At 34.1% G+C, this 142,713-nt stretch overlaps 2 protein-coding genes and 1 non-coding gene across 6 annotated transcripts; 2 read left to right on the forward strand and 1 right to left on the reverse strand.

Moving 5' to 3' along the window:
* Positions 1-4,848: 4,848 nt before the first annotated feature.
* Zip99C (Zinc transporter Zip99C) lies at positions 4,849-80,410 on the forward strand. 2 transcript variants are annotated; one of them, XM_076452155.1, is made up of 9 exons: positions 4,849-5,303; positions 57,490-57,594; positions 60,590-60,693; positions 62,085-62,279; positions 68,068-68,157; positions 69,381-69,494; positions 71,050-71,119; positions 72,062-72,161; positions 73,922-80,410. In XM_076452155.1, exons 1-9 carry the CDS (start codon positions 5,183-5,185, stop codon positions 73,995-73,997), a joined length of 975 nt encoding a protein of 324 aa, XP_076308270.1. In that variant the 5' UTR covers positions 4,849-5,182; the 3' UTR covers positions 73,998-80,410. The 2 variants fall into 2 exon arrangements, with proteins under 2 accessions (XP_076308270.1, XP_076308271.1); XM_076452156.1 differs by lacking the exon at positions 4,849-5,303 and adding an exon at positions 45,972-46,139.
* Positions 80,411-90,996: 10,586 nt separating this feature from the next.
* LOC143223759 (4-hydroxyphenylpyruvate dioxygenase-like protein) lies at positions 90,997-115,741 on the forward strand. Of its 3 annotated transcripts, none has more exons than XM_076452157.1 (6): positions 90,997-91,245; positions 98,403-99,043; positions 104,306-104,490; positions 106,901-107,052; positions 111,017-111,138; positions 114,250-115,741. In XM_076452157.1, the coding sequence occupies exons 2-6, from the start codon at positions 98,430-98,432 to the stop codon at positions 114,383-114,385; spliced, it is 1,209 nt and encodes a 402-aa protein (XP_076308272.1). In that variant the 5' UTR covers positions 90,997-91,245; positions 98,403-98,429; the 3' UTR covers positions 114,386-115,741. The 3 variants fall into 3 exon arrangements, with proteins under 3 accessions (XP_076308272.1, XP_076308274.1, XP_076308273.1); XM_076452159.1 differs by having other exon boundaries at positions 111,017-111,167; positions 114,250-114,388; XM_076452158.1 differs by lacking the exon at positions 90,997-91,245 and adding an exon at positions 91,252-91,403.
* Positions 115,742-141,805: 26,064 nt separating this feature from the next.
* Positions 141,806-141,897, reverse strand: TRNAI-UAU (transfer RNA isoleucine (anticodon UAU)). The gene is given in 2 exon segments: positions 141,806-141,841; positions 141,860-141,897. It is a non-coding gene; the product is annotated as a tRNA-Ile (tRNA).
* Positions 141,898-142,713: the final 816 nt, after the last annotated feature.

The raw sequence follows: 142,713 nt of genomic DNA on the forward strand, positions 1-142,713 counted from the left end.
TCTATGATCCGCTTATCACCCATATTGAAACCAGAGTTGTGAATCCGCAGACTTACCATTGTATCACTGGGAGGTTGGAGGTACATTCACTTCAAGTACAAAACATACTATACAATTAAAATTAATAAAGTTGCGTGTTTTTAGAGCACAACATAATTATACAAAGCTGCAAACAATCTAACATACGGTGTCTTTCTCAACATGTAAGTCCATCACTGATGGAAAATCGAATGACTTGAAATGTCACACTTGAAACTAAATACATTTTTAACGTTAATAACTGACATAATAATTTAACAGACACATTTCAATCGGGCTTGGAATGTCTCATCTAAAGGCCCTCGTAAGTGACTTACAATCTGATGGTCGTGGGTTCGAATCCTCGTCGCACCCAACATGCTAGCCCTTTCAGCTATGTGGGCGTTATAATATTACGGTCAGTCCCTCCATTTGTTGGAAAAAGAGTAGCCCAAAAGTTTGGGGTGGGTGATGATGACTGGCTGCCTTCCCTCTAGTCTTACACTGCTAAATTAGGGACGGCTAGCACAGATAGCCCTCGAGTAGCTTTGTGCGAAATTCCAAAACCAACAACAACACAATAGGTTAGACATGAGATGAACCAGGTGGTTCTTCAGGTTGTATAATAGAGAAACTTAACTGTTTTGTTTCTGTTTTACTGGTTCTACTTCACTGTTGGATTTAATCTTTTCACCATTTCATTGTTGTCAACAACATTTATTTTCTTTACAATAGAGTGAAATATAAAATAGTGTTTAATTAGTAAATCACATCAGCTTTAGTTGTTATAACGAATATGTCTGAAATAAACTTTACAATGTCGAAAAAACACAGAAATTAGATTTATAAGTAGAGAAATGTATGTAACGATATGCTTACGTTCAAAGGCTGGTTGATCATTCTTCTTTCCATGTGGTAAAACTGTATTATTCTGATTATTAGTGGTGAAAGGTATAGGATATTTATATATGAATTGAAAGTTGTTAGGTAAAACTCATTTCTATCTAAAGTGAATAAGATAGATCCATTACATAACTGGAGATTCGACCAGGAAAGATTATGAATAAATTCTGGATTTCTCTGAAACTAACTAAATTTATGCAAAAAGAATGGACAAATGTAAAAGTAACACTAAATATAGTGTTTATTTCATCACACAAGACAACAGTGTGTGTTTATAATTTCAACACAAAAGACGTTACCCTTCACCAAGACAACAGTGTGTGTTTACACAGGTATAATTTCAACACAAAAGATGTTACCCTTCACCAAGACAACAGAGTGTGTTTACACAGGTATAATTTCAACACAAAAGACGTTACCCTTCACCAAGACAACAGTGTGTGTTTACACAGGTATAATTTCAACACAAAAGACGTTACCCATCACCAAGACAACAGTGTGTGTTTACACAGGTATAGTTTCAACACAAAAGACGTTACCCTTCACCAAGACAACAGTGTGTGTTTACACAGGTATAATTTCAACACAAAAGACGTTACCCTTCACCAAGACAACAGTGTGTGTTTACACAGGTATAATTTCAACACAAAAGACGTTACCCAACACCAAGACAACAGTGTGTGTTTACACAGGTATAGTTTCAACACAAAAGACGTTGCCCTTCACCAAGACAACAGTGTGTGTTTACACAGGTATAATTTCAACACAAAAGACGTTACCCTTCACTGAAGAATGTTTTGTGATGGATCTTTTTCAAACTTTGTTCAAGATCTACGAATTCTGTAGAATCGCTAGCTCTTCCAGGCTCAGAATATACCATGTTATAAATTTCAAATTTCCAGCACGAATAACACTATCCAGGTGACTTTCAATTTGCATCTTAAAGTAAGAAAGGCTGTCACCTTAAGATATCATTTGACTTCTGTTTACGTTCATGGACAAAATACAATTGTGTAGTGAACCTTCTTATGAGAGGACCAATTGTCATTTCAAAGAAATAGCAGAAAAGAAAGGTAGTTACAGCAAAAGTAAAGCAACAACTTTCTAAATCATATGTTATTTAACAAACTGCATATATATATATATCTACATGAAAAAATATAAGGACAAAGTCAAAAATTGGATTTTAATTTACTTTTAAAGATAAGCAACAGAAAATTAATCACGGGTGAAAGATCAACATTATATTAATTTTATATTTAGTACAACAGAAACTCAATGGAAGTACTTGAGTTAAGAAACCAGTTATTTTCTGTGTCTCCCTTTTACTTTAATAACCGCAAATAGTTTTCAGGTATTGTTGCAATATATTTAATCAAAGTGTCCTTTGGGATCTTACTCCAAATGTCTCCAATACACCCCTATCACGTTTCTTTGGAAGTGACTTTTAATTTGTCAAGATTTTGATTTATCAAATTCCAGATCTGTTCGGTTTGGTTGGGATCTGTTGGGACCATTGCATCATATGAATGACTCCAAAGCTTCTTTCTTAGCTAATGATTTTATGCGTAAGTTGGATAAGTGTTTGGAGTCATTAGCTACTTTATAGTAGAAGCATTGGCCAAAAATATGCAAACCACTAGGCATGCAATGATGAATTAGTATTTGATGGTACTTGAACTGGTCCACTATTCCATCTATTTTGTAAATATTTCCTATCGCCTCAGCATAGAAACCATCCCACAGTCTTCCCTAACTTCATGGTAAGGACAGATATCCCAAACTTGGACTCATATGTCCATAACACCCTTTTCCAATCACCAACAATTTAGTTTTTACACTTTTTAGCAAATTTTAGTCTCTTGAGAATACTTGGACATCACTGTAAATGCTTTTTTAACTGTTAGACGATGAAATATTCCATTATCGTTGATCTTCTTGACACTGTAGATTTGGACAGTTTTTTGTTATTTGGTAAGTGGTCATTTATCTCATACTTGAGATCAGTACCAGTCTTTTTTTATCCTGAAGGCTGCATAAACGAAGATACTTAATATTAGTATCATTGAGTTTACATGTTCTGCCTGTTTCTTTAATATTCTCAAGTTTATCCGTCTCTCGATCAAGGGTTTACTTGACAGTTAATCAGTGAGTCCAACCAGCATGACATAAAACTTTTACGCAAACTCTCTGCTCTACTATCAATTTTCTACTCTTTTCTGGACCGTGGCACGACAACAAAACTTAATATATAATGTTAAATACTTTTTTGTTTTAATTTCGCGCAAAGTTACACTAGGGCTCTGTGTGCTAGCCGTCCCTAATTTAGCAGTATAAGACTAGAGGGAAGGCAGCTAGTCATCACCATCCACTGCCAACTCTGGGGATACTCTTTTACCAACGAATAGTTGGATTGATTGGAACATTATAACGCCCACACGGCGGAAAGGGCGAGCATGTTTGGCACGACGGGGATTCAAATCCGTGACCTTCGGGTTATGTGTTGAGTGCCTTAACCACCTGGCCATGCCGGGCCATCTGTGCTCTGCCCACCACGGGTAATGAAACCCGGTTTCAAGCAATATAAGTCCGCAGAGATATAGCTGTGTCAGTGGAGGGCACGAAGAATGATTAAAATGATCGCTTACTTTTCTTTCTTCTTTTGTTTACAAAATGTTGTATGTTCTGTTCTTTAACTCTTGAGGGCAAATAACGTTTTGTTCATCCAACATAAACCTTACAATTATTGCATTAGAATTTTATCAGTACCTTGCTTTTTATATAAAACATCTATATTATTAAACAGCTAAGCACTTATTCTTTTAACTGGGCTGTAAACAAAGCCAAACATTTTTTTTTGATAGTATACCACTACTTTTGGGACAAGATTAATTTGACAGTTTTTACCTTTTCTATTGTACATTTTGGATTTCCATGTTTGTTCTAAACTTTCTTTAAAATACTCTTATACAAACTATTCATTGAATTAAAATTAAAATTAAATAATCAAATATATTTAAATTAAACTAAATTCAACTGGTAGGTTAGGTGATACGATTACGAGTCGAACGCCTTAACCCACCTGGCCATGCCGGGACCGAAAAAGTACAGCATCTGATAAGACAAAAGTTTCCCTCGTATTCTTACTGTTGATTTGTTAACATATTTCTTACACAGGTATGGTAACTAAATTTTTGGTGTACAAACTTGTTATGTTTTCATGCCTTTTGTTACGACATTGAAGCACTCTTGATATTTACCAAAATTATATTTTCTCTCGATATTTGAAATAAGAAAATCACATTACCTGGCTTATTGAAATTAACAACCCTAAGCACGAAGAATTTTAAAACACTAAATTAGCTGTAACTTAGTTGATTTACATAGCTGGTTGTCTTAAAAACCACTTCATTGTTAAATTGAGCAAGTTAGTCGAACTTGTGACGCGCAAATATTCTGACAAACTTAACAAGTTTGCATTATTTTTTCGAAAAGCTATTTTCTTGTTTTTATTCAAGAATAAATAAATCGTGTAAATATCGGATTTTATTACGTTTTTGTACTCAGGTTCTGACGAGAGAAGATTTGTAATTTCTGCAATGTTACTTAGCACTGAATCCAAGAGTTACAGAAATAAAAATCGCGTTTTTTTACACTTTTTTAGCCAGATGACACATCACAATGTTAATAATTAAAATAAAATTTTAAAAAGTTGCCTTTCTTTTAATTTTCAGTTCATCTATAAAAATGAGCAATTGTTTCTTCAAATTTTGCTTTTAAATAATATGACTTGTTAATTAACATTTATGATATTTCATTAGCTTGTACTGTTTCTAATGCAAATACAAGTCAACTTTTAATTTATAAGTTCTATACACCTATTAAAGCAAACTATTCCTAGAGGACGCCACAAATGTTTATGTTTGTTTTATACGTCAGTGTTGAATAGCAGCGGTCGCTAGCTCGTGAGAGTGGAAGTGTTTAATGTGAACTGTTGGATGTTAGAGATAAGGAAAGCAAACAATGTGGAGTTTCAAGCTTAACGAACAGTTTCTTAAGATAGCTGTTATCTTTGTCCTGCATACTGCAGCATTAGCTGAAATTCACCGGGCTCGACCACATCGAACAATGTCTCAGTTTTCGCATCGTCGGGAGACCGGAGATAGCAGTAATTTCGAGCCGGAAAGACGAGACAGCCATACACCGTTAGAAGAGGGGTAAATTATTTTTAAATCTTATTTGGGACACTGAGCCATTAAACATGTTCGGCTGCTATCAAAAGTGGGTGCTTTCAATTTTAGCAACCTGCATCGTCGGACTAAGTGGGATTGTACCTTTGGTAGTAATTCCTGTTGAAGCCGGAGCCAACTTGAATAAGAAAGGTAGAGTCAAAATATACTATTCATTATAAACATAATAAATATTTTGCTTTATTTGTTTACAACGTATGAATTGAAGAAAGAATTCATAATCTATTTAATATGTCTGAACTTGTCTTAGTAGTAGTATTAAATGTGTGTGAAAAAGTTTAGACGAAATTATGTTAATTCACAACATAGCAACAGTAACTTTAGTTGTCTTTAGTTCTAAAGTTCATATAAGTAAACTATTTATGTAAAGTTTAAGAATACTACGAGGAAAATTTGCAGTTATGTTATCTAGAAGGGGGGGAATAAAATAATCATTCAAGTTAAAATAATTGCTTTGGCTCTCGAGATTTATGTACCTGTTAATTCTAGGGCACGATGGTGTGTATACTGTTCATCAAGCGTGAACTTTTGAAAAATGAATGTGGATTTTACACACCACTTGGTTTGTCTAGATTTGGTCTGTATGCACTGTTTCAGCTTGTGTATTTGTTATTTTTCACTTGTATGTAATATTAATAAGCTTTCTGTTGTTTCTTGGATAGAGCATCAGAAAATCAGATATGAAATCATAATTAACAAACAGTATTTAAATACAATATATAATTTAGTCAGTAATTCAACTTTTAACCACCTAAAATAACAAATCACCACATATTAATAGAGAAGTAAAGGAGATATATTTTCAATTTCCTTTTAGTTCTATAAAGGTGGAGTTTTACTTGTTTTTATTTATCTCTACATTATGAGTCTAAAGTAATTTCAGTAAATAATTTGTAACTATACCTTGTAAAATTAACTTACCATAGTGTTTATAACTGTAGAGAGAATAAAGTTTCATATATAGTTACAGAAAACAGTTTGAACCCATTGAAGTTCCCTTACCATTTTTTTAATCCTTAAACACCATCAATTTAAGCTAAGTGTAATATTTCAAATCTGTTTATCCATTCTCCAGATGTTTAAGAGACATTGTATATCATATACTTCTTTATAAAGAAAACTAACCTTGTTACATAGCATTTAAGAACAAGGGGCCTGCATGTCTATCAAGGCTGTGCCATCCACTAAACTTATCAGCCCTCATTATATGATATCCATCAAACTTTCTCCTGAACATTCTTACATTTACTGCATCCAGTATCTGAAACAAACCCATTTCAAAGGACACATCCCTGTTAAAAATGTAAAACTGTCTTAACTGAAAATGACTCTTAAACTGTTAGAATATATAGTTATGTTCTGTAGTCGTATCATTCTCACTATTACATGTGATAAACGATGATACATGAACACTAAGAAATAACATAATAGTCTTAAACACTTTAATCAGATTTCTATGGCTCTCCAGCTTTTTTCAAGACAAAACCCATTCAGGTATCTTAACTTGTTTTTATATGATAGCCTTTCTGTTCTAAGTATCATCCTAGTAGCTTTCCTTTGAACTCTGGCCAACAATTCAGTGTTTTTCTTAATGTAAAGAACTGAGCACAGTATTCCAAATGTGGCCTAACCAGTTACTTATACAATAAAATTATAACCTCTTTAGACTTTTTAGTAGATACAACCTATAATCTTATTTGCACTACTACTAACAACAGTGGATGACTTTATAGAGACTGATCAACAAAAACAAACTATTTTTGTTTCATAATGTTGTTAAGGTTATTCCTGTAATGTTATATTTATAACTGAAATCATGATGACCCACCTGCATAGCCTTACATTTCTTATAAATAAAAGCCGTGTGCCATTCATTCAAACTTTCTAAATAATCTAAATCCATTTGTAAAGTATTAGTGCACTCTGCTCAGCAACACCTTAACATCACTAGCAGAGTTAAGCAGTGTGTTGATAACTGTAGTTGAACAATGTTACCAAACCTTAACATCACTAGCAGAGTTAAGCAGTGTGTTGATAACTGTAGTTGAACAATGTTACCAAACCTTAACATCACTAGCAGAGTTAAGCAGTGTGTTGATAACTGTAGTTGAACAATGTTACCAAACCTTAACATCACCAGCAGAGTTAAGCAGTGTGTTGATAACTGTAGTTGAACAATGTTACCAAACCTTACCATCACCAGCAGAGTTAAGCAGTGTGTTGATAACTGTAGTTGAACAATGTTACCAAACCTTACCATCACCAGCAGAGTTAAGCAGTGTGTTGATAACTGTAGTTGAACAATGTTATCAAACCTTAACATCACCAGCAGAGTTAAGCAGTGTGTTGATAACTGTAGTTGAACAGTGTTAATCATCTGATTATAAATGGTGTTTCCAGTTATTACCACTATTGAATTTTTCAACTATCCAAATCTCTTATGACAGTAAGTGATTAGTTGAATGTTAATGCATCTGACAGTTAATCAGCTATTAAATTCCACTAATCACCCAGCTCTAGTTCTAATAATGAGTCTTAAAGTACTTTACTTGTGACATTAACTCAATTTAACTAAACTGGATTTATAACAAGTCTGTTTACTTTTGTTTAGCCATGTTTTTCAGTCCATTATATAAAATCATTCCCCACACCTATAGAATGAATATTGTAACAAGCCTTTAATGTGTTACTTTGTCAAGTGCTTCCTGAAAATCAAGGTGTACCAGTCCATATCCTCATCTACATGAACAGTAACCACTTCTGAGGATATCAGATGTTAGCAAGGCAAGATTTCTGCCAAGTAAAACTATAATGACTATCCAACAAAATTTTAAAAATTTGGTAGGAACTTAAATTGGTTGTGAAATAAACTTTATTATAAAAGTACTGTGTTTTAACAAGATTGTTGTCACCAGGTGCAGTTATTCTATATAGAATCAGGAATATATTTACAGAGGTTACATAACTGGGTATTGCTTAACAGTTTAGTAAAGGTTTCTTGGTATTCTGGATGTTGGTTTAAGTTAAAGCTATTTTGTTCAATGAAGTTAACTTCCTTTATTTTGCATTTGTGGTGTTTGGTTCCTTGCTTCAAATTACAGTCTTTGTAGACATACTGTGGTTTTTATGAATTACAATGGTGGTGAATGTGGGAAGGTTGTTATTATGTTTTGTAACTCTAGTTTCTAATTTTCTACATATATCTTCAATATAAGATCCTGGACAGTAATTGCATTTTTTTTAGTAACATTGGCGTTGTGTGTGATTCTACGTAACGTTTATTCAGTGATTCTATTTTAGGGCTGGAGTGAATTTAACATCAACATGAATTTTATGTTTAATGACAAGTTTTCCTCAAGTGTTGGTTATTTTTGAGCTGATGTCAAGGTTAAATGGTAAATTGTAATGTTATGTTGTTTTTTTATTATTGTCAGTTTTGTTTGAGGTTTTTGTTCTGGTGGTTTTTGTGGAAATTTGTTGGTGTGAATGAAGGAATGTTTTATAAGGTTGATTTCTTCATCTGTGTAATCACTTGAACAAGATCTTGATTCACGTGTGTGATCACTTGAACAAGATCTTGATTCACGTGTGTGATCACTTGAACAAGATCTTGATTCACGTGTGTGATCACTTGAACAAGATCTTGATTCACGTGTGTGATCACTTGAACAAGATCTTGATTCACGTGTGTGATCACTTGAACAAGATCTTGATTCACGTGTGTGATCACTTGAACATGATCTTGATTCAGGTGTGTGATCACTTGAACAAGATCTTGATTCACCTGTGTGATCACTTGAACAAGATCTTGATTCACCTGTGTGATCACTTGAACAAGATCTTGATTCACCTGTGTGATCACTTGAACAAGATCTTGATTCACCTGTGTGATCACTTGAACAAGATCTTGATTCACGTGTGTGATCACTTGAACAAGATCTTGATTCACGTGTGTGATCACTTGAACAAGATCTTGATTCCGTGTGTGATCACTTGAACAAGATCTTGATTCACGTGTGTGATCACTTGAACAAGATCTTGATTCACGTGTGTGATCACTTGAACAAGATCTTGATTCACGTGTGTGATCACTTGAACAAGATCTTGATTCACGTGTGTGATCACTTGAACAAGATCTTGATTCACGTGTGTGATCACTTGAACAAGATCTTGATTCACCTGTGTGATCACTTGAACAAGATCTTGATTCACCTGTGTGATCACTTGAACAAGATCTTGATTCACCTGTGTGATCACTTGAACAAGATCTTGATTCACCTGTGTAATCACTTGAACAAGATCTTGATTCATCTTTGTGATCACTTGAACAAGATCTTGAAGCTGTGTTTAAACATTTTTGGATATATTGATCTTTTGTTTGGATTCATGGGTAAAATTCCAGAGGATGTAAAGGTCTGCATTAGTGAGTTTTTGGTGAATTTTGTGTTTGATCTTATAATGTGAAGGTTAACAAAAGATGACTCCTTAGTTATTTTTGTGTTCAGTGATAACTTTGGTGTGGTTAATGTATATGTTCAAAGCAAGTATGTACGTATTCAGTAGAAGTAAAACCAGCAAAAGCGTAACAGTATAGGGGAGAATACAACATTGATTTTATGACGTGTGTTTCAATCTGAGTTAGGAATATGTTGGAGAGTAGGTGGAATAGGGTTGCTTATCATTTAACCATCTTGTGTGAAAATATACTTAACCATGAATTCTAAAAGGGAAATATAAAGTGTAGTTGGATATAAATTAATGGACTGGGGTCAATACAGTTGAGATTAAGTGCACTATTTCAAGCTTTTTTGGAAGTTCAGTGAAAAGTGACATAAAATCAAAGTCATTAAGACATAAAGATATGATTTGAAACAAAACGGCTCCACTCTAAACGAACACACTGAGGTCCCAAGACACTGAACAGTGGTCTCAGGTCATGTGACTTCTGTTCCATACTGTGTATATATTCATGTCTGTGTAAACTGCTTGTAGTTGATATGGATGTAATATTGTCACAACATCATACATTTATAATAGTTTCTTTTGTTACTCACTAAAGTCACCAAATTTTGTACTTTGTTCACTGGATTTGAAAGAATATAATTTATCAGTTTTACAAAATCATTTTTTTTCCCCAACACTGATCTAAAGTTACAAGGCCCGTAATTACTTGGATAATTATTACTTGGAAAGAAGAATAATCTTAACAAACGTAGAACCTTCTGTTCAAGAACTTACAAAAATATTAGTAAGTGACTTGTATACCCAGTTATTAATTTCCTTGAAAACACTTGGGGAAATATTTGAATATTGTAATTTCCAGGAACGTTAGCAATAACAATAGAGTCTATTTTCAACATGTTTCCACATCTCCAACAATAACAATAAAGCCTATTGCCAACATGTTTCCACATCTCCAACAATAACAAAACAATAGAGTCTATTGCCAACATGTTTCCACATCTCCAACAATAACAATAGAGTCTATTACCAACATGTTTCCACATCTCCAACAATAACAATAAAGCCTATTGCCAACATGTTTCCACATCTCCAACAATAACAATAGAGTCTATTACCAACATGTTTCCACATCTCCAACAATAACAATATAGTCTATTGCCAACATGTTTCCACATCTCCAACAATAACAATAGTCTATTGCCAACATGTTTCCACATCTCCAACAATAACAATAGTCTATTGCCAACATGTTTCCACATCTCCAACAATAACAATAGAGTCTATTGCCAACATGTTTCCACATCTCCAACAAGGCATTTCCTCTGTAGGTTTACAAACAACTAAAAATTAAATTTTATTAATGTTTGTCTTCTTTTTATGGTTTTGAGAAAGCAAAATGAAGTCTTTTTAAAGTTTGTTTTAACATATTTTAACAACTGTTTCAAAATGTCAGTATATTTCCTGCAGTAAAGAGAACTAAACTTAATATGATTATATTGAAACATCTGTTTTTTGTTTTGTAATATCACTGTATGATATTTCATTTCTAATGACATGATCATGTAATAATATCTCACTGTTAGAGGTAACATGTTTGACAGAAATGAATCTGTTATTCCACAAGTAGTTGTTGGGTAACTTTGTATTGTTCATAAACTAAGTGGATTACTGCTAAACATGTAAGGTTATGATGAATATTTTTATACAACTCTGTTAGTTCCCTTACTACAGCTGATGACATCTGATCAGTAGTTTCAAACTTTTATTAATAAACTCCCTCGAATCTCTCTTTCTCTGCACAAAAATGTTTTCAAATATAAGAAATGAGTTATTTTAAGTTTCCATACTACAAAACTTCCCTAACATCCATTCATGTATTCTGTATTTTTGTCTACTCTTTTTAAGACAATCCAAATATTTTAAACCAAAGAAACAAGTTAGCTTTACCAACATCCCAACATATTGAACAAAGTATGACAACATTCTGTTTAATTATATAAACATTAACAGGAAGTATGAATACAAAATGTCTGTAAAGACCCACTAGATGTTACAAGTGACATTAATAAGAGAAATGTTTGTCTTCATCCTTTACTTTATATCACAAACCATATTTTATTCTATTTTATAGCCTTTCCACCAATGTCTTAAGAATCTAACATCTTTGTTGACCATATGATCGTTACTTTATCAGTTCTCCTAATGATAGAAAACAGTATATCAACCAGGAAGCCCTTATTCAAAAATATCTGATTATAAAAACAATCTAACAAGCTAGTCAACAAGGATGTCTTGTCTAAGAATTAGGGATAATATAAAAATAATTCAGTAAGCTATATGTAAATTATCTTTTACAATAAGTTCAAAAATCAATAGATATGAATCTAACAGAATTATAGATATTTTGTTTGTATATTAAATCTTTTAAAGTTACATTGTCCATCTTTCATTGTTCCTTGTCTTCTGAAAGATATCAATTACTAATGAAGTCCATGGTCACCATCAGCTTATTTAATACTTTTTTGTAAGCTATTTACACACCAAATTGTTTGGGTGGATACAACCATGTTCATTAGAGGGTCCACAATAACATAAGACTTAAAAACTTAAACACAATTGTTACCAATATTGCATTTAATACCATTGATTACTGTTGGGTTTCTCTTTAAATTTTACATAGCCAGTAAGGAAAATAAGCTCTTTATAATGAATGTTGTAATTAGTTATTACTGAATGTGATAAAATTTTATATTTTTTTAACAGTTTATAGTTTATTATTGTTAATAAGGTATCAAATATGTATTTGTATACCATATGAACTTGCAAATGTTTTCCAGTCACATTCGTAAAGGTTATGGAATATATTCTTAAACGTCAACAACAGGTTTATATGTTGGTATTATTTCATATCTAAACACACACTCATGCACATATTTATTTATGTACTCTTTTAAAAGTATTCAGTTACTATAATACATGTATAATCACTGACTAATGTTTTTCTAATTGTACAAATATAATAGCTTCAAACTTAAAGTAGGTTTGACAGTGACTCAACCCCATTTTAAAGTAGGTTTGACAGTGACTCAACCCCATTTTAAAGTAGGTTTGACAGTGACTCAACCCCATTTTAAAGTAGGTTTGACAGTGACTCAACCCCATTTTAAAGTAGGTTTGACAGTGACTCAACCCCATTTTAAAGTAGGTTTGACAGTGACTCAACCCCATTTTAAAGTAGGTTTGACAGTGACTCAACCCCATTTTAAAGTAGGTTTGACAGTGACTCAACCCCATTTTAAAGTAGGTTTGACAGTGACTCAACCCCATTTTAAAGTAGGTTTGACAGTGACTCAACCCCATTTTAAAGTAGGTTTGACAGTGACTCAACCCCATTTTAAAGTAGGTTTGACAGTGACTCAACCCCATTTTAAAGTAGGTTTGACAGTGACTCAACCCCATTTTTACCAGAGCTCACAGCACGTAAGGAAAAAAACATTTCCAGGAAATTTTGAAAACATAACCCTGTGAAATTGTTATTCCTTGTTTATGTGTGTATATATAAATCAAAATTAAATTTTTTTATGAAAGGTCTTTTAATCAGTAGTGATAGCTGAAAGTGTAATGTTTTTATTATTAGAATTTTTTTATTCGGAAACAGGGAGAGCTTTATCAATCATATGCTTGTACATCGATGGAAAAACTACTAATTCAGCTTTGAATACTGAATAGCCACATGTTACTTTTAAGTAATGGTAAAACAATACTTATATGTGTATCAATTGATAAACTTAGTACAGGGCAACAGGGTTTTTTATCACAGTATTAACCTGTTTTGTATTACAATTCTATTTATGCCATATGCTTATGTTAAGAGTTGTTTCCTACAAAAGTTCAGTTCAAGTTGTTTGTTACTGTTAATGTTTCTGTAAGTTTCACTAACAATACAAATGTAACACACTTCAAAGATGTGTCATATTTGTTACTGTAATCCTAAAATTTGGTAAAATTAGATATGTGTATGTATATCTAGACAAAATTAACAGATTATTTTGGAAATTATTTGTGCAAGTTATGTCAGAAATTAAATATTTTTTGGAGGACTAAACCTACACATGAATGTATTTAGAACTAGAGGGGAATTTTTATTACAAAAAACAAAAACTCTTGATGTATGGCCACTGAAAGTAACACATCATTATAAGGCAATGACATACTTATGTGATATGTAGTCATTGGAACAATCTGGTGTTTAACTGTTAGTACTTTTTAAACCTCCATTTCAAACTCTGACTATCCAACTAATATACTTACCTAATGCTGGATTGTTGCCAGATATTGTCACATATGTTTTTCATAAAGTCGAACTAGGCTGTTTCTTTTAACAGATGAAAATGTGTTTATATGATAGTACTAAACCATTTTTATCTAATTAAATTTGAATATGTATTGAAGTTTCTTATTTGAATGTCACTGTTACTAAAATAAACATGATTTTTTCCCCCTGTATGATCTACTGAGCATTGACATAAAAACACTTTATAACATTCATTTACATAGAGTACTTGCTGATTCTGTGTTTGAAGGTTTCTGTGAATGCTTTAATTAAAAGAAAATCTTATTGATGAATTTAATGTGTCAAAATATGTCCTGAAATATACCTTGAATATTTTCTTGTTTTTAGCTGTTTTTAAAAATGTTTGGTAGCTCACATTTGGATTGTGTTTTAAAGTGCTACAAGCTACCAAAACCACAAACCATAAGACTTTTGTATCATTTCGTGAAACATCTGTTAGTTTTTAATAATATTAATGGAGGTCTGTTTGTAGAATGCTACAATATTCCAGTTTCATCAGTATTTATATATCATTTTAATGTTCATTACTGATATAGTAATCTGTCATTAATAAGAGTGATTTATAGTTTCCTGTTTGCTCTGGAAGTTAGAAAGAGCAATGTATGTATGTAATGTGTGTGTGTGTATGTAAATATATATGTATGTATGTAATGTGTGTGTGTGTGTATGTGTATGTGTGTGTATGTATATATATATGTATGTATTTAATGTGTGTGTGTGTATATGTATGTATGTGTGTGTATGTATATATGCATGTATGTATGTAACTGGTGTTGCAATGGTTTTGTTAGTCAATCCATTATTGAACTGCTGCGTAGCTGACCATTGTTTTAGAGAATGTTCAAATGTATTTTCAGTTTGTTTTATAGTAGCTTCAAACATATAAATTCCCCATTAACTCTTCTGTTACACCAGAGACAACCAGCTGCATCATTCTTGAGGAATTTTGGGTTAATCCTCTAAAACTTGAGTTTTATTTATATGTGTACGTAGTTAATAGATACCTGCATCAGATACTGTAGCAAGTTTTACAATGGGAAAAACTTGTGTGTAATTAGTGTTGTACATGTAATGATAATGTTACATCTCAGACTTGTGTATATTTAACACTATACATGTAATGTTAGGTTAGTTCCAAACTTGTATATAGTTAGTGTTATACATGTAAAGGTAGTGTTACATTAGGTACAAAATTGTGTGTAGTTAGTGCTATACATGTAAAGGTAGTGTTACATTAGGTCTAAAATTGTGTGTAGTTAGTGCTATACATGTAAAGGTAGTGTTACATTAGGACCAAAATTATGTGTAGTTAGTGTTATACATGTAAAGGTAGTGTTACATTTGGTCCAGACTTGTGATAGTTAGTGTTATAAAGGTAGTGTTATATTAGGTTCAAAATTGTCTGTAGTTAGTGCTATACATATAAAGGTAGTGTTACATTAGGTCCAAAATTGTGTGTAGTTAGTGCTATACATGTAAAGGTAGTGTTACATTAGGTCCAGACTTGTGATAGTTAATGTTATAAAGGTAGTGTTACATTAGGTCCAGACTTGTGATAGTTAATGTTATAAAGGTAGTGTTACATTGAGTCCAGACTTGTGTATAGTTAGTGTTATAAAGGTAGTGTTACATCAGGCAGTGCTTAAGTTGTGTAATATTACCAAGTTAAGCTCAGTTTCAGAACCACTGGGGATCTTGGAATGACCATTCTCTTATTTGTACTATTTGATGACATCACAGTGTTTATTGACACAAAAAAGTAACTGAGGTAGAAGAGTGAGATGTGACAAAGTAGGTCTGCGACAAAGTAGGCCTGCGATAAAATAGGTCTGAATAAACAGTATAAAATGTGATATTGTATCTATAAATGTATGTACGCCCTTGTACATTCTGGAACACAAGTGTTTTTATAATTTCTAACAATAGGAATAACATATCATTTACTCCCGTTCAAGCCCTGACGTTAGTTCTCAGACTTGTGCTAAATCGTGGAAACCTTCAGATGTACAAGCAGGCTATCAGGTCAACATTCATTACCTTGGCAGCACTTTCTGTAAATGTTTTTATTCTAACTGAATAAAATTAGGGCATTGTAAACTTGTTTATGTTGAGTTTGAAACAAAAGTTTCAATGAACTAACACTGCTTAACAAAAGTCAGCTATAAAAATTATAATTATTGATACACTTTAAGGTGTATTATCTAATCTTTTGTTTTGTTGAAAAAAACCAAAAGTAAGACATTTCATTTAGTTAACTTCTTGCAAGTGTTCATTAATATAGAGTGGACAAATAGTTTGGTTTCTACTTGACACTTTAAGTTTGATCAGTTATAAAAACTGTGACCTATTTCTCCAGATAAAAGAACATTTTGAAAGTTGATGTTTTCATACTGTGCTATTTCTCTACAAACTCATAACAAAACCTTAACTTCTTACAATAAATATTAAAGTTCAGTAAATACCAGGACCAAGTATTCCATAAAATCTTGTAACATTTGCACTTCCTGGCTCATCTGTTACTGTAGTTTTGAAATGAGGAAATGGTTGTATAACTGTGGCTTACATAACTTGTATTTAAAGTCTGGGAAACTCAGTGAATTATTTTTTATGAAATAACAAATGTCTCTGTAGCTGTAAAAACCTTTACAATTTATCTTGTTTTATTCAGACTATTGTTCTCTTTGTGCACTTAATTATTGACAACAGAATTGAAGTTCTATTTTTTTAATGTTTTGACAATATGTACAACTCAAGGTTTACCATTTCCCACTGGAAAAGTCTTGCTTCATTTTAACATAAAACTCATTAGATGACCTTACCGAGCAAATAAAACTTGAATTCAAACTTTGCTTCACTGATGTAAGTTGCTACAAAATCTTTAAGTTTATAATTATTAATACATTGTAGTTTTCATGGAAAACTAGTGATTGTTGTGAAAAATCAACAGTTTTTATTTTATAGTCCCTTTCCTGGCAGACTCAGCTGATGATTCTTTGGTGTAAAAGCAATGACTCTACATGTCAGTCATCTAAACCAGCTGTTTGATTCTTATACAACAAACAAGTGAAGGCTGGCAGTATAAAAGCAGGAGATGTGAGTCACTGTAGTGTGATGTAATTTTAACTATGTTTATGAAAAGATTTGTGGAATTATTCTGCCATTTTAAGTACCATGTTGTATACATTTTCTCAGCTGTTTTTATTGCAGCCTACAGACAAACATGCAGTGAGAAGTGGCCTTGTTACTGTACTTTATCAAATCTATTTTAGTTTAAATAATAAACTGTAAATTAAACAAATTGCTGATTACCATTAGCTTGACCTTAAATTATTGTTTGTTCTACTTTACTAGGTAACTAAGGGGACATGTTTAATTTGTAGCTACATGCAGCTATTTTATATCACTTATTTAACAAATATAAGTAAAAGATATGATAACTAACCTAACATGCAGCCCATCTTGTGTGGCTTTAGGTGTACTACCTATCATAATTGTCAAAAAATGGTTTTAAATCAACTGATTATTGTAACAGTTTTATTACTTAGTAACCACTACACTAACAATATTGAAGAATAAGGTTATTATTGTCCAAGATGATAATATATATTATTTGCTAACTGGTGACTTCATATTCCAGCCACTTCTGTCATGGGAACTTCAGAAAGAAAATGATGCAATAAATTTGACAGCTGTCAAGGTTTTATTTGTATGACTGAAACATGTTTAAAACAAAACTGTAACAAAGAATAATTTTATATTTCATAAAATTGGGGTAGATTCAACTTAATAAATATGATGAGAACATTGGATGGAAATATTTACATGGTTAGAGAGTGTTCTTACTGTTCATACGTGGTCCTTGTGTGACTGACTCTGAGAGTAAATAAGTAACATCATTCAAATAATGTTCTGTAGGGAGGATGTTTCTTGTCAAAGTTTTCTTGTATTTATGGATAATAAACCAGTGTAGTTCTAATAACAGCTTAAAGTAGCTTAATATGTATTTTGCTCAGTTCTTTTTGTAATATGAATCTGTATAAGACCAACCTTATGAACATTAGTTTCCCTGTACCAACCCTTTATGGGAATGGGTAGGAAGGTATACATTTTTATCCAGTCATAAGATATAGTGAATTAGACTTGCTGATTAAAAGGAGGACTTAGAGGGAAAGCCATTCATCATTTAAGGAATTCTGTGTTGATCCTATAGTGGCACATAAATGATCAGTTTTTATAAAGTATTATATAAGTCTTTTTCACTTTGCTGACCTATTAAAATAAACTCCCAACTATGGGGCTTTAGTCACAGTGGTGAAGGGTAAAGGGAACCAGAAGTCAGAAATGATATTTAATATGTCTAATACACTTGTGAACTTCTAAAGTCACTTGATCAAGTTGCATTTGGGAACCGTCTGTCCACTTGAAAAACAGTGAGCACAAACAGGCAGAACAACTCTAAATTTCATAAGTAGTTCCTGGTTTCTCTCATCTCCAGTATTAGCATAATGACCACAAATGTCCATTTATCCATGAGCGCTTGCAAACTCAACATTGGTGTTGCAACCCATTTATAAATCTACACTTGGAAATACATTACCTGTAAGATTAATGTATATTTGTTTGGTATGAGTCACATGTACATAATGTGCTTCTCTTGAACATACATTAATTATACTAAACTGTTTTAAAATCCAGTTGCAGACACAAGGAAAAAGGTGGTAATTGTTTTCTATCTGAGTCATGCCTCAGTTGGGTGTTTTTATGAATGGTGCAACAACCTGCAAGCACAGTATTAACCAGGAAATAAATCAAAAACTGAAAACAGGTGGGCATATGCACATTTCAAAATAGGCCAGGTTAAAAAAAAATGTTAGCTGATTAGGCATGGGTTCATCAGTATAGTGGGAAAAACAATATTTTAATTTAGGTCTAACAATAGTTTTTCACTTCTGTAAATTACTATAATTTTAAACATCAACTGCATTACAAAGTGAGATTTTTGAATTTATAGAATCTTTCAAACAAATAAAATGATTATGTGCAAATTAAAATCAGAATGTGTTAAATTCATTTTCTTTTTTATACATGTTTTGATTGTTAAAAAATTGTGTTTTATTTGAATGTGTGAGGTGTATGTTATTTGTAGATTATTATGACATGAATAACACATCAAAAAACATTTTGATTTGCCATTTGGTCACAAATATACTGCCCTCCAAACAAAGGTCATGTGTCAAGGGTGTTATCACTTTCATGATCCAAAATCTATGACTAGAAGGCATTAGAGAGAGAATTAAATATAAAATATATATAAATGTAACAAGGTGTTGTGTTGTGTATCATAAAATGAATAAAAGTAAAATATATATTGGATCTCCAAAGTAGAAAGTTTATATTAGTGTTAGACTGGTGTGATTTTAACCTAAGAGCTATTTCAGTTTCTCACTGGCTCAGTGAAATCATCAAGAATATTGTCGTATGAATTCTCAAGTGGGGTAACTTTCCCCATGATAGTGGCAGTGATACTAACTAACGCAGGACTACTGGATGCTTATTGCCCATGGTGGATGTGACAGCCATTGTTAAACATGCAGGAGGTTTCTTCACACATACCTTCCATTTGGTCAATGTTCTTTCTCCCCAGTTTGATCATGACCAGGATGATGATGATGATTGTTACTGGCTATTTTCCCACCATTGTAGTTTCTTCCTTAACAGGATTTTGCAGATGTGTTCTTTTCTTTCTTTATCCTTTGTGTGTTTTGATTCCTCTTGTACTTTACTATCCAAAACCTATACTTAATATTACTTCATTTTTCTTACCATCATTTTGAATTATCTCTTGTCATGTCATCTTATATATGAGGCTCTTTACTAATTCAGGCTTATCACTCGTGTTGGAAATTAGTCTCTTAGGTCTAGTACTGTAGAAGCTTGTTTGTCTTCCTTTTCCAGCTTTTGGGTTCTATTTTCAGCTGACTGATGGGTTCTTCAGATTCTCACCTATTACCTATTTTTCCATCTTACTCCTTCTCTTCCTTTCCAGTTTATTTTCCTCTGCCATCAAATCCTATTTATTTTAAGCATCTAGAAAATATGGTCCCAGATCTCTTTGCCAAGAATTCCATCAAGAGAGTAATTACTGTGGGTAAGTGATTTCTTTTTTGGTTCCAAAGATGACCAGGGACTGTTGTCTGTTTATCCGTCCATCATCTTTAACCTGAGTACTTGTCATCTCTCGGTTCAGTTTGGAAGAATTCTTTACATTTTTGTCTATAAATGACCAAGGTTGATGTTTCAAATGCTTTTTTACACATTCCAATTACCCCATTCTCCAGATTTTTTAATTTTGTCAATTAAAGTTGATTCTTCCAATTCTTTGCTCTTCCTTTTGACATTGCATCTGCTCCTGATGTCTTCAGTTACGTTATGGGCACTCACCCACCATGTTTACAGATTGTGGTTAAGGTTCCTTTACCATAGCAATGATTGATTTCTCTTTACTTCTTAGGAGAATTCCTTCACTTATACTTGCTTAATTTTCTGGTAGGTTGCTTGGCTGGACTAGCTCATAAAGCCCACAAAGTCTTTCCTTACATCTACCCGTTATTTGGTACATTTTTTTGAGATCAGATGGTGTGTCTGTGAAAAGTGCAATGTCTTGTCTGTAACACTTGCACTCTTTCTTTACACCTAATGCAAGGTTCTTTCACTTTTGTGAATGCTGGCTTTCCTCAAACCATGCATTGATCTAAGATAATGGAAAGCACTTATACCATCTGGCTTGGCTCTACCAAAGTTCATTGTTGAGATGGAGTATTTTGCAAGACAATTCAAGGCATTCTTGTGGTATTAAAATTACTTAGTTTCCCAGTCTAGACTGTACCTTCCATGAACTATCATGAAAATGCCAGCACTAAGAAAGTGACTGTTAACTTTGGCTTGCACTAGCCAACTATTAAAGATAGGTTTTCACATTTACCTTTTGCACTGTCTACAATGGAGCACCCTTCTGGCAGGCATCTCTTGGGAATCTGGTTACATACCCAGCTTTCTCCAGTGTGAATTCTCTCTGTTCTTCAAGTGGAGGAATCCATGTCACTTATCAGTTCCTAGCCACTGGGACAGTGGACCTTGAAGAATTTTCTCACTGTTTGTGTACAACACAATATAGTTGGAAGTATAGTAATGGTGAAATTATCTACATAATGCATGTAACCCTTCAAATAGCCAGTGTGTCTTCATTCTGCAGCAAGATGAGTGTTTCAACCCTGTCCATTTGAGTTGAAATTAGATACACCATATGGTCAAACTGTGCCCTATCTATTCTGCACTTTTTGGTTTGACATCCACTTGTATGCCAGTGCTCAATAGGTCATGCAAAAAAATTTGAATCTCTGCAACACTTTGGGCTCTTTGGCATTTCCTTTCAGGTGGAAAATACACTCTTGTAGAGACAAATTGTGGTTTTTTGTGGGTTTGGCTCTATGGAGCCCTTGCCACTGGGTGCCACATTCAATGAACTTTCCATCTGGGCAGTTTCTGAAGAAAGTTCATCTGAGTTTAATTTTTGCATTGGCCTCTCCACCATTTTATTATGGGATTATAGCTATTCTATGTGTAGAGGTCAGGTATTGTCTCGGAAGTTAATATTTTTCTTACCTAAAATATATATTTTCATTAGATACCTCTTTGCAGTCCTCAACACTTCTAGTGTACTTTCTTTTTAACTTGAATGAAAGTAATTCAAGTGCAAGTAGTTAGGAGAAGCTGTTGTGTAAGGAAGTTGTCACTTTTTTGTTGGTGGAGAGCTCAGACTAGTGAGGTACAAATCTCATGAAACTATCACGTGTGAAGAGGTCAGTAGCTACTGGGAAACCATTTTTAAGCAACAAAAATGTTAGCTTGTGATCAGAACATGCTATCTTTGTAAATCAATATTAAAAATCAATCAAGTGAGGAATATTGGTCATGAAACATAGCTTGGTCATGTTCCTGCTTAATAAGTTTGATACCTGCAGTGGAAAAAAAAAATTGACCAAAAAGTCTCAAAACACTTGTTTTAAATCAGTGTAGAAGTTTTCCTGTTTGGTTTTTCAGTTTGTTCCTTACTAGAATTGTTTGGCATTTATTTTTGTTCAGTGTCATTCTCCCACTTATAAGTTGAAAATACTAAACATTAAAATAGTAAAAATACATTGTTACTTATAATGACGTAACATTTAATATAAAATATCAATTAGTTGTGTATGGTATAAAATGAAGGATTGAAATTTAAATTTAGATATCCCAGATAAACAGTTTATAAGCACGTTAGAGGTCGTGATAGGGTTTTAAGAAATTCGTACAGATAACCAAAAATTTGGAACATGTGTCTTCCAGTTAGTGGCGACAGACAAACTATGTATACTGTCTGTAGGCTCGTATTCAGACGGCTTGCTTTGGTTCACTGCAGACTGACTACAGCTACCCTCGTCTGCTGAATTCAAAACTCAAGAAAAAGCCAGAAGGAAAGTAAATAAATTACACAGGCAGTGATTGTATAACCTAAAGAATGAAAACACCATTATGTGTAGTCAAGGCGTGAATTAGATGTTAAAATCTTCCCTCTAAATAAACAAACAAAAACCGCATGTGTCAGTTTTTTTGTAAACAATTATATTGTTTACGGCAGTATGTTCACAATTTTCCATTAACTGCCTCCAGGGCTTTTGATTTAACTACAGGTTATATTACAATATGTACCCTAATAAAATAAATGCATGTATATTCACTAATTATTATTCATTTTTACCCAATTCCACTTTAATGGACAGATGTTGTAGCAATTTCATACGTCTTACGGAACGAACGAATCACACAGGCCTCACTAAGTCAAGAATTTAGGATTTCACTATATTGTAATTAAGACTAACGGTGGATTTAATTAAATACATTTTTCTGTCGAGACTACTTAATTATCAAATAAGTTAAGAATAATACATGTTTATATTATGTATTGTTGGTGAGGGTAGCTCGCACATGAATGAGGGCAGAGTACAAGCTGTGGGAAATTAAAGAAACATTGTTGTAGTAACTGATTGGTGTCTTGATGTCTGAAACTTCTCCAGAAAAACCGTAGCGACAGTATACTTAGAACTGTAAGCTTGTCGTTGATAAAGCCTGTTCACCACCCCTTCTTTGTTTGATGAACTCTCCTGTTACTATGTCTCTGAGCAACGGATATTGTCAATATAATTTATATGTGTCTTTTTGTACTGTTTTAATTAATATATCTGATTATTCTAAAAAGGTAACCTAATGATTAATTATTATAAGAGGCTTGACAAAAATGTATCCATGTTGGCATTGGAAAGGGCACCAGTCGTGCATGAACCGAGTTCTTGTGCTAGTTCAATCTTTAACTAAGTAAAATATTTAACTTACCAGACGATGCTCTGTAAATATTCTTAATTTTTCAGGTTTTAGCTAGAAATCTAAAAGTATATTTTGTAGTTAAGAAAGATGTATCCGAATTTTATCCTGGTGTGTCAGAGAGTAGAGAGAAATTGTAGAACGTGTTTACGAGCCTATGTTAGAATGGCAGATTTCTTGTAAGGAAATCTCATTGAAAGAATACATACTGTGGTACATTGAAAATGTACTGTTGGTATAATGTTACTTGAGAAGTGTCTTCATGCCCGTTTTAGTAATTATCTCAGAAAAAGCTTCTGTTCCCAAGAGGATTACATTACATAAACAAACATGATTATTGGTGCTAACAGTACGTAAACTCAAAGAACAAAATGGGCGTTAGTAATCTACCAACGTTGAATGCTATAAGAGGACATCAAACTGAAATTGACTGAGGTCCCTCCTTAGCCTTAATCAGAATTTTACAACCGTTGCTGTGAACCGTATGCGGTGCTTTACCTTTCAGCCGTAGTGACGTGACGTTCAATCCCATTTTTTGTTGGTAAAGAACAGCCCAAGAGTTGGCAGTGAGCGGTGTTGACTAGCTACCTTGTCTGTAGTCTGTCACTCCAAGATTAGGGACAACTAGAGTAGTTTTGCGAGGAAGAAAAAAAATTCATGAATGCTTTTGACCGTCTTAAAGAGAGGTAGAAACTTGATTTCACGTGTACCACTGATGCAAAAGTAATTATTTACGAGTATTTTTGTTTTTTACCAATAATATTTTAAATTTTAAGCATAGATGAAACCTAGTAACTTGGGCTAGAATTATCTCTAAAGCACTTAGAAGGTTATTGTTATTTAAGGTTTGAGATTGTCTGGTTTTCTAGCTGTGTACAAGTGTCAAATGTTAGGGTCATCGTTTTTATGAAATTCTACTATCTGACCCTTCTTACCAGTCGACTTGTGATTGTAGTAATCGTGCGTCATTTGTGTGTTTTTTTTCTAATCTTTCAATCCCTTCATACCAACTATGTCGAGCAAAAACAGAAAGTGGTCGGACGAATACGTACAATATGGATTCACGTGTATAACGGAACATGATGGGAGTCAGCGTCCTCAATGTATGATTTGCAATGCCAAGTTGAACAATTCTAGTCTAGCACCGACAAAACTAAGAGAACACTCCCTAAAGATGCATGGAGATGGGAAATACAAGAACACAATGCTTGTTGAATTCAAGGTAAAGAGAGCCAGGTTCGATGAAAAGGCTACTTTGCATGTTCTGGGCTTTGGACCCATCGACAAACCGATCCTCACAGCATCGTACAAAGTTGCGTACTTGATCCAGCTGCGTTGAAGATGGCGAATATCATGCTGGGAAATGCTGCTGAAAGTAAGTTGTCCCAAATTCATCTTTCAAATGACACCATCAGTAGCAGAATAAATGACATGAGCGATGACATCTTGGCTCAAGTAGTTGCAGATCTGATTTCATGCCCAGTAAAATTCAGCTTTCAACTCGACGAGACCACCGACGTTTCCAGTCTAAGCCAGATTGTTGTATTCGTGCGCTATGTGAAGAACGACGAGATAAAAGATTTTTTATTTTGTAAGCCTCTCACAACAATAACTATGGCAGCCGACGTGAAGAAACTTGTGGATGACTTCTTCAGAGACAACGATCTTTCGTGGGATATGTTTCTGCAGTTTGTTCGGATGGAGCTCTAGTCATGCTGGGATGAAACTCTGGTTTGGTGCGCTGGTGAAAACCGACGCACAACACATCATTGTAACGCACTGTGTTCTGCACAGGCATGCGTTGGCAACAAAAAACTTGCCTTCAAAACTGGCAGAAGTATTAAAAACTGTAGTGGAATGTGTGAACTTTGTGCGAAATAGTGCCCTGAAGCACCGCATCTGCAAAGATCTGTGTAATAAAATGGGCTCTGAATTCGAGGTACTTTTGTACCATTCTAACGTTCGGTGATTATCCCAGGGAAAGGTGCTGAATCGTGTTTTTGCCATGCGTGTGGAATTAGCCATGTTTTTTGCAAGAGCACAAACATTGTTATGCAGATTTCTTCGAAAAATCTGAGTTCACTCTCATTTTGGTGTACATGGCCGATATCTTCAATGCTCTCAATCAACAGATGCAGGGCGGTGGAGTCAACATCATCGAAGTGAAAGAAAACGTAAAGGCTTTTCAAAAAAAGCTACCGTTATGGAAACGACGAACAGAGAATGATAACTTCGCAAAATTTCCCTTGCCGGACGACTGTGTAAGTAAGATCGAAGATGTGTCTGAAATCGGAGACATTTCTGTACCTGGAGAACTTAAGTAAGCAATTGTCATGCACTTAGATGAGCTCGCAAAGTCTCTCAACGGATACTTCCCTACCAGAGAGTCATATTCAGCATGGGTGAGACAGCCGTTCACGTCTAGTGTTGCGACAGCAGATGTCAGTGATGAATACCTCGACGAAATCATTGAACTTCAGCAGAGCCTATTCAACAGCAACTTTTCAGAACAACAACGCTCTCAACGTTTTGGTGTCACCAAATCGTAGCGTACCCTCTTATTGTTAAGAAAGCCCTTGAGATACTCATACCGTTTGTTACAACGTATCTTTGCGAGCAATCCTTTTCGAGAATGGTAGACATATAAACGAAGAAAAGGAACAGACTTTGTTGCGAAAATGATATGAGAGTGGCACTTGCCAAGGTGAAGCCGCGGATTTCTGAACTTGTCTCTGAAAGGCAACAGCAAAAGTCACATTGATTTGCAGTAAATATTGATTGAGTTATGTTTTTGTTTTTGTGTGAAATTCATGTTTTGTTGGTTTTGTTCTTTGAACACAATGATATTGTGTGCAACTGATGCATAGTTCATTTTGTGCACTAATAAAATATCTACTTATGTTGTGAATTTGAAAAAATCATATTTTATTTTTCCAATTACGAAGGGTTCAGTGAATGCAAGTACGAAACTTCCGGGTTTTAGTACCTCCAACAAGGTTAAGAACCACTGGTCTGGTTCAGTTCCTCCAACAAGGTTAAGAACCACTGGTCTGGTTCAGTTCCTCCAACAAGGTTAAGAACCACTGTACTGGTTCAGTACCTCCAACAAGGTTAAGAACCACTGTACTGGTTCAGTACCTCCAACAAGGTTAAGAACCACTGTACTGGTTCAGTACCTCCAACAAGGTTAAGAACCACCGTACTGGTTCAGTACCTCCAACAAGGTTAAGAACCACCGTACTGGTTCAGTACCTCCAACAAGGTTAAGAACCACCGTACTGGTTCAGTACCTCTAACAAGGTTAAGAACCACTGGTCTGGTTCAGTATCTCTAACAAGGTTAAGAACCACTGGTCTGGTTCAGTATCTCCAACAAGGTTAAGAACCACTGGTCTGGTTCAGTATCTCCAACAAGGTTAAGAACCACTGCACTAAAATTATAAAATTGTCCCAAGTCTTCTCTGCTTAAATATACGTTAGATACACTTCATCATTATATATCACTATTTTAAATTTTTATTCGAGAATTACTTGATAAAGATAGATCACACTGTACAGTGTTTCCAAGTTTGTCGTTATAAATTTTTTTAATTTTATTTTTTTTTTGAGAATCAGCTAACAACGATCTCACGGTAGTGTTTCCTCTATTTGCGTTTCCTTAACTTGTCATTGGGCCCGGCATGGCCAGGTGGTTAAGGCGCTCGAATCGTAATCTGAGGGTCGCGGGTTCGAATCTATGTCGCACCAAACATACTCGCTCCTTCTGTCTTGGGAGCATTATAATGTGACGATCAATCCCAATATTCGTTCGTAAAAGAGTAGCCCAAGAGTTGGTGGCGGGTAGTGATGACTAGCTATCTTCCCTCTAGTCTTACATACAATCAACAAGCAAACAAATTTGCCATTGGACAGTTGCAGCGGTAGAGATTTGAAGACCCGCCCACCCGTAAAAAAAAAGATAACTAAGAAAGATTTTTTTTATTTTCTTGAGTGGACGCGGTTTTTGGTGTTTTTTTTCTCAGAGGATGTTTTAACAGATTTTGTGTGCAACGTAAGAAACACCCGATAATTTAGAAATTGTTGAAAAGTGTGTTATTGTAATTTACTGTTTCGGAACTGTTACGGTGTCGCATATATACAAGTAAAACCTGTCTAAGTTGGAAATTTTACTAGGTCCTGTGCGATTTCCTTAATTATATATAATTTGTGAGCGGAACGTTATACTTGCTTGACTCAAGGGAAGTAAGACGTTTGTGAATAAAGTTATTATACTGTTTATGTTATATTTATTAGAATAAGAACAAAAATATAAATTCTAAATATACATAAGTACACAAAATTTTAATCAAATTTGTTTGAAGAAAGTGTCCAATTTCAACTGTTTTTTTTTTTAATGGGCTTTTTCATGCGGTTATAACAACACCAATTCTACGGCCTTTCCATGAAGTTCATTTTCCACTTCATTTTTGCATACAATTTGATAGCGTTAATATAACTTAACACTTGTGATGAAGTAGGAATTTCTATTTCCTCACTATCTTTTTCATTTTGTTCATCTTCTGAATCTCTCACACTGTTACCATCTTGAGATTCTATTAAAGATTTTAAATCAATTTCATCAGTTTCTGTTAAAACATTCTTGACAACGTTCACAGAACTTTGTGTTCACAGAATCATCTGTATCAATCTTCTCAATCAAAATTTGGATTTCACTAGAATCGTCATAACAAACAACTTCTCCACAATCTCCGCCATTATCAGAACAAATCAACAGTTTTGAAAGCACTTTATTACACATTCATCTTTACGTATTTGATTGAATGACTTAAAAAAATGTAATTCCATCTAACATGTCAATTTTTATGGTCATTTCAAATGATCTCTTACAGTCATCCATGTTTGTAATAATATGCTGAAGCATCAGTTTTCTGTATTTAAATTTTATACACTGTGTAATTCCATTATCTAGTGACTGTAGAACTGATGTTGTACATGGAGGTAGAAAGACTAAACCCACATTTTAAAGTTGAACTTTTCGATGACAAGTTGTATTATCTAGGTAAAGTAGAATATTACTACTTTCTTGTTCCATTCGTTTGTTTAATTTGTTCATAAATTTCTCAAATATAACACTTGTCATCCACGCTTTATTATTCGCTTTCCATTCCACAGGAAGTTGATTCTTCCTTAAATGTTTGAAATAGCGCAGATTTTCACTTTACATATTACCCATGGTTTATCTAGTTTTCTATCAGCAAATGCGACCAAAAGTAGAGTCAATCATTTTATCAAATAGCGACCTCCGGAATAATGACGGCAAAAAAAAAAGAACAGAATATATTTAACCAATACTTACTGTAACAAAATGTCCGATAATTTATTAATATTTGAAAAAATTGTTAATTAAACAAAAATTTGTTAATATTTAAAGAAAGTATTAATTAAATAAGAAATTAATATTTAATCAAAACCAGTTTTCCCGCCTTACTCAGGTTCTAATCCTACTTGTTTGTAGATGAGGTTGGTGAAAGATAGTTTTCCGTCAGCGTTACGTAGGTTCCACCATATAGAGGGCGTTTCATAAGAGAAGTCTTAAGATAATGCTACAAAATTTTGATATTTCCGGCTTGTACAGGTTTCCACCCTATATTCAGTTTCCGGGTTAGGTTTTTACTGTAGCTAGTCCTATACTTGTATCATCTCGGTTTGTTTTCATTATCTTGCTCTCAATTCATTGCACAGTTTTTATTATTTGAATGTTTTATTGTGGTCGTTGAACTACAACTGTTTTAACTGTCTTGTTAACCGCTATTTGTGGGTACAACTGAGTAGAAGTTTCAAAAATCTAGAACCTCAGATATACATTTCAGATTATACGATTGTATACACACGTTCAGTGATTGTTACTTTCATCTACAAACAAATGTGAAAAACAGCTTTTTTTAATTTTCACACATTCAGAGAGTCTTCGAGATAAGATTACAACAGGCCAAGTGTGACAAAGGAATATTTTATGTGGAGATAGCAACGTTCGTATAATTTTGTCTTAAATAAACATCGGGGAGTTCTGATTTTCACTGACAAGTTTATTCGACGATAAAATTATTTACGAGACAATTTTTAGGGTCAAAGTTAAAATAGATATAAAGGACGTTTCGGGCTGTTGCTCCTTTGGAGGCTTAGTTCAGTACAACTTGTAAAAACTGTTTTACGTTTCAGAATGCACGCGCAAGTAATGCGATTAAAGAAGTAAAACCGAAACAGTATTTTACAAAGATAATGGTTTCGAATATAGTAATATTTTATTTTATAAGGTTAATACCAACAAAGCTCAATAACCTAAATGTAACACATTTAAACAAAGTTATTGTTATTAATGTCTATTTATAATATACACAGTTCAGGCAGGGTTCAAATTAAACCGAAATCTCGGGTCCCTCACGCACGAGAGTTTGTCACGAGGCACGATATTTGAACTCTCGGTTAGCGAATACGCGCGCAAAACGCACTACGTACATGATGAACGTTGTTCTAAGTACCTCTCTCCTATAAATATATATTTAAGAAATATAAAACAAGCTGGCCACCATGTACTAAACACTTAAAAAATTTATTTAACCTTTTTTAAAATTAGTATTTCACTTCTCAGATAAATATATATATGAAAGTGAAGAAAAAGAACATGAAAACGAATAGAAATGTTGAAAAAAAAAGCCAAATAGAGACTATACATGGACAGTACTGTGTAATACTATGGCCCAAACTCTACCCAGTAACACATTTCAACGAGTAGACGACATGAAAGTTAGGGATGGAGGAAGCGGTCTCGTGCACCTGACCCTCCTGGGTGTTCAAAAATTAACCTACCCAAATACCCACACAGAAAAAGCGAAGCGCAAAACGCCTCATACGCAAGGCAAGAAGTACTGTGCTTCCAACTTTGTAACCATTACAAAGTAAACGGGATACAGTTTGCACATAGCGCCTAGGTTTCATTAATGATAATACATTGCACGAAAATAAAGCCATGTGAAAGTACCACTTAATTAATTAACCCTTTCATTTCGTGTAGGTCAAAGTGCACATGTTACAGCTTTTCACAGAGTGTCATTCAAAATGCGATTAAACTACTTCATTATTAATGTACATGAATAAACTCGGCATCAGACCGTAGATAATAAATCATAGTTTAGTATTATTCAAGTTTTAATATTATAAGAAACTATTTTTAAAAATTCTCAATTGCTTCACGTATGAGGACTGTGACATTTTTTTCTATTCTTTATGGCCCGGCCCGGCATGGCCAGGTGGTTAAGGCACTTGACTCGTAATCCGAGGGTCGCGGGTTCGAATCCTCGTTAAACCAAACATGCTCGCCCCTTCAATTTGCGGTTAATCACACTATTCGTTGGTAAAAGTGTAGCCCAAAAGTTGGCGGTGGGTGGTGATGACTAGTTGCCTTCCTTTTACACTGCTAAATTAGGGATGGCTAGAGCAGATAGCTCTCTTGTAGCTTTGCGTGAAATTCAAAACAAACCAAATTCTCCTTAAGTTTTACCACCTCTCTTTAAAGTGTGAAATTTATTGTAAATTACTTATTTACATCATAACTTGCCAATAGTTCTTTCTGACATTTAAGACTGTTATTTTTAACCAATAGAAAACCAAAGTTTTTCTCTATCAAATAAAGTATATTACGTTATTGTGTATAAGTGAGCTTGGTTAAATTGGTAATAGCATTTGGCGCACAGTTAGGAAACCAGATAAATTGTGATAGTTATGGAACATTGTGTTCCTTTTTATAAGTCTGTTTGTTTGTTTTTGAATTTCGCGCAAAGTTACAAGAAGGCTATCTGCGCTAGCCGTCCCTAATTTAGCAGTGTAAAACTAGACGGAAGAGAGCTAGTCATCACCACCCACTGCCAACTCTTGAGCTACTCTTTTACCAACGAATAGTGGATTGACTGTCATTGTAATGCTCCCACGGCTGAAAGGGTGAGCATGTTTGGTGCGACGGGGATTAGAACCCATGACTTCGGTATTGTATTGTATGTAAATCTGAACTCAGTTCACTGAAATATGGGAATTGTGCAAACATATAAAAGAGCAGAGGTTACGTAAAATGTTTCTAAAGACGAGGAAACCTTACAGAAATCTTACAAATTAATAAGTATATTTAGTAGCAAGATTGATTTCCCCTCATTTGAAGGACCATGATACAGCAGAAATTATGTCCTAAGGGTAATGGTGTCACCAGACTATGTGTGTCAACTACACAGATGCAAGAATAATAACCTAAACCTTGTAGAACCAGTCTCAAAATCAACAATTACATATAACATATTCGTTTGCATATTGTTCTTTAAATAATGTATTCCAAGGTACAAACACTGTTGTTTAAATAATGTGTTCCAAAGTACAAACACTGTTGTTTAAATAATGTGTTCCAAGGTATAAACACTGTTGTTCAAATAATGTGTTCCAAGGTACAAACACTGTTGTTTAAATAATGTGTTCCAAGGTACAAACACTGTTGTTTAAATAATGTGTTCCAAAGTACAAACACTGTTGTTTAAATAATGTGTTCCAAGGTACAAACACTGTTGTTTAAATAATGTGTTCCTAGGTACAAACACTGTTGTTTAAATAATGTGTTCCAAGGTATAAACACTGTTGTTTAAATAATGTGTTCCAAAGTACAAACACTGTTGTTTAAATAATGTGTTCCAAGGTACAAACACTGTTGTTCAAATAATGTGTTCCAAGGTACAAACACTGTTGTTTAAATAATGTGTTCCAAGGTACAAACACTGTTGTTCAAATAATGTGTTCCAAGGTACAAACACAGTTGTTCAAATAATGTGTTCCAAGGTACAAACACTGTTGTTCAAATAATGTGTTCCAAGGTACAAACACTGTTGTTCAAATGTGTTCCAAGGTATAAACACTGTTGTTCAAATAATGTGTTCCAAGGTACAAACACTGTTGTTTAAATAATGTGTTCCAAGGTACAAACACTGTTGTTCAAATAATGTGTTCCAAGGTACAAACACTGTTGTTTAAATAATGTGTTCCAAGGTACAAACACTGTTGTTCAAATAATGTGTTCCAGGTACAAACACTGTTGTTCAAATAATGTGTTCCAAAGTACAAACACTGTTGTTCAAATAATGTGTTTCAAGGTACAAACACTGTTGTTTAAATAATGTGTTCCAAGGTACAAACACTGTTGTTCAAATAATGTGTTCCAAGGTACAAACACTGTTGTTTAAATGATGTGTTCCAAGGTACAAACACTGTTGTTCAAATAATGTGTTCCAAGGTACAAACACTGTTGTTCAAATAATGTGTTCCAAGGTACAAACACTGTTGTTTAAATAATGTGTTCCAAGGTACAAACACTGTTGTTCAAATAATGTGTTCCAAGGTACAAACACTGTTGTTAACTGGTCTTGGTCACGCGAATTCCACCTTTTTTCTTTCTTTCTTCACAACAAGTGTCCTCTGGTGTGTACATACTTTGATCTTAGAGACCATGTTCGCATACATTTTGTGGCATTGGGGTCAAAAGATGGCACACCATTGGTCATTTGTCTCAGAGGCCAGTTTCGACGTTTATTGAGATTCTTTGCCTTACAGTTTTGTTAATTTAGCTGGTTAACCAAGCCTCGCTGATTGTGTCGATCTTACTCTGCACATAACATTCGACTCGTAATCCCAGGGTCGCAGATTCGAATCCTCGTGACACCAAACATGCTCGCCATTTCAGCCGAATATATTTTTCTTCGTTTGAGACATATGGAACAATGAAGTATGGTGTGCTTGATTTATGTGAACATTATTGTAGTTTCTCTTGTAAAATATTAGAACATCCTTCATTTATATTATGGTTATAAAGTCTAATCTCGGGCAACATACTCGTCTGACCAGCAGTAGGTACATTATATAGTGATGGTCAATCCCACTATTGGTTGGTAAAAGAGTATCCCAATAGTTGGCGGTTGGTAATGGTGACTAATTGCTTTCCCTTTAGTCTTTCACTGCTAAATTAGACTAGTCATTGTGTAACGTTTCGCGACATTCAAAAACAAACAAGCGATTTTGTGTATCCCACATGCGTGTATCCTTGTAAGGGCTATGTGTGTGTAGTATATGCAGTCAAAGTCAGTTGCATTGTTCCATTCAGTTTAACTCACGTCTGTGTTGTTACCTCTAATTGTCATAGTAACTTACAAATGTTGTTCGTCAATGATGCACGCCACCTTGACTACAAACGTTTTTGTTTTTTTTAATTTGATAACTTTTTAGATTTTGCAAGTTCTGTAATCTGGTGTGTGGAACGTAATGAGCACTGAGCGATGACGTCGAGGAGGCTTTTTTGTTTGTTTATGAATTTCTTACAGAGTATTTGAGGGCCATCTGCGCTAGCCACCTGTAGAAGAGAGGCAGTCAACAGTCTTCACTAACGATTGACCGTTACGTCATAACGATCCCACGGTGAACATATTTAATGTTAGATTTCAAACCTACAAGTTGCATTCAGTCCTGACCACTGGAACCTTTGTTAGAGACTTTGAATTTTACTATTACGTTTTGTCTGTTTAACCAGAAACTACACTTCTGTGTTATTGATATAGATTATTTTATAAGTAGAAAATTCGTATCTTTCAGTGCTTCTCATTATTAATTATCCCTGTCTGCCCGTTGACCTATACATAATTAATTAATTTGGTATTTAGAGAGAAGAAAGAAGTAGGATTATGTAGTTCTGAGGTTACACAGTGTTCAGAGAGAACAGGCAAGTAGGCTGCGTGTAGTCCTGAGGCTGCATAGTACTAAGAAAGGACAGGGAAGTAGGCTTTGTGTAGTCCTGAGGCTACATAGTACTAAGAAAGGACAGGGAAGTAGGCTTTGTGTAGTCCTGAGGCTACACAGTATTTAGAGATAACAAGTAGGCTTCATGTAATCATGAGGCTACATAGTATTTAGAGAGAACGAGGAAGTAGGATTCATGTAGTCCTGAGGCTACACAGTATTTAGAGAGAACAAGGAAGTAGGATTCATGTAGTCCTGAGGCTACACAGTATTTAGTTCAAGTAGGCTTCATGGAGTGCTGAGACTACACAGTGTTGAGAGAGAACAAGGTAGTAGGATTCATGTAGTCCTGAGGCTACACAGTATTTAGAGATAACAAGTAGGCTTCATGTAATCATGAGGCTACATAGTATTTAGAGAGAACAAGGAAGTAGGATTCATGTAGTCCTGAGGCTACACAGTATTTAGTTCAAGTAGGCTTCATGGAGTGCTGAGACTACACAGTGTTGAGAGAGAACAAGGTAATAGGATTCATGTAGTCCTGAGGCTACACAGTATTTAGTACAAGTGGGCTTCATGGAGTGCTGAAACTACACAGTGTTGAGAGAGAGAACAAGGTAGTAGGATTCATGTAGTCCTGAGGCTACACAGTATTTAGTACAAGTGGACTTCATGGAGTGCTGAGACTACACAGTATTTAGTACAAGTGGGCTTCATGGAGTGCTGAGACTACACAGTATTTAGTACAAGTGGGCTTCATGGAGTGCTGAGACTACACAGTATTTAGTACAAGTAGGCTTCATGGAGCGCTGAGACTACACAGTGTTGAGAGAGAACAAGGTAGTAGGATTCATGTAGTCCTGAGGCTACACAGTATTTAGTACAAGTGGGCTTCATGGAGTGCTGAGACTACACAGTGTTGAGAGAGAACAAGGAAGTAGGATTCATGTAGTCCTGAGGCTACACAGTATTTAGTTCAAGTAGGCTTCATGGAGTGCTGAGACTACACAGTGTTGAGAGAGAACAAGGTAGTAGGATTCATGTAGTCCTGAGGCTACACAGTATTTAGAGATAACAAGTAGGCTTCATGTAATCATGAGGCTACATAGTATTTAGAGAGAACAAGGAAGTAGGATTCATGTAGTCCTGAGGCTACACAGTATTTAGTTCAAGTAGGCTTCATGGAGTGCTGAGACTACACAGTGTTGAGAGAGAACAAGGTAATAGGATTCATGTAGTCCTGAGGCTACACAGTATTTAGTACAAGTGGGCTTCATGGAGTGCTGAAACTACACAGTGTTGAGAGAGAGAACAAGGTAGTAGGATTCATGTAGTCCTGAGGCTACACAGTATTTAGTACAAGTGGACTTCATGGAGTGCTGAGACTACACAGTATTTAGTACAAGTGGGCTTCATGGAGTGCTGAGACTACACAGTATTTAGTACAAGTGGGCTTCATGGAGTGCTGAGACTACACAGTATTTAGTACAAGTAGGCTTCATTGAGTGCTGAGACTACACAGTGTTGAGAGAGAACAAGGTAGTAGGATTCATGTAGTCCTGAGGCTACACAGTATTTAGTACAAGTGGGCTTCATGGAGTGCTGAGACTACACAGTGTTGAGAGAGAACAAGGTAGTAGGATTCATGTAGTCCTGAGACTACACAGTATTTAGTACAAGTAGGCTTCATGGAGTGCTGAGACTACACAGTATTTAGTACAAGTAGGCTTCATGGAGTGCTGAGACTACACAGTATTTAGTACAAGTGGGCTTCATGGAGTGCTGAGACTACACAGTCTTGAGAGAGAACAAGGTAGTAGGATTCATGTAGTCCTGAGGCTACACAGTATTTAGTACAAGTGGGCTTCATGGAGTGCTGAGACTACACAGTGTTGAGAGAGAACAAGGTAGTAGGATTCATGTAGTCCTGAGACTACACAGTATTTAGTACAAGTGGGCTTCATGGAGTGCTGAGACTACACAGTGTTGAGAGAGAACAAGGTAGTAGGATTCATGTAGTCCTGAGACTACACAGTATTTAGTACAAGTAGGCTTCATGGAGTGCTGAGACTACACAGTGTTGAGAGAGAACAAGGTAGTAGGATTCATGTAGTCCTGAGACTACACAGTATTCAGTACAATTGGGCTTCATGGAGTCCTGAGGCTACACAGTATTTAGTACAAGTATGCTTCATGGAGTGCTGAGACTACACAGTATTTAGTACAAGTGGGCTTCATGGAGTGCTGAGACTACACAGTGTTGAGAGAGAACAAGGTAGTAGGATTCATGTAGTCCTGAGACCACACAGTATTTAGTACAAGTGGGCTTCATGGAGTGCTGAGACTACACAGTGTTGAAAGAGAACAAGGTAGTAGGATTCATGTAGTCCTGAGGCTACACAGTATTTAGTACAAGTATGCTTCATGGAGTGCTGAGACTACACAGTATTTAGTACAATTGGGCTTCATGGAGTCCTGAGGCTACACAGTATTTAGTACAACTATGCTTCATGGAGTGCTGAGACTACACAGTATTTGAGTACAAGTGGGCTTCATGGAGTGCTGAGACTACAGTGTTGAAAGAGAACAAGGTAGTAGGATTCATGTAGTCCTGAGGCTACACAGTATTTAGTACAAGTGGGCTTCATGGAGTCTTGAGGCTACACAGTATTTAGTACAAGTGGGCTTCATGGAGTGCTGAGACTACATAGTGTTGAGAGAGAACAAGGTAGTAGGATTCATGGAGTCCTGAGGCTACACAGTATTTAGTACATGTAGGCTTCATGGAGTGATGAGACTACACATTGTTGAGAGAGAACAAGGTAGTAGGATTCATGTAGTCCTGAGGCTACACAGTATTTAGTACAAGTGGGCTTCATGGAGTGCTGAGACTACACAGTGTTGAAAGAGAACAAGGTAGTAGGATTCATGGAGTCCTGAGGCTACACAGTATTTAGTACAAGTGGGCTTCATGGAGTGCTGAGACTACACAGTGTTGAAAGAGAACAAGGTACTAGGATTCATGGAGCCCTGAGGCTACACAGTATTTAGTACAAGTGGGCTTCATGGAGTGCTGAGACTACACAGTGTTGAAAGAGAACAAGGTAGTAGGATTCATGGAGTCCTGAGGCTACACAGTGTTGAGAGAGAACAAGGTAGTAGGCTTCATGGAGTCCTGAGGCTACACAGTATTTAGTACAAGTAGGCTTCATGGAGTGCTGAGACTACACAGTATTTAGTACATGTAGGCTTCATGGAGTCCTGAGGCTACACAGTATTTAGTACATGTAGGCTTCATGGAGTGCTGAGACTACACAGTGTTGAGAGAGAACAAGGTAGTAGGCTTCATGGAGTCCTGAGGCTACACAGTATTTAGTACAAGTAGGCTTCATGGAGTGCTGAGACTACACAGTGTTGAGAGAGAACAAGGTAGTAGGCTTCATGGAGTCCTGAGGGCTACACAGTATTTAGTACATGTAGGCTTCATGGAGTGCTGAGACTACACAGTATTTAGTACATGTAGGCTTCATGGAGTGCTGAGACTACACAGTATTTAGTACAAGTAGGCTTCATGGAGTGCTGAGACTACACAGTGTTGAGAGAGAACAAGGTAGTAGGATTCATGGAGTCCTGAGGCTATACAGTATTTAGTACATGTAGGCTTCATGGAGTGCTGAGACTACACAGTATTTAGTACAAGTAGGCTTCATGGAGTGCTGAGACTACACAGTGTTGAGAGAGAACAAGGTAGTAGGATTCATGGAGTCCTGAGGCTATACAGTATTTAGTACATGTAGGCTTCATGGAGTGCTGAGACTACACAGTATTTAGTACAAGTAGGCTTCATGGAGTGCTGAGACTACACAGTGTTGAGAGAGAACAAGGTAGTAGGATTCATGTAGTCCTGAGACTACACAGTATTTAGTACAAGTGGGATTCATGGAGTGCTGAGACTACACAGTGTTGAGAGAGAACAAGGTAGTAGGATTCATGTAGTCCTGATGCTACACAGTATTTAGTACAAGTAGGCTTCATGGAGTGCTGAGACTACACAGTGTTGAGAGAGAACAAGGTAGTAGGATTCATGTAGTCCTGAGGCTACACAGTATTTAGTACAAGTAGGCTTCATGGAGTGCTGAGACTACACTGTGTTGAGAGAGAACAAGGTAGTAGGATTCATGGAGTCCTGAGGCTACACAGTATTTAGTACAAGTAGGCTTCATGGAGTGCTGACACTACACATTGTTGAGAGAGAACAAGGTAGTAGGATTCATGTAGTCCTGAGGCTACACAGTATTTAGTACAAGTAGGTTTCATGGAGTGCTGAGACTACACAGTGTTGAGAGAGAACAAGGTAGTAGGATTCATGTAGTCCTGAGGCTACACAGTATTTAGTACAAGTGGGCTTCATGGAGTTCTGAGGCTACACAGTATTTAGTACATGTAGGCTTCATGGAGTTCTGAGGCTACACAGTATTTAGTACAGGTAGGCTTCATGGAGTGCTGAGACTACACAGTGTTGAGAGAGAACAAGGTAGTAGGATTCATGGAGTCCTGAGGCTACACAGTATTTAGTACAAGTGGGCTTCATGGAGTGCTGAGACTACACAGTGTTGAGAGAGAACAAGGTAGTAGGATTCATGGAGTCCTGAGGTTACACAGTGTTCAGAGAGAACAGGCAAGTAGGCTGCGTGTAGTCCTGAGGCTGCATAGTACTAAGAAAGGACAGGGAAGTAGGCTTTGTGTAGTCCTGAGGCTACACAGAATTTAGAGATAACAAGTAGGCTTCATGTAATCATGAGGCTACATAGTATTTAGAGATAACAAGTAGGCTTCATGTAATCATGAGGCTACATAGTATTTAGAGAGAACAAGGAAGTAGGATTCATGTAGTCCTGAGGCTACACAGTATTTAGAGAGAACAAGGAAGTAGGATTCATGTAGTCCTGAGGCTACACAGTATTTAGTACAAGTGGGCTTCATGGAGTGCTGAGACTACACAGTGTTGAAAGAGAACAAGGTAGTAGGATTCATGGAGTCCTGAGGCTACACAGTATTTAGTACAAGTGGGCTTCATGGAGTGTTGAGACTACACAGTGTTGAAAGAGAACAAGGTAGTAGGATTCATGGAGCCCTGAGGCTACACAGTATTTAGTACAAGTGGGCTTCATGGAGTGCTGAGACTACACAGTGTTGAAAGAGAACAAGGTAGTAGGATTCATGGAGTCCTGAGGCTACACAGTGTTGAGAGAGAACAAGGTAGTAGGCTTCATGGAGTCCTGATGCTACACAGTATTTAGTACAAGTAGGCTTCATGGAGTGCTGAGACTACACAGTATTTAGTACATGTAGGCTTCATGGAGTCCTGAGGCTACACAGTATTTAGTACATGTAGGCTTCATGGAGTGCTGAGACTACACAGTGTTGAGAGAGAACAAGGTAGTAGGCTTCATGGAGTCCTGAGGCTACACAGTATTTAGTACAAGTAGGCTTCATGGAGTGCTGAGACTACACAGTGTTGAGAAAGAACAAGGTAGTAGGCTTCATGGAGTCCTGAGGCTACACAGTATTTAGTACATGTAGGCTTCATGGAGTGCTGAGACTACACAGTATTTAGTACATGTAGGCTTCATGGAGTGCTGAGACTACACAGTATTTAGTACAAGTAGGCTTCATGGAGTGCTGAGACTACACAGTGTTGAGAGAGAACAAGGTAGTAGGATTCATGGAGTCCTGAGGCTATACAGTATTTAGTAGATGTAGGCTTCATGGAGTGCTGAGACTACACAGTATTTAGTACAAGTAGGCTTCATGGAGTGCTGAGACTACACAGTGTTGAGAGAGAACAAGGTAGTAGGATTCATGGAGTCCTGAGGCTATACAGTATTTAGTACATGTAGGCTTCATGTAGTCCTGAGACTACACAGTATTTAGTACAAGTGGGCTTCATGGAGTGCTGAGACTACACAGTGTTGAGAGAGAACAAGGTAGTAGGATTCATGTAGTCCTGATGCTACACAGTATTTAGTACAAGTAGGCTTCATGGAGTGCTGAGACTACACAGTGTTGAGAGAGAACAAGGTAGTAGGATTCATGGAGTCCTGAGGCTACACAGTATTTAGTACATGTAGGCTTCATGGAGTGCTGAAACTACACATTGTTGAGAGAGAACAAGGTAGTAGGATTCATGTTGTCCTGAGGCTACACAGTATTTAGTACAAGTAGGTTTCATGGAGTGCTGAGACTACACAGTGTTGAGAGAGAACAAGGTGGTAGGATTCATGTAGTCCTGAGGCTACACAGTATTTAGTACAAGTGGGCTTCATGGAGTTCTGAGGCTACACAGTATTTAGTACATGTAGGCTTCATGGAGTTCTGAGGCTACACAGTATTTAGTACATGTAGGCTTCATGGAGTGCTGAGACTACACAGTGTTGAGAGAGAACAAGGTAGTAGGATTCATGGAGTCCTGAGGCTACACAGTATTTAGTACAAGTGGGCTTCATGGAGTGCTGAGACTACACAGTGTTGAGAGAGAACAAGGTAGTAGGATTCATGGAGTCCTGAGGCTACACAGTATTTAGTACAAGTGGACTTCATGTAGTCCAAAGGCTACACAGTATTTAGTACAAGTGGGCTTCATGTAGTCCAAAGGCTACACAGTATTTAGTACAAGTGGGTTTCATGTAGTCCAAAGGCTACACAGTATTTAGTACAAGTAGGCTTCATATAGTCCAAAGGCTACACAAGTGCCACTGTTTCATCTGGTGAATCTTTTTACTCTGTTTTCAAAACGCAAGATCCCTATAATTAACAGAAGTTCAAGATTCATGTTATAATTAACAGAAGTTCAAGAGTCATGTTATAATTAACAGAAGTTCAAGAGTCATGTTGTTATAATTAACAGAATTTAAGAGTCATGTTGTTATAATTAACAGAAGTTCAAGAGTCATGTTGTTATAATTAACAGAAGGTCAAGAGTCATGTTGTTATTTCAGTTAATTTTACATGTAATTTCCAAGCTCACTATCGAATCCAGTCAGAAATCTACACTTTGTTAGCACATTAAATGCTGCTTCCAAAGCAGTGTTTTATATTTGTATTAAATTTTGAAATTTCTATTTACATCTTCCTAGTAATTGCATACCTTGTGCACAGAATAAAACATCACAACGCATCGAGTTTCGTGGTTAACTCGCATTCTCTAAAAATCAAAACTAATTGTTAATATTTTCATGTACATTAGGTTACGGCGAAAAAACATAAATGATAGAAGCCAACTAACGAACTTGCATATTCAGAGACAGCTTATTGTGTAGCTCTGTGTTTAACAAAAGAAAAAATGTATTTTATTTTGCGGATAAAAACAAGTGCTTAACGTGCAGTTTTAATTTTAAAACTCTACACACGTGCATCTTGTTCAATAGTCTGATTCCTCAAAATGTTGCTTCAAGCTCTTGCAACTTTGGAACATTTTCCATAGAAACCTTCATTTGGCAAGTCATCAAGTCAGCAACATTTCACTTGTGCTGACGATGAGCCAACTTGAAGGTAATAATAGTTAATGATCACTGCTTTCCTTGTTGTAAACAGGTTATCGTAAATGAAGGGATAATCATGTGTCTCATATGCATTATTAAACTGAAACTTGGAACCCACAAAAGCAAACCTTTGTAGCTGAGACCTTCGGATCGGTTTATTCTTCTTTTATTGTTTAATATTCGTAGATTTTGTACACACACGCACGCACGCACGCGAATTAATTAATATTTCGTTTCCGCTGTTACTGTGTTCTCAGTCTTTCGTAAAATGTTTTTAACTTGATGAAACGTGGCAAGACCGGTGTGGCCGCGATGTTTTTAGATACGTTCCGTATTATCAGCTGTATATGCATTATAAATATGACAGTCAATTCTCATATTCGCCCTTAATGCCAAATTACTAACGGCAGAGAAGGAAGCCAGTTAGCAGCCCCCGTCAAAGCAAGAAATTTGTCCGAGTCTTTGAAAGGTTGTGTGTGTGTTTGTACTTATTTATATCAGCAACTTGGCCACTTTTTACACTTTGTTTTCATGATGTTCAAAATAGTTATACTGTCTAGTGCACAGTGACTTTCCGAACACCCTGAATAATGGACGTAACGTTTATGTCATTATCTATGTATGTGACCAAAACATTTGCGTTATCTATCGAATGGAACCACAAATATAAATCCATGAAAGAACTTCACACTTTGGGTATTCAAGATTCTTACAATTATAAAAATAACAACGGTGTGTGTAACAACAATATCTTTATCATAGAATATAATTTTAAATTAAATACTTCCTTCGTAACAATAACACGACTTTCACTAGGACTATACGTGAGGGTTTGATTATATCTTTATTGATGTAATTTGTAAATGTAGCACTCAGAAATGACGTTTATTTTAAAAACTTGATCTCTCTAATAAAGAGTACCACCTTTAATATATAAAAATCTATTCCCTAGGGGGACCAAGATACATTTACTAAAGTGACAGCTGTTATCTTTATGTTACTCTTTCAACTAAAGGTTGAAATAAAATAATTTTGGAATATGATTTACTATTACAGAAAATACGTCCTAAAAAAAACCATATTCGCATTTTAGCTTATTTTGTGTTTACTCACGCCTTTTGACTTTATAAAAATGTAGAATTCCATCTCCAGTCAAAATTTATTCAACATCATTATAGCGTATTTAACCTACGAGTGCAATTGGGCCTAATATGTTAGGATTTTATATCCGTGTACGTAGAAATAGTCATTGTGGGTCTGATCTGTATCTTCATCATCACACCAGGCATATTGAGTTTAGGATCCAAAGTATTACAAGTTTCACAGACACAAAATAAATAAAATATATTATCATTATTATACTTTATATCAGGAATTACTGCTGGGATTCCCAGCAAAAAAAAAGTGGTTTCTCCTGGTTGTTTGTCAATTCTTTATTGCTACTTGGGGCCTCGTAGAAAAGTAAGTGAATTCACCCAGTTTTTAAACATTGCTTTACTACTACTGGGATTCCCATAGTAAAATAAGTAATTTCTCTCTGTTGATGGCCAGCATTTATAATGTGATATGTTGTGTATCAAATTGGCAGTGAACAGAATAAAAATAAGTCAGATATCACTAACTAGTGTGTCTTCACACAATCGTGGTGTTGTTTTCAGCCTTGTTTGTCGGTTGGACAAACTAAGATTAGCTTTAACTTGCTTTCAATTTTCTTTACCCTTCAGAGTAATATGTTTCCCCGACATTCCCTCCCTACATAAAAGTTACGTAAATATAAAATATGCACATATTTTGCCAGTTTTAGTTTTATGTAAGTGTAAGTAATTAAACGATAAACCATCCTGAATGCCATTTTGTCTTGTTAACAATTAAAACAGAACTCAGATAAGCCAAAAGTACCAGGAAACCATCTAGTAATTATACTTTTTATGGTACCGTCACTCTATTGTCAGCTCACTCGCGTGTATTCTTCATTTTTAAGCTTCTTCTAAGTTAAAATATTTTATTAACTTCGCTTTTGTGTGATTTTATGTGCTGATAGAAACGTTTAATAAAATATGCATAACTTAAGAAACAATAAAAGGTATACATTTTTTATACTAAATATGAGATAAACTACATATATATATGTTTTTTTATAAATTTACATCAATTAAAGAGAAGTAAAATTTATACAGCCTTGTTTATAGTTAATAAATACAAATTTAATATAACTTCATTGTTAACGAAAGACCTAATACTGTTAATGGTGTATAGAAGACTAACTATTGACGAACGTCAGCATTTCTAACCTAAAACCCGAGACAAGTTTTAACTATGACTTGGCATTATCGAATAAAGTAAAACAGTTTTGTTTTAGTAATTTGTGGTTGAGTAAAAACATACAATCACAATCATCAAAGATGAACCGGCTCAGGTTAGATCCAGAACTTGGTTATCAGGTTCATGTGTTGTACATTAGTGTTAGCTATAAGAATGTATACGTACAAACGTTGCAGCCAAACAGGAAAATTATAAACGTCGTGTTTAGTGTGAAATATCATATAATTGAATCGAAAGAAAATATCGTCACCTGTTGTCATAGAAACATGATTTTCCTATTTATGTCTTGGATGGTCTTAAAAACCAGACTAGCCCGACGTCTGACGGTGGATGTTGTAAGTCGGTAAGTTACAAATTAGGGATTGCTATTCGCAGATAACCCTAGCGTACCTTTGCGCGAAATTACGAAACAAACCAAATAAAAGGTTGTATTTTCATATTTTGAAAAACGAACAACTTTGCTGTTTGATAAACATCAACTCGTTCAGATATGTACACTTTTAAAGCGTATTCATCCGCTGACCATTTGATGTCATTTCTCTGAACGAGTAGAATTCTGTGGTTATGAGTTATCGCGTCATGTACTGTTGTAATCATTTCTCTACCTCCTTGCAGCAAATTATTCATGTACAGCACGAAATAATAACACGTATCGGTTGATTTTATAACGGACATAAAGAACCAGAAACAAACACGTGTTTCTATGTAACTCGCTAATATTGAAGAAAAGTTTAAGAATGCACCACAGATAAATAAAAAGCGAATCAGTATGTACTAAATAGGCTTAGATACAATCAGTGATGTCGAGAAAACCCACTTGTAGAGAAATATAGAGAAATTTTTGAGAAAATGTTCTCAACCCAAACGAGCCGTTTTTACATATATATAGGCTTAGATATAACCCTTTCTATAGCTTCCATCATTTCCTCGTTTTAATCATGTTTATTATTATAGATACTTTATGCTGTATGTATGTTTGACGACTATATATCGTGAGAAAAATCCCCGCAGCGTGGTTTCTATTTCAAAAGGCACAATCGTAAGACTTTCATGTTCAAAGCAAACCACTCAACCTTGTTTACTTTCAATAATCCATCTAATGTACAAAGACGATGGCTTTTCCAGTACTTGTTTCGATGATCCGATCGTGCAGAAACGTGTAATCGCTGCCCTGGTAGTTAGGGCGTTCTATTCATAATCTTCTGATCACGTGATTGAAATCCACTCCTTAACATGTTCGCCATTTCAGCTGTAGAAACGTTTTCGTTTTACAGCTAGCCCTAAGGGGGGGGGAACATTAAGGCACCTATGCCTGGTACCTGAGGACATGTGCCAAGTTTTATTTCCCTGGTTTGTGAGTTGGGTTGTGAACACAGTATCAAAAAATGGTGCCTCCGAAATCTCGAGAGGTGCCACGAACACAAATATTATGTGAGATTCGAGTTCAGCGACTCTGCAAATCTACTGCTAGACCAAATCTGACTAAATGGTCTTCCAGGAACATATTAGCCTCCTCCTCCATAATAGAGGGTGCTATGCCATATAGTTAAGGATGCCCCCTGGGCACCCCAAGTTCGCCTACAAGTTTAGTCCTGCTAGATACAAACTATGATGTATAAAGGCAAACACACATAACGTGAATCGGTATCGCACTGTTATTTTTTATTTTCTGTAAAACAATAAATGTTCTACAAATTACCATTTTAATTACATATAATTTCACTAACGGCAGATGTAATAATATCACTGTATTTTATAAAATGTTTATAAATTTCATTGAAATATTTGTCTTTAATAACTTTAATAAGCGTATGTATTAAAAATATACTTAAGCATTAAGCCTAGTTGCCTTTCCGTAGCTGGCTGGAAATAGCAACAGACGGCAAAAGTTGAGACATTATTCACCACTTGAAGCACTGAACTCCTAACCCTTAATTGATTCTTGTTAGTTTTATATTTGCGTCTGGATCTTGTCTGATAGATGGAATATTCCTAACGCATTTGGGTGTTATGGCAACAAACATTGTTTATTGTGGCTTAAGGATGACAGCGAGGGCTGGTAATGATAGAATAATTCCGAATTTTTGTCTTATAATGTTTATGTTTTATATGTGTTCACATATTTGCTGCTGCCGAAAACTAAATTATTTAAATTCAGAAAAAACACGAGATGATTATACTTCGTTATAGAAAAAAATGACTTGTTAATCATCGGAACTTACGCTTGTTTATTTATATAGAACATGTACATGTAGTGGTTGTAGTACAGTGACCTTGCTTTAAATATCTATTTTCTGTTCAGAGTGAGTATGTCTATCTGTATGTTGGTTAACACTTGGGAGAGACACCACTGGAAATAACAGCTGAATACGTGTATTTCAAAATACATGGTTATATAATTTGCAAATATGTGAGTGAAATTTGTTTTACTGGTTTGTTTACTGTAAGTTAATCATTCGTTTACTTCTGATTATTTTCAACAGTCTTTTAGAGAAAGTGTTTCAATAATTACCTTAAGTGTTAGCTTTTATTTAAGTAGCTGACTCACTGTATGAATGATACAGAGCCTTATAAGTACTATAGTATTTGAAAAGAATGATTACTACGAATTATTTGACTGTATTTATTAACGTTACTGCTTGATTTTAATTTTTCTTGTCACTTTAAGGAGAAAAAATATTTTACCTTAATCATAATGCCATTCAAGAAGTTTGGACACCATTTATAACATACGCCTACAACAATTTGCATTGGTGTACAATGTTGTAGAAACACTAAATGAGGAAAACTAGTTGGTCATTGTTATTTGGACAGAACATTAAACTATGTTCACCAGATTATTTAAAAAGAACAATCCAACAAAAGAATAATAACAATATACGTATGTGTTTATATACACTCGCATGGACATACATTTACTCACATGCAAAGTATAGAATGCCGACCAACTCATAACCAAAGTATTAAAAGGTTAAACTGTACAGTGAGATACGTCTTTCATAATGGTCAGTTTGATTACTCCATCTGGCTGTTTGAGCCGAGCTTCAGTTAGGAGTAACTCGAGTGCTGCAACTCTATAAACTTGTATTTTACAGACATAATGATACTTAGTGGTGTGTAAGGAAGCTTTTCGATGTCGCTACTGATCAACCATGATGATTCGGTTGATTTTTTGGTTTTTGAATTTTGCGCAAAGCTAGTCATCCCTAATTTAGCAGTGTAAGACTAGAGGGAAGACAGCTAGTCATCACCACCCACTGCCAACTCTTGGGGTACTCTTTTACCAATGAATAGTGGGATTGACTGTTACATTATAATACCCCAATGGCTGAAAACGCGAGCATGTTTGGTGTGTCAGGGATTTGAACTTGCTTCCTTCAGAATATGAGCTGAATGCCTTAACCCACCTGGCCATGCCGGGCCCCAATGATTCGGTTAAACAAGTAGCTGTACAACATTAAGGTGGGTGATGGAGTATGTTCGGTATCAGAAGGTCAAATCTGCTGATCTACGGGTCATGCAGTTCTGATGTTGCATGACCAAGTAGAGAGTTAAGGGGAAATATTGTAAATTATGTTACAAAGAATTTCAAAAACAAAATCTTTACATTAACATTTAGTAGGATTGTAATCAAGAAAGAAACATAAAAACATGAAACTGCAACTGAATGTTAAATCACGAAAGAAGAAAGGTAAGGACTTCTGGAAGACTAGGAAAACTCTCATGTATGCCATCAAGTAAGAAGAAAGGTAAGGACTTCTGGAAGACTAGGAAAACTCTCATGTATGCCATCAAGTAAGAAGAAAGGTAAGGACTTCTGGGAACTAGGAAAACTCTCATGTATGCCATCAAGTAAGAAGAAAGGTAAGGACTTCTGGAAGACTAGGAAAACTCTCATGTATGCCATCAAGTAAGAAGAAAGGTAAGGACTTCTGGAAGACTAGGGAAACTCTCATGTATGCCATCAAGTAAGAAGAAAGGTAGGGACTTCTGGAAGACTAGGAAAACTCTCATGTATGCCATCAAATAAGAAGAAAGGTAAAGACTTCTGGAAGACTAGGAAAACTCTCATGTATGCCATCAAGTAAGAAGAAAGGTAAGGACTTCTGGAAGACTATGAAAACTCTCATGTATGCCATCAAGTAAGAAGAAAGGTAAGGACTTCTGGAAGACTAGGAAAACTCTCATGTATGCCATCAAGTAAGAAGAAAGGTAAGGACTTCTGGAAGACTAGGAAAACTCTCATGTATGCCATCAAATAAGAAGAAAGGTAAAGATTTTGGAAGACTAGGAAAACTCCCATGTATGCCATCAAGTAAGAAGAAAGGTAAGGACTTCTGGAAGACTAGGAAAACTCTCATGTATGCCATCAAATAAGAAGAAAGGTAAAGATTTTGGAAGACTAGGAAAACTCCCATGTATGCCATCAAGTAAGAAGAAGGTAAGGACTCTGGAAGACTAGGAAAACTCTCATGTATGCCATCAAGTAAGAAGAAAGGTAAGGACTTCTGGGAACTAGGAAAACTCTCATGTATGCCATCAAGTAAGAAGAAAGGTAGGGACTTCTGGAAGACTAGGAAAACTCTCATGTATGCCATCAAGTAAGAAGAAAGGTAAGGACTTCTGGAAGACTAGGAAAACTCTCATGTATGCCATCAAGTAAGAAGAAAGGTAAGGACTTCTGGAAGACTAGGAAAACTCTCATGTATGCCATCAAGTAAGAAGAAAGGTAAAGATTTTGGAAGACTAAGAAAACTCCCATGTATGCCATCAAGTAAGAAGAAAGGTAAGGACTTCTGGAAGACTAGAAAAACTCTCATGTATGCCATCAAGTAAGAAGAAAGGTAAGGATTTTTGGAAGACTAGGAAAACTCCCATGTATGCCATCAAGTAAGAAGGAAGGTAAGGACTTCTGGAAGACTAGGAAAACTCCCATGCATGCCATCAAGTAAGAAGGAAGGTAAGGACTTCTGGAAGACTAGGAAAACTCCCATGTATGCCATCAAGTAAGAAGGAAGGTAAGGACTTCTGGAAGACTAGGAAAACTCCCATGTATGCCATCAAGTAAGAAGAAAGGTAGGGACTTCTGGAAGACTAGGGAAACTCTCATGTATGCCATCAAGTAAGAAGAAAGGTAAGGACTTCTGGAAGACTAGGAAAACTCTCATGTATGCCATCAAGTAAGAAGAAAGGTAAGGACTTCTGGAAGACTAGGAAAACTCTCATGTATGCTACAGAACAGCGAATCAACAGCTGACAAAACACATTTGTATTTAATTACAGAACGAAGTTATTTCTAAAGTTGCATACTAGTTTTGTGTTTTATTATTATTTATTTGTACTACTTGATAATAAATCTTGTTGACAGATGTTTGTAAGTCTCCAATTTCAATTTCGACCTGATTAACTGGTGTGGTTTTCCAGTGAAATTGTTCTAGTGAAACGAAGACCGACAATTTTTAAATATCTTTTTCTCGCAAGTTTTGAATAAGACTACACTTGACACACTGAATTTATTTACAGATGCCCAGTTGTCCACTTTATTGTGTTGGATAAATATTTAATATTTATAAAATATATTTATTTTTAGTATATCCATTAATTAATTAGACATACGTAGATATTTTGTGTTTTTAGTTTGTGAAGTTAAAACTAACATAAATCTTCTTACTAACAAAACTTTGAGAGATTACTGGGATTGTGGCTGAAAATATTGTTAACAGCAGGGGGGTGGTCAACTAATAAATCTTTGTGTCCTGATACTAGGAGTTTTTATTTTCACATTACATACTATTATGTAGTCTAGCATATTAATAACTCTGTCAGTTACTAAGTTAAGTTTTAGTTCTGATCTATTAAGTAGCTTTCTTTGATCAGAAATGAATGAGGTCAGTGTAACTATTTTATTGTTACGTTAAACATGGAAGTGACACAAGAGTTGGTTTTAGTCTTCCACTTAACCTAATTACACAGTTGTTGTGGTGAGTGTAGATATTTGGGAGCCCATGGGGCATAACATAAGGGCAAAATATTTTACATATCTTTTATGTAAGATATGTGTGTATGTGTGAAGTTCTCAGTATACCCATATATTCAACCATGTAATATGACCCGAATTTGACCAAATTTTGTGTAAAATTTTTGTACCAGATAACTACAGTTGTTCATCTCTTCAATTCTACTGTAACAGACAACCACAGTTGTTAAATCTGTTCAAGTTAACTGTAACAAGACAACTCTGGTTGTTTAATCTGTTGATGTTTACTGTCATATAGACAACTGCAGTTACTCACTATGTTTATACACATAGTTATAATTCTGTGTAATAGAGATAGTATATGAACTTCAGATCATATTAATACTCAGTTCAAGGTTTGATTCATGTAGAAAGATGGAAATGATTTGATAGTTTGACTAGAGCAAAAGGAAAATTCCCACATATTTTAACTTCATCGGTATAAACTTTGAGTAATAGTTATATCTTAAAAGTAATTGCTTATTCTAAAGTAATAAAACTTTTCTCAGGGGAATTACTGATTTGGAAAGTACTGACAAATTGTGTGCATCACTTTAGCTACAGAGAATTACAAACAAGTTTGTCTAAACTAATGTGAAATTGGTAGTGAATGCTAACAAATCTTCAAGGTCAGCCAACATGTTCAGATGCATAACAAACTTTAATGTCAACATATTCCTTAATATACAGTTAATTATATCTGTACTTATTGAAAAAAAGAGAGAAACCAGAGATGTCATGATCTATAGCAGTAAAATACTTTGAAAAGCTGTGATCACAGTAGATCACAATATATTTATTTTTAAGGGGTGCCTTTAAATTGAAGGTAAATAAGAAATCTTCAGTGTTAATTTTATAGAGGATACCGTATTTTTACTGGGTAAGCATCATCAGTAATTTCTGTTAACATGTATAATTTTGACATGTTTCTGTCACACCAGAAATTATGTACCCATTGGTGAGTTGTACATGAACTGAACTTACCCTAACAAAGGAGGAGATGTTTAGTTCTTCTTTGCCTCAAATTTCTGAAACTATTTCCCAGTCGTTGCTTTTATACCTTTTATATGATTAAAAAACAAAACATCTTAAAGCATTGCATAGACTGTGATACTGAATGATGTGTGAAATGATTAGCAATTATAACTCAAGAGATCAAACGGCAGGTGAGAACAATGCACTGTTGAAGTGATAATAATTTATATTAATAATAATAAAGATAAAAATACGAACCAATGAGGTCACAAGTGGTTTGATAAGGTGATGTAGATCAGTGAAGTGATTTGAATTATTAATAATATGTTAAAAGTTATATCTAAGCAAGATGAAGCATTTTGATTAACATCTGATAGGAGTTACTGTACTTGTGAATTGTTGTGATGGTCCCTCAGTTTTTAAATCATTGACTATCAAGATATCTAAGAATGAGCAGTTTTGAGGAATTGAATCAGCATTTGGTCAGCAAAATTTGTTGTTATTTTTCAAGATTAATGTACCTTGGTCTTACATTATTAAAATACTTTAATTGCTTAAATCAAATGTAAATAGTAAGTTTTTATTAATAAGGCGAACTGCACAAAATGTGGAGAAACATTTTTTAACCTTTTGAGTGATTTGTTGTTTTCATGGTTTTTCTTGTTAATTTATTTTTCATTAATAATGGAAAGAGTTATTAAGATGTTTATATGGTAAAAGCTAAGTAACAGAATGACAAAATTTTAATTCGCTTTCTGATTTTGTCAGAATAATATTGCTTATGGATTAGTGAATTTGTAGATCAGTCTATCAAAGATGTTTCACTGTGAGATTAAAAAGGGTTCAGACTTGGTGCAGAAAAAGTGTTGTATGGCTAGTTGCTAACAATACTTGTTCTGTAAGGTAAATTGATACAGTTTCTCATTTGCTCAGTTTCAATATGCATTTTTCCTTGTTACAGTATCATAAAGATTAGAAGTTTACGGTATTGTTCTCTCGTGCAGGTAAAAAACAGCAAATTGTCCTTTTGTTCATTGAATAAATGGGTTGGAAATAGACATTTGATTCAATCATAATAAAAACATCTTATCTGTTGGTCACAATTAACCAAGTACTGATAAATACCAACCAAACTAGCATATCAGTAAAATGATGAATTTCAGTCCAAAAGTAATTATTTACCATAATGGATGATGATAATGGTAGAATGATGAAAAACTAAGAAGATAAATTTCAGTTGTTTTTTTTAATTCGTTCTGTTTGCTTGTTTGAACATTTCTGACATTATGAATGGTGTGTCTCTTGTTGTTATTTTATTTATATTCCATATCCTGATTCTGATAAGAAGCAGTTTCTGTAGATCTTACCTTCTCTTCTGTCATATGATTACAAACAGATGGAAGTAAAATATTTCGTTCAATATGCAAATTTTATGTGACAACTTTAACCAGAAGCAAGATACTTGCTCATAGTTTATAAAATCGTCTTGGCTTTGATCTAAAACATCTTTAGCCATCTGATGATTATCAGTTTTAACATCCTGTTAATAAAATAATTTATCAATGACTTGCCTCATCTGTCACTCATTTATCAGTCTTAATGTCCTGTTAATAAGATAATTAATCAATGATTTGCCTCATCTGTCAATCATTTATCAGTTTTAATATCCTTTTAATAAGATAATTAATCATTGAGTTGCCTCATCTGTCACTCATTTATCAGTTTTAATGTCCTGCTAATAAAATAGTTCAATGACTTTTCTCATCTGTCAATCACATATCAGTTTTAATATCCTGGTAATAAGATGATTAATCAATGACTTGCCTCATCTGTCAATCATTTATCAGTTTTAATATCCTGTTAATAAAATAGTTCAATGACTTGTCCCATCTGTCACTCATTTATCAGTTTTAATGTCCTGTTAATAAGATAATTAATCAATGACTTGCTTCATCTGTCACTCATTTATCAGTTTTAACATCTGTTAATAAAATAGTTAATCAATGACTTGTCTCATCTGTCAATCACTTATCAGTCTTAATGTCCTGTTAATAAGATAAGTATTCAATGACTTTTCCCATTTGTCACTCATTTATTAGTTTTAATGTCCTGTTCATAAGATAGTTAATGAATGACTTGTCTCATCTGTCAATCATTCATCACTTTTAATGTCCTGCTAATAAAATAGTTAATCAATGGCATGTCTCATCTGTCAATCACTTATCAGTTTCAATGTCCTTTTAATAAAATAGTTATTCTAACTTTGCTCTAATATTAATAATTTATGGTTAATGCACTCTTGAAATTTCACATGACAAACGTCTAGGTATCAGTGTTTTGGTTTGTGAAAGTTTTTCTATGCCATAGATTGAGACAAGATTTTATTTTTCATCAGGAGCAACATGGAACTTGTACATGTTGATAGCAGTAGTTGCACACATACATACATTTTCTCTGATCGTACGTTGACTAAAAGCATTAAGGTGGTAATGAGTCTTAATCATCTAACTCACCTTATTCTCTGTATTAACTGTGACTTAAAACTGGAACAGTGATTTTCCCTGAAAATTATACACAATATCTATTCCATATTCATAGGGATGCTTTGTCACATGGCTAAAATTAAGAGAACTTACTTTCTGTAACTATTTTCTTGAGAACTTGTACTTTTTTTTTTACCAAGAATGGTGAACAGTGTGCATAAGACATGCCTGCTCTCTTCACATTTTCATAAAGTGGTAGATTGTATCATTAGTAATTAAAGTGCCAAATTGCTTTAATTATATCCAACATATTTAAAATAAATATTTAAACATAGGACAAAAGACCATTCAGAAAACTTAGTGTAAAAAGTATGAAAAGAACACACACAAAATAGTGCACTCTTCAAGTGGTATGTTTGTTAATCTTACAGTATGTATATATATTATAACCATAAAATATTCAAGTGGTATGTTTGTTAATCTTACAGTATGTATATATATTATATTATAAAATATTCAAGTGGTATGTTTGTTTATCTTACAGTATGTATATATATTATAACCATAAAATATTCAAGTGGTATGTTTGTTTATCTTACAGTATGTATATATATTATAACCATAAAATATTCAAGTGGTATGTTTGTTAATCTTACAGTATGTATATATATTATAACCATAAAATATTCAAGCCATAAACCAAAACACATTAACATGAAATATTTTTTAAAAGAATTTTTTTAAATATATTGCACATTTTTTGAAAAGAAAGGGATCCTAGGGTACAAGGTACAACGTGGGATTATAAAATATGTCCTAGGTTTTGGAGGTGACTGTAGAAGTAGGACCCACATAGCAGTGGGGGTACACCATCTCTTAACCTCCAGTTTGCTAGTTTCACATAAGAATATTGGAAATTAGGAGTGCGAGAGGTGGGTGATCAAGCTCACAATGTCTTACATCTATATCACCCTTCACTGCCTGCAGACAGTTGTGGGAAGGTTACTACTCTCCCAAGTTAGAATGTGTATGTATACAGTTTTAAATGAGTCTTCAAATGCTCTGTGTTTGTTAATCGTACCCTTACAGTATGTGTATAGTTTTAAACGACTCTTCAAGTACTGTGTTTGTTATCTTACCCTTACAGTATGTATATGTATTCAGTTTTAAAGTACTGTGTGTTTGTTAATCTTATATGTCATATCAATAAAATGTGGAATGGGGGAGAAACTTTCAATTATAGAACCTATTGTAAGGAATGTGCAGGAGCTTTGTAGTATTCAGGTACGTCAATATCTAGCAGGTGAGTTCATGTAGCTGAGAATAAAATTAACATGGGCAGCATAGAAATCACAAATTCATAAACATACAAATAGCTGAAAGCTTTATTAGTACTCCAAGTAAAGTTAGTCTTATTTTTTACAATTCAGTATTGAAAACTAACTGGTTGTTGGAACAAAACATAATCAAAGTGACGACGAGCAAGAAAAATAAACACCTGTTAGTTCAGATCATGAATACTGAACAACTGTTACTTTACTGATGGCAGTAGTCAATTTCATACTTACATTCCAGGAATATGATACTCAGACTTGGTTAGCCTATTCAATCTGAGCACCATCTTTTGAACTGAATATGACCACATTCATGACAGTAGTTTGTTCAGTTTTCCAGAATTAAAAACAGACCATATTGTCTCATTCAGCTTTGAAGCAGTCTGAATGACAATAACACACTTTTTCTCAGTTGCTAAAAATTGGATCTTTATTGAATTTTAAAACCACAGGTGAACAAGAATTGTTAAAAGCTTATATAGTTAAAAAAAAATTACATATAATTTTAAAATATCACCTATGATCTTCTGAAACTACTTGAGGGAAAAATGTTTTTGCATTTTCTTCTTAATGCTTTGGCAGGTTTTCAAATCTCAATTCTTCAAGCTATCCAGGAACAAGTTAAGAAAATCTAACAGAGAAGGAGGGAACACTGTACCACATGATTTATCTTTGTCAGATGATTTTTTTTCCAAGTAAAAGTTAAAGGAGCCATGTATAATGACAAACCCACTGATAAACTTGGGCAATTTAATATTTTTACTCTGATTACAACAAAAAATTGTGCTAAAAATTGAAATGTCTGGTCATCCTACATGGAGGTCATGCATAACACAGAGCCAGCAAGCACATGCCTATGGAAAAAGTTTCACAGTGTGTCTGTGCATGTGTTTTCTTAAGGTACAGAATCATCACAACATTCTTATGTTCAGCTTATGAGAATGTACCCAATTATATGTGTACAAAATCAACATAAAAAAAGTTAGATGTGCCTAATTACATTTGTAGAGTTGATGTATGTTTACAAATAAAGTTTATTGAAACATTACAATCTTTTCTAAACTAGATAGGATAGGGTTAAATGAGATGAGGTGTCACACCAACAGTATGTTTGTATGCTGTTTTAGTGAATTTATAACCATCTGCTGATTAATTGGCCTTCAGTAGTAAGTCTGTAGATTTATAATGCTAAACATTGGATGGACACAAGACAGGTAACCCATTATGTAGCTGTGTGCTTAACTACAGACAAATGAAAATAATTTATATTAATTGTATACTCAGAATTTATTTAAACAGAAAAAGTTTTAATTTTTTTGTTTAATAACATTTAAGAAATTTAAAGGTATAATACGTATCCTATGAGTTCCAGTAAATGTCTTGTAACTCATCTGTGAATGTTCTGACATGCATGATGAAGTCTTCTTAACTTAAAAAGCACTTAATGTATTAATCATTGGATTTTCACTTTAAACATTTTAGTATGGAATTAATGTGAGTAGTATATTTGTTTTTATTGTCATTTTAATTTAAAGATGTTGTTGTTGTTTTTCTGTTAATTTTGGGTATTTCTATGGTTCATTTTTTTATGTAATGTTAAAAGATTTAATTATTATATTTTTAATCAAAGATGTTTTGGGAAGGTTGAAGGGTGTAGATTTTTAGGGTTTTAGAGTATTTTTGAAATGTATGGTTATTTATATTGACTGGTGTTTCTAAAATCTGCCCTAGTACATTCCACTGTCATTTGGTTTTGAGGTGAATTTAAAAGATCTAAACATTCAAGTGAAATAAATAGAGCTAGGCCATTAGTAGAATTTGTTAATTGATTTATCTAGTATATTTGGCCAGTTGATTATTTTCACATGAGTTTAGGATAGTAGAAATAATAAAAAATGACACTAACATAGTAGGAATAACCAGAAATACTAGCTTTAATTAGTTTATTTTCATTAGGCATGACACTAACCAGTTAAACTGAACAACATTGAAATAGTTAAAGATAGCAAGAATAGATATATTTCAATTACTTGGATAGTTCGATTAATGAAATACAGTGATAACTAATTACTCTGGTTTAATTAGTTAATAATGTTCATGGCATTAATCAGTTATTCATAAATTTTTGTTAATTTATTATTATGTATAATACTAATGGATATAAGCAATGCTGAAGGTGAGTGATTAATCAAATCAGTCGCACAGCTTTAGGTCTTACAACAAGCAGAATTTTAAAATTCTAGGCAGTGATCATAAATTGAAAATTGCTTGGATGTATTTGTGTACGTGTATCTTTATAAGGTTTTATTTGGGATCCATGTAACCACACTATACAGTTGTATTGATGAATTTGTGAAACATCAACTTATTATGGTTTCCTAGTCATTTAAATTACACTTTAAAGGAAATTTTTATGAGAATTTGTTACTATGGTTTTTCATTTAATCTTACAAGCAGTTTTATGTAGTAAATTAAAAAAGTTCTTCATATTAGTTTATTTATCATCAATATGTCATTTCATCTCTTTCATGATTGTGGTCACCCTAATCGATGAAACTGTAATTCATCTGATATAATTAAACTTCACATTGTTTTTTGTAGATGGCACCAAAACACTGCGAAAGTTGTTGAGTTTTGCTGTTGGTGGATTGTTGGGTGATATATTTATACATCTACTCCCAGAAGCATGGAATAACTTACACAAAGGTAACTGTTTTTCATATAGTTACATCTGTTTCTAAAAACACTTATGTAAATTAGTTACTGAAATATTATGTCCCGAAACATTTGACGGTATTACCTGGTACTAACTAGTAACAATTTCTGATTAAATGTATAGATAGATATCAGATATATTTTTATGTCAGAAAGCTTACAATGATATCAATTTTTTAAAGAAGTAACCAGTTATGAAAACCAGATGTTACATTGCAAATTAAGTAACAGATTGTAGACTGAACTAAATTTTTTAAAACTGTGGCCTTAGTGTATGGATAAGCAGGATTTGTTTCATACTGAGACTACATAGACACTTAGTTAAGATATTAAAGTAATTTAGATTATATCACATTCACCTGATACATGTTTCAAGACATTCTATCTGATAGATTCACTCACATAAATCTGTAGCCATCTGATGGTATAAACAGTGCATATAGTAAAGATAAATTTATTGAGCAATAATGATAGTTTTCAGTTATGATGTCACATGCTACGAATATTGTCCTAATATTAAAATGTATTTCAATTCTATGTGAGCTAAATAAACAAGTTCAGATAATTGTTTTCTAACATACTAAACAGTAGTTATTTAAAGTTTAGGAACATCATACTTAGTTTTTTAATAAAACTATTCTTGTTCTAATATTCATCAGTTAAACTGGTGAGAAATTTATTCTGATCTAAAAGTTCTCTTTTGTTCTAAAAATTCACAGGCACTTATGGTACAATAAGTACAATGAATCAATATATGTAATTAGTTTTTATATAACATACATTACATTCAGTGTTGCATTACAGTAATAAATCAGTGTATCTAAAACGAAAGTATATGGAAAAGACAATGATCTACTGAAACTAAATACTTTTATATTGAGGTATTCTGTAAATTTAACCAATAAACATGTAATATTTCAAGCCTGGTGGTAAAAGCACTATTTATATAATTTTTTGGTGTTGAAAGATACCACATTTTTATAACCCTTTTTTTCTATTAAAACAAAGTAACTTATCAGCAGAGGAAGGGTGTAATTTTGAATGCACAGCTACAAGGTGGTTCCTGAAATATTTGTTCTTGTTTGTTATGAAGTAACTTCATTTATACCACTGTGTTGCTACAGACAAGCTTGAGAAAACATTCCAATGTTGAAACACTTGTCAGAATAAACATGCTCGAATGTGTTGTAGGTGAACATGATGTAGTTGTCCATCTAGCATTGAACATGGTGGAATATGTTGTAGGTAAGCATGATGTAGTTATCCATCAGTCATTGAACCTGGTGAAATATGTTGTAGGTGAGTATGAAGTTGGTGTCTGTCAGTCATTGAACATGGTGGAATATGTTGTAGGTAAGCATGATGTAGTTGTCCATCAGTCATTGAACCTGGTGAAATATGTTGTAGGTGAGTATGAAGTTGGTGTCTGTCAGTCATTGAACATGGTGGAATATGTTGTAGGTAAGCATGATGTAGTTGTCCATCTAGCGTTCAACATGGTGGAATATGTTGTAGGTAAGCATGATGTAGTTGTCCATCTAGCGTTCAACATGGTGGAATATGTTGTAGGTAAGCATGATGTAGTTGTCCATCTAGCATTCAACATGGTGGAATATGTTGTAGGTAAGCATGATGTAGTTGTCCATCTAGCATTCAACATGGTGGAATATGTTGTAGGTGAGCATGATGTATCTGTCCATCAGTCATTGAATATGGTGGAATATATTGTAGGTGAGCATGATGTAGTTGTCCATCTATCATCAAATGTGGTGGAATATGTTGTAGGTGAGCGTGATGTAATTGTCCATCAGTCATTGAACCTGATGAAATATGTTGTAGGTGAGCACAATTTAATTGCCCATCAGTCATTGAACCTGGTGGAATATGTTGTAGGTGAGTATGAAGTTGGTGTCTGTCAGTCATTGAACATGGTGGAATATGTTGTAGGTAAGCATGATGTAGTTGTCCATCTAGCATTCAACATGGTGGAATATGTTGTAGGTAAGCATGATGTAATTGTCCATCTAGCATTCAACATGGTGGAATATGTTGTAGGTGAGCATGATGTAGTTGTTCATCTAGCGTTCAACATGGTGGAATATGTTGTAGGTAAGCACGATGTAGTTGTCCATCTAGCATTCAACATGGTAGAATATGTTGTAGGTGAGCATGATCTATCTGTCCATCAATCATTGAATAAGGTGGAGTATATTGTAGATGAGCACGATGTAGTTGTCCATCAGTCATTTAACCTCATGGAATATGTTGTAGGTGAGCACGATGTAGTTGTCCATCAGTCATTGAGCATGGTGAAATGTGTGTAATTAAACCTAACTGGAATATGTCACAGGTGAACATGATTTAGTTGTCCATCATGTAAGTTATTTTAAGATATTAAAAATTCGATTAATTGACATTAACTTCTAAAAAAAACCAAACTCCCTTTGTAGATCAGAGCTAACACTAGGCATGAATATATCTGATTTAGTGTTCTGGTTTTTATATACTTACTGGTAGTGATTACAGTTCATTAGTTTTGCACCTTTATTATTAGTGATATATTTGGTTGATATCCTAGTTTTGCACCTTTATTAGTAGTGATATATTTGGTTGATATCCTACTTTTGCACCTTTATTATTAGTGATATATTTGGTTGATATCCTAATGAAAATTATGAGTTTTTTTTCGCCAACCCAGAGATTTAGGATAGACATGTATTAAACTAACAATGCAATATAATCCTTATAATAAAAGTGTGCAGTAGTAATATTAAATTAAAATATACATGTAAAACATTCTAATCACTGTTGTTATTGTATTTGCTAACAGTGCAGAATATTGCTTGTAAAAAATATATAAAAGTTTAAAACTTTAAATTATTTTGTAACTGGTTGCAAGAAACTGTAAGTGATGTGTACAGTATACAAAGTTTGATAAAAAAATAAATTATGAACATATGTAAAGTGTGTATCTTCTTTGTTTCAGTGGGACCAGATCCCCATACAGCTCATATGCATTTGGGATTTCTGGTGCTATTAGGCCTTTTTACCTTCATCATTGTTGAAAAAATTTTTGCATATTCTAAAGAGGTTTGTATTTATGGGAGTTTATTAACAAAGTATTTGAACAATATTATAGCTCAATTAGAGTAGATCATAGATTAAGATACACATTAGAATGATCCATAGATTATATACCTTTTACAAAAATCCATAGATTTAAATGCACTTTAGAATGATCCATAGATTTGAGTGCATGTTAGAACAGTTGATTGAGTGAAATGTACTGTAGAATGTTTGATTGATTCATATGTACAGTGGAATGGTTGATTGATGTAAATACACATTGAAATGAGTAAAGTGATATTAATAAGAACTAAATGGCTCGTGTATAGACACAGTTAAAGTGTAGTAAGTTGTTTGGTGTTATTGATTTAAGGTTGCAATAAGAGTTTATATATTTGTACTCAAGTTGATTTAGTCCCTAAATGACATCCAACTTGACTGATATTTTGTTTTGGATCCACATGTGTAATAACATTGATAGTTTGTTTTTTAACCTTGATTTACTTGGCTTTGGATAATACATAGTTTATTTACACCAGGTGGTATATAAGTTGAGTTACATGTGGTATAGTTATTTCCATGTGTGTAGTAATTCAGTGCCATTATTTACATTTAACATTTCAACATCTGATACCTTCTAGTTTTACAGAATTTAATTTAATTTGGTTACATTCTGTATAATGTACTTTCACATTATTTGAAACTTTATTAATAACACTGGGTTGGTACCTTCCCTGTTCATTTTTAACACACACAAGCATGGTGTCATTTAACCTCTTTATTACTTGAAAAATCAACAGAGGCACACATAATCATGTTGTCCACATACATCTGGACATTAGTTATGAAAGACTAGTGGTAATGTTAAGTAAAACCTAGTCTTCTTATAACCAACTAAGCAAAGTAACTTCAGTGACATAGTGTAGTGTTAATATAGTTATAGCTCAACTGTAATTATTTACACTTCCCTTTAAAGGACTTGAAGGAAAAACTGATATTGATTCTGGTTAAACAAACTCTTCTAAACTATTTATGGACTTGATTGCTTGTGGGTTCACAACATTTTAATTAAACGGTCATTAATAGTGTATGTAAAAAAACAATTATCATAAATATTGATATTAATTCAGATAATTACTGTTGAAACCCTATATATATATATATTTTGCAGAAAAATATTTATTTCATACAGGGTATTGCAACAGGCAAAAAAACAAAGTTATCAGTATGATGCAGTAATTGGTCTTTATAGATAGTGAATTCTATAAAATCAAAATAGTAACTTGAAAGTTAAAAACTTCATGCATGTGACATTGTACGTTAATTATGCAATTTGGCTTTTGTTTAATTTTTTTATTGATTCAATAATGCAACAGAAATATTGGAAAATTAAAAAGATATTTTTGTTTGTTTAGGTTGAAGACACAGAAAAAACATCTGTTATGGCAAACTCTACTGAATTTATAACAAACAAAGAACCTAAAAACATAGAAGAGAAAGAAGATTGTGTTGAAGATATCACTAAGGAACAGAAGAATGGATGTTCACATGTACAGACTAGTGAGCAGAAGAGTTCTGATTCTGCACCAAATAAATCTGCCAATATTCATGTATGTATTCACTTTGTTGATTTTTAATATTTCTTGTTTAACCTGATTTTAAGCTAATTTGTCAATTTTTGGAGTCAGAGAATATGTTTTCAGAATCTAGCTGGAAAATGAATGAGAAACTGCTTTTACCTGTCAGCATTCAGGGTGCCATCAGTTTTGTGTGTGGACCTCCAACACCACTGGCTGAGATTCAACCCATAATTGTGTTGCACATTGACTGTTGATTGATTGTTTTTATCTCATTCATTGAATGAATTATCATTGACTTTTACAAAAATTGAATTTGGATACTCCTGTGAAGGGAATCCTCCTTTGGCTTGGCTTATCCCATTGCTTGAAGACTTATCCCTGCTTCTACCTTTTGATTTGATTACCTTTTCAAAGCAGCACTTTATCAAGGAACTACACATCCTGTTTAGGCTAGATTGTATCTTACAGTTTGGAATTAACATTCAGAATTATATTTTTAACTCGATCATTGTCTAATTCTTTATTTGAATGTTGTGCATTATTATCAAGAGCGTACTCTAAGTGATTTAGCATCATTTTTAAAGAGTTTTAGTTTTCTATTATTAGTGTTACTTGACATCACTGAGAATACTTATTATTCTTTAGAATTCCCACATGCTTGTACCAAGGGCATGTCATAAGGGTTCTGCTTGAATGAACATACTGACCAAATTTAGGGTCTGGAATAACTGTCATGTTGCTCCGTACAGTCTTAACTATATAGAAAGAAACTAGCATATGGTACCAGTATATGCTAGAAGAAATCAATTTAATAGCACTCCACAAATCTTAATAAAAACAGTGATTAACATTATTAAACTTTGTTGTCATGCCACGGCTCAAAAAGCATAGAGAATTATCATTAGAGCAGAGAGATCACATAAACACTTTATGTGGTGCTGGTTGGACTCTACAACAAATTGCTGCATACTTGAAATGCTCTACAAACAAACAAACAAGATATCTAAACTCAATGATACTAATGTTAAGTATCTTCATTTGTCCAGCCTTCAGGATAGAAGGAAAACTACCACTGTTCTCAAGCATGAGATAAATGACCATCTACCAAATGAATGGAAACTGTCCAGATTTACAGTATCAAGATGACTCAACAAGAATGGGATATTTGGTCATGTAGCAGTAAAAAACCTTTACTTTAGCAATCAAATATTATTAAGAGACTGCTGTTAATGTTATGGATGTATAAGTCCAAGTTTGAATTATTTTCTTTCAAAGTTTAGGTCGTACACCTTGCAGAAGAAAGTAGAGAGACAGTTGCCTCAGTGCATAGTACCTACCATGAAGCAAGGGGGAAGCAGCGTGATGATTTGAGGGTGTTTTCTTCTGTTAAGGTAACAGTGGCTATTTGCAAAATAGATGGAATAATGGACCAGTTTAAGCACTGTCAGATACTGATCCATGATTGGTATACCAGTGGATTACATATTATTTATAAAAGATTCTACTACCAAGAAGATAATGATCCTAAGCACTCATATAACCTATGTATAAATTACTTTGCTAAGAAAGAAGCTGCTGGAATCGTACAAATGATGTAATGACTCTCAAACAGCCATGATATCAACCTAGTTGAGCAGATCTTGAAGTTGATAGATCAAAAAGTTGACAAATCAAAAGTTACTTCCAAAGAAATTTATGGGAGTGTATTAGACATTTCGAGTAAAATCACAAAGGACTCTTTGATTAAGCACATTTCAGCAATGCCTGAAAGACTATCTACAGTTATTAAAGTAAAAGGGAGACACACTAAATATTTACAGTTTGTTTAAGTCAAGCACTTCCACAAAGTTTCTGTTCTATTAAATATGAAGATTAATAAACTGTTCATGTTTCACATGTGATTTACATTCCGTTGTTTTTAGAAAGTAGCCTAAAATCTAATTGTTGACTTTGTACTGACACGTTTGCACAGTACTGTACATGTAAAGGGGTATATTCACCAGGATGGTAGCACCTACAAATGTAGAGATTTACTCCTGTAGTTGTTTCTCTCAACTTGATATATATTCTTTTAAATTTTCTACATTGTAGCTCCCACTAGCACAAACCAACTCAATAAACATTATTCTAGGAACACCACCTTTTATGTGTAGTTAACTTACAAACTGATTAAGGCACAATAGAGCAAAGTAAATGTAGCTTTAAAAAATGTGGCAAGATATGCTTAAAAACTATCAACTTTTGAAACAACAGTTTCAGCTCTGTCCAAATATCTATATTTGAAGTGAGAAAAAAAAAGCAGCATAGAAAGGGATGACATTTCACAGGTCATCATTTCTCTCATCATAGAAAGGGGTGACATTTCACAGGTCATCATTTCTCTCATCATAGAAAGGGATGACATTTCACAGGTCATCATTTCTCTCATCATAGAAAGGGGTGACATTTCACAGGCCATCATTTCTCTCATCATAGAAAGGGGTGACATTTCACAGGCCATCATTTCTCTCATTATAGAAAGGGGTGACATTTCACAGGTCATCATTTCTCGTCATAGAAATGAATGACATTTCACAGGTCATCATTTCTCTCATTATAGAAAGGGGTGACATTTCACAGGTCATAATTTCTCTCATCATAGAAAGGGGTGACATTTCACAGGCCATCATTTCTCTCATCATAGAAAGGGGTGACATTTCACAGGTCATCATTTCTCTCATCATAGAAAGGGATGACATTTCACAGGTCATCATTTCTCTCATCATAGAAAGGGGTGACATTTCACAGGTCATCATTTCTCTCATCATAGAAAGGGATGACATTTCACAGGTCATCATTTCTCTCATCATAGAAAGGGATGACATTTCACAGGCCATCATTTCTCTCATCATAGAAAGGGGTGACATTTCACAGGTCATCATTTCTCTCATCATAGAAAGGGATGACATTTCACAGGTCATCATTTCTCTCATCATAGAAAGGGGTGACATTTCACAGGTCATCATTTCTCTCATCATAGAAAGGGATGACATTTCACAGGTCATCATTTCTCTCATCATAGAAAGGGATGACATTTCACAGGCCATCATTTCTCTCATCATAAAAAGGGGTGACATTTCACAGGCCATCATTTCTCTCATTATAGAAAGGGGTGACATTTCACAGGTCATCATTTCTCTCATTATAGAAAGGGGTGACATTTCACAGGTCATCATTTCTCTCATTATAGAAAGGGGTGACATTTCACAGGTCATCATTTCTCTCATCATAGAAAGGGGTGACATTTCACAGGCCATCATTTCTCTCATCATAGAAAGGGGTGACATTTCACAGGTCATCATTTCTCTCATCATAGAAAGGGGTGACATTTCACAGGTCATCATTTCTCTCATCATAGAAAGGGGTGACATTTCACAGGTCATCATTTCTCTCATCATAGAAAGGGGTGACATTTCACAGGTCATCATTTCTCTCATCATAGAAAGGGATGACATTTCACAGGTCATCATTTCTCTCATCATAGAAAGGGGTGACATTTCACAGGTCATCATTTCTCTCATCATAGAAAGGGATGACATTTCACAGGTCATCATTTTTCTCATCATAGAAAGGGGTGACATTTCACAGGTCATCATTTCTCTCATCATAGAAAGGGATGACATTTCACAGGTCATCATTTCTCTCATCATAGAAAGGGATGACATTTCACAGGTCATCATTTCTCTCATCATAGAAAGGGGTGACATTTCACAGGTCATCATTTCTCTCATCATAGAAAGGGTGACATTTCACAGGTCATCATTTCTCTCATCATAGAAAGGGATGACATTTCACAGGTCATCATTTCTCTCATCATAGAAAGGGGTGACATTTCACAGGTCATCATTTCTCTCATCATAGAAAGGGATGACATTTCACAGATCATCATTTTCTCATCATAGAAAGGGTGACATTTCACAGGTCATCATTTCTCTCATCATAGAAAGGGATGACATTTCACAGGTCATCATTTCTCTCATCATAGAAAGGGGTGACATTTCACAGGTCATCATTTCTCTCATCATAGAAAGGGGTGACATTTCACAGGTCATCATTTCTCGTCATAGAAATGGATGACATTTCACAGGTCATCATTTCTCTCATTATAGAAATGGATGACATTTCACAGGTCATCATTTCTCTCATCATAGAAAGGGGTGACATTTCACAGGTCATCATTTCTCTCATCATAGAAAGGGATGACATTTCACAGGTCATCATTTCTCTCATCATAGAAAGGGATGACATTTCACAGGTCATCATTTCTCTCATCATAGAAAGGGGTGACATTTCACAGGTCATCATTTCTCTCATCATAGAAAGGGGTGACATTTCACAGGTCATCATTTCTCTCATCATAGAAAGGGATGACATTTCACAGGTCATCATTTCTCTCATCATAGAAAGGGTGACATTTCACAGGTCATCATTTCTCTCATCATAGAAAGGGGTGACATTTCACAGGTCATCATTTCTCTCATCATAGAAAGGGATGACATTTCACAGGTCATCATTTTTCTCATCATAGAAAGGGGTGACATTTCACAGGTCATCATTTCTCTCATCATAGAAAGGGATGACATTTCACAGGTCATCATTTCTCTCATCATAGAAAGGGATGACATTTCACAGGTCATCATTTCTCTCATCATAGAAAGGGGTGACATTTCACAGGTCATCATTTCTCTCATCATAGAAAGGGATGACATTTCACAGGTCATCATTTCTCTCATCATAGAAAGGGATGACATTTCACAGGTCATCATTTCTCTCATCATAGAAAGGGGTGACATTTCACAGGCCATCATTTCTCTCATTATAGAAAGGGGTGACATTTCACAGGTCATCATTTCTCGTCATAGAAATGGATGACATTTCACAGGTCATCATTTCTCTCATTATAGAAATGGATGACATTTCACAGGTCATCATTTCTCTCATCATAGAAAGGGGTGACATTTCACAGGCCATCATTTCTCTCATCATAGAAAGGGGTGACATTTCACAGGCCATCATTTCTCTCATCATAGCCTTGCATGGTTTTATTTTAAAATTCATTCCAAAACCACTTTGGTCAAGAACGATGCATCTTGGTTAGTTGTGGACGAACAATTTGTAATGGTGATCTTCGTGGCATTCCATTTCTTTTATACAGTTCTAACACTACAGTGAATTCTAGCTGAGTGGTTGGACTAAAATATCTCAGACACTTGTTCCAACGGGTTTGGTTTCAAAGACTATTTCTTTTCTAAGGTCCATGAGCTCTTTTTCATGATATCTTAATGGAAACTGACTTTGTAAAGCAACAGCAAACATGTTAGAAATCTCAGGTGTTCCAGGGGATCCGTGAGGAGAAATGGTTATTAATTGTATACATATCTATTCACCCATAAGGTATGTAATAAAACTTATTATTAATGAAGAAAGAGAAGAAATGCACATTCTAAGACTTCATTTGCATATTTTAATCAGTGTAAAGTTACATAAACATAGATTCTTAAAAGTTTGATAACTTATATCAGTACAACTAGTTTTAATAGCAGTTATATTTACTTCTACTATATTTGGATTACATATATTAGATATTGTAAAGATGTTCCTGATTTTCAAAATTGGAGTAGTTCTGTTTAAATCAAAGGTTTTTTTACAAATATGTAAATTTAAAATTTAATTTTTTTTCAAAAGTTACTTTCTGGTTTTATAAATGCTATATATATTTGTTAATTTCATAATACTTGTTTTGTTAGAAGTGATAAAGTATGGCCTAATTTCACTGTAGGTAGCTGGATACTTGAACCTACTTGCAAATAGTATAGACAACTTTACTCACGGGTTGGCTGTATCTGCCAGCTTCCTCATCAGTACCAAGGTAAAATATATTATTTTCCTGCTGCTTATCATAAGTAACATATCTTTAATATTTGAGATTGTTGTTTTCGACATTTGGTGAATAGTTCACTGAACTACATATATATGCAATAAAAACATTGTATACACAAGGATATTAAGGTTAGGTTGTTCAAGGGATCACCTGGAATATTTCATAATCAAAATAATAAGTGATAAGTTATCTGACAGAAATAAGTAGATACCATTTACTCAGCTTAATACTGATCATACACCAATGAAAATCCTCTCTTGAATATTCCCTTCATAGCATACTTGTTTTAAAGGTTTTTGACATAGTACAAAGTTAAATGTGTCCTTTTTTGTGTATGTGCTTGAAATATTTTATCTCTATTTATAATTTTCTTTTTCAAATTTAGTTTGTTTGTTTAGAATTAAGCACAAAGCTACACAATGAACTATCTGTGCTCTGCCTACCACGGGTATCGAAACCCGGTTTTTAGTGTGTAAGTCTGCAGACATACCACTGGGGGGCTCAAAGTTAGTAAATAAGGGATAAAGAGAAATACAGTTGACACTCAGATATTTTCTGTTATTTTCACTTATGCAGAAAACATGTATTGAACTGTTTTTTTATTTTGCTCTAAACTTGTCACTCATTTTATCTGAAACCAGTTTTAACTAGTTAATTACTCATTTGTGTTGAGTTATATAAAATTTTTAACATAAGTTAAACTAAATACAGTCTTCAAACAAACAAAAATATTAAAACTGATGATTAAGTAAGTTAGAGAAGTAATAATTGTGACACATGGTAGGATATTGTAAGTTAATTACTACACATCTTAATATATGTGGTGAAGCATCTGTATTGTGTATATGTGCCTGGATAGGTTTAAAAAAAGACATGTAACAGATGCAGTTTGTGCCCAAAGGTCATTGATTACATTAAAAACTACATGACAGCTACTAGTCATGCAAGATGAGAAATTCGATTAATAAAGTGAGAACTGAGATGAGTGTGTTATTACACTGGAAATGATTAGGATATACACATTTTAGGATAGGCATTCTAAACGTGTAAAATAACATGTTTCAAATTTCTGTTTTCAGAAAAACAAGATCATTACTTTGATCTGAATTTTTTATTTTCGAAGACAAATAAATGTTTTTCTAGTTGCTTCACAAGGTTTTGAATTTACTTACCTAATGGGAGAGTAACTTGAAGTTATGTTATCTTAACAGATGGGTGCAGTTACAACATTTGCAATATTAATTCATGAGATTCCTCATGAAGTGGGAGATTTTGCTATTCTATTAAAATCTGGCTTCAGCAGATGGGAAGCAGCCAAAGCTCAGGTATGTTTACTTTTATTTTTCTGTCTCTTCTTTAAAATTTTACATCTAAGTCAAAGAAGGAAAATTAATAGATTTTTTACTGGCATATTGATGTGAATGTTCTGTACAACATGGCAACACCTCAAATATCAATAATACAGTAGTGAACTGCTATTTTTTTGTTTTTTACAGTCATATCAAAACTTTTAACCTTTATTTTAATTAATGCAATATTTCTCTAAAGAATGTTTGAAATGAATTAATTCCTTGTTGATTGGATGTCCTAACATTGTTAAAATGTAATAATCCCTTTTTGCATACATAAAGGTTACATATGGCATAGGCTATATTATGGAAGCTTTTATTAGTTTGATCCACCATCCACTTTCTTATAGATTGAGCAAGCTGCTCATATCAGGGGGTGACACAGTTACTTGTACAAGTTGGAATGAGTACGAGGTTATACTCTTTGTGCATATTACTTGGACTATTTGTTGATGAAGCTCATTAAGAAATGTGGAATAGTTCATTATGATCATGTTCCAAATTGAAAGAGTGGTCCTTGTCTTGTGTGGAGTTCTTTGGAAAGAATTATAACAGAAGTCAGTGAGAAGTTACAACAGGAAATGAGAAGCCAACCAGTTGATAACTGAAATGTTTGTGACTAAAGATCTATTTACTGAGATGAACTTGTGTTTCTCCATTTACTGTTCAATACATAATTCACTTAACAGGTGAACTCACTGATGTCTTTAGTAGTACTACTAAGCTGTGGATGGTGATTAACTGATGATTTTTGGTTTTGAGTATGAATCATTGTTAACATTTGGTTAAAGGTGTTTGTAGTTAAGTAACATAACTGTAAAAATTTATAAGTAATAGAAATGCAATAGGATTATCTGTTATATTGTTATACTAACAGTAATATTGTACAGTACAGTGCAGAAGTATTAGGACAAAGTCAAAAATTAGGTTTCTGGCTACTTTCATAGAATGATGGAAGGTAAATCACATGTGAAACAAGAAGATGTTAATATTTGGTAGAACAGAAACTCACTGAAAGTGATTTGAGTTCAGTAAATAGTTAATATTTGTGTGTATCCCCTTTGTTTTAATAACTGCAGAGAGTCACTCAGGCATCGTTGTACCACATTTAATCAAAGTATCCTCCAGGATTTTACTCCAAATGTCTAATATACTCCCATAAAATGGATATGTTTGAATTCAGTGTACAGGATTTACTGTAAGGCATGTAAACATTTAAAAAAAATAACTGTTGCAGGACTGTGTAATCAAATGAATTACTCGTAATTACAAGCAAACTATAACAGCTTCTGTGATAACTGTTCTATGTCATCAGTTGTGTACCACTTACTGTTAGAAAATGTCCAGGAGGTACCCTGGGTCATGATTTATTATTGTTTCTTGTTTATTTAACAGGTTTATAGATTTTTAGTCTCATAAATTACAGATATAATTTTTATATGAAGTGTATTTTGCTACAGTTACAATTGTATATTGTACAACAGTTAATTTTACATTACTCTATTACATTAAGGGTTCTGTTTTTCTTCAGGTATCCACTGCAGGTATAGGTATCCTAGGAGCTGTTGTTGCATTATGTGCTGAATCAGCAGAGGCTGTTGGTAAGAACATTTTTCTTGAACACTTGGAGCACTTTATAAGAAATTTATTTATTTCAATAAATAGCGATGATTCCTGTTTGAGAAAAGTAACTACTTGTGCTTGGCATATGGAACAAAACTTACTAATGTGAGGAGCAAATGATATGATTTATTGTGCTTGGCATATGGAACAAAACTTACTAATGTGAGGAGCAAATGATATGATTTATTGTGCTTGGCATATGGAACAAAACTTACTGATGTGAGGAGCAAATGATATGATTTATTGTGCTTGGCATATGGAACAAAACTTACTAATGTGAGGAGCAAATGATATGATTTATTGTGCTTGGCATATGGAACAAAACTTACTAATGTGAGGAGCAAATGATATGATTTATTGTGCTTGGCATATGGAACAAAACTTACTGATGTGAGGAGCAAATGATATGATTTATTGTGCTTGGCATATGGAACAAAACTTACTAATGTGAGGAGCAAATGATATGATTTATTGTGCTTGGCATATGGAACAAAACTTACTGATGTGAGGAGCAAATGATATGATTTATTGTGTTTGGCATATGGAACAAAACTTACTAATGTGAGGAGCAAATGATATGATTTATTCTCTTATTTTGGTTTTTGTTGCATGAGTAATTTTAGTTCTTTGCTCATACTTTTTGTCTAAACTGATTCAAACTTCTTTTAGGTTCACTGAATCATACATTAACAAACATTTTTACAATTATGATGTGCTAGAGGTTTGAGAAACCTTGTTTTATATTTCACTGCCATGTATTACTTATCCTGAAACCTGTGAATGTAATCTGACCAAAAGGCAGTTTCTGTATATTAGCAAAAATCAAACATTAGTAATTTGATAACAATTAAAATGAGAAAATTTTCCCAAAAACGTTTTGTTATAGCAAGAGATTTTTACATATTGTTATTATTGAACAGGTGACAAAACAGCGTGGATACTTCCTTTTACAGCAGGAGGGTTCCTAAATATAGCTTTAGTTACTGTTCTACCTGATATCATGAGCGAGGAAAACCCACGGTACGTAACATAAAAAAATATCTGTAGCAAAAAGAAGCTTTTAAATAAGATTAGCTAATCTCAGGCTCCTGGTGTAATAGAAACTAAAACTATACAAAAATATTTTTCATTTAGTATAATTTTTTTTTATTTTGAACCATGGTAGTGGTTCATAACAGGGATTGTCCATTTGCTGTTCTTTATTGTTGTTTCAAATTGTTCTGTGAGGGCTGTAATAAAACCTGGGCAGTATTATTAAGTTTGTCATAAAATATTGAATATTGGAGTTTTTAAATTTATTTGCCTATCTAACAAATAACGGAAACCATGTAACCATTGATGTAATTGTTTTAATGTAGTCTGTAGTTTATGTGGAGCCTCATAAACTACTGCATGCGTGGGTATATAGCTGCATGCAGGCTGTGGATGTAATGTAATGTTTATATGATAGGCATGACATACATAGCGATTATTAACTTATTGTTGCAATTATTTTTTGCCACTTATTTTTTAAGTATATGATTTCTGCCCCTTCAGTTCTTTTTTACCACTCCTTGAAGAATTATGGACATACTACACAATTGCCTGAAACATAAATCAAACATCTGTATATTTATACAAACATCTAGTCTGTTTTCCACAACAGAACTCTTTAAGCTGTATTTCAAAAGTTTCGAGCATCAGTGTTAATTATAGCCGAAACAGCATAGTTGCAAACATTTATAGACACTGTAGATAGAGTAGCCATCTCTGAAGCTAACTGTAAGAAATGGTAAGAATTGTGCAAGCAAGAGATGGCAAAAATGATGGTGATTCTTGGGGAAAGTAGGCTAAACTTTTGTATCTACACTGTTTATTTAAAAAACACTTAGTTCACGTAAAGAGGGTTATAGAACTGTTATGATATTAGAAATGAAAGGTATATTAACATAATATAATAAATTAACAATTACTAATGAACATGTGTTAGACCTGATAGGATGTGAAAAGGTTACTGTATGAGGAAGTTTGACCAGCTGCAGTAAAACTGTGGTTAGTCTTACTATGTCCAGTGGGGAACAAAAAGAGGAGGGGTGAATACAACAACTCTAAGAAATGTTAAAAATACTTATTGTATACATATACTATTAGATTGTGACACATTATCTTACATTTTCATTAAATATACATGCAATAATCTATACAGCTTGAGAAATTTGTATGGCTATCTATATATATGTATGACTTTATGACTTAAATAAAACAACTTTAAAACCTCCAATTTTATATATATGTCTGTTATAAGCAAAAACAGACTGAAATAAAAATAACTTGAAAAATAAAAACAACTGCATAAATTGATTGGATCCTACAGTACAAGCTGTAATATAGGATATACCCTAGTATAATATAGGATGTACCCTAGTCATGGGTTATTCACCTGGACACTTAATTTATGGATCAGTTAAGTTGTCATTTTGATTGAAAATTACTAATACAAATTTAGTGTTTGTGCTATAATAAAGAAAAGTTTAGACATTACATTTTTATCAGCCATCCATGTTTGTATTTATGTTAAACATCACGGACGATTAAAAAGTATCCTTTGTTTTGTGAACAGTCTACAATCAGAGTTCTTGTAGAATTAACTTTAAATGAGAAAAGAGTGTTATTCAAGTTTTAAAATTGGCCATTCAAAGTAATTTCACTAAATGAAAAAATTCAGTAGTTTTATTCTGAGGATCTGTTGCATGTATTATTTGTGAAAACTGATTTGAACTGTTAGTTTTTGTTTGTTTCAGGGAGTCCTTGAAACAGATTATGTGCATAGGTGCTGGTATATCAGTTATGGCACTAGTGAATATCTTAGCTGAGTGAAAGCTGGTCAAGAAGACATTTAAAGATCTCGTCTGTCATTTATTTGACTACTCTTATCTGTATTGTTGTGCTGCAGCTAGCAGTCCATGGGTCCATAGTTCATTGTCTGTATTGAAGTTTAGAATATACTCGCGGAACAGTTGTAAATGGTTTACATTTTAAAGTGTAATTAAGTTAAGCTTATGTGTTCCAACACTTTCTTAGTTCAGCCAAGACCTCACCATGACTGTACTTTACAGAGTCTTCTGTTTATATTCTATACTTCCACTATACATATTTCCTCAGTATTTATCTAATGTTTATCTTCTAGTATTTTGTTACACTTTCAATGACAGGGTTTTTTCAACAAGAACATATTTTTTTCTCATTTGTTTGGAATACATGTTCAGTGAAGAATAAGGGAGGAGAATAAGTTGAAATGTTTCATCTGGACTTGCCCTTGAGGCATTAAGCAAGTTACTTTGCATGCAAGGATATAAAAATTTTGTTTTAATATATAAACTTTGAATTAAATTCACTCAATTTTAGAAGGTGTAAAGTCACTGAAAAATCTACACTTATAAAAAGTAAATTTTTACGTCTGAAACTTTGCTGTACACTTGTCTAGGTTATTTGTTTTAAATGCATTCCATTCACTGGTAAAAACAGATTTAAGTCTATAATAATCCTTGTTGGTGGCTTAATAGGTGTGATAAGTACATACATATTTCTTGCTCAAGTATCTGATGACAAATATGTATGAAGCTAAACTTTCCTGTTGTAATCATCTGTATATTTGATACAGAAGATTTCATTGCTACATTTAAGTAACACTTAAAATAATGCATTAAATATTAATTGAAGAAATAATTACATGGAAGAAAATCTATTTTTTTCTGTTGGTTGTTTTAAAGACTTGTTATGAGTGATTGTTTCTTTTTGAAGTTGACATAGTTATAAGTGTAATCCTGAAAATGTGAAAATCCCTACATTAGAAACAACTTTAAAAACAAATGGTAGTGAAGGCTAGTAGAAGGTAACAAATACACATGAAATGTGATAAAAATAGTAACACTTAAGATTTGACAGTGGATGTTCATGTAGAATGCATAATCTTTTGATATTACACTAGTCAATCCAAGCTTGGTTTTTGTGTTCCTGTTACAGCAAAGTCTTGCCTTCTTCATGTCTCCATAATTATATTTATGTTTTCTTTATATTATAAAATATTATATAGATCTGTTATAATAGCTAGTTCTAGTTGATTCATTTGTAAAATTAGTTGGCTTGCCATACTGTGAAGCTGAGGAGCCAACAGCTCAGATACCATTGCTGTAAAATGGCTGTCTGCACTTTGGGATCATGAGTACATTAGAAGAGAAATGGTGGAGTAGCCCTATAACTTGTGGTAGATGCTGTTCACTAGTTGCCTTCTTTCTAGTCTACCACTTCAAAATTATACACTGCTAGTGCATGTAGTTTGTTTTGAATGTCCTGCAAAGCTACACAACAGCTATCTGCACTGACCGTTTCTATTTTATCAGTGAAAGACTAAAGGGAAGGCAGCTGGTCTTCACCACCCACTCAAAGGGGCGAGCATGTTTGGTGTGATGGGGATTCGAACCTGTGAAGTGCAGGTAGCCCTTGTTTAGCTTTACGTGATTATTTAATATAAGCTTATATAAACTAATATTAGAAAACTTTCTATAAATAATTTCTTAGCTTTTTTACTCCACCTTTTGAAAGATTAGAAACATATGTAGAACAGTGTACACAGTTACTCTTTCTATGGCAACTACAGTGCATTCTTCTTTCACAAAAAGAACACCTTTAGAGGTAAGTATGATGTTTTTATAAGACATGTTGATCAGTAGAAGAAATTTAAGGTTAAATTTATTATATATTTTTATACATTTTTATGAATTTTAATGTAATTTCCATTTGAATAACAAACACAAATCCAATTATAATATCTCACTTTTTTGTAAAATACTATTTTGTTAAACTACAAAAATAATTTCTGCTAGAAAACCACTTTTTATTTATGGTCTCATTATGAACTGTAAATGTTTTTTTTCTGTTTATTTTAAGAGAACATTTTATAAGAGGATAATTTAATTTGGCACAAAGTTGCTAATTAAAGTACAGTACCAGAATTGTAGTTTTATATGTCCTGGATAAAACAGTTTTGTGAAGGACAAAGGTGATGGTTTCTTTAAACAACTGTGAAAGAAACGTAAATATAAAGAGAGAATTTGAGTTCATAACCTACAGTTTTCTTTTGTTTTCTACTTATTAATTCTGGAACTTAGTTATTCAAGTAGAACTAGTATAAACTGTTATGTTCGGAATGATAAAGTAACTCCAAATGTAAGTATATGATGACATAGTGTTCTTCAAAACACAATGAAAAGTATGATGACATAGTGTTGTTCTTCAAAACACAATGAAAAGCATCATGACGTAGTGTTGTTCTTCAAAACACAATGAAAAGCATGATGACATAGTGTTGTTCTTCAAAACACAATGAAAAGCATGATGACATAGTGTTGTTCAAAACACAATGAAAAGCATGATGACATAGTGTTGTTCTTTAAAACACAATGAAAAGTATGATGACAGTGTTGTTCTTCAAAACACAATGAAAAGCATGATGACATAGTGTTCTTCAAAACACAATGAAAAGCATGATGACATAGTGTTCTTCAAAACACAATGAAAAGCATGATGACATAGTGTTGTTCTTTAAAACACAATGAAAAGCATGATGACATAGTGTTGTTCTTCAAAACACAATGAAAAGCATGATGACATAGTGTTGTTCTTCAAAACACAATGAAAAGCATGATGACATAGTGTTGTTCTTTAAAACACAATGAAAAGCATGATGACATAGTGTTGTTCTTCAAAACACAATGAAAAGCATGATGACGTAGTGTTGTTCTTTAAAACAATGAAAAGTATGATGACATAGTGTTCTTCAAAACACAATGAAAAGCATAAGGACATAGTGTTGTTCTTTAAAACACAACGAAAAGCATGATGACATAGTGTTGTTCTTCAAAACACAATGAAAACATAGTTTTACAAGTGACAAGTATATTTATAAACAAGAGACAGTTTTATCATCAAAACACATTTAAGCTTGTAATATATGTTTTTTTCTCGTTATCCTTTCCATTCTAAGCTCTTCAGTAGTTGCTTATAGTTCTTCTCAGAACTTGCACCTGAAGAAAGAATTCTTTGAAACTATACTTGAAACATCAGGACCTTATTCTGAGCAAGTTGATGTGATTAAAGATTAGATTTAGAGCTAACCAGTGGGGAAACCCTCACTTGAACTGCATCTAAGGAAACGAAAAGTTGTGAGGGCTAAATGGATGAATTTGTGAACAAAGTGGCTAAAATTGGAGCTATGAGAAAGTTCGGTACATACATTTATGAGCCAGATTCACTTGTGTCTTGTTAAACGCCTGACAACATCTTTCTAACGTTAAACACCTGACAACATCTTTCTAACGTTAAACACCTGACAACATCTTTCTAACGTTAAACACCTGACAACATCTTTCTAACGTTAAACACCTGACAACATCTTTCTAATCTTAAACACCTGACAACATCTTTCTAATGTTAAATACCTGACAACATCTTTCTAATGTTAAACACCTGACAACATCTTTCTAATGTTAAATACCTGACAACATTTTTCTAATGTTAAATACCTGACAACATCTTTCTAATGTTAAACACCTGATAACATCTTTCTAATGTTAAATACCTGACTACATCTTTCTAATGTTAAACACCTGACAACATCTTTCTAATGTTAAACACCTGACAACATCTTTCTGGTGTTAAATACTCTTTCAAGAAGGATCAAAATGTAAGAATGAGAATTTTTTAAATTACTTTGGTTTTGAATCTTTTTAATAAGGTTGAGTTTCTATATTGGCAACTGGCATATAGTGTTAGAGCATTCAGAAACCAATGTGTCCAGTAATTTCAGAGACAAATCAATGAATGGCTAACCTCAGAGACACTTCTCTGTACTGACAGCTAATGAATTAGTGAATTACTGTTTTTATTCATGTCAGAGGCATGCTAAGTCCTAGTTTGTTGTTTTTATTGCCTCCACTCATGTCATAGTTGTTTAAACATGACAAAAAGACTTAAGTAGTGAAAGAACTAATAGTTTCGAGAAAAGTTTCAGTTTCTTTCACTGTTAGTTTGAAAAAAAGAGTCAGTGTTGTACAGAATTTTGTGAACCAATATAACTTGATAGTTCTTGTCTGTGAAAGTTTAGTGCATTGACTAAGCAAGTTTATTTGCAACTTGTAAAAAAATGAGTACTTTCTAGAAGGTTAAAAAACTCAACCAGTTCAATAACCTACTGTTAGATTTTGGAAAATGTATTTTGGTGCTGCCACATACTATAATAAACCTGACACATTTCATCACAGATGCATTGTTATAAAAGAAGTTTGAAAATCAAATGGCTTAAATTTTATTCATTGATATAAATTATGTTTTCTTAATTTAGAATAAATAATCTTCATATCTATTGATTTATGTTTGTTAGTCATCCTGTGTTTTCTTTGTGATGATTTTTTAACAGAGGTCATAAAAGTTATGGTTACCAAAAACTGGACATAATAAAGGTATCTTAAAGTTCTGAGTAAAACAAGCAAGAGCTAGGGTAGACATGCTGAAATCCTGTAAAACAATAACTTAAATGACAGTTTCTTTGTTTTTCTGTTTGTTGATATATCACTAGCATTGACCATTTTATAGATTTTTAGAAACTGCCTAAACATTTTTTTAAGCATTTAGAAGGATTGTTATAATTTTTTTACAGCTGCTTGGTTTACAAAGAGACATTTTAAGTGGAGTATTATAAGTCTGAGAGATTTTAGACAAACAATTATGGTCTTTCATATCATACAAACATATTAAATATCGTATGAACAATGTAAGCTTATATACCTAGAGAACTTTGTGTAAAATGATTTTGACTCGTAAGTTATCACCATTAATGAAATGGTAATATTACATGCATGTTTGCAATATATATTCAGTAATAATTACAGTTATTATGTTATAATAAAACCTTTTTTTATACCTCTCATTTTTTTTTGTAGTGATGTAATATAAATGTGTTAATAATGGACATATATATATATATATATATATATATCATATTTTTGTATTCATATATTTTATTTTAGATGTTGTAATGGCAGATGTACATGGTGTATAGACTGATATACTTGAATGTTACATGAGGGCGTTAGATGCTCTTTAGAACCTTTATAGGAACTACTGAAAAGAAATTACATTTTCAGTGCTAATCTTTTTTATGAAATAAGTTCATGATTACATGAACTCTAAATCACAAAGCTAAGACTAAAGTGGGCAAAAAGATTACTTGTAAACGTCACTGTTTAATGGTTTTTCAGAATTGTTTCTGTTCTGTACTTAGAATGTTAAATGCTGCAGTAAACATTTATTTTGTTGTTATTGTTGTTGTTTTTAATAGCTAGGAAAAATATTTTTTAAATAATTTGATGTTGTCTTTCAAAGTTTGTAGTGCATACTGTAGGAATTTACACATTTTTATAAACATGTATATTAACTCTGAGTAAGTCACAAAGGCAAAGCACCGCTGGTTTAATTACATGTATATTCTTTTGTATTTAACTGGAGCATAACAGTCGTTTTTTCTTAAGTTTTATCAAAATTAACAACTTTATATATCTATTCTCTTTTTATCACAAACTTTATTGTAAAAATGGTGAAACTAAGTCCATAAAAGAGGCTGGGTGGATTTTATAAAACATCTTGTGAAACCTTCAATGTTTTGTTGTTGCGTATGGATGATATTCATTGTGGTTTTCTCATAAGAGTTAAAATGGACTTTAACTGAGTAAGATTAACATGAGTTCTGCTTATGATTTTTATTTTATTTTCTGAATATATAGTATTTCAATGAACAAGATATTTTTTGGATAGCAACTTGCTTTGGAAAATTTCCAAGTATAATTCTTTTAAAGAGTTAATTAATTGTTGATAAAGCTCATATTCTGAAAATCATGTTTAAGTTAAGCTGTTGGAGTGTAATAAGATACAAACATCTATAACGTTTATCATTTTATTGGACAATATTATTAATCAGAAATTTTTGTAATGTTTTCTGTATGTCTTTCAACTGCAGCTGGAAAAAACATGTCCTAAGTGTTAGATGATCGCTTACAGAAAAAGACGTCAAAGCATGCAGTTTTAGCTTACAAGAACAAATTTTAACTTTTAACTGAATAACGTGAAAGCTAATAAAATATGATATTGTGTAAACATGTTGCTTAAAGTATTGGAAGTTCTTGTATTTATATTTATGTTTTTTAAGTGTTTTCATTAAAATATGGTTTTAAAATTGATCCGTTTTCTCACTTGGTAGAATCGATGTAAATATTTTACATGTTTAATTAAAACCATGAATGGAATTTACAGAAAAGTTAATGATTTAAAAATAAAGACATCTGAATGTTATTATTAAAGAGAAAGTACATATGACTTTGAAACAAAATAGTAATTTATTGTAATATGAAGTAACTCACTTTTCTAGACTATTCTGCCTCAGTGTCATATATGTTTTCTCATGGGGAGAAGTACTGTAAGGTAGAATACATTATGTAAAGGTGAACAGTGGTCTTTACCAATCAGAAGATATCTCAAGGATATATCATGCCTTATATATATCTGTAAGAACGATCGTGAGTGAGAGAGTTATAGCTTTATGTATGTAAATCCCCTCATGGGAAAACAGTAACTTCACATACTTACCATTGAAAGCAGGAGGTCAGTTCCTTGTGGTGGACACAGTAAACAGCCCAGTGTGCCTTGCTTTAAAATCCAACAATGACAACATGTACCTTTACATATTCTTGTTTGTTTAGTGTACAATCAGCCTGGTCTAGACTGATCTACAATGACATCCAGTAAAGGTTCCTGTATCTCATCTTGACAATTTGTCTGTGTGATTGGGTTAAATAACTAAATAACTATTTTGTCTCTTTCTTCAAATCCACTAAGAGCTAAATAGCTTAAAATTATCCATTGATACAGTTACTTTTTTAACCTCTTGTTATCTGTGGGATACAACCTGAAAGGTGTATCAGAGAATACCAAAATGGTACCTCAGGTATACCATGATAGTAAGGGGCAAAGGGTCTTTGAAGGTGATATTTTGGTGATGAAGGCTACTGCTACAGGTTTGGACACTAAAGAAAGAAAATCCTTTGAAACAATTAGCATAACTGTGTATGTGTATATTTGAAAAGAGACAATGGAGCTACCCAAGATAACAAGTTCTCTTTAGATCATAAGTTAGCCCTGGTTATTTCTAACACAGGGAATTTCTTAGGCCCCAAGATATAAAAAATCCTTTCACACCACACATTAGTCTTAGCTATAAGACACAGAAGCATTTCAAATGCTTCAAGAAAGGAAAATGTTCATTTATGGTAAACATACGTGCAATATGCAGAAAAAGTGAACACAGCTAATAAATACATACATGTTAATATGATATATGTACAGGTGATAATGTGTTATCTATAAACCGATCAGAGGTAGGTAAAGTTACAGTAAAATTATGTATTGAACACAACTTGTAAAACAATGATTAGTTGGAACTTTGATGTGAAGAAGACAAGGAGAAATATAGGCAAACAAACTGCTGACTTAACCATCTTCAATCGTAGCTTAACCACTGGTACGTTTTGGTTTTAAAAGTTATGATTACTTTACAAAAATCGTCCATTTAAGTGTTAGATCTACTTACGGGTTAGATGTGTGCACTATTTGGTAAATTGTAAGAACACTAAATAAATCTGCCTTAAAACTGACGTTATTGGACTAAAAATTAGTCTCCTGATCAAAGTAAAGAAACCAATAATCGAACTAACCAAATCTGAGGACACACTGAGAGTAAACTTCGATTTCCGCTTAAACCCCACGTAAGTAACTACTGCTGTCTCTCTGTCTCTTACAATCGAATAATACAGTTACATTTGAATGTATGGCGAATTAAGAAATTAATGTCTGAGCAGATTTCAATAAATGTATTAATTGATAACTTACTGGTGGTGTTAATTAATTTAATAGAAAGTTTAACTAAAGAACAATTACCGGGTCAAATTGAATTTGATTGTATTGATAGTAACGTGTTCCAAGATACCTTTGGTAACCGACTATTTTGATATAGTGCAATGAAGTGTTATATTTTGAACTCGTAGAGCAAGCCTCCTTTTAGACAGATATTGTTTAGGTCTATCCAACAATAACTGTGACACCAGGAGCCCCAGGTTTACTCAAGGAAAGAATAAAACCCTATCTTATTCATTTCAAGGTTTCTAGACAATGCTATTCATTCAAGCTTAAATTGCAATATAGATGAATTGTTAATGTTAAAGGCCCAGTATGGCCAAATAGTTAAGACACTCGACTCGTATTTCGAGGGTCACGGGTTCGAATCCCCGTCACACTAAACATGTTCGCTCTTTCAGCTGTGGGGGCGTTATAATTTGTAAGTCAATCCCACTATTCTTTGGCGGTTGGTGGTGATGACTAGCTGCCTCCCCTCTAGTCTTACACTGCTAAATTAGGGACGGCTAGTGCAGATAGCCCTCGTGTAACTTTGCGCGAAATTGAAAAATAATAAATTAATATTAAAAGTCTGCATCTCGAGAACTATTCGCTAAATTTCTGGATCATTTAAAACGTTTGTAGATAATCCCGTGTATTAGGCTGAATGCGACCTTGTGGTTAGCGTACCGGACTACAGAACTGGGGTTTAGTTACCGTAACAAGAAACAATTCCAGCTCTGCACGAAATTCTACAAAAATAACAACCAATGTGCAAGGGTTTTCTTTGTTTAAGTATTGGGCTGAGGGCTAGGTAAGCATAACATGCTTTATTCATTCTCTGCCATCGTGAATAAAATCGGAAGTTCGATTGTTATACAAAGAATGTAACATATCTACTTTAAAATATCTACACATACATGCCTACTCTCGAACTTCCATTAACTGATAAAGGCTGGTACTTTCTCTCGAACATGTGTACACACACTCTCAAATAAATGGGTTTTCATCAATCATATATTTTACTTTGTTTACGTGTACTCGCAAGAATCAGCTACACAACGACTTTACGAAAATGTTTGGTATCGGTAAATTTTCATTTACGTTGTGGTGTAACGAAAAAAGAATAAAACAATTATTAATTAAATGGAATAATAATACAGTCAGAATACACTGCAAATAATATGGCAGAAACTAGGACACCAAACACTAGGGAATTTTGTTTTGGAACCTTGAAATATCACGCAGAGCATATACAGGAACAATAATATCCGGGTTTTGCTTACCAAATTTGTGTTTATTTTTTAACACGTGCATATTTTTTATTGATATTAATCAAAATATTTAGGTAAAGAAATCATTTTAACTTCGTGCAAAAAATCACGATTAATTCCACTCGTGTAATCTATACCAGGTTAAAGGAACAAAATATATTTTCGAAGATTTTACTATAGTTACTGATATTTTAGTGTTTGTGTTTGTTTTTTGGTGAGCTCCTTTATTTTGGAATCAAAGAAAAAAATCATCGCTTCGCTACAAACGGTATAGCTGATATCAATTCTGAAGGTTTTAGTATGCCCTCCAATGGCACATAAATAGCCTATTTTATAAATAACCTATAAATATAAGTTTTGTCTTTAATTACAAACGTTTCCGCATAAATACGCAGTCGAAAATATTCCGTTATGAGTTACGGAAAACTGTTTATATTCATACACTCTTTTTACATTATGATCAAGGGCTAACTGCTCGTTCATCTCTTCGATATGTTAAAGTTATAAAAACACTCACGAATCTCTGTACGAATTTTGAGTACCAGAAATTGAATTAGTTTGATCAAATATTTAACGAATCTAAGTGGCACACTGCAGGCTTATAACGTTAAAATTCTGGTTTCAATACTAGTGGTGGACACAGCACAGATAGCGGACTGTGTAGCTATGCTCTCAACAACAGACAAAAATAAATGTACAGAGTGGGCAATAGAATTTTCTCTTTCAGTAACCCTCATTCAATATGCATGGCCAGGTGGATAAGACACTCGACTTGTAATCTTAGGGCCTCGGGTTCGAATCCCCGTCACGCCAAATATGCTCGCCCTTTAAACCGTGGGAGCGTTATAATGTGATGGGCAATTCCACTATTCAATGGTAAAAGAGTAGCCCAAGAGTTGGCAGTAATGACTAGCTGCCTTCCCTCGAGTCTTGAGCTGCTAAATTAGGGACGGCTCCCGCAGATAGCCCTCGTATAGCTTTGCGTGTTTGTGTGTTTTGAATTTTTCGCAAAGCTACACGAGGGCTATCTGCGCTAGCCGTTCCTAATTTAGCAGCTCAAGGCTAGAGGGAAGGCAGCTAGTCATCACCACCCACCGCCAACTCTTGGGCTACTCGTTTACCATCGAATAGTGAAATTGCCCGTCACATTATAATGCCCCCACGATTTAAAGGGCGAGAATGTTTGGTGTGAGCGGGACTCGAACCCGCGACCTTCCGATTTCGAGTCGAACGCCTTAACACGCTTGGCCATGCCGGGCCCAGCTGTGCGTCAAATTCAAAACAAATGAAACCAATATGTATGATGTCATTAGGAACAAAACCCTTCACATACAAACCATTATTTTATTTCTAAAGACAGTGTACAGGCTTTACTCAATTCATAAAGAACCACATATTCTATGCATAAATGTTTAGGATAGGAAACGCAAATAGAAAGAGAGTCAGTACTCAAAGTCTATCGTGATTCTCCTCATAGATTCGAGAGAATGGTTCATGAAGAAATGCTTAAACGTAAAACGAATATGAATTATTTTTCATGTTAGGAAAACCTAGTAAAATCTACTGCATTTGCCTCTAGTTAATATCTGTAACGATTCTAATGAGGTTGATGTCTCTCTTAGCTTCCGAAATGTAATTTTAAATAATCCCTTTGCCAAAAGACTATTGGAAGTTGAAGTGTAACATCAGAGCCATCTGGAGTAAAAAATATCAAAGTATAAATAAGATTATCCTGGTTCCATCTTTTATTAAGTATATGTTGGAGGGAACACAGAAGTATATCATTGGGCTAAATCTAAAACGTTCTTAATGGACTGTATTAGCTCTGGCGGGGGCCCGGCATGGCCGAGCGCGTAAGGCGTGCGACTCGTAATCCGAGGGTCGCGGGTTCGCGCCCGCGTCGCGCTAAACATGCTCGCCCTCCCAGCCGTGGGGGTGTATAATGTGACGGTCAATTCCACTATTCGTTGGTAAAAGAGTAGCCCAAGAGTTGGCGGTGGGTGGTGATGACTAGCTGCCTTCCCTCTAGTCTTACACTGCTAAATTAGGGACGGCTAGCACAGATAGCCCTCGAGTAGCTTTGTGCGAAATTCCAAAACAAACAAACAAGCTCTGGCGGCCCCGTAAATAATCAGATGTAGGGTAGAGTTGAACGGTTTGGTATAGTAGGACTCATTGAAAGTGAACCTAACGTGGTGTACTATTTTTACTATCGTATCGTATCCAATAGAAGCAGGCTACAAAATACAATGAATGTACACTAAAATATTGTCATCTGTTTTAAACTGTGGGAAGAAACATAGAACAGTAACAAAAATATGTTTGAGGTAATGTATTAAAGCATTTGGTGTTGATAATTCTAAGGGTAACGTTGTATCAAATTAGCAGAAGAGTAAGGTATTCGTATTTAATTATTACTAGATAACTCGAAATTGTGGATAAAAATACATCATTACGTAAAATCGCACTTGAGATTAGTTATTGGACTATAAAAAATAATAATCAATTTTTTTTTATTAAAACATCATTATTTTAGAAAAAAATAAGTGATTTTAATTTAACGCTTTTCTTTCTTCCCAGTTTTGATAATACAATAAGAAACAAGTGACTGCAACTGATAACGCGTACGACGTCTTAACTATTAGGTTGAGGAATAATTCGTGAGCGTTTTTAAATAATTTCATTCAAGCATAACATGCAAGACTATACAATACTTCAATGCATGAACACATTACACCCAAAACATTTATTATGATACTTTATTTCATGTAATACCTAGGTATATAGTATGCATTGTTTGAAACGAAATTGCAAGAAATTAAATGCGAATAGCAGATGGTGTCGAAAATGCTCGATTTTGTCCACTTGACATTCCATTTAATGAGCTGAAAATGAAAGCAAAAATTAAAGACATTGAAAATCAAACACACCATCTATTAGAGCAAACAATTATCTACCAAATGACATGAAATATTTTGCGAAAGCGTTTCATTTATGAATATATTTTGTTAACTTGAAGAAACGCTCACGAATTATTCCTCAACCCAATACTTGATAGTGGGTAATGATATTGTTTGCTGTCATAATTCATTGCAACGTTTTAAAAACCTTGTGTTTGCGAGATCAAATAATGTCCATAATACGAAATACTGAGTTCTTTGTAGTAGAAGTAAAATCATTTTAATTATTAGTAATTTAAATGTTTTTCTTGCGATGTTATTTGCTGGTTTTGAAATTGAAAAGTTATTTGTATAAAAATGTGTTCAAAAGTTTCAGTCATGTCAAAATAACTATTATTCATATCTAGAAGTACTCAGAAACCTACGTGCCAATATTAGGATATTTAAACATCAGCATGGAGATTGGTTTGGTTTGGTTTGAAATTCGCGTAAAGCTACACGAGGGCTATCTGCGCTAGCCGTCCCTAATTTTGCAGTGTAAGACGAGAGGGAAGGTAAATAGTCATCACCACCCACCGTCAACTCTTGGGCTATTATTTTACCAACGAATAGTGGGATTGACTGTCACTTTATAACGCCCCTATGGCTGAACGGGCGAGCCTGTTTGGTGTGTCGGGGATTCGAACTCGTGACCCTCAGATTAGGAGTCGAATATCTTAACCACCTGGCCATGCCAGCCCTCGGCATGAAGAACACACGTAGAACTGTATCTCAGGACGGCTGGTATTTGTAAAAGTGTTAATACCCATACCGACCGTTCCGAGATACATTTTTACTTCAAGTGGGTTTCTCGTCATCATGAATTACTTCAACACGGAACAAACTTCACCATGGAGATTATACGAGAAGTGTAAGTCTATAGTGTTTCTTTGTGTACTGTGTTATCTGTTTAAACTCCATTATGCCTGAATTTAACTACATAATACCATTGTTAACTGTGCATGCTTATGCGATCTGAACAAAACTAAGAAACTTAAACCAAAAAATTATCAATGGAAGAAATGACATTTATTTCGTCCAACAATGCCGAAAGGAAAAACTAATCTCTAATTTTCTGAAGATAAAACTGTCGAAGAATTTTAACTAGTGTACAAACATTATCCATAACACTATGTAACAAAATATATACTTTTCTTGTTCCTGAGCAGAAAGTGTTATTTCCCAATTGGTTATGCTTAAAGTAAATGGAAAAAACCCATTTTTCACTTCAAACTTCGCTTTTGTGACGTGAGTAATGAAATTTTCCTATTTTCCAGAACATTCCAGGTAGATTCAGTGCTAAGTAGCTGATAGAGAACATTCTCGAACTTACAAGAATTTTCAAGAACTTTTTAGAATTTTCTAGAACTTTCCATAGTCATATATATATATACCCTTGTGCAAATTAATTGAAACAAGACGGAAAATTACGATTTTTTCAATTTTTTACGTTTTATTTCTGAGAATCCAAAAATTACTCACAAATTAATACATGATATGACCGTCTTTATTTTGCAGAAGATCATTGATCTGCTTTGGCATCGAGTCCACGAGTTGACTGCAATTTTTACTAATTTCTGAACTGCGGTACCACACCTCAGTTACGGACTCAATTGACTTATCTTTCGTAGTATAGTCTTTGACCCGAAGTCTTTCTTTACAAATCGCCCAAAGATTTTCAGTGGGATTTAAGTCCAGAGAGTTTCCAGGTCAGTCCAGCACCTTTATTCGTGTTGTAGTTATAAAATTCTTTACAAGTTTCGATGTGTAGCACAAAGCCAGGTCTTCCTGAAAAATGCCAAATCCATCTGGAAATCTCTTTTTCAATTCTGGAACGACTCTTCTCTGCAAAACTTTGATGCAAAACTCGCATCATACCTTCTACGGTATGTAAGCCTCCGACGCCATAGTAGCTGAAAAAGCCCCAAAACATCTTCTTCAAGGGATGTTTTACGAACTGATTGATGTGAGATTCTCGAAGTTTCTCAACTGGAGATCTGCGAACATGCAGACTTCTTTGACCCTGTACGAAGAAATGAGTCTCGTCACTAAATAATACCTTCCTCCATTGTTCTTGCGTCCAGTTCTTGTATTCAGACCCCATTGATATCGTTTTTTCTTCATTGAGTTGGTAAGAAGTTGTTTTTTGACTGGTCTCCTTGCTCTTCTAACGCAATTTCGAATGACGTAATATTCCTCAAAATTTCGTCATATATCCCAAAAATAGATCGACCGTACTGCAAAACACAGCTAATAACGTCGTCTGTGTGAAAAAATGACTATTAAAGGAAATTAGCGGGTTCAGCGAGCCTACACCGGCCGCCATGCTGAAAATATTGTAAAATGAACATTTGTTTCAATTAATTTGCACAAGGGTGTATAGGGGCTCATCACTTACTACTTCAGTTTCGTTCTAGCTACCTAAGTGAACACAAAGACCTATCTAATTTTATCAGAGATGGTATCAAGAAGCTGCAAGCATTCTCCAGATGCATTCTGCTATGTATGTGGCCAATTTATCAAGACAAGAGCGAAAAAGTACTCTGTGACAGCATCTGCTAAAATATGTGAAGCCTGTAAGGTATATTTCGGTATGCCTGTCGGGAATCAAGACAAACCCTGGACACCTCTAGAAGGTAAGGCGGACAATGTCTGCTTGCTTGAATAGTAAGATTTTATATTATACAAATTTTAGACCTTTTAAAATTTAAATATCCTTTTTTTAGTTTCCAATAGTATAGAATAAATATCACATATAAAATATTTTGCATGAACCTCTTACACATTAGTTGTGGATGAAATAAATTTATTCTTCATAACAATTTTAATTTGCTCTTTTGCAGAACGATACAGAGGGGAAAAAGAGAGTCATGAAGTTCGCTATTTCAAGAATTTGGCGTGAACCCACTGACCACTCAAGCAATTGGTACTTCTGCATGGTGGACCCTTCCAAACGTCGGGCTGGCAAGAATGCATCTGGCCCGGCATGGCCAAGCGTGTTAAGGCGTACGACTTGTAATCTGAGGGTCGCGGGTTCGCATCCCTGTCGCGCCAAACATGTTCGCCCTTTCAGCCGTGAGAGCGTTATAATGTGAAGGTCAATCCCACTATTCGTTGGTGAAAGAGTAGCCCAAGAGTTGGCGGTAGGTGGTGATGACTAGCTGCCTTCCCTCTTGTCTTACACTGCTAAATTAGGGACGGCTAGCACAGATAGCCCTCGAGTAGCTTTGTGCAAAATTCAAAAACAAACAAACAAACAGAATGCATTTGCTGTCATGTATCCGGACCTTCCATCGCCCCACTGCCACACTGCCCTGAGCTCCCTGTACCCACTCTGTCAGAGAGAAAGTAGCCATCCTCAGAATAGAACAGCAAATTATAAGAGGAGGTAGATGCTGAAGATCCAGATTACAATTTCAGAGGTGCAACTGGTGAGAGAAACCAACACTACCCCAACCAAAGAGACCTCAACGATTTGATCAGAGATCTTGGTCTAACAAAGTCGAATGCCGAACTTTTGACATCTAGGCTCAAGAAGTGGGATTTGTTAGATGAAAGTGTGCAAATCGCAAGTCAGAGGAAGTGTCACCGACATTTTTCGAGCTTATTCACTCGTCAAGATGGGCTCTGCTTCTGCCACAATGTATTCGGTCTGTGCGAGACAACTGGAATTTCCTGTAACCCGAACGAGTGGCGCCTCTTCATTGAAGCCTCAAAGCTGTGCTGCTCCATAACGGGAATAAGTATCCATCTCTTCCTCTGGCTCATTCGGTGAACCTCAAAGAGGAATACAACAGCATCAAGACCTTGCTAGAATCCTTGAAGTATGATGAGTATGGCTGGGAGGTTATCAGAGACTTCAAAATGGTGACATTCCTGATGGGTCTCTAAGAATGCTTTACCAAGTTTCCTTGTTATCTTTGCCTTTGGGACAGCAGGGACACCGTAGCGTACTACTTGATTCATATGTTGTTTTATTCAGACCTTATGTAAATGAAAATGTGCAAATTTGCCCGTTTTTACATAGAAATTAGGTTAATTTCTAAATTTCATTATACAAGTCACAAAAGCAAAGTTTGAAGGGAATAATGGCCATTTTCTGTACTTTTACAACATGAGCAATTAAGAAATAACGCACATTATTCAAAATTTGTGTTACAGAGTGTAATTTACAGGAAAAAAAACCCTACTAAAAGCCATGTTACACTCGAAATATAAAGAACTAAATGACTTGCAGAAACAAAAAATGAATCTAGACCAGTGGTTCCCAACCAGGGGTGTTCGCACCTCTTTATTTATTCTTAAATAAATAATTACTATGAGGGGTGCGAGAACATATTAAAATTTTTTTAGGGGTGCGGAGCATAAAAAAGGTTGGGAACCACTGATCTAGACCATCAACCTTTCTGTTAACCAGAAGATAGCCAAGGAAGATCAAAACGTTCTTCTCTGCTTTATTATTAAAATTGTTAATAACCATACCAGCCGTCCTGAAATACATTTTACTTCAAGTGGGTTTCTAGTCATTGCGAATTACTTCATGGACAAGTGGAAGTCTGTGTAAAATCAGTTATTTTTTAAGCATGTAATAAACAAAAAGATTGAGTTAGAAAATTATTTTAATGAGATGCACGCTTTGTGTCTCAATAATAAACTTGCGCATGCGTGAAAGTGGGGTTTTTTGTATGGTATTTGAGATGGTTGTTTCGCCGTAACACGTGAAGAGGGAGCAGGCTCTGAGTGTGCTTTATAATCTCAAATTTTTAATTACGTAATACGTATATACACATGAATGTAACCATGTATATAATTTTCTTAAAAAGTTAAAGGTTCATTTATGTTTTTTATAAAGTAAGGATTTAATCTTATTAACTTCAGGCGGGTTTCATCAGATTTCTTCGTGCGTGGCTCGAGGTAAGTTTTGACCTATTCATCTCTGCCAAGTTTGTTACGTAGTGGCGTGAATAAATCCCGTTAAGCGTATAGTTTGTGGACTGATATTTCTGTATGGGTATGTTAGAAGTAGGCTGAATATTGTATTTTAACAAAAACCTTGACAAATAAAGGAAATGGTAAGTTTTATGTATTATTTTTGTTATAAAAATGACAAGGCATTATGATAAATGTTAAATATTGTTAGTAAAATGTATTTAATTTAGCAACATGAGTTGCGTGATAGTTATAAATTATTAATAATTTTTAATTAGTTTGAACAGGCATCCAGTTATATTTATAAAATAATCTATTTCGATATTATTATCATTAAACAATTAAAGACAGTCGGTGCGTTTATATACAGGTTGTTCGGAAAGTCACTGTGCACGTATATATTTATTAAAAAAACATGTTTCAGTATAGAATACAGGAGGTAAATATGAATGACAATTATAAACAATGTTGAAAGTGACCACCGTTGCCATCAATACAGACTTGGATCCTTCTTATTTTGTTTCTAAACACCGCTATCAGTTGCTGGCTTGAAATAGACTGAATGAATGCTGTTATCGCTGCTTTCAAAACTGCACAGTGACTTTCCGAACACCCTGTATATATACTCTTCAAAAAAAGAAACGCAAAAGGGATATTTTTTTATTTTAAAGAGAAATATATGTAATAACGTTACAAGCTCAGAGTATGTGATGTTACACGTGTTAAGGCACTGATTGTCAGACCAAAATGACAATAAAAGTTGGGCACTTTGAAAACGGAGGAAAACATCGGATTTTTGGCTAAAACGCATTCGTGTCCAATAAATTTGTTTGAGAGATCTGCATGTTCTGCAAATGCAACATGTGCAAAATCCCTATAAGAGTGACGGGTTCTCGGTTTCCATAGCTTGGAAGCAGGCGAATCTCGATCAGAAGTTACCAGAGCTGTGAATGTCCACCCAAGCACCATCGCAATGCTATGGAATCGTCACCAACAACATGGATCAACTTGTGGCCACGCCCACACAAGATCGCTACATTCGGTTACGTCACCTTCGGGATAGGACCACCACTGCGACTTCTACTTCCTCAACCATACCAGGGCTACGTAGGATTTCCGATCAGACCGTACGCAACCGTCTACGAGATTCTTAGGCCCCATGTGCAACCCATCATGGTGAACGTCAACGACGTTTTTCAACATGACAAAGCCCGTCCTCACACAGCCCGACTCACCACTGTCTTCTTGAGACACCACAACATCAACGTTTTTCCCTGGCCCTCCAGATCACCAGATTTAAACCCCATCGAACATCTTTGGGACGAGTTGGACCGACGTCTGCGACGGCGACAACCTCAACCGCAGACTCTACCTCAACTTGCAGCAGCTTTGCAGGCTGAGTGGACAGCCATTCCACAAGATGTGATTCGTCATCTCATCGCTTCCATGGGCAGGAGATGCCAAGCAGTTATTGATGCTCAGAGGGGGCATACTCGTAATTGACGTTGAGTGACGTTAAACTTCAACTAGTGAGCGTGGACTTCGCCTTTGCAGACTTTGGATGTTCAGCAGTGAATGTGCAAAGTTTCACACATGTTATACAGAACTACCCGGAATAAAGTTGTTAACAATGTGTCTCATATTTTGCCTTTTGCGTTTCTTTTTTTTGAAAGAGTATATATACCTGTGTGTGTATGAGAAATAGAGACAAATATATCCTAAATTTTCATTACTAATCTGTAAAACTAAAACGTACTCAGAACAAAGTTTATAATAATAAAGCCATGGTGAATTAGTAACCAACATACCATAATAAAAATTTGTTATGTGTGATTACTTCTTGACTTATCAAATTTGAAGACTTCCGTCTTCGTTTTCTCCAGCATTAATGCCTTTTGTGTGTCACGTTGAAAACTGCAGATTGTTTCCTTAAGAACATTTAAACTTGGACTCAAAAAAATATATTCGTCCTACAGACAGAAAAAGGTGGTTTGAAACTGGTATTGTAATCGTTACTTAAATCATTTTTGTAAATTGACTTTAGATTACGGATATAGAGGAAATTATCTTCCTGATAATACCACATTCGGTGTTGTAGTGACGTCACAGTAACTTGCATAGCTATTTATGAATTACAGTTATGGTGGTTTAAATTTGTTTATTATTATTTCGTCTGTATTCCAGATAGCCTTGTTAGTGATTCTTTAACTGTAATTTGAGTTTAAAGCATTTTCGGTTTTCCAACATTTATCATCTGAGCACGTGATTATTAGGGTACATCTTTATTTCCATTTATGGCTGTGTTATAAGAATAACGTACATTTACTCAGAGGCGCCGAAAATTTACCGATGGCTGCTGAGGGCTAGTTTCCTTTCCTCCAGTCAGTTCTAGTCCTTGTATAGGTTTGGACGAGCATCCGAAATCATACACAAATCCATTTGTTTGTCAACTTTTGGAAAACAGTGGAAAATTTGAGTTCGATAAAATAAAACTGGACATTGTTTATCGAAGGTTAACAGAGAATGTGGTGTTTCGAGTTTAGCACATTTCGAGAATGGTTAAACTTAACCTTGAGTACAATTTTACTTTAACTTTTGGGCTCGAACTAGTGAATTTTAATTTTTAAAAAGTTTTAGATAATATTATAAAGTAACTGTTTACTGGTATCTCTTTGCCTGAAGATGTGTTATGAAAACTAGTCAATAACTTGAATAGTTAACAACGCATGATACGTTATGTAATGTAATGCTTTCTTTAGACGCTTATTTCAATGGTGAAACGCGCAGATAGCTTAGTTGCTTTACGCCGTAAAACACGCATTATTTCCACCACATGCCTTGATTAATAAATTGAAAATAGCTAGTTCTTTCAATCCAAATACACTTCACTTGTACACACGATTATAAGGCAAGTAACCTCGCATATTTCTTCAGCTTTTTAAATGAAGTATGACTCCTTAACCTATTGTTTTAAAATTTTTAGGGTGTGCTACGTTACAGTGGTACAACTAAGCTGTATATATAGTTCAACATCTGGCACAAGGCGCTATTAAAACGTTCCTACTAAATGTTGCTTAACGTTAACGGTATGTTTATGTATATATATATATATACACACACGTACATTATTTGGAATATGCAGATAGCGTAGAAAGTAGTAAATAATACACATTTTATTATTGATACATACGAACATTTTTTCTTTGTCTCCAAAAAGAGTTGAACACATGAAAACTAAAAGTTATATAATCTGTAAAAAGTATAGAAATTTTGAGTTTTGTAGGTTTTTATTGGGAAAGGGTCAAATACCTTGACACTAGTAGTTACTCTAAATAGTTACGGTATTATCAAACTAATCGCCATAAAAAATCTCAAGCTGCAGCTTAACATTTAACAATTGAAACTAACGTGATCAAGTTGTCAGCAGCTGCAGTAAATCATCATGAACCTTACCTGCTAGCTGCTAGCTATGTGTATTATCATTATAATGTATAACGTAAGCTACTATATCAAGTAATCTTTGTCCATAGTTGAATGAAAAGGCCAGTGAATAAGTTCCAAGTTTGACTGTGTGGGTATTTGGGTATTGATGTTGTTAAATACCCAGGAGGGTCAGGTACATTTGACCTCTTCCTCCCTCCCGAACGATTATAGCGTCTGTCTTTAGGTTTTTTTTTTTTTTTTTTTTTTTTAAAGCTTTGGGCCAGAGTAAAAGTATAACATCATACTCAGGTCCATTTCAGGGCTCAGTCCATGCATGGACGAACAAGGAGTTTTTTTTTTTTGTTTTTTTTTTCCATTTAATTTTTTTTTTGTATTTTCATATATATATATATTTTTTTTTGTATTTTTTCTCCTTTTTCTCGATTGAGAGAATGCTACTACTACTTGTAGTAACACAAACACTCACACAGAAAAGAAAGTAATAATAATTATTATTATTCAATACTTGAATAATAATTCAAAAAGAGAAGAAAATAAAAATAATAATAATGATTAAAAAAAGAAAATAATAATTATAAAAATAAAAAGAAACAAGGACTAAGTGTCTAGTGCATAGTGGCCAGCTTGTGTTACATTTCTTAAATATATGTTAAAAGGGGAGAGGTATTTAGTACCATTTACATCATGTACGTGATATCTGTCGAGATCACACATTAAGTCATTTTTGTGCCAATTCTTATTGAAATATTTTAGAGAATTATGCAAGAGTCTTTCAGCTATTGTATCTATGTTTGCATACTTGTGCATGAATGTGGTTGAGGTGCTACGTGGTACTTTGTATGCTGAAGTTAGTACAGAATTTTGTATACGTTGAAGTTTCTGTACATGTGTGGGTGCTATGTTAATCCAGGCAGGTGATGCATATTCTATTGTTGGTCTAATGTACGTTTTGTAGATTTTAAGTATGTTGTCTGGTGATGTTCCTTGGATTTTACCTGAAAGACTTCTTGCATAGTTTGCTCTTTTCCAGATTCGTATCAGTACATTTTTAATATGTGGTAGCCACGTTAATTTTGAGTCATAGGTTCCAGTGAATAAGAGAAATACAAAACTGGGAATTTAAAAACCCACCTACAAATAGGGAGCGTAAAAAAAGTACGGATACAAGGCTGAAGATACTGTAGGCATTATTCACTTAAACTACAAATACCAGAATAGGGGTTTCAGCGGGGCCAAGTGCTTAGTATATGAAATCATGTGCATGTCCATCTGTAGGAGATGAACTTCATTTGTTAATGATTGTACTGGGTGATTTAGGTTGGTCAATATTTGGTAGTACACGTGTTTGTTTGACTTCTGACATGCGTTTCTATTTAAATATTATAACTAAGACCATAACAATGCACAGTTTTTATGATACCGGGTCTGGTAATCTCCACTACTACTTGGTTCGAAGTTATCAATATTTATTACATTAATATTACTTAGCAAACTGGTTGTTAGTTTGATTCGTTTAACACACTTATATTGATTTTATAATTTATGTAGAAATACCTGTGGAATGTTGGTAATTAATATTACAAAACAAGTTAAAAATCAGAAAAAAAAATTATATATTTCTTGTCATCACATTTATTATAATTTTTTAAATACAAAGTTTATAGAAAACTGTCGAATGTAGTCCAAAGGTGTTGTTCCGAATTATGGATCTACGGGTCTTTCGCTACCAAATAAAATATAATTGTCACGCTGATATTCAAATCCTGATATTCAATTAGTCATGAGTTTACGACTGGTTCTACCTTCCCTCAACATCAGCTCACCCAGTGGCATAGCATTTTGTCCGCAGATAAACAACGCTAAAAGTCGGGTTTCAATACCCATGGTGGGTAGAGTACAGATAGCTCATTGTGTAGCTTTGTGTCTAGTTACAAACAAACAAACAAACCTCTATATCATTTCTAAAATTATCTATACTTAGCACATACAACGTTTGGGTAGTTTTACGCAAATATTTGAAAACAAACAAACCGGCAGAAAGACCTTCTATGCTCTTACGAATTTATATTATTATGTGACTTGTTTAAATTAAAAACCAGTTTTTCTTTGTAACAACGGGATCAACTCCGGTATATAGAACCAACTTTATTTTACCAAAATTACAGTAAGACATCAGTACTTCACTGTATCCGTTAACAAGTATATATATAGTTGCTTTATTTAACTGTATTATTCAGTGATGTCGAGAAAACCCACTTGTAGAGAATATATATGCAAAAACGGCTCGTTTGGGTTGAGAAAATATTTTACAGAGAAGAGCGAACAACGTTTCGACATTCTTTGGTCATCGTCAGGTTCACAAAGAAAGAGGTAACTGACCGGAAGCTGACCACATGTTTGGAAGGGGTTGTGCAACTGAGTGTCGGAATGTAGAGGGCGGTGTTAGATGTATTCAGAAGTGTTTCACAAGCAACACAATTTCATTCCTAATAATTCTTGTTAAAGTAAGCTCAAAAATAAAAAGAGAAACTGTTTTCGACGCACATTTTTAGCTTAATATACAATGCACAAGTTTCTTAACGCTCAAATTTATCAAACTAAAGTACCAAAATAACATTAAGAAAAAAAAATTATAGGATCTGATACCTGTCGGCATCCCCTGAAAAAGAGATTGAGGGGCTGCGGAAACGTGTCGGATCTTTTATGTTAAAATAGTTTTAATCCATGTTTCTATTGGCTTGTATTTTAATACTTTTATAAAGCTATCACTCAGATAGTGTGTTTTATCATACCTACCCCTAAGTGGTTGTATCTATTATTTACTACTTTACTTTGGAGAGTGGCCACTTTCCCACAACTGTCTGCGGCTTCATGTGAGACTGGTGACGGGAGGTTAAGACTGATAGACGGTGTATTCTCACCGGAATATGGTTCCTAATTTCGCAGTCACCTCCGAAACCTAGGGTACGTTTTATATTGCACATTATACCCTGTGCCCTGAGGATCCTTTTGATTTGTGCAGCGTTTTTGATTATTGTCTGAGCTTGAAGTTGTCTTGTCCATTTGAAGTTATATATATATCATACTTTCCATTATACTGTGAGTTCACTGTGTGGGTATTTATGTTTGATACCCAGGAGGGTCAGGTACATTAGACCTCTTCCTCCCTTATACTGTGAATATACATTTGTTTGTTTGTTTAAATTTCGCGCAAAGCTACTCGAGGGCTATCTGCGCTAGCCGTCCCTAATTTAACAGTGTAAGACTAGAGGGACGGCAGCTAGTCATCATCACCCACCGCCAACTCTGGGGCTACTCTTTACCAACGAATAGTGGGATCGACCCTCACATAATAACGCCCCCATGTTTGATGCGACCGGGATTCAAACCCACGACCCTCAGATAACTAGTCGAACACCTTAACCCACCTGGCCATGCCGGGTGCGTGAATATATATTCATATATATATGTGTGTGTGTGTGTGTGTGTTTCGAAACTACAACCAATTACTTATCTAAGCCAAACTTGTAAAATAACGTTTTCAAATATTTAGTAAATGTATAATACAAAGCATTATTATATTTTAATAATTTCACTAACGCTGTAGTTAACACACATACAAAATTAGTTTTCTCGTAAAACAACAACTTGTTGAGAATAATTAAATAATAACTATACTGTTTTTGTCATTTATGTAGGATTAAAATCCCACGTTGACTCAAGCTATGACCACGGTACTGCATCATGTGGAACTTTGTGTGAAGAATGGATGGAAAGTTTTAGAAAGTTTTGTTGAAAAGTTTGGTTTTCGTTTACATGCAAGAAGAAGAACAGAAGTTGTGGTACAGAATGTTGTTAGGTCAGGACAGTCAGTTTTTGTGATCAACGAAATACTTCAAAAACGAGATTTCAAGTTTCGAGAAAACGCACGTCTTGATGAGAATTGGACGATTTCATGTTGTCATGAGACTGACACAGTTTTTAACGTAGCTTTACTCGTTAAAGATGTAGGGAAAACAACAGAACGCGCTCGAGCGAATGGTGCTCACGTAATCAGAGAACCATGTAATGTCAGCGATATGTGGGGTTGCGTGACATATTCAATTATAAAATCTTGTTGTGGGAATGTTTTCCACACACTCATAAATAAAGATAATTACTTAGGCCCATTCTTACCAGGTTTTCAAGTGATAGAAGATTCGAACGTACAAAATTCTAGAGAAACAAGTGGAGTAACACATGTGGACCACGTGACATATGTTTGTCGTCCTGGTGAATCAGATTACATACTTAACTGGTATGAACAAGTGTTTGGCATGAAACGTTTCCTTATGAACAGGTTTGTGTTTATTTAGTCCATACTACCTTAAATGAGACTTGTATATATGATAAAAACAACAACAAACAATTAGCAAAGTGATTTCGAACTTTAGAACACAAACTTTTCCATTAACATTGTCCCTGTTATAATGAAATAGCACTTTATTTGTAAACTAAAGATTAAAGGGCATTGCAAGTATTGGATTATATTAATTATTTATCATGATTCTACATCATACTAATTATTTTAGAAATTTTTCTGATAAGTCAAATGAAATTTCATATTGCAGGGGACTCTAGATTGATTTCTGAGACACTCTTGGTAGATTACTGCCTGAAATGAATGTTCTATGAAACAGGCTGTATGGTGCCTGGTCCTGAGTTTAGATGGCCTATCCCTTAGTGCTGCAAATTCAATCCTGTGGAGAATTGGAGAGTTTATCTGGCTGAGTTCAGTGCTGAGAAGAGGACTGGTACCAAAAGACCAGTCTCTGCAGGTTGAGTAGGTACCTTGAGAGATGAGTTCATTGAGGTACTCACCACTGAACTTCTGTGAATGCACCTGGGAATAAGGAACATATGCAGTCTTGTAGAAACCATGTTTTTTATGATACTTTGAGTTAACAACAGACTGCAGTGGCAACTCCAACAATGAAAGTTGTACTGCATGTACTTCTACTGTGGAAAGTCAACAATGAAAGTTGTACTGCATGTACTTCTACTGTGGAAAGTCAGCCTTATTTTGGGCATGCCAAGCATCTGCTTCCACAGGACTGGAATGCAAGGCAACTGCATTCGTCTCCAATGAGGGCCATAAGTATGCAGGCCCCCCATTGGGGTATTTGTTGCCACAAGTTCTGCCTATGGAACACTTACTGCAGACACATTAAATGCCACCTTCTGAAAGTTGTTAAAACCAGGAAGAGAAAAGCATATGTGGTGATGGGGTATTAGTAGAGGTACTGCCTTTTACTGTCTGATCATAATTGAAGGAAATATTGCACTGTGCAAAGCCACGAAACACTTTCATTATGGCATTTTACAGCTTACTGAAACATATTTCAATGATATGTTTCTTACCAAAAATGTTTTTCTTGCTTTTGTGTTATTCCAACTTTAAATGCTAGAGATTGTGGTCAGATAGGAGTGAGGGTAGCTTAGGGTGAGGCATATGTAAAAATAGTAGGATTAGTTTAGAGTAATAAACTTTGAAAGAAATTGTACCAAAACTTTGGCTGATAGGAGGCAAATTGGGTTTACATTTATATTAATAAATATAATCCAACATATAAGCACACCCTTTACATTCCTACACTCAATTACACAACCACCTTCAAACATGTGGTCAGCAATTGGTCAGTTGTCTCTTTCTTTATTTGTAAACTTGACAATGACTGAAGAAGGTCGAAACATTGTTCACTCTTCTACGTAGAGCTTTCTCTACACGTACCGGCTCTTCTACATAGAGCTTTCTCTACACGTACCGGCTCTTCTACGTAGAGCTTTCTCTACACATACCGGCTGTTTTTTACATACATATTTTTCTCTACAAGTGGGTTTTCTCCTCATCACAGATGATTAACATTAGGAAAGTCATGTAATTGAGAAAAATCAATTATCAATAAGATGATACAATCTCTTACTTTCTGAAAAATGTGAAACATTTTCCATTGGTTTCAGAGAATCATGCCAAGAATCCGAGTGATGAGAGTAAACCATATGGCACAGTGTTCGTCAGATTTTATCTTGATTTTCAAGGATAGTGGGCTGGTTCTATAGTCACTGAAGAAGTCCTGCTGAGTTTAGATTGGATTACAGTAAAGGCAACACAATTATTTAACCCATGGTTGGTAAAGTTATCATATGTCTGAACTTTACCAATGATTACTTATTTTGTGAAGCCTGAAATGAAAATGAGTGAGTTTGACTTGGACATTACTAAAGTTGTTCATGCAGTAGTTAGAAGAAAGCTGTATAAACTGTTTTATTTCTGAACACACTGGTTGGAAGATCCAACAATTCTCCTTATTGTGCTGTCTGTTTTCAAATTTCTTTCAGGTTTAAATAAATCATGTAATGATACTATATGTATGTATGATACATGTATGTGTGGCAACACATGAAGCACTGATGCACAGAGAATGGTGATAAGTAATAAGAAAATATGAAAGAAATAAGATGATGCGAGATGGCTTGAGACAAAGAATCTGATCTCAGCATTAATAGTAGATAAACATTAGGTTTATGGTGATGAAGGTACTATTAGAAAGTATAGTGTACTTGCCATTTTCTTTAATATTAATTGAATGTTCAATTTTAACACTGAAATGTTTGGGTGGTTTGTGGATTTTTGTTGGAAAAGTCAATGGTGACAAAGAGGCTTTCCCTTTCCAAGAGAGAGAAAACATAATTCAAATGGGGTTTCCAAGAACACAGTTTGGGGACAAATAAATATAGGGCAGTTTCCAACAAGGCTTCCAGTCAATGAAGTGCACAAAAAACCCAAATGATGATGGAACAAATGAGTCGGAGAGCTCATCCAACATTTCTTTCCATCAATGAGGGGACTTTGATCTGGAGATCTGGGACAAGTAATAAGACCAGGAATTCTTACATCACTGTGGTAGTAGAAAAGTTACTTGCAATCTGTGGGAAACAAAGCAGAAACAGCTGGAAATAGACCTTTCATCCAAGCCATTGAAGGTGAATGCAAACTAAATCAGATTCTGGTGTTCAAACATTGTTCAGGAAATAGCGGCTAAAGGAACAGAAGGTCTGGTTTCTTTATAATTGGTAGAAAGATTAGCTAAGGTAAAGGACCATTCATCTATTGCAACACAAGAGTAGATTTAACCTGCAGGACAGACTGGTCAAAGGTAAGAAGAACTTGACAAGGGTCTGTGCAAACCTCAAGGTTTCCATGGACAGTAGTCAAATGATAACAGATGTGCTGGAAACTCTATTAGTGGAGTTTCAGTGAGTGGAGCAAAGCCTTGACCATGAAAATTAATGAAAGTATACATTGTACTATATCTACTAGTTCAATGTGAAGTTATTTTTGTACATTTTGTTTTTCTTCAGTTTTTGGAATGATGTGCCATGGCTGTTGACACACATGAACATATATGGAAGAATGAAAATTTGAAAGGTTATTTCTATGTATTTCATTCTTGTAAAGTTTATGAACATTATGTATGATAGTGAAGGTTTCTTTACATTTCCTTGATTTTAATTGGATTTCAAATCATGTATTGATTCCTTTTGTGGATGGTAATAATTTACTAAGGATGTGACCAATTTCTGAAAGAGCAGCTGCTTTGAAGTATATAGTTTTTGTCTTTCTCTGTGTCTGTACATATGCTCATTTAAATATTATGTTGAAAATAATTCAGTTATTGTAAAGTGAAAAGTTTTAAGTGTAATTGTTTAAAAGGCTTTCATGTCATTCTTTTGCTCACTATTTTTTTCATCTTTCTTTTAGGATGAGTTTTTTTTATTCTAATTTATTAGTGTATTTGTTACTTAGTTTTCTTCTTTCTTTATGAGTGTATTTGTACATTGTTATGTGTTAGAGTTTTTAAATACACTTTTGTCTTATATTTTAAAGATTTAGATGGAAAATTTGTATCTTTTAACTTTGTTCCTGATCTTTATTCTGTTGATGTGTTTTGTAACTAAGCTTTAAATAACATGGTCATTTATTGAAGGGTTCCTGTTCATGTTTCATTTAAGTGTTTCTAGGAGTAACATGAAGTAAATGTGCTCATGGAACATGTTGTGACTAAAAAAATGATTTATTTTTTCATTTTTGGCCAGCCTGAGAAAGAGAATGGAAGAAAGAGAATGCATCATGGGTTTGTACTTTGTGTTGTGATGTAACGTGTTGTAGGTTTTGTACCTTCTGTTGTGATGTACAAGTTTTAAACAAATTACATTTTTGTTCACTTAGTTTCTATACTTTTGACAACAACATGTGTCCAGTACAGAAAATCATTAACATTACTGTGTTATAGTTGCTTTTTTTTTTTAGTCTCTTTACTATTGTTTTATGGAGCATCTGGTATATTCATCATTGGCCAAAAGTGACCTCCAACCCATGCCATTGTGGAACAAAAGTCAAGAGGTGTTACTGTTTACTTGACATATTATTAGCTAAATTTGTGATCTTTCTCAGTTCAGTTTTCTACAAGATTGTTAATGAGAAGGACTTACATTTTGGAGATAGACATATTTAATTTCTCAAAAATCACGTTTTGAGAGAAAGTTTTGCTCAATGGTTAAATGTACTCCAGGAGAAAGGACCTTCCCAGAGTCTGTGTAGGCACATGGATTGCTTTTCATTTGTACAATAAAAACTGTCCACTTTTCAAAATTGTCATGATTCTTTATTTTACAGTGCAGAAACTATTTTTAATTCTTAGTGAATCTACGATTATCTGCATGTCTGTTTATGTAACACTTGTGGGGGAAATTGATTTATCTGAGAATATAGTAACAACATTTCAACAACACTGTCAGTAGAGGCATACAACTTACCAGAAAGTTGCTGAGATGCTGTTGTTGTATTGGTTTCTATTATTAGGTGTTTTTTATTAGTAATTCCATGAAAATAATAATGGAAAGTCCAAGTCATTTAACAATAGCAAAAGCATGAATCCTTCAAGTTACAAGTTTAGCATAACCACCCTATACCAGTAGGCAGTGGTAACATCAGGTCTTCAAATATTTGTCTGGTCCTTCTTCCCACTTAATAAACACAACTTATACAACACATTAGGTAATAGACATATTTGAATTAGAAAATTTCATCCAACAAAATATCATTCAATCTCCGGTTGGTTCTGTTACCTCGATTTCTAGCCAGTTAGGATAAGAAGTGAGAAAACATGAAAGTTGCCTCTAGGGAGACAAAGTGGTGATTTAACATTAAGATATAACATTTTTGCTATATCTTATTTTAAAAAAAGAATAATGATATTAATGAAAATTAACATAGGGTGGTTTTGATTAGCTACATATTTTATTTGTCAACACAGAAAAAAACACTGTTTTGTCTCTATGATTTGTTAAATAAATTGGTGGTAATATGTACTATGATGGCATAAGATAGCCAGTTTGTTTTTTAAATCCTAAAATACCTATATTTATATAGAAAAATCATGCCATTCATGAATTGTTGTTTTAATTGGCTGTGAGACTAGTTTAAGAATCATTCTGAAAATTAATATTGTGATTGTTTTATTTGTTCTGAAAATTTTGATTAATCGGTCATTTTCACTAGAAAAGATGATGTGAAAGAAGGACTGATCATTGATGGTCAAACTGGAATGAGATTGAAAGCCATGGAGTACTGGTACTGTGCTGAGGTTGGTCTTACCTCTGCACCATCAACTTGGCCAGAAAACCCTGATGGCAAAACTGGTCAGAGTGTTATGTTTGTTTTAGCAGAATCCCTGTTTGGTCAAGGTATGTTTCCTATCATAGTTGCTGATTGTATAAGATGAAAGAACTTTTGTGTTTTTAATAACATCTCATGTAGTGCGAGGTTGTTATTTAGCTATGGTTTTAATGAATAGTTTTCCTAATTCCAAGAACGTCTCCACGCACGCACAGTTTTCCTAATTCCAAGAACGTCTCCACGCACGCACAGTTTCTCTAATTCCAAGAACGTCTCCACGCACGCACAGTTTCTCTAATTCCAAGAACGTCTCCACGCACGCACAGTTTCTCTAATTCCAAGAACGTCTCCACGCACGCACAGTTTCTCTAATTCCAAGAACGTCTCCACGCACGCACAGTTTCTCTAATTCCAAGAACGTCTCCACGCACGCACAGTTTCTCTAATTCCAAGAACGTCTCCACGCACGCACAGTTTCTCTAATTCCAAGAACGTCTCCACGCACGCACAGTTTCTCTAATTCCAAGAACGTCTCCACGCACACACGCACAGTTTCTCTAATTCCGAGAACGTCTCCACGCACACACGCACAGTTTCTCTAATTCCGAGAACGTCTCCACGCACACACACACAGTTTCTCTAATTCCGAGAACTTCTCCACGCACACACGCACATTTTCTTGAATCCTGAGTATCTCTGTCCACACTTTTCAAATTCTCATTTAGTGTTTTGTTCCTTCACAATTTCTGCCCACCTGTTTGCAGATATTTGGGTTAATGTCCAAGATAAACTGTAAATGGTTTTTATGTTATTTTAAGCAGGAAATAGCTGAACAAACATCCCCTCAACCACAGCAAAAACAGATAAAATAACAAACATGAAAACATTGAAATCTACCAGCCTTGTTTGAATATAAAAGTTCTATATTATGAACTTGCATTTAGAAACCACTTGAAGTAGATATGTTTGGGTAATTTTATTTATCATGTTCAGGGTCTCTTTTCTCACTTCATATCTGCTCTTCCCCATACATAATTGATTGGTACATACAGCATAGTTGGGTATATCATAACTTACTTTCTGAGAGTTGTTACTTCCATTTAAGGACATTTTCACCAACTTAATCAAGGTTAAGTGAAACATATTTTTCATTAATAAATGTGTAATTTTCCCCAGTTGTTGTTGGAAATAATGAAGTTTGCTTAGAAGGTAGTAAGCTCTATAAACAAAATTATTAATTAAGTTTATTTTGTATTTGGTAGGTGTAAAGCTATTTACATGACTATACAGCCCTGGATATGTAGGTTTATGATAAATACGTACTTCAAAATATGTATCAGAGTTATTAATTTCTATATTAAGATATGGTAATCTTAAGTTATATATAAACAGTAAGTGTTTATATATATGGACTGTGTTTTATTCATGTAGTCTAAAAAATTATTTTTGTTTTGTTTTTTCCCTTAAAAAGTATATTTTACATACCAGTCCTACTTAACTGGGTTAAAGGTACAAGGACAATTATTTGACCAGTACTTTTCATAATTAACCAAATGGAGGTTAGCAAGGCAAGGTGGTAATTTTAGGAACCATGCAGATGGTGGATATATAGAAATATATGGCAAACACATTTATAGAAGGGAAGAAAAACAAACTAAAAGGGGTACTTCGAGGTGACTTTAGCATGACATTTGCTTATTAAATGATGTCATGTAGAACTGGAATTAAAAATGTCTGTTAGGGCTTGACAACTACACAAATATTAACACTTCAATAATAAATCGTATTTAACATCGTATATCATGTGGCATTTAAGGTAATTGAAAGCATGTTTTTTGTTGGTGTTTATTGTCTACTTTGTGTGTCAATTGTCTGATCTTAATGGAATTGTCTTGGTTTTCTACATATCAAATTGTTTTTATTAGCAAATGGACTTTTATATTTATGCATACATTTGATGCAGTAGGCTTCATTTTATTCTTGTATAAGAACCTTTTAATTACATGTGATAAATAATTTATTAAAATGTAAATAAATTGTCTCATTGGTCAACTTTGCAGCTTCAAACCTTAATAGACAGTTTTATCCATGTGATTTGATTTAATAAAAAAAGGTACATTTAATAAACAAATGTACATTTCTAGAAATGTACAATTTATAGAATTTAATAATCATTTAATTTTTCGACTTTTTAATCAGTTAAATCCAACTAATCAGTAGTGTCATATGACACTTGGATAGATGAATAATCAAAAATAGTAGTAATAGGAAGCTTTAATTTTGATTAATTGATTACTTTGTTGACTAATCAAATTAATCATGCTATTGATTAATCAATTACTTTATTGATATGGTTTATGGATGAATTTGCTTGACAGTAATAAAACTAATATTTACAGAATAACTCTTGTATAATTCTTAGCATTTATTTTGGAGGTTTAGTCTTGCATTGTGGCTTAGTCTAACTTGTATTTATAGAAAATTCACATGTGGAGACATTTCTACGTGAGCATGGAAGTCCAGGAATTCAACATATTGGATTGACCACATCTAACATGGTAGAAACTGTGGCTTACATGTTAAATAGAGATGTAATGTTTAGGAAACCACCAGAAGCTTATTACAGACAGGCAAGTTACTAGGCCTACTTAAATATTTCAGGTCCAATATTGGATATTAGTTGACTAGAAAAGTTGCAAAAATTATACAAATAGTAATGGATTATATTAATAAATAAAAAATTGTTGTTAGAAACATATTTGAGTGACAATTGGGACTGCAGAAATTCTTCTATGTCAAATTGATCTTCATATATCTATTATTAATATAAAATCAAAGATGTTTTAAAATAATATCAAAGACCTAGAATGAAGTGCCTCCTTGAAGACAAAAACTATCTTGGAGCTCATCAGATGAGTAGGTTAATGTGAAATGAAATATTAGGTTGAGGAATAATTCGTGAGCGTTTTTAAATAATTTCATTCAAGCATTACATGCAAGACTATACAATACTTCAATGCATGAACACATTACACCCAAAACATTTATTATGATACTTTATTTCATGTAATACCTAGGTATATAGTATGCATTGTTTTAAACGAAATTGCAAGAAATTAAATGCGAAAAGCAGATGGTGTCGAAAATGCTCGATTTTGTCCACTTGACATTCCATTTAATGAGCTGAAAGTGAAAGCAAAAATTAAAGACATAAGAAAATCAAATGCACCATCTATTAGAGCAAAAAATTATCTACCAAATGACATGAAATATTTTGCGAAAACGTTTCATTTATGAATATATTTTTTTAACTTGAAAAACGCTCACGAATTATTCCTCAACCCAATATCTGGAATCTATTTATATAATACAGTACAATAATTATAAAGGTTTGTTTGAATGCTGAAAGCCTAATCACTATTATAATGCTCTTAACTGTTAAATGCAAACCTGAGCTTTCCCATTGAAAGAGCATGTTAGTCAAATGCTTCTAATGACTGAACAACTTGTTTCAGTCTTTGTATAAAAGCAACAGTTCTTTTATAAAACAATACAACACTTAGCTTAGTATTTCTCCACTACTTTACTATTAACGTATCCACTACAGGTTGTTCTTTCATATTAACAAATGATAAACTAACTGTTTGTGTCTTTAAATGACTTTTCCTACAAAAACTAAATATTTATAAACAAATTGACCTCTGATGTAAAATATATCATCACAAATGTTCATTGCTATGTCAAACAAGTTTTTCTGTCCTGTTATCTTAAAAGCAGTTATTAGTAAAGATCTTGTTCATTTATTCTTGCACAACTTAATAGAGAGAGAGATTTCTTCAGGTTAAAGGTTGTCTCTAATAATTCCTATGTCCTAACTCTCATCACCTCCTCAGTCAAAACTTGGAATCTCCCACCTAAATATGAAGAATCAGTTTGTGTCATATAATAATTTGGAACCTCACCCAAATCTGAAGAATCATGTGTTTCATATAATAAATTAGAACCCTGCTCAACTCTTAACAACAAGTATGTTGTTAATATGTCATATTATAATAATAATATGGAACCCCATCTAAATGCAGAAAAACCATGTGTGTCATATAATTGATTATATTTGTTATAGTTATGCTAAGCTTATTATATTTGTTGACACTACATTTGTCCTATCAATTGCTGAAGATACTTTTCACTCAATCCAGAGCTCTTCATACTGGCTTGGATACACCAAACACAGTAATTGTTGGAACACTGTACTATAATAATCATTAGTATAACAAACTAACACTTATTAGAAGCTAGCGAAGCATCATTATAATTAATTATGAGCTCTGGATCAATTGAAATGCGTGCTGAAGTTATCCAGTGAACAATTTACAACATAACTCTAAATTATCCACTATCGGACACTTGCCTATGTCATGATCAATGACCACAATGAGAGCATCTATTCACATTTGATATGATGTTCAAGTTAACAGTATGTTACTCGGTCTTTTACTGGGTATTTTAAGATGAGTAAAACAGATATGGAATGACGGTAAATTTGTTTTTCATTAGGTATTCTGGGTGTGGGTGTTTTCTTATAGCAAAGCCACATTGGGCTATCTGCTGAGTTCACTGAGGGGAATTGAACCACTGATTTTAGCATTGTAAATCTGTAAACCTACCGCTGTACCAGTGGAGGACTAGGTAATCTAAACAATATTTTGGCATATATTCCTAAATTTAATGTATGAAAGTCAGAGGCTACTCTGGGCTTCACTAAAATCATGTTTTTCAATTTGTCCACTTTTTGCTGGGAACAAAATCTAGCATTTGGTAATTTTTCTCATCTGTATTTAATACTAGTAAAATTAGATCTTTGATATTTCATTTGCTGTACAGGTGAAATAGAATTTCATGTGTCATACAAATGTCAGTTAAATAGGTAATAAATTAAGCTGGCTCCTGGTTTTGGAAACTGGTGACAAAATTCTGAGGATGGCAGTTCATTTGGCTCCAACTCTATCAGCTGGAACACCTCCTCATTTAAGTGTACATTATACAAAAATGTTGAAGAGAAAGAAGAATTAATATATCATTAAAGGTGATCCTTCAAGAAACTGTATTAAATCAGTTGTTATCTCGGGTGCATTAGCTAACATATATCCCTCTCCAGTTGTTCAGTAATGAGCTTTTGGGCATATAACACTAATGTTCGAGGTTTGGCACCTACAGTGGGTTCAGTACATATGACTCATTGCACAGGTTTTGTTCAACAACAAATAAACAATTTTATATATTGATCATTATTTGCAAAAGAAAAGCAAAAACTTTAATTGTAAAATATTTATAACCAAATTTGTTTTTACACTAAAAAATTCACATCTTTTCTTTTGTAGTCTTATTTATTATATCAATGTTTTCTTTCAATATCAAACTGAGGTGGAGTTTTTTCTGTGCTAGAAAGATGTCCCCCTTCTCAGTGTCACAGTGATATGTTTGAAGAATTACAGTGCTATCATCCAGGTTTTGATATTCGTGGTGGGCACAGAACAGATAGCCCCTTGTGTAGCTTTGTGCTTAACTACAAACAAACAAAAGAAAAACATAGTTCAGTCCAGTTAATGTGTGTAATATTTTTCCTTTTTATTTGTTCAACTGTTGTTGCTTTATTTATCATTATACAATTTTATTTTATAAAAAGATAGGAGTAAGGTTCTTCTAGCAGTCAACATAAACTTTCACCTGTCTTGATTTGCATTTCTATCTGTTTTTATATTACATATGTTAGATCTTTTTAAGACTGAGAAATATTCTATTTATACAAATCTTTAGTGTTAACATAATGATATCTTTCATGTTGATTTCTTATTAATACCCTGGATATCTGGAATGATTTCATAATTAGTATTATATATGATTTACACTCAGTTGGAAAAAACTTTTTATTTAATTTATTTCAAAGCATAAAATGTATCTTTCTCTGTTAATTACATATTGTTTCTTCCAAAGACAGGACTATCACCTGACAAATGCAGTGTAATTTATTGTGTTAAATTTGAAAACTGCATAAAGCATTTAAATAAGGAAGATTTTTCTTTCTAAGGTTATACTGTTATAAAACCTGATAATTTTAATATATTTCTGTTCGACGATGTTAATGTTCTATTGCATTTGTAGAATAATGTATTTAATTATCTGTTCTTTTCACAAAAACTTCTTACTAAGGTTGTAAATAATAGGAAATCTAATGATTTAAATAATAGTATTTAAGCTCTGTTAATTAATTTTTGGTACTTGTTTATGTCTGAACTTTTATAAAATATCATTTAAGTACACCTTTCTTTTAGAAATGTTTTATATCTATTAAAAATGTTTCACTTATTTTTTTGTAAATGCAAAATAACAAAAGAAGTGTATATGATTGACATTTTTAGTTGTGTTTTTGTTATAATAGTTGAGCAAACAATGATTTATAAGCCAAAGTAAAAGCTTTATTGATGGGGAACAGACTATGTATTTTTAATAGATTGGTTTGTCTTCTTCAGGTATGTATTTGCCTTCCTGTTATTAGCATAATGTGCTTCTTACTGAAGTTTTTGTTTTTTTCAGCCTGATATAATACAGGATGTTCATGCAGTAGGACAAGATTTGAAGGTTTTACAGGATCTTGGTATCCTATTGGACAGTGAGGCTGACCCAACGGTTGAGACGATGTATCCCACTGGACACAGGTCTGATATGTAATATGCAGTAATTCCTGGTAATAACATGTATTATAACTTTAGTATTACTTAAAGTAACAGCAATGGAAGAGAAGCTTAACATTGTTGCTGTTTGTGATTCTGTGTGTATGTGAATAAGGTCATCATGTTTTTAGGTTTCCCTTATTAATTGTACACTTATGTGTATGTGTGGGGGTGAGATTGATTATTGTACTCTTTTAAGAACATGACAGGTTTATTATGAGTTAGGGTAAAATATAATTTACTTTGGTGAATTGTTAAAGTATCTATATTTCTGTTAAAAGTTCATGCCTATATTTCCTTCTTTTGATTGTTCTTATAATGGAAAACTGTAGGTTTTTATTCATCGGACATCTCGAACACTAGAAAGGTCTTGACCAACACTTTGTAGTACTTTTTTTTTTTTTAAAGTGGCATTTAAATGCTATTCATTGCTATGGCAATTACTTGAAAGGTTTGAAGTTCCAAATATCAATACCTCATCATTACCTCCTGTTAATAGCACTAAGACTTGTGTACTTATACTGGGGAAAGATGTCTTGTAAACTAAATTGAGTTTTGTATTTTTCAGGCTGGATTTATAAATTCAATAACAATGATTTATTGCACATTAATTATAAAAATAAGACTGTACTGGATAAAAAAAAACTTTTAAGACTGGAAACATTCTCTTACATTTGACATGTTTTGACGTCTCGCTACATCATTCTCAGGAGTGTAATGTAATGGAAGCATCAGACCTATTTGTATACTTACAACAAAGCGCCACCTAATACAATTGTACAGTTTACATTTTTTGATATTAAAGAATTTCATGACCTCTAACCATATTTCTATCAGATCCATCATTCTTGTTAAATGATAACTCATGATTAACCTTGTTGTTTTCCTTAACTTCACATGTAAATTTGATAGAATTGTCAATGTAATTAACAAAAGTAGCTAATTTTTCTTTACCCTGCCACTATATCTCAGCCAGTCTTCTAGTCTTTATCTAATGCTTCAGTTTCAGAATTGTCCATAAGCCACATAATAACAGAGGTCATAGTTAACTTAACCTTTGTTCTCTTTATGAACTTTACAGTTAATTAGAAAACACAAATTGTCAACATGTTTCAAGAAGTTTAATTGTGTTAATTATTGCTAAAGCTGAATTTTCATGTTTTTATTACATCTTCTGAAACATACCATGGCTTTTTACATGGGTAAACACTAATCCAACATCAAATGGCACTTAGATATCTTTCTGATCTATTGTTACATGCTTAGTTCTTTCAACAGATCGTAACTATGTATATATTTTTATCCCTTAAAAGTGTCAAGTTTTTCTACATGAATTTTGCTACACTATGTGTTGAACGTTTAGTATCAGATACAGCAAGTCTAAAACTGTACCAAATCTCATGAATTATCAGTAAGACGTATAGTCTAAGTAAGGTAAAGTTACTTGGGGTTAATCTTTGCTATTCATAAAGTGTTAAAGTTATACTGTTTTTAACTTTTACTTTTGGATGAAGTTTACTTTTAGGATTAATATTTATATTCTTGTACAGACATTTTTTCAATGATTTGTCAGTTGTAGAATCGTAAACGTTTTTATTAATAATTACAGTTTGGCCGTTTCATCAGACTTGCAAACACATCTGGTTTCTTTGAACTCTTCAAAACTTCAAAATCCTTTTTGTTATTTTTGGTATTTGTTTGTTATACACAATAATCACGTTATTAGGAATGAATGTTGTACATTAATAAATAATTTTAAATTCATAAACAGAATTAATAATACAATGAAATTGAATGAACAAGAATTTATAAAATATTTTAATTTTTAGGAGGAAGAATACTTAAATATAGTGATATCTTTTATTTAGTTTTGTAACATTTTTTCAGCAAGCGGTGGGAAAAAACAAAATACATTTCTTCAAATTTCAAACTGAAACTGATTTATGTAAATTTATGGACAGCCCCAGAATCAATCAGTTTTTTCCCTCTTGTGAAAGAATGTGAATACTGACAGACAGTGTATCTGCTACTTCTGACAGTGGTTAAACATGGATGCCAAAATTTGGGCATCAGTTTCTTGTAGCAGGTACTCAAATATGCCTTTTGTTAAAAGAGAACCAACTAACATGCCTCTCTTGTTAGTATATATTGCGATACTCACACACAATGATTTTTAGTGTAGCCTTAATTTTCTGTCTTGTATATGAACAACTCTGTTTTTAGTTGTGTCTAAATACATTGTTGTGAATTAATTTCTTTTCTTGGAAGCACTGTAAAACCTGTACATCCGTTCATACTATTGTCTTCCCACACCACAGCTTAATGGCTATAGAGGTGGATTGTATTCAACAATGATATATTGACCCAAATCTTACACTTCTAACTCGTGAAAAATAAACCTGGCATTCATTTATTGAGATGGGAAATACTGACTTAACTATGAAGATAACAGATATTTGGTGGTTTTGATGATAGTTATGGTGTTCTCAGTAAAAGACTAGATGTGCTATGTGGTTAGCTGTGGGCTAAAACAGATTGTGCTATTAAGCCAAATCTACAATATTTGTTTCTAGTACTCATTTATTTTGTTGACCTCAAGCTTGTATTGAATCTATGGACAGTAGACTGGTATTTTGTAGTAGCCATTATGTTGTTTAATTGTTATTTTTCAGCTTTGTCTTGGCCTGAATTAGCTGATTACATGTCCACAGTAGACAAGGACACAATACAATTCTCTCTCTAAAAAGTCGGATGTGAAGCATGTAATTTGTTGTTAACCATAATTTTTTTTTTATTTTTGTAAGCCTTTCAAGTAGGTATATATATATTAACCATAAACAGAGTAAAATATAGATAAAATTAACTTCAAACTTATGCCAATATTAAACCATAACCTATAAAACGTCATGTTAGAGCTAATTTTATTTTTTGCTAGAGTTTTTTTATATAATTATTTCAAGGTATTTATTTTTCAGAGGGTGTACTAAATTTTAAAAGCTATGAAAATGAAATGTAGAGGTCTCTAATGGAATTAATGGTGTAGTGTATATACAGTTACTTTGATTTCTATATAAATAGTAATCGTTATAATTTTAGGTACTTGATGCAGATCTTCACGCTGCCTTTGTTTGACAGAGAGACTTTTTTCTTGGAGGTGTTACAACGCCATGGAGCACGTGGGTTCGGAACAGGAAATGTCATGGCCCTAGCTCGCTCTATAGAAGGAAAGTAAAATGCTGACAGACAAACTAAATATGTAATAGCTAACTATTGTGGAGGTTTGTAATATTTCAATATTAGTTAAATAAGGGACTTGGGGCTACTTGAGATATGGGATTCAGGTTTGTTGAACTTAGAAAATTTAAATCACGTGGGTACATAAAATGACTCTTTAACATGATAGAAGCTTGTATTACATTAGCAATTATTCTGGTAAAACTATAAAAAAATGGTTTGCAGTAGAGGGAGTTGTATATTCTTTATCCTTTATTTATGGTTTTTTTTAGTCAATAATCTTCAATTTTCAAATAACCTTGAAATGTTTTCAAATAAAGTTTGTTGTGTTTGACTGCTATCTCTGTTTCACAAATGGACCTAAATTAAAGATCTGTTAGTGTGTGGTTAGTACATTTTCATAGATAACGCTTCCACTCTCCTTGGAAATATTTAAGATTGTATTGTGATATGTGATTGAATATGGCTTATCACATGTAGGACAAACAACATGTGTAATTAGGTTTGTGTGTGTGTACCTACATGTGTATGCTTGTGGCAGTGATCATGGAGAAAGTACTACATGCACTTCATTTATTTTAATGTAATGCTGACATATTACAATTAAAGGATTTTTTGAGTTCAAAAGGAAAAGTAGGAAAAGAGCTTATACAAAAAAAAGACTGGGCAGTAAACTTGGAGATGTACCATGTAAAATGTAAACGTAGATGTACCACACGTAAAATGTAAACGTAGATGTACCACACGTAAAATAAAATGTGTAGGATATATTTCATTCCAGATTTATTTTAGATAATAAAAGCTATCACACAACATTCAATATAATTGACAATGAATTGGGTTGAAACAAACTAAACAATATATCTACATAAAAATATTTCTACACTAGAGCAAAATGTAGCTAAACGCCCAACAAAATAAAAAATACTAACTCATACTAAATGTCATGAAACTGATTTCAATATGGCTGAAGGTAAGAGCTCTCAGGATATTGTTTTTGTGGGTTCTCAAGTTTTCTTTAATTATTAGTAGTCTTCCATTCTGTTAACATGGTGCATTTTTTCACTTCATATTTAATTTGAAGAACCTATGGGTAAAAACAAATTAAATCATGTAATGATACATGAAACATGCTACACCTGCCTTATCCAGTGCTGATGAGGTTTTTTCTCCCAGTAACAGGGTTAATCAGGCCAACTGACACAAGACAAATGTAGTAGTGGTATAATCGTTATATTTGTCATCAGTTGTCTTGTATAGTGACTGTTATGGTGCTTTGAAAGTGCTTCCTTCTTTTTCAAACTGTTGATGTGTATAGATTCAAACAGTGAAATAAACCTAATAAGTTGCTAGAAATTCTGGTCAGTCAAGTTGAAAGCCTTGAAACACGTATGATGTCTGCATCCCAAAGTTTCTCAACATAAATCTGGTTGAATTAGAAAAACAAAGATGGTAACTATAAGAATTTGTGACCATATCCAAAACCACCAAAGATCAAAGTAAAGAAAACAAGCCCAAATGACGTTTCCTACAAAAACTAAAAAATTGCAGAAATAAAATTGATAATTCAGTCTTTAAAAAAAGAAGTTTGCAGAAGCTGTTTTTAAGGAAGAAACTGTGCAATGACTTGTCTTTTTTCTGTACACTAAGGATTGAACCATAAACTTTATTAGCATATTATGAGGTTTGCCACTGAGACATTATAGATTAAAGAAAACAAAGTTGCTAATGAAATGATACTTATAAGCAACTTTTTGCTGTAGCAGTAAAAGGTTAATAACTTGAAGAATAACAAATAAGTTACATAGACAATTTTTCAAGACAAGTAAAAAACTACTGGAATAAAAATGATAAAAAAATAAACTTGTGATTGGTAGTAACATTAGAACAGGCACATTAGGATACTGAGAGTTCTGCATATAATTCCAATGAAACCAAAACTGATTTCAATAGATGGAAATACCAGCCATGAATGACTAACCACCAATATAGCAGATATACATTACTACTGAAGAGAAATGTATACAGAATTTAAAGGTTAGTTTAAAAAAAATACAATAAATTTTACAGTTTATTCCGTTTGGGTGGAGGACTTCTTACTGTCAAAATTCGTAGATTGCCCGTGATACAGTTGTGACATGAGATCAGTAAATAGAAATTGCAGTGTAAACATTTTATAAATGTCATAATTCTAATGTTCCCTGGTAGATACCCAATTAAAAATATTGTGCTACTGTTTGGGACAGAACCTTCCAGAAACTCAGTGTTCATATTTGAGAATATTACCATATGATTGAAGTAAGAACTTTCAACACAGTTACATTAGGTATATTCAATACTTCAACTTGATGCATCCATAAAATTCTAAAGAGTTATTGACATCTTTTCCGTTTTGTTTTCTTTGGGCAAGTGAATATTTTATGTATTGTGCGATTGATAAGTGTACGAACTTGAAAGCACTGTAGCTAGCCTGGCTACTTTGTGTTAATATGTAATTTCCAAAATCTTCACTAATGTAAACGCTAGAGTAAAAACACCAGAACATTGAAATTATACGTTTCCAAACAAAAAGTCCATTTGTGGGAGAGCAGTGAGTTTACAGACTAAATGCTAAAATCTGGTGTTAAACAAACAATAGTTTCCAAAGAAACATTTGTGGAACTCTGTTGAATGATATTTATTATTAATTACCAACACTAAAAATGGCAAAAAATTTTATTTCTGCTAAAATTTCATTTACTTATTCGTGATCTGTGGTGATTGGTTGGTGAATGACTGTTTGCAAGTCAACAATTCTTTTAATGTTGATACTTTGATAACAACAAGTGTTAAACATGTCAAATTTATCACTTTTGATCTAAATAGATGACTTGCTCTTATCAGAAAATAAGAAAGCAAACAGTTATAGAGCAGTTAGAAAACAAGAAACTTCAGTTAATATATTTTATATCTGTTTACCAGTTTTACAATCTTATATTTTAAATGATTCCTTATAGTAGGTAGGGCAAATAACTCATTATGTAACTTTGTGCAAGAAACAATCTTTATACACTAAAGTTATTTCAATATCTTGCCTTGATAGTTTGAACGTTTCTTATTAATATCCGAGAGTGTGCTAGCACTATGTAGGTAAACAATGAACTACGAGATTTGTCTGTCGACAAAGGGATGCACCATTAATTATTTCGCTTACAGTTTTTCTACATGAACAGAAATTATATTATCAGAATATTATAAAAGCCACCATTACTACGCGGTTGACTCAGCAGATAGTCCGATGTGGTTTTGTTATAAAAAACACACACATGCCAATAAAACTGAGCACGAAAATTACACGTCATAAAATTTGTACCTGTGTAAACATAAATAAGAGTACGTATATGCTACATAATGATATAATTTATACAGTTACTGTGTAATTACATTTTACTTTTTATCGAGTTTAGGAAGATATTTAATTAGTTTACCCTAGTATTTCTAGTTTGGTTTGGTTTGAATTTCGCGCAAATCTACACAACGGCTATCTGCGCTAGTCGTCCCTAATTTAGCAGTGTAAGATTAGAGGGAAGGCAACAAATTTTTGTGTGCTTAGTTTCCTGTGTCTGTCTATTATCTTGGGTTACGTAGGCGCAGCTGTTAGGAAGTTGTCATTTTTCTACATCACCTGGTTTTGTTCAGCGATGGTTGTAACCGGCATATAAAACGTGGATGTTTGTTTTTCTACGTAAAATTTTTTTCATTTTCATTTCCGGATTATATTTCTGCAGTTAGTAATATATCTAATATTCTAAATGTTATATTTTTATTGTATCTAAAAATAATTTTAACACCTTATAAATATAACAAATGAGAGAGGTCTTGTAAATATTTATTGTGAGAATTTAAGCTGTCTTTGTCTTAAATATTAATTCTTCCCTGAATTCAGTGTCTTCTATTCTGTGTGTTTTTCAATTTCGCGCAAAGCTAGGGTTACCTGCACCAGCCGTCCCTAATTTAGCAGTGTAACACTAGAGGGAAGACAACTAGTCATCACCACCCACTGTCAACTATTATACTATTCCTTTTACCAACGAATAGTGTGATTCGTCGTACATTATAATGCTCCTACGGCTGGTGGGACATCTGTAAATCTATTCATTTACAAGACTACGAGGTCTGTTCAAAAAAAATACGCGGACTGACGTCATAAAACAAAACGTACTTTATTTAGAAGTTACAGGTCTGGGACCCCTTCAAAGTACTCTCCTCCCCAACGCACACACTTATCCCAACGGTGTTTCCACTTGTTGAAACAGTCCTGGTACGCTTCTTTTGTAATGTCCTCCAGCTCCTTCGTCGCATTTGCCTTAATCTCGGGAATCGTCTCAAATCTTCTTCCTTTCAAGGGTCTTTTGAGTTTGGGGAACAAGAAAAAATCGCAAGGAGCAAGGTCAGGTGAGTAGTTGGGGGGGGGGGGAAGAACAGTGATCGAGTGTTTGGCCAAAAACTCACGAGTTGTGAGAGATGAATTTCGCAGCAACGCGGTGCATCTTCAATTTTTCGGTCAAAATCTCGTAACAAGATCCAACTGATATCCCACACTCTTCAGCAAACTCCCTGACAGTCAGACGTCGATTTGCCCGCACCAGGGTGTTGATTTTGTCGACGTGTGGGTCGTCAGTTGACGTGGAAGGACGTCCAGGACGCTCATCATCTTCAATGGACTGTCGACCATCCTTAAAACGTTCATGCCACTTGAAACATGCTGTACGCTTCATAGCAACATCACCGTAAGCCGTGTTAAGCATAGCAAAAGTTTCAGTCGCAGATTTTCCAAGTTTAACACAAAATTTCACAGCAAGTCGTTGCTCCTTCAGGTCATTCATTCTGAAATCCGCCAAACGAAAAAAATCGCACTTCACTTAAAACCGCGTAGCTAATACACAAATGAAGATATCTGCAATCGGGAAATGGCGTCGTAATCAGCTGATCTGTGCGAACCTAGTGACACCAAGCGGATTCCCCTAGAACCAACTGGAGCCGCGCAATTCAAACAGTCCGCGTATTTTTTGAACAGACCTCGTATAAACCATCACTTGTAATAACAATTAGTAATAACCGTTATTATAAATAAAATTGTTGTTATGTTTTTGTATTAAAATATATTTATGTAAACAAAAAAGACAATGTGTGTATCAAACATGTTCTCCACCGATATCAGTTTTGTTTATTGAAGAGTAGTGTTCTCCACTGATATCAGATTTGTTTATTGAAAAGTAGTGTTCTCCACTGATATCAGATTTGTTTATTAAAGAGCAGTGTTCTCTACTGATATCAGATTTGTTTATTGAAGAGCAGTGTTCTCCACTGATATCAGATTTGTTTATTGAAGAGCAGTGTTCTCCACTGATATCAGATTTGTTTATTGAAGAGCAGTGTTCTCCACTGATATCAGATTTGTTTATTGAAGAGCAGTGTTCTCCACTGATATCAGTTTTGTTTATTGAAGAGCAGTGTTCTCCACTGATATCAGTTTTGTTTATTGAAGAGCAGTGTTCTCCACTGATATCAGATTTGTTTATTGAAGAGCAGTGTTCTCCACTGATATCAGTTTTGTTTATTGAAGAGCAGTGTTCTCCACTGATATCAGTTTTGTTTATTGAAGAGCAGTGTTCTCCACTGATATCAGTTTTGTTTATTGAAGAGCAGTGTTCTCCACTGATATCAGTTTTGTTTATTGAAGAGTAGTGTTCTCCACTGATATCAGATTTGTTTATTGAAAAGTAGTGTTCTCCACTGTGGGGTCGCCACTTCTATTCTTTTTTCGAGGATTGGAGCAATAATCGTTTCTTTTGTTCGTGAACTGGTGAGTTACATCAAACATACATTGTGGTAAGAATTTGATTACCAGATAATGTATTGCCACTTACCGGGCGTTAATTATATTGATACAGAAATACTAAACACTTATGACTGATGTACGAACACACTTTTGTCAGGTACTGGAAAATGACACGCGACAAATTGAACATAATGTAAATTAAATCCACTAAACACTTCTAACACAAGATTAAGTTATAAATAGGATAAGTCGACACTTGGTACAGCCATATCGGTTTACTTTTGTTACATAGAACACCGTTGTGTAAGCACATCGAATAACGAGATGTCTAAGAATTTAGCAGGATAAAGTCGCTCACATACAAGTAGAGCCCATCCCCCCTACACCTATTGAATTGTGAATGGTAGTGGACAGACCAAGCTTTGATATAACTCCAACCATGACCTCGGCAGTGAACATCAGCTATCACTTCTAACAAACGTATAAACGTCTGGGGCTTCACACTTACTACAGAAATTTGATTAGAGTTCATAACAGTTTCTTGAGTTACCTAAATTAAATTATATACTACATAATTAATGCATATATTGATATTTTGTATCTAAAACTTTGCTAGTTCAATATTGCTTTTCACATCGTCAAACTGCACAGTTGTAACTCCAAAATGAAAATAGGCAAACCAAAACAGGGTAGGCCCAGCATGAATGAGTGGTTAGGGCACTTGACACGTAATGTGAGGGTCGCAGGTTCGAATCCCCATCACACCAAACATTTTTGCCTTCTGAGCCATGAGACGTTATCATGTAACAAGCAATCCTATTGGTAAAAGAGTAGCCAGAATGTTGACGGTAGGTGGTGATACCTAGCTGCCTTCTCTCTAGTCTTACACTGCTAAATTATGAACGGCTAGCGCAGATAGTCCTCATGTAGCTTTGCACGAAATTCAAAACAAACAAATCAAAACACGGTATCACCGGATACTCGTCCATATGTTTTGAACATGGGTGAAGTACTTTGGCTGATACAACGCCGCATAGACCATTCGATAGCTTTTCAGTCAACAAAACGATTAATTAAGTCAAAACATCTTAAAACTTTCTAAATGTATTTAATGTACATTAAATATTGCAAAACACAACTGTGATGTTATTTACTGTTATAATAATAATGTAAGTCTACAAGAGTACAGACTTACATAACCTGTCATTATTATTAACAATCGTTTGAGCGTCTTTGTTCTTAATTCTTCGAGAACCTAAAAAACTTACAAAAGTTTTATACACAGTCAAGTTTTGTTTGTAACACAAGTTTTTTACAGTTTGTCATATGTTTATTTTACCTTCAATATGTACGAGGAAATGTAAAAGTAATGACAAATGTGCGTTCTACTGGCTCAGCGGAAGGTATCACTAAAATGTGGGTTTCGACACCTTTGGCGGCCATAGCACAAATAGCCCATTCTCTAGTTATGTGTTTAACAACAAAACAAAGACTGAGTAGTTAAACTGTTATTTTTATATAATAAGTTTACACGTTGCAGATGACATATTCTTGAAATATCCTTATTTATACATTTCATAATGAGTTCAGATAAGTCGTTATATTTTCTTCTTCGGAGTAAATTCACGCACGTCGCTGAACCTTCAGTAACGTAAGGTGTTCTAAAACGAAACCAATATGATCTATTAATAAATAAGATTAATTTATTTCAATGTTATAATGTCTCTTGTAATACAAATAAAGTGGTGAACATAGGCCTGATAAATAGTTAAAGGTCCGCATTCCTTAAATTTGTTCAATAGGAGTAACACCCTGCCTGGTAAAACAATCATTAAAATATTAACAACACCAACAGGATCAGTAACACAAGAGGCTGTGTTATAAATACGTTTTATCTCTACAGTACGGTGTTTATTTATAAGTGTTTTTTATTTATGGTTCCTCACATGTAAAAAGTTATTATCCTGAAAGCATCTGTTCAAGTGAGTATTTGATGCTGAAAAAGCACCTTTAGTTCTAACTATTAACTGTATCTATAAAGATTACCTGTATATTTCAAAGGGATGATAGTCTGTGCTTACTTCTAATCATAGGTGATAATCGGCACCTTTAGTTCTAACTATTAACTGTATTTATAAAGACTACCTGTATATTTCAAAGGGATGATAGTCTGTGCTTACTTCTAATCATAGGTGATAATCAGCACCTTTAGTTCTAACTATTAACTGTATTTATAAAGACAACCTGTATATTTCAAAGGGATGATAGTCTGTGCTTACTTCTAATCATAGGTAATAATCATCACCTTTAGTTCTAACTATTAACTGTATTTATAAAGATTACCTGCATGTTTCAAAGGGATGATAGTCTGTGCTTACTTCTAATCATAGGTAATAAAGTTAGGTTCATCCAATTTAATAGTTTCAACAAGTGGAAAACGTATTACGAAGTTTTCAATGATGCTCTACACAAAAGAAAAAATCTGAATCAACAATTGGTTCTCCACTTATGATTAACGTAACTTAAAGCAAGGTTAAAAATTTTCACTTTTACCATTAACAAATATTTTGTTGTCTTGTAATAAACGTTGATGGAATTAATTATAGAGAAAATGACAGTATTAACACATAATTATCTGAAACAATTTGTAAAAAAAATACAAGTATTGATACAGCAGTCCCTACTAACCCAGTAGGTTGGTAAATACAAGGATGTAAATAAATGACAGATATGAAGCCGTCAGTTTCAAGCTATCATCAGTAAGGGATTGAGTGAACTGAAAGAAATCATATATTAATCAACTAAACAGAATTCACATAATTGATTTATCAACAAGTGATTCCAAAGCAACGACAAAATCATTATATTTATCAGAAGATCGATAATAAATATAAACAGTATGAAATCATTCTATAGTAAATCTACATTACGGAATGTGGTAAGTGATAATAATAGATTTGAAATTAGATTTATACTTTAGGTCAGAGCCTGTATACACAACAATTCCAACACCACGTTCAGTGGGTCTACCTATAAAATGTATATTATAGTTTAATAAGGGTTTTAATTCCCAATAACAGATTAAGTGATCAATCATCTGTCTTGTCTATTGAACATTATTCATCTTATTAGTAGAGTCTTCTCTAACGTCTTAGACGAAAAATAAATTGACAGTTAAACCTGCCGGCTAAAGTTTGATTTATTTCTGTCGTAAAATATAGCTGAATTGTTTGTTAAGAATATTTCATTATTAAGACACAGTTTTTGGCGTTTTATACTTCTAGCATACTCATACAAAATGTTCTCAGAAAATGTTTTACTACATATGTTGGCCATATTGTAACAAGAAGAATGCTTCTGTCACGTGATTTGGCATTCTTTATTGACTGGTTGAAGGTAAAAACCTGTTATACAGTGTCGGAAACTACACATCTACATTGGGTTATTTTTTTAACAAAAAAAAAAGGTTTTCAAACTTTAGTTTCAGCGACATATTCAAGATATGCTTGGCTAACCACAACTAATATATTTTATACCCTTCTAGTGACTCAGCGGTAAATCTGAAACATTACAATGTTAAAAATCCGGTTTTCGATATATGTGGTGGGCACAGCACATTTAGCCATTGAGTAGATTTTTACTTACTACAAACAAAAGAGAAACAAGATATGTAAAATTTAATTGTTTTGTCATCTTAGTTACAAACTGAAGTCTCTGTTTCCAACGATAACATGTTTTATATGATCACGTATAGATTTGTCTCTTCGCGAACTAACTATAAAATAGTTACCAAACTTCTATTTACACTAAGGGGAGTGAGAGGGCTACAACACCAACTGAACAGATTTAAGAGTAGGTTTTGAGGGTCACTCTACCCAAATCTGGCATGTATCTGTTTATTTGTCCTTCCTAGATCCTGAGTGCTTATACACCCACTCAGAAGTTAGCGAAACCAAACTTGACTCACATGCACAGATAACACAGCTGTCCAAACGGTTTTGTTTTCTTACACCCTTGTGCAATTTAATCGAAACAAGACAAAAAATTACGATTTTTTCATTTTTTTGCGTTTCATTTCTGAGAATCCAAAAATTACTCACAAATTAATACATGATATGATCGCCTTTATTTTTCAGAAGATCATTAATCCGCTTTGGCATCGAGTCCACGAGTTGACTGCAATCTTTACTAATTTTTGGATCGCGGTACCACATCTCAATTATGGCCTCAATCAGCTTATCTTTCGTAGTACAGTCTTTTCCCCGAAGTCTTTCTTTACAAATCACCCAAAGATTTTCAATAGGATTTAAGTCCAGAAAGTTTCCAGACCAGTCCAGCACCTTTATTCGCGTTGTAGTCATAAAATTATTCACAAGTTTCGATGTGTGAAACGAAGCAAGATCTTCCTGAAAAATGCCATATCCATCTGGAAATCTCTTTTTCAATTCTGGAACGACTCTACTCTGCAAAACTTCGATGTACTGTGGTCCTCACATCATACCTTCTATTCTACGGTATGTAAGCCTCCGACGCCATAGTAGCTAAAAAAGCCCCAAAACATCTTCTTCAAGGGATGTCTTACGAACTGATTGTTGTGAGATTTTCGAAGTTTCTCACCTGGAGATCTGCGAACATGCAGACTTCTTTGACCCTGTACAAAGAAATGAGTCTCGTCACTAAATAATACCTTCCTCCATTTTTCTTGCGTCCAGTCCTTGTATTTCAGACCCAATTGATATCGGTTTTTCTTCATTGAATTAGCAAGAAGTTGTTTTTTCACTGGTCTCCTTGACCTTCTAACGCAATTTCGAATGACGTAATATTCCTCAAAATTTCGTCATATATCCCAAAAATAGATCGACCGTACTGCAAAACACAGCTAATAACGTCGTCTGTGTGAAAAAATTACTATTAAAGGAAATCAATTGGTCCAGCGAGCCTACACCGGCCGCCATGCTGAAAATATTGTAAAATGACCAATTGTTTCAATTAATTTGCACAAGAGTGTATGTACTGTATCTACAGATATAAAAGTAATTTGATGTAATGAAGGAGTTTAAGAAATAAATTGGGTCCTCTGTGAATCATGAAGAGTCCTTGAAACTCTGCAGATGTTTTATGTTAATTGTATATAAAATAAGTGTATGAGTTAATTTTAATAGCTAAAGTTAACTTAGCTTTATGTTTTAAACAATTTTTTATCTATTGTGTAGTTATATGAAAATGTATGGTTTGTTGAAGAAGTTATAACTTTATTATTCAATTACGGATAAATAGGAGTTGTACTGAATAAGCTTTTGTGTTTTATTATATAGTTAGAAGTGGATTCAGAGTCTTATAAGGAAGTGATTTATTCAGTTATAGAAAGATGTAAATGTTGCAAAGTATTTTTAATCAAAGTTACTTCAACGTTATTAACTCCGATTCTTATAATTAAAAACTTAAAGCATCATCTACCATGTGTTTGAGTTAGTGTTTGACCAGTGTGCAACAAAAGTGTCTGTACACCTGTGATCAGATTCTTTAAAAAGTACTGCAACGTTCACAAGAACATTCTAGCTTTTTGGTTACAGAATACACTACTATGGGAATCTCCAACACTAGCTAAACATTAGGTTCTGACTGTCTAACTGGATGAACACGAATTTCATTCATCGTCAGTCCAGTTCTTGAGCTGAATCGGCTTCGCATACTAGTGGTCAGTTTGAGAAGACTAAAACGGTGTACTTAAGGTATGTCATGCTGCAGACATCGTTCGATACGACATATCTAAAACTATTAGTGACCGAGACCTTATCAGTTTCGCAATAAATTCAGTTGTTCACAGCAGTGTAGAAAGTAAGCTAGTTGTTGTGTGTGGAGTTACACAATCAGCGACTTTAAGTTTCAAAACTAACCTTTTGTACGAGTTGGTAGGTAACTGGAGCAGATATAGGCCTTCTCAGGATTGACAGAGGTTTATCATGTCATCACTTACGGATGTGTGAACAGCCAGGGATTGTAGTATTCTAATTAGTCGAAATGCAATCTATTCTTTCTGTCGTTTTCTATAAGTATTGTCCAGTTTCGTAAAGTTCGCACACTTTTCACAGTCATGGACGGATTACGACACATAAAAATTGGATACTTCTACTAACAATTCTCGAGGTGAGCATGTACTGGTAGTTATTAAATAATCGAGGAATATCAGTGCAGTAGTGTGTTATAAGAATGACAGTCAACACAATAATTAGAGTCAAAGCTGAATGAAGTCTTTGTGACGGCGGATGCTGCTGACAGCCTGCCTTTCATCTAGTTGGTACTTCAAAATTACAGATAGATATGCTTGAATTCTAGAAGTATCTATCTTGGTCAGTTGCAAATAAAAAAATTTGGAGTTTTGTTATATTATTATTTAGTTTTTTAATTTATCGTTAGAGTACACTTGGCTATTATTAACAGTACCCACAATTCTCCTTTTTATGCTAGCAAAATTATTTACATATTACAGAAACATCGAATCACCAAACATAACGCTAAGGTGTCTTGACTGTGAGATCTTACATCAACAACGCCTCACATACGAATTATACTCGTCAGTAGGACTGAGATCTAAAGTAAGTCATACAACATGTACATGATTTGTTTTTCTCTTACTGTGGTGTTCTATAATTATTTTATAAGCAATCTCAACAAGCTGTAGGATAGCGTGATAAAATGTTTTATAAAAATGTAAAAGAAACTGACACAAGAAAACAGAAGCAAATCCAGTAAACAATTGTAAACACGATATTTATTCACACTATGTATGACCGTGTTTTTATTAAACTTCCTGGCTGCCTGAGCAGGTAGGAATCATATCTTGATATCACAAAGGCAGACATGAAGTTTACATATATATTATTGCTGTCAGACTGTATTTGGTGCGGTATTTCATGATCAAAGATTTACGTGTGAAAACGACAATTTTCTTTATGCCATTTTGAGGCAGAGAAGCCTCCAAAAATTCTATCTTGTAGAAATCTTAACTAACACTCAACGTGAGGACAATTTGAATCCATACAAGTCACGTGAGTATAAGTGACTCTGTTGTATGTAATAATGTAATAAGATTTGAATCCTTACAAGTCACGTGAGTATAAGTGACTCTGTTGTATGTAATAAGATTTGCGCATATTTAATACATTCCACATCCTGTTTACAAAGACTTTAACGAACTAAATGTGTAAAACCCGCACAGAAATTTATATATAAATAAAGATCAAGTCCCCTCGGTGTGGATTCCTGAACATGGTGAAGGGACCTCCCAGAGAAGGTTCTATTCTTTCAGTTTACCTTCTCTGGGAATTAAACATCCACCCACGTGGTTACCGTGCGTGACCTGTGAAGGGAAGGAGAAGATAAGTAAACTATCCGACTGACCCTGCGGGGCTACCCCTAGGCCGCCCGTTTACAGGAATACAAGGCCAAAGTGGTGTGCTAGGGTCAACCAGGTACCAGTGTTGGATGTTCTCAAAAAGTGTTGTGGACATTGTACCTGATGCTGGTGTTTGGGTGCAGTGGTCACGAAACCCTGGTATTACTGCAGTGTCCTTGTTTGGCACTTTTTGGCGTCCCCTCGTAGGGCTTCATGGTGGGTGGGGTCAGTAGGCACCAAAATATTCTTTTTTTATTATGGATCTCACAAATAAAAATTTAAATAAAATGGTAAAAGAAACAGTCCATAGGTAAAGGACCACGTCTTGAAGATTCTGAGCAGCAATCTTCAACATCTGTAACACCTGTTGTACCTCATTTTCTTATATTACATTCTCTTTCAGACAAACCTTTAGGGCAGATGTCTCCCATTTTATTCAGAAGGGACTATACTGGCTCTCCTAAGTCAGTAAAAAGCTTCACTCTGGTAACATATTGTTGAAAACATCCACTCCTAAACACAGTGAACTCTTAATAATGAGTGATGTCGAGAAAACCCACTTGTAGAGAAATATATATGTAAAAATGGCTCGTTTGGGTTGAGAAAATATTTTATAGAGGAGCGAACAACGGTTCCACCTTCTTCAGTCATCGTTTTTACATATATACAGCGAACTCTTCTTGCATTTGAAGGCGATTGAGAATATACCCATTGAGGTTACTCCCCATGGTATTTTAAATTCGTCACGAGGAGTTATTGTTGAGAGGAATTTGAAGAACATCCCTGAGTTAGATATCCTGCTGGTTTCTCTACTCATGGAGTTTATGCAGTGAAGTATATCTCCATTCTAAAGATGGAATTATGATGGAATTAACGTCACAAACGTTAAGCCTCCCTTACGTGATATAATTTTACAGTTTATTAACAAACGACAAACTACTGCATTGTGGTGGGAGAGGCTAAAAATATTATCCCTCCAGCGGCCTTCGGTCTTGTTTCGGAGAAATTAATTACGTATATATTTACATAATATTACATTTTCTGGCAAACAAATGAAACTTAGGTTCAGGACGAAACGTTAATAAAGAGAATGTGATACAGACAGTTATCTCAGATTATACAGATTTCAGAACAACTTCAAACATCACGCTAAAGACCATAAAAAGCCGCAGTAGTTAACGGTACGCAAACAAGTCAGTAATTTCAGAATCAAAGATCATAGTAACTGATGCAGTAATTAAATTAATTATATCAACTAGAAAGTTCAGTCATAATATCTTGTTTCGTCTTCTAAAATTCTTTAGCCTGAATTCACTGAGTGATATATATCTAGTGTCAGGAATTCACTTGAATATTGAAGGAAGTACTTAACATTGTACGATACTGTGGAATTTTATTGTGAAACTTCGAAAATTCTGTGGAAAATGGTACGAAACATAAAAGATAAAAATCGAGTATTTTGTATATGTGAACAGAAATGTACATATAAACGTATAGTAGTATGCAAACCCTGCAACCCCCCCCCCAAAAAAAAAATATTTTTTTTCCATGTTTAAAAACGTTGTACTTTGTTAATGGATAAGCGAGTTTACAGTCATGTTTATAACTTAGCAAACAAATTAGCGAAAAACAAAACAAATTAAAATCACTGTTAGAGAAAGAAAAACTTTACACTTCTGCTCTAACATGAATATTTCTTTCAAAATTCAAAGTTTATAATACCATCTGTGCTGATGAAGGTTTTAAAATCTAAAGCTAAATATCTGTTTAGTACAATGGAAATTTTCGTATCTATGTGAAAGAAAGAAAGAAAAATCCATTGTTGTACACTTAGGCTTAAATTTTAAATCTATTAGGAAATAACATGATTTTCCTCTATTACTTTTATGAGCAATTACCAAAAATATGCTGGAAAAATATTTTAAAGACATTAAATAACATTCATCTACAATTATCTTAAAAATACTTGTAAAAATGGAATGATTCCTGTTATATATGAAGTGATATATGAAGAATTCTATCAGTATATTTTCACCACTTGAATTAAAGTTAAAACAACTCCAGTTTTTGTATGTAAATAAAGTAGTCTTACATGTAAGTACTAAAGTCAGCATCACCCTGAAGTCATAACAATAGAATAACTGTAAGTTTTGATAGTGGAAAATGTACTGCATTTCACTATAAATCAACATCCCTTACTTACAGTGCAAATAAAGTAAAGAGCATGGTTGGGATGTCCTCCTATAATTCCTACAGATTGTCTCAGTTTAAACATTTTCTGTAAGGAGACAACGTAACAGTTCATGTTACTGAATTATCTGTAGTTTCTTAATATACTTCAATAATCATTGTGAAAAACTAACACAGAAAATTCAAAATAATTTTCATCTTTGATCTACTAGTACAGATAACATATAGTATACGAAATTGAAAACAATTTAGATAGATACAATTTTTAAACATTAATTATACTGTAATAAATTCATGTATGAAAATTATCAATCATTATATTACAAATTATGACACAATAACTTTCTCTAATGTAGTAAGAGCTTAGAAATGAACTTCTAGTTCCCCTTTATATGACTAGTGAATCTAAGCTAAAATATACAATTTGCTTCAAAGATATACAAATTTAACTTGTACAAAATGCTAAATATAACAAATAAGCATGCATAATTACCTTTGAACGTAATATACACATACAGTTGATCTCAGTTAGGCCTAGTCTTAGGGGTACAAATAAAAGTAGGGGTCTCCACAGGGAAGATGAGTTATCACAGGAAGACTGAACTTATTTGTTAGATAATCGAGACCCAAGTGTTGGATGCTGAAAACAAAAACCCTTTTCTGGGCTCATCTTACTGTTTATTCCCTCTCTATTTCTCATGGAAGTTGAGCTAACATTATTGCAGGGTTTATTCATTTGCTGACTTAAAGTTGGTCTTCTGCACAATTTTCCTAGATAAAAGTTGGTAAATGTCCATTTTCATGTTTTATAATGCAAAGAATAAAGTTTTATGGAATCAATTATATCTGGTAGACTTCTGCTACTTCTCTTAATCTTGTATTTCATATTAACTTAATATGGCTTAAATGCAACAGAAAGATATATATATATATACATACTATTGATGTTGTTTGAATAGAACATAATACTACCATGATCAGAACAAATAAAAATCAATTTCATGCAGGTAATGTTGATAATAAAACTTAAAGAAAATATCTGAATTAATGTATTTATTTCATGTATTTCTTCACGAACAAATCAATCTTGAAGCATTTTTAGACAGTTAACTTTTGTATTTAGCTTAAGACAGTAAAAATTTCAAGTCAACCTTTTCACAAAATGACAAGCTTGGTAATTCCATCCAGGCAAATAGTTACAGTTTTTAAGTCATAAAAATCTCTCCTACACCTTAGTGTTGCTGTACATCATTATCTGGAACTCTCAGTCTAAACATTTTACTTAATGGAGACAAGTAATAAAGTCAATGTATGACGAATTTAATGTTAAAATAGCAAACTGAAGTTACCATATCAAGCTGAACTTTAAGTAGGTGTACATAGGTTATAAAACAATAAAACCTATTGATTAGGACAAGCTATGTTGCTACCAACTATTTGTTCAATAAGATATCAGAAACATATTTTTAATCTTAAGTAAGTATCAGATCTTTGTATTTTAACTCAGTTTTCTACAGAAATGTGCTGAAAAATTCATCTGCTTACTTACAAACACAGACCTAAATTTCAGAATAATGTAAATGTATCAATAATGTAAGTTGTTTAACACTAAAAATGTCACTTTGAGGTTGTTTTTAAGCTGAACATCTATAATGATGGTTGTTAAATGATTTAGTATAAAGCTCTAACAACAGTTGGAACAAAGCTTCTTATAACATAACAAGTGTGAATGCATAAAGATGTTAAATGTATGTTAATGCAAGTACTAATTATCTGGTGTTCAGATACAAGAACCAATAAACAAGTTAATATTTTCCTATTCTCAAAATGTATTTCACAAAGATAATGATATCTACACACACAAATGCTATGTTGCTTTTAAGTCTGCCTATGAGATTTGCATGCCACTTCCAAAACTTATAGAAACAAAATGGCCAAAGAGCAACAGAAGTTTTACTCCTAGACAACTGATAACTGGTAGGAAGCTGAATCTTGAATACGGGGCCTTTAAGTCCATATATGGACTTAAATATATTGAAGCACATGGACTTAGCTGAGGTGTCAATGAGCTCGTTCCCACAAATACTGGCATGGCCATTTGTCCAGAAAAACTGTATGTTAGTGGAAGATGAAAAAAGAAATGGACCAGTTGTTGTTGTTTAATATTGACAAGAACAGGACGAAATGTAATGTGATTCCAGAGCCAGGATCACTGCAAATAGTACAATCATTGTACTGCATAGCTTCTATGTCATCCAGGACAAGGCAGATGGCATACAACTTGGCAGCAAACACCGAGTCAAAACAAACTCCGGCACAGTCCACACAGTTCAGGAGTATCTACCATCAAAGAAAGGTCACAGATGTGGATGGTAATAAGCCATGGTGTGATAATGCTGATCAGTGGAGATAGCAACATCATCCAATGAAATGCCCAATTCAACCAACTGCCCCTGCATACAAAAGCCAAAAGGAAAAATGACAGGCCATCTATTCAGAAAGAGCAAATGGTGGAGGTTAAGAAGAGGTTTGTAGGACTTAATGTACAAGTTATGGACTGAAGAAGTGAGAAAAGCCCCAGATGGTGAATGGGGTACTGCATCTTCATAGGTGAGGTAAGAATTTTGCCTTAAGGACCATGGGATGAAAACAATATCACCGAGACAAAGTTCAAGATGGAAGAAGACTGAAACAAGATGTTCTCTGATTGTTGAAGGCTTCTGTGGTCATCAATGTTCCAAGTCAAATCAGTTGGTCCATAATGGAGTGCTGTCAATGAAACCCGCACTTGGTGGCTAAGAAAAGATTGTTTGATTCAAGAAACCAAACAAGACAAGTATTAACAATCCTCTCTAAGATCTCACAGAGACAGCTTATCAAAGATACTGGATGATAATTAGAAGGAATTTTGGGATACTTCCCAGACTTTGAAAAAGATAGGACAATATACTGTTGATGTATCTCCTCTGTACATGAAATAACTTTGTTACAGAAGCTTCATAACATAAAATATTGTAAAAAGACAGCTTGTTAGTTCAGTTAAAATAGTAGCAGCCCTGGATAAAATCACCCTGTAAAGCAAATGTATGGACTACAATATTAAAAGGACAGAAAATACACATCAACAAGGAAAATAAGTCCACAGGAATATCTGCTCTACCAAACTTTTGGATGTTTGGGAGAAAAAAGAATTAGGAGATTGAGAATGGCTTATAGTTAAAACCTGAGCTTAGGAAACCAGTTTAAAATAAGGTTCATTACCAACAGATCCAGTTAAAAACAATCAGAAGAATATCGAGAGAAGCAGGAGAGAGATAACGTAGCATGTCATAGTATACATCATCAGGTCCAATAGATGTACTGCCAGACAGATGAAGGACCATTTTCAGTTCCATCAATGTAAAGGGACAATTATAGTCAAAGAGACAGTCAGTTTGAAAGGAAAGAGGTGAATGCTCTGCCCGAGTCTTGATGGCCAAGAAGGTGGAGGAACAAGCAAAAGTGCTAGATACCCGGCAAAAGCTTTCACCTAGAGTATCAGCGATGCTCCAGACATCAGTTACCTCTTGGCTATCAGAGAGTAAGATGGAGAGGGGGACAGAGTTGTAGTGCTCATTGACCTTTCGAATCCTGTCCCATATGAGTTTGGAACTGGTGGTAGAAGATATGCCGGTTCTGAACTTAATCCAAGAATCCTTCTGGCTTTGACATCTTACCCACTGAGCATGAGCACAGGCCCGCTGAAAAGCAATGCAGTTCAAGAGTGTGGAATACCAACAAAAAGTATCCCAGGCCAATTTTTGAGCCTTCTGTTCCTAGTGGTAGGCAGGATTCCACCACGGACGAGAATACAGTGGAAAACGTGTTGAGGTTTTAGGAATTCATTGAGCAGCTGCTTGTATAATACAGTTAGTTGCTGCTGCCACACAGTCACCTACTGACAGTTTACAGATGATGGCAGAATTACGTTCTGTCAGAGCAGTGGAAGAGGACCAGTTTGCCTGATGCAGCTTTCTCTGGGGCACACTGGTCATGCGGCTTCGACCACAGTCAGTCACTCTCAAGATTATAGGAAAATCATCACTACCTCGTGGATTATTGTCAACCCTACATGAAAAATGGAAGAATAATGAAGGGGAGCAAATTGAGAGACCAACAGAAGTAAAGGAATGACAAGGTGCATGGAAATAAGTAGAAGAACCAGTATTGAAATAGAAAGGTTGTGACCAGAGAGCTTATGCTCTACAAAGCAACCCCTTCTGTCAATATCAGCGCTTCCCCAGAGGGGATGATGTTGATTAAAGAGGGAGATGGCAGCTGTTCAATGAGAGCATCCAGGTCCAATTTATCACAGGTTTCTCCAGACAACAGGTAGAGAGAACAAATAGTGATGGCACGACCCAAGAAAACATAGATCGCTACAGCCACCAAGGGTGTGTCGAGTGACAAAGACAGGGTGACCACATGCTGATCAACCAACAATGCTACTCTTCCATTAACTCGTTACTAAATAAATAGTTGTGACCTTATGTCAGTACACATGAATGCTAGTTAACAGATATTATGTTTCTACTTAAAAACAAATAGGCTTTCAAACAGTTTCAAAACTTAATTTCCAAAACTGTATGAATCCAATGCATATCTGTTCTTACTATGGTTTCATGGAGTGTGTACTGCTCTTCAGAAACTGCATAACAGCTGGACTTAGATGGAATATTTGTTTCTTAAAAAATGAAAAAGTCTTCTTAATGTAATTAAAACCACTTTCATACTAAAGTTTATTCTAAAGTTTGCTTTGATTTTTCTTGAGCAATAATGAAACAATCACATTAAACATTTTTAATGGTTAAAGAAAAGGCAAATGACAATCTCATTGTATGTGAAATAATTTTAAAATATGATAATAATTTAACATAATATATTATAACACTTGGAATACACAAAAACTTTTCAAAGTCAGAATTCATTTCATCTTCATTTAGAAACTGTGGAAACAAAAGAGCACATTTATATTAAACCAGAAATGTAGTCTAAACATATTACAAGCTCAATCTGTTTTATAAATAAAATACTATTAGCATGCCAATAAAGTTCCTAAGATCAGTAAACTTTCAAATTAATACAAAGTAACTCCTTTGATTCTCAACAGAAACAAGAACCATAACTTAAAGTTTTGAATTACAGGAATAGATCTACAGTTTAAATTTTACAAACAGCAAAATAATGTTTTTGTTATTTCAGTGATACTAGGAAACAGTAAAATGTGTATTAATACAGCATTAAGTTTTCCTCATGATGTAGGTGCACGCAGTACCAGTGTGGGAATTATAAGGACATGTGGGTAACCCAACTGTTGTACCATAAGGAAATGTTTTTACAACACCGTTGGGTAAATCCCCTTGTTGCACCAAACAGCTTTAAATGTCAAGTCAGATAAATCCCATGACAGCATCCAAAGAGTTTTAAAAAATCCCATTTGCTAGATTATAGAAAGGTTGGATGAGAGAAAGCAAAATATTGTTATTAATGGACTTGCAAACAATCTGTACACTAGTTAAGGTCACTTCACTTTCTGTTACAATCCTGTTCTTATTGTGTAAGAAAGGATAGTATTTATTCAAATGTATTCAAAGAGCTACTAGGATTACTTCATGAATGGAAGGATTGAATCATGGGGATGGGTTAATCATACAGTTTAAGTTCAGTTGAAGTACACCTTATAAGTTATATTCAAAATTGAACTGAACTTTATTATCCGTGCATGTTAATAAACTAGACATTAAAGCATATTTATAATTAAAAGTTTTATATTATCTGATGTTCATGATTTAATATGTCAGGTATGTAGCTTTGTACTCAGCAGCAAACAAAGTAACATTTTTATTACTTGGATAAATATAATTACCAAAAATAGAGAAAGTTGTTATCTCTATTGGCAGTTAGTTTATTATTATAGTGACAATTGATTTAGTCATAGTTTTGATTAGACTGTATAAACCTAATCAATGTAAACACTGCCTGAAGGTAACCAATTACAGTTTGCAGTTCTAAACAGTTCTCTCAGTTGTTTAGCATGCAAGTGGCACTAAAATACATGCTACAATAACGTAAAGAGGGAAGCTTGAAGTCATTTCCACGTAGACCACAAATTATTTGTAGACACTGGAAGGTTATATTTAATAACCGAACAATACTGTCGTCATAAACTGAGACAAATACCCTAATAATACAATACTTTTCATACGTATGATGTAATGTAGGTTTTTCCATACCTTCTGAAAGTTTAAGAAATCCACTTAATTCTTAAACATAAAATTCAACTTCCAGAAGAAACTCACTTCCTTCCCCCCAAATCAAATACACAACAGAATGTTTTAAAACTTTCCAAACAATCACATTTAAATACTTTTTTCTCCATAACATTCCTTAATTGTTTCTAGCTTCATGATCAGGACAGAAATTGTTGTTCACATTTTCACAAGATATTGAAAATTTGTTCACTGACCACAAACCTTTGTACCAACAGAGACCAATTGTGATTAATTTTAGTTGACAAGTTGATTCACTCCCAAAATTTTGCTGCCATTCCATGTCTGAAAGTAAAGATGAAAAGACAGTAAAAGACCATACTTATGATGGATGTCCTGAGATAGAATGTTTCACCATGAGAAACCCATTCTTAAATTTTTAAAATCATAGAGTGTATTTTAATAAGCTAATTGATTTTCTTCGCTCTTATAAGAAAAATATCAAAGGTGTCACAAATTAGCCTTGATATTTGCAGAACAAGTGTCTTATCCTCCATAAAACTCCTCTTCTGTTGATCTTGTCAGTGAAAAACATTTTCCAAATTCATGTTCATTCATTAAACCTTTTAAATTAAAGACGTTCTCAAAACCATCATCTTATCATCACAGTAATCACTCTAGTAGGTCTCAAGTCTTGCCGAACATTTGAATTTGTTTGATTTTCATGTTTTTGGATTTTATAAAATTTTACACTGACAACTTTAGTTATGGAACATGAATGTACATGTTTCTGTCAGCATCTTTATCACAATCATTAATATGTATTAGTGAAACTAAATACATTTTAATGAAGTTAAATAGTGAAATATGTAAGATCAGAAGGAAGGACTGCATTAAAAACAGCAAACCTAAACCTCTAACTAATTATACTAGTTTGTTATAACTCAAAAACATGTAAGAATTTGTGGATTTAAGCACCCACACCTCTCTCTCCTAATATCTAATTCTATATCTATTGCTACTATTTATTTCTTTTGTGAGACTGGCAAATGGAGATTAAGACTGATAGATGGTGTATCCCCACTGCAATGTGGGTCCTACTTCTTCAACCACCTCCACAACCTAGGGTACATATTATGATCCCACACTGTAGTTTGTACCTTGGGATATTTTTAGTGCAATGTAAAATATTAATAAACAGTCACTTACATGATCCATTAAATTCTTACTATTAGTTAATATTAGGCTTTTTTATGACAAGAAACCTACTTGAAACAAAAATGTATTTCAGAACAATTAGAATGGGTATTGACACTTTAATGATAAGTGGAGAACAACATTTTGACCTTCCTAGGGTACATGTTATGATCCTACACTGTAGTTTGTATTCTGGGATATTTTCAGTCAATGCAGCATTTTTTATTTAATTTGTTTTCGAGTTACAACAAACTAATACATGTGTCATTTCTAGAACAAGTGTTCCATTTCTGCCTATACTAATGCATCATTAATGAAAGAAAAACGTATAATTTGCAAGTGTCAAGGTTTCCCCATTTAAACCCATACAGTTCCCCTGGAATTATATAAACAAGCTTTTGATACATATAAATATCAAAGGTCCCAGAATAAGACACTGATAAATTTAAATTATAATGGTTATTCTAATCAAATGATGTATACTTTATACCATACTCTTCTTACTACGTAATTAAATTTTTATTCACTTCTGAAACTCTTCCAACTGATACTACAAAAACTAATACAATAATTAAGTTTCATGCAGAATGATACAAAAATATTAAAATGATTAACATCAACAGATAATGCGTTTATAAACTGTATAAACCTCACAAACAATATTATAAGTTAGTAAGAAAATAAACACTTTATTAATATTGTAAAAACTTCTAAGTATCAAACATTATTGTACTGTCAGTACAAATATTTAATACTAAATATTAAGCTATTTGTTAGGCCTCAAGCATGAAGCAAGAACATCATAATTCATGGTTTAATTAAAGTACTAAACTAACAAAATTCAAATCATAAAACTATATAAAAATGGTCCTGTAAATATTATAGACAATATATGTTATTCATTTACTCAGCTTATTGTTAAAATAGTATCACTACAACTGGGATTCTTAACCAACCTAATTCAAATTATCATACGTCTTACTCTTACTTAGTGGCCTGGCATGACCAGGTGGGTTAAGGCGTTCGATTTGTAATCTGAGGGGCGCGGGTTCGAATCCCCGTCGCTCCAAAAATGGTTGCCCTTTCAGCTGTGGGGCGTTATAAGTTGACAGTCAATCTCACTATTTGTCGGTAAAAGAGTAGCCCAAGAGTCTTACATCTACCTAAAGTAGGGGCAACGAGCGCATAACCCTCGAGTAGCTTTGTGCGAAATTCCCAAACAAAAAGCTTTGTTTTTCTGTTTTTTATTGCTTCGAGTAGTTCTTGAAGGAATATTTCATTTGTTAGTAACGTGCTTACATAATCTTTGTCGGAACTTGTATTTGTATCAGTTAAGTTTATTGGAAAAATTGGTTCAAATTGATGTTTATTGTTTAATATGAGATTGATGACTTTGTTGTAGAAATATGTATCCATATCTGGATCAGTGTGAGTTTTAAAAGTATTTTGAAGTTAATCTTTGAAAGCTTCGGCTATTTTTTTATTTGTGTGTGCTATAGTATTATTATATTCGAGTGGAGGATATTTCTTTGTGTCTGTATTTTCATTTGTGAGTCTTTTAAGACGTGACCACAATTTTGAGTCAGTTTTATCATTTAGTTTAGAGCAGTAATTGTCCCATTTATTTTGTTTTTGTTGTTTTATGTGTGTTCTGATGTGATTTCTAATGTTGTTTATTTGCGTTTGGCCCGTCATGGCCAAGCGTGTTAAGGCGTGCGACTCGTAATCTGAGGGTCGCGGGTTCGCATCCCCGTCGCGCTAATCATGCTCGCCCTTTCAGCCATGGGGGAGTTATAATGTTGCGATCAATCCCACTATTCTTTGGTAAAAGACTAGCCCAAGAGTTGGCGGTTGGTGGTGATGACTAGCTGCCTTCCCTCTAGTCTTACACTGCTAAATTAGGGACGGCTAGCACAGATAGCCCTCGAGTAGCTTTGTGCGAAATTCAAAAAAACAAACAAACAAACAATTATTTGCGTTTTGGTTTCTCTGTCTCTTGTTATCATGTACTGTCTTCTTAATTGTCTTCGTTTTTTGATTAGATTGATTATTTCTGTGGTGGGTTTCCATGTGTTGTTTGTTGTTTTATGGTGTTGTTTTGGTATTGTTAACTTGGCTGCTTTCTGAAGGCACTCCGTAATTGTTTGACAGTAGTTATCCATTTCAATATGGGTTTTAACTTCTTTTATACCTTTATTAGGTAATAGGTTGTCTAATTCTTCTTTGTAATTTTGCCAATCTGCTTTTCTGTAATTAAATTCTTCTTTCCGAAATGTTATATTTTAATGGGGGGCGAGATCAAAGACACAATATATTGGAAGGTGATCACTGTCAATCATTTCCCACTTGAAATTTTATTATTTTCTGGCTCAGAATATATGTACACATACACAGGTCTAGTATGTCACTGGAGTTTGTGGTATAAGCTTTGTCTGTTGGGATGGTATCATTTAATAAAATTATATTGTTATCATCTATGAATTGTAATAGACTTCTACCATTGTAGTTTCAGCTCCAGCATCCAAAGGTAACATTTTTACTATTTGAGTCACCCATAACTAAGGAGATTTTATTGTGGGAAAAGATGTTGCTAAGTAATGCTATATCTAGTTGTTTATTAGGTGAGCAGTAAATTCCTGCTACAGTTATAGTTACAGGATATCGACAGTAACATGTTCGTTGTTACTGTTCAATATCGACAGTAACATGTTCGTTGTTACTGCTCAATTGAATTTCTATTACTGATAGCTCCACTTTGTAGAGAAGCATAATGCTTCTGTTTTCAACATTCTTATTTATTCTGTCTTTCCTTATTGTTGAATAAGTTGGTATTTTAAATCTCTTGTTATTGTATATTAGAGTTTCGCTTACTATTATAATGTGGGAATTAGTTTCTTGTATTAAGTCTTCAATCTCATGTTTCTTGGAAGCTATTGCACCTTGGATGTTGATATACACTACTGTGAACATTGTGCTGTAAGCATGTATCCAGTTAGTGTTGATATTATGTAGGGTGATGTTGATATATACTACTGTGAACAATGTGCTGTGAGCATGTAACCAGTTAGTGTTGATATTATGTAAGGTATGTGTGATGTTGATATATACTACTGTGAACATTGTGCTGTGAGCATGTAACCAGAAAGTGTTGTTATTATGTAGGGTATGTGTGGTGTGATGTTGATATATACTACTGTGAACATTGTGCTGTGAGCATGTAACCAGAAAGTGTTGTTATTATGTAGGGTATGTGTGGTGTGATGTTGATATATACTACTGTGAACATGTATCCAGTAAGTGTTGATATAATGTAGGGTATGTGTGATGTTGATATATACTACTGTGAACATTGTGCTGTGAGCATGTAACCAGAAAGTGTTGTTATTATGTAGAGTATGTGTGGTGTGATGTTGATATATACTACTGTGAACATGTAACCAATAAGTGTTGTTATTATATAGGGTATGTGTTGTGTGATGTTGATATATACTACTCTGAACATTGCGCTGTGAGCATGTAACCAGTAAGTGTTGATATTATGTAGAGTATGTGTAGTGTGATGTTGATATATACGACCGTGAACATTGTGCTGTGAGCATGTAACCAGTAAGTGTTGTTATTATGTAGGTATGTAAGATGTGATGTTGACATATACTACTGTGAACATTGTGTTGTGAGCATGTAACGAATAAGTGTTGTTATTATATAGGGTATGTGTGGTGTGATGTTGATATATACTACTGCGAACATTGTGCTGTGAGCATGTATCCAGTTAGTGTTGATATTATGCAGAGTATGTGTGGTGTGATGTTGATATATACTACCGTGAACATTGTGCTGTGAGCATGTAACCAGTAAGTGTTGATATTATGTAAGGTATGTGTGGTGTGATGTTGATATATACGACCGTGAACATTGTGCTGTGAACATATAACCAGTAAGTGTTGATATTATGTAGGGTAAATGGGGTGTGATGTGTTTTCTGGAGAAATTAATCAGTAATTCGAAGCAGTTAGTTGTTTGGATTTGTGTAATCTGTTACAAATTCTGTAAATATGTTTTTCATTATGGTTGTGAAAAGGCTTGTTTTATTTGATGTGTTAATATTTGTTTCTTGTATGGTGAAGCTGTTTTCTTGTGGATTTTATGTTTGCGTAAAGGTGTTCTTATCCCCAATGACTACACTTACAAATTATATCCTAATTCAAGCATGCCGCCTGATCTTCACGCCTCCACATAGACTGCATTTTAAAGAAGTAGCAAAAACAAATTAATAAATGTGTTTCTTTTGAATAAACCTATTTGTAAAAAGTATGTGATTTGAAAACAATTAATAATTATAGATTTGTTTTTCATTTTCAAACTGTGATACATGCATGTACACACAAAAAGTTTAACATTTCGTTAGCTTCAGAAGTTTTCACGCAAAGATGTTGTTGTTTTGAGTTAAGGACAAAGCCACACAATGGACTATCAGCGTTTTGCCAACCACAGGTATCGACACCCGGTTTTTAACGTGGTTAGTCCACAGACATACCGCTGAGCCACTGGGAGGCAAAATCTATATTCCCCAGGTGAGGCTCGAACTCACAACCCCGGCATAACCCACAAGTACTGTCTTATAAGTACCGTGCGCTAACCAATTGCGCCACTGGGGATTTGCGTAAGCGTTCCTAATCAAATAAGTTTCTACGCGTAGCCGCCCATAATTTTGAAATGATAGACTTGAGTTTGTTTATTTGATTTCTGAATTTCGTAAAGAGGTACACGAGGACGATTTGAGCTAGCCTTCCCTAAGTGTAAGATTACAAAGAAGCCAGCTAGTCATCACCACCCATCGCCGACTCTTGGACAACTCAGGATACGACAGGAATTCTAGCCCACGACTTGCACAGCATGCGAAGAGGGCACTCATCACCTATTCATGCCAGGTCAATAGATTAAAGACAGTTAATCAATAGTATACCAATGTCACTTTTTTTAAATTAGTGTTGTTTTAAAAAGTAATGTGTTTTGATTGAAATTAGATACGAAACTGTGTGGGGATCGGAAATTGGACGACTCCTTCTCATGACCTTTCTAATGTCTTACTTAATCACGTTGTCAAGTTTGGTGCTCTTTTATCAAGAAATGTGGATACGTTTAATGAACAGATGCACACATATAGTGACGTTTATTTACATAGAAGATGAAGGTTCCAACTCACCCCATCATGACTTTCCTCAAGTGATCGTACGTCACCGTGTCAAGTTTTGTGTTTATTGATCAAGAAATGGAGAAACGTGGAAGGAAAAGTTATTCAATGATAGTTATTGTTTCACTCGACAATAGTACAGTGGTACCTCGGTTTTCGAACAACTCCCTTCTCGAAAAATTCGGTTTGAGGAAAACATGTCTCGGTTGTCGAACCAAGCTGTCGTGGCCCGAACCCCGGAAATAACCCAATTGATGACCCGAACGACCCTTCGACCATT

Source organism: Tachypleus tridentatus, chromosome 8, assembly GCF_004210375.1.
Source record: "Tachypleus tridentatus isolate NWPU-2018 chromosome 8, ASM421037v1, whole genome shotgun sequence".
In the NCBI taxonomy this organism is placed as follows: Eukaryota; Metazoa; Arthropoda; class Merostomata; order Xiphosura; family Limulidae; genus Tachypleus; species Tachypleus tridentatus.

Coding starts and splice junctions, on each gene's coding strand:
- LOC143223759 (XM_076452157.1), top strand. CDS start 98,430: ATGACCACGGTACTGCATCATGTGGAACTTTGTGTGAAGAATGGATGG. Junction 99,044..104,305: donor AAACGTTTCCTTATGAACAG/GTTTGTGTTTAT, acceptor CATTTTCACTAG/AAAAGATGATGTGAAAGAAG. Junction 111,139..114,249: donor ATGTATCCCACTGGACACAG/GTCTGATATGTA, acceptor TTATAATTTTAG/GTACTTGATGCAGATCTTCA.
- Zip99C (XM_076452155.1), top strand. CDS start 5,183: ATGTTCGGCTGCTATCAAAAGTGGGTGCTTTCAATTTTAGCAACCTGC. Junction 5,304..57,489: donor AGCCAACTTGAATAAGAAAG/GTAGAGTCAAAA, acceptor TGTTTTTTGTAG/ATGGCACCAAAACACTGCGA. Junction 60,694..62,084: donor TTTTTGCATATTCTAAAGAG/GTTTGTATTTAT, acceptor TTGTTTGTTTAG/GTTGAAGACACAGAAAAAAC.